Source organism: Leishmania major, chromosome 14 (genome assembly GCF_000002725.2).
Source record: "Leishmania major strain Friedlin complete genome, chromosome 14".
In the NCBI taxonomy this organism is placed as follows: domain Eukaryota; phylum Euglenozoa; class Kinetoplastea; order Trypanosomatida; family Trypanosomatidae; genus Leishmania; species Leishmania major.
Genome location: NC_007255.2, coordinates 248,065 through 384,235, shown reverse-complemented (window position 1 = coordinate 384,235; position 136,171 = coordinate 248,065). Strand labels below are relative to the sequence as shown.

The window sequence follows — 136,171 nt, the reverse complement described above, 5'->3', positions numbered from 1 at the left end:
AAACGACAAGAGTGGCGCTGTGCAACCGCCCAAGGAGTGCCATCCGCTGAGCGACGCACCGGCGTATCGAGCGCAAGGCGAGAACGACGTCGACGACACGGACGAGGATGGGAAGGGTGGCGGCGACGACGAGGACGGCTCTCTCACTGCACCAGATGCTGCGCAGAGGACGAAGAAGCGCGTGCGTCGCAACCGCAAGCCAAAGGCACTGGAGGATCTGCCTCCGGTCACGTCCATGAGGTATCTCCCGCCACCGCCACCGCCACCACCGGCGTTGCCGACACAACCCGGCCCTACAGGCGCTGCAGCTAACGACGTGTCGTCGTCTTCCGCGTTCGACAGGTACTACGCAGTCCTGCTGCGGTGGTACACGCGCCTGCTCGCCGACGAAGCCGACTTTGTGGAAATCGCCACCGCAACTAGCTTCGATGCCGGCACGGCGGTAGCCGCAATGAGCGCGGTGGCACGTCAGGCCCGCGACGGCAGCTACGCCGAGGATGATAAGCTGTCGTCTGCCGGTCCACTGCAGCACCTGGACTCCGGCCCCATCAGCTTGCCTATGAGCTCTATTTCTCCGTCGCTCATGTCGAAGCCGTCGCCTGCTTACTTTGGCAGCAGCGGTGGCGGCAATGGCAGCAACGCTGAGGTGCATGTTCGATGCCCCCGTATTGAGCAGTACATGGACGCGTGCGACATTCCGGCCGAGCTGCGTCTCTTCCCTACCCCCAACACCACAGGGACGCAGGCAACTGGCGCTGCCCCGGCGGCGCTGCCGCAGTCCGTGAAGGACGTGCCGAGCGCGGTGCGTTGGGCGCGCGACCTCGAGATGTGGTGGTTCTGCTACGTCTTCCCGCACGCGGCGCACACGCGTCACCAGTCGCCTGCTGCGCGGCCGCAGATGCAGCCGGCCTCCATGTCCCCCAGGGGTCTCACCATCCCGCACACAGGCTCTGGTGGAGTCCTGCAGAACTATCCCTACGGCTGGTCAACCACAATGCCGCAGCCGATGATGATGATGAACTCCATACCGGAGGTATACGGCGCGCATGACAGTGCCGCGATGGGCAGTGGTCATCCCACGATTGCGAACAGGGTGTGCTCACCAGTCGGTGAGCACATGCCCATGCAGCACCAGATGCCGCCCCCTCCACCGCCGATGCCGTCAGGATATTCAAAAGGCCTGCACTCAATATACTGATGTACGGAGTAGCTCACGCACGTGCCGCGGACGCAACTGAAGCCTTCACAACGGTCTATCCTGATGTTGCCCGGTACTGCCGCGCTACGTCGGCAGCGAAGACTCGTTTTTGTCTTTTCCTTTTGTGCGGGACGCGTCTCAGGGGAGCTCCTCGAGCGGCTCCCTCTCCCTTTCCTTCCTTTCTTGCGTTCGCTGCCACGCCCACACAGCGCCGCGCTCCCCCTCCCTCCCTTGTGCACATGAACTGCCGGTGGCAGACCAGCAGAGCCGCGGTGGAGTAAGAGGACAAGGGGAGAGGAGGGTGCTGGCGGTGCTCCCCCACCCCCCCTCCTTTCACTCTTCTCTCTTTCCTCTCGCTCTACTGCCGCCTCATCACCGCTGTTGCCCCCTCCCCCCCCCCACACACACACACACCACTACCCCTCACTTTGGAGGAGGGGAGTGTTTTAACTGTTGTTTTGGCGCCCGGATGCCGGGGCAGGAGGAGGGACACTCTCCGCGCGTGGGATCTCAGGGCTCGACAGCCCCGCACTCGTTGTGGGGAGGAAGCCGAGCAGCCTCTTCGCCCTGCCAGCCACCGCACCACTTCTGTTGGTGGGAGTGTCGAGCACCTGCGACTTAAGGGTGTGGGCTCAGTGCGATGCAGCGCCACTGAGGTTGGTGGTGAGGCCGTGGGATGGCGTTGCGTTGGAGCGGCATGCGACCGTGAACACGTTTGCACGATTCGTATGATGGGTGCAGCGTCGACGTGACTCCGACGTACGCCACGCGGCCATGGCTGCCTACTGGTGCCGGGAGCCTGTGCCGCGCCGAGAGGGGGATGCAGCACGTGGCGCCAGGCATGGTGGAGGGGGCGGCGTCTGGAAGGCGGGTGAGTAGCGCCTGAGGCAGGGACCGTGCTAAGATAACTGAGTCTGCATTTTGCTGTAAAGCGTGCGCCTGGGGCCGCTTCCCACCAGCTCATGTGGGCCGGCGGAGGGGAAAGGGGAGGGGGGAGGGGGGTCGTTTTGCTGGAGACATGGACGTGTTGAAAAAGAAATTTCGTTTCTGTCTGTCTCTCTAATTAAATCGACAATGACTTGATGATGTAACTGCCTTTCTAATTACGGCGACCTCACCCTCAGCCTCCAGCGTTTTCTTCGAGGGTGCCTTGTGCATGTCTTCTCCCCCCCCTCCTCTTCCTCCTCCTCTTTCCCCGTACGCCGCAACTGCGTGCGTCTGGGAGTGCGGCCGCAGTGTTTTTTTTTCTTCTTCTTCCCCTTCTTTTAAGAGCCGCCCAATTCGAATGTATTCGTCGACTGCTTTACACGTGTGTAATTTCTTCTCACCCTGCGCCCTGCTCCTCTCTCCCTTCCTTCCTTTCTCTATCTCTGTGCGTAGGGGCGTTTCCGAATGCGTGGACGCTGTGTGTTCGTCCGGTATAATGCGTGTGTGTGTGTGTGTGGATGTCCAGTTAAAAGTCGTTCCCTCCTTCTCCCCGATCCCTTCTCTCTGTCTCGACCACGCCCATGTGTGCGCGTGTGACATGCATGTGTTCCACTGCTGCAACAGGAGTAAACAAAAACGAAACACCAACACACAACGGGAGAAAGAATGCCGCGGATGCGCAACCGAGGGTAGCGGTAATGTCTGCGAATGGCACGCAAGAGGAGAGAGCTCACTTGTCCCGTTCTCTGCGTCCGTGTCGCCACATGCGTAGCCGCGCGACAGCCCCCCCCCCCTCTCCTCCTCCCTACCCACCTACCCGCCTGCATCTCTACATCCCTCCTTCTTACGCCAGGGTGATTGTCGGGCGGATAGCCGCACCGCGCGGTGTACAGCGGCTCCGCTGCTTCTACGGGGAACAGCATCAAGGCTTGGACTGGAAAAAAGGAGGTTTGCCTGTGAGGCGACGGAGTCCTCTCTCACCCCCGCCACATCGGCATGTGCTCTCTCCACCGTGCGGCGAAGGGTGCTACAGAGACACAAACTCATCCTCTTCCTTCACGCAACTTATTTCCCTCATCCCCTTGCTCCTCTTTCTCTTTCCGCCGCGTTAACAACGACCGGTGCATCCTGGCATCCACGTCGCCGCGTACTCGACTTGATTGTTGTCCTCCCTGTGTTCTATCCTTTTTCCCTGCATACACACACACACACACACACACTCACACACCAATGCATGTGGATATGTGCGTGCTATTACTTGTCCTTTAATACTACTCGTGCCGCGAGCACGCACACGCAATACACGCGCGCCCACGTGCGCATCGACCAGCCGGTGCTTCTGTCGTTCAACTCCTTTGTTCGTTTTCTTTTTTTTTTGCGTGTGTGCGTGTGTGTGCGTGTAATTTGGTTCTTGTGGCTGCGCCTGCGCCCTCCCTCCGCCCCCCCCCCAGACTTTGCATTCTTCTTTACGGTGATTGGATTGCCCGCTTTAGCGAGTTCGCTTGTCTTTCACTCGCCCGTCTCCCATCCGCACCGCCGCCACCTGGCCATCAGTACCGGGGAGCTCTTTCTTCGTCTACCATTTCCCTCATCTCTCTCTCTCTCTCTCTCTCGCCCTGCTTCGCGGTCCGCTGCTCATCATCAGCGACAGACTCCGGGTGTCTATACTTGGACCCCGCTCTGTTATACACGGCGAAACACAGCAACAAGCGCGCGTTGGCAGACACCCCCCCCCTCCACCACCACCACCACCAAACATGGCGTCTGTGTCGAACTTGACCACTGCCCCGGCTGCCACCGGGAAGAGTGTACTGAAGACCATGGTGGCCATCTTCAAGGAGGAGGCTGACATTCCACGTGTCCTGGGCGAGTCGGAGGCGTTCATTGCCTACACACTTAAGAACCGCCGTGCGATTCGGCTCATCTGCCGCGCCAACAACGAGCGCGGTGCCTTTCGGCTACACGAGAGCCCGGTGCACGACCTGCGCTTCGTGAACTTCCACAGCAATGTGGCTGCCTCTGCGTCTTCCAGTGACTTCTACGTGTGGGTAGCGGTTTTCGAGCGAGGAGGCACTGGTCACGGAGCGAGTGACAAAGCCGCCACCACGGAGGGGCGTCTGACGGTGAAGCCGTATTTCAAACTTGTTGACAAGGTTGTCATCAACACGTTCCACTTCTTCATCAACCCCGCGAACAACATGCCTGACCTTCTCGTGCTGTATGGCAAGACTGCCGCGGTGCTGGAGAGCTCGAAGCTCATCTCGGAGTACTCGACGAGCATGCTGGAGGCGAAGCTGAGCGCAGCAAGCCGTGAGCTGCGCCAGCTGCCGCAGGAGACTTCGCTCAAGAGTATGTGCACCACCTTCAGTGGCAGCTGGCTCGCCTTCACGTCGGAGGCGACGAAGGTCATGGCGTGCACGCTGCGCAACACGACGACGCCAGCATGGAGCGGGTGCGAAGGGGATGAGATTGTGCAGCTCAGCTTCGTCGGCAGCAACGCAGCCGCGGCGGGTGATAGCGCTGCAGCGCCGGCGGCGGACTCCAGCACCGCCCTGCTTGCCGTCAGCTCCAAGACCAAGGTGTGCGTGTGGAAGCTCACCGGCGTCGCAGAGCCGGCGCTGCTGCGCATCTTCACCTTCGGCAGCATTGTGACAATGCTCACGTCTCGCAACGCCATGTCCATCTTCAATGACAATGGCAAGCTAGCGCGTGTTCAGGTGCGCGGCGACGACGACTTCGACACCACGGTGTACGACATGGGCGGCGCGGTGCGGCCGACGAGCGTGTGCTACCACGAGTCCACCCGCTTTGCCACGGTGCTGGTCGACGCCGTCAAGGAGCTGGACCTTTACCAGCTCGCCACGAACACCGCCTCGCCGAGCGTGTCCTCCCCGACCTCCGCGCCGGTGAAGGAGACGACTGCAGGTGCGGCTGCTCCCGTGCCGCGCAGCAACTCCACGCCCTTCGTCGACCCCTCTATCATCAGCACCGGGATCCCGTTTCGCCCGGCCGCGAGCAGCTACGCGGCTGCGCCTGTTCCGGCGTCTGTGTCGTCTTCAGCCCCTGTCGGCTCTGCGTCCCCGCCGGCCAACGCAACGTCGTCGACCGCTACGAACGCGAACCCGATAACTGCCATGGCCGCGTACAACAGCGCTCGCAGCGCTCTCCAAAACGCCACCCTGCCACAGTCGCTGGACGGGCTTGTGGCGAGCGCCGTGTACCAGGGCGACGAGGCCTTGCGCCGCGCCATCGATGGCCTGCTGAATGTTGTGAAGAACGTTACGCAGATCCTGTTGCTCACCCCCGATCAGCTCACGCGCGATCACCAGCAGCTCGTCTCACTGGCGCTGGAGGCGCAGATGACGGAGCTGCAGCAGACCGCGAGCGCGTCTGCGGCAGCCGCGGCCCCTGCCGTGCCTGCCGCCGCGGCGACGAACAGCCGTCACTCCGAAGCCTTCAACAGCTACGCGCTGGCGAAGCTGCTGGCGCCCGTTGCGAGCGAGATTGCCACTGGGGTGACGCGTGGCGTGCGTGATACTCTTCGCACCGAGCTGGATGCCGCCGTGAACGCCGCCTTCAACTTGAGCATTCGTGTCAATCAGAAGGAGGTGCTCCGTCGCCGCCTGGAGGAGGCGTTGCAGGAGACACCGCGGACGCTCGGTGAGAACGCGGCCAAGTGGATCGACGCGTACGTTGAGCGGGAGCTGAGCGAGTCGCTGGCGCGCATGAACGCAAGCATGAGCGCCTTGGAGGAGGAAAACCGCAAGCTGCAGGCAGCCTTGACGCAGATCATGAACTCTGGCGCTGTGCAGGAGGTGGAAGCCATGCGGGCAGAGCTTGCGGCGCTCCGCGCCGCGATCCGTAGCGGTGAAGCCATCGGTAATAACGGAGCTGCGGCTGGCGCTGGCGCAGCAGCGACGCCGTCCCCACAGACGGTGATCGAGACGGCGGAGAAGTACATGAAGGAGGGCCGCATTTCGCAGGGCCTTTCCTATGTCGTGATGGCGCAGAACGCTCGCTGCTGCGTGCAGCTGCTGGACCGCCTCTCGGAGGATGATGTAGCGAGAGTGGTGTCTGACGCGGAGACGGCGGAGGCGACATGGGTGAAGCTGATCACGCAGATGTGCGAGCAGGAGGCGACGGAGACGGCAGAAGAGCTCGAGAAGGTCGCGTCGTTCCTCTTCGACGTACTGTCGGAGCACGACGAAGTGATCGCCAAGAAGACGGCAAAGGCGCAGCAAGTCCGTAGCGACGTGCGCCATCTGATTGCGCGTGCGCGCGGCAAGATTGAGAGCAGTGACGCTCGCCGCGTGCTGAAGGACCTCGAGAAGAGCATTCAATAAAGCGTTGTTAGGTCAAGGGGCATGTGAGCACACGCACACACACACACACACGCACACGCACACACACGTGTTCGCCTTGTGGCGGTGTTGTCTGCCCTTGGGGCAGGTTCGGCGTGGAGTTCAAAGTGAGCAGCGGCGACTCTTCGTCCCTCTCCCTCACGTGTATGCCTCCGGACACGTGAGCGGGCGCGTGCCTGTTGCGTTTCGGCTCCCCCCTCCTTCCTCCTCTTCCCTCACGCGCTTGGCGGAGGCTCACCTGCACACGCCCCGCCCTCCGCTGTTCTTCGCTGTACTCCTTGTTTTGTTGTTGCTGCCCCTTCTCTCTCTCTCGTCCAGCGATCGCCGTGGCGGATCTTGTGGATGATGTGGACCCCCTCCCCTCCCCACCCTAAGGAAGTTACTAACGTTTATTTGTTGTTGTTGGTTGCTCGCTTTCGCCCCCTCCCCCTCCCCTTCCCTTCTTGTTGAATCTCTCTCACTTTGTATGGTGCCGTCTTCTTGCTTCTTGTGCCTCTCCCACGCTGTGCGCATGTGTGCGTAGAACCGGGGGTGTCGCTCGCTGACGGGCCACGCGTTCTTTTTTGGGGAGGAGGAGGGGTTGTGTATACGCGCACACGGCAGCTGTGGTAGAGAGGGCACTGTGTAGTAGTGCATGCGTGATGGACGCCTTCTCTTTGAGTGTGTATGGAAAGGGATGGGGGGAGGCCTGTGTATCTGTATGTCACTGTTGTAGTGTGTGTGTGGGGGGGTGAGTGGGTGCTGCTGTGGTTATCGTGGGGATGCATCAGAGAGGACGTCGCTGCAAGAAGCGCGCAACAGATCTCAGCGGCGTGCGCTTGCTCGCGACGGCGAGGTTGGTTGTGGATAGTAGTGGTGGTTGGTGCGGCGTGGACAAAGAAAGGTGTGGAAGTGATGCTTGCGGTGTGGGTGTTGTCGCGCGGCTGCGTGGGGGGGGGTAGTTACTCGAACCCCCCACCCCTCCATCGTCTTCTCTCGCTGACATTCCACCACCACGCTCACGCCAGGTCGTCACTTCCTCTCTCAATAATTTTCTTTCGCACATGTTTCCTTCGTTTTACATGACGGAGGAGCAGCCGGTGTGGTGGTTGATTGTTCTACGTGCGTCTTGATGCGTCTTAGTCTGAGGGGAGTTCTTGTTCCATTTTTCTTCGTTCTTTAGTAGCGACTGCACACGACTGTGTTGCGACACCCACGTATCAAGTTTCCAACTACAGATGTAACCGTGCAGGAGTACGATGCATGATCTCGACGAGTTTGCCACGTGTCGCGCGCGCGCTCTTCGGTCCCGGTCTGGTGGTGGTGAAGAGGTGCAGGCAGCAGTAGCGGTGCGGCAAGAGAGCGGGAACAGCGGCGGGAGAGGGCGAGAGCGACCCTATTGGTATCTCAGCGCCTCCGCCGCCTTTTCGAAGGACCGTGTTGGCGTCTCTGCTTGCGTGTGCGAGGCAGTCCTGCGCCGGCGACTCCTTCCGCAGAAGCCGCCGAAAGCCCCTCCCCCATCCCCCTCGCCCCACACGCAAACACGCAACTCCTCCCGCTACCTGTGAATCGTCGCTCTCCCCCTTGTTTGCTGTTGCGTGTTCCCCACACGTGTCTCCGCCATTGCTGCTGCCTCGTATCTCCCCCGCCTCTCTCTCGCTGACCAACACAAAAATAACGGTATGCATGCACACGACCCGACAGACAGGAATACTGCTCGCGTGCGGTGTGCACACAGCGGTACACACGCACACACAGGCAGACGAGAGGGCGCATCAAGGGTTATCATCGGGCGTTCAAAGTAGTTCTCACCGGCACGCACAGACACATGCATTTCTGAGCAAACCACTTTTATTAAAATACAAAGCAGCATACAGACAGGCAGACACGCGGAGCGTGTGCAGCACAGGCGCGTGCAAACAATAGACAGGCGAACGCACGTGTGTATGCGTGCGTGTCGGTGTGCTTGCATACTGAGCGCCTCCGCCCTCTCCCTCTCCCTTGTTTCTAGAGTCTCTCTCTCTTCTGCTGTCTCACGTCCCATTCGTGTTACGGAGCTTCGTTTTTACACAGACAGGGGGGGGGACGAGGAGCACACGCGCTCGTCGATTTCGTTCTTGTCACGGATATCCTTTACTTACCCACATCATCGCCTTTTGCGCTCCTGCCTCCTCCGCTCAGCCGTATCTGAGCGCGCGTGCACTTGTGCACGTTTTTTTTTCAGGTGGGGGGTGGGGGGGTTCCTGTTGTGCAGCGAACCGACGCACACACAAATAAGGGGGAAGGGTCAACTGCATACTGCACAGCACGCGCGCAGCTTGCGAGAGCAAAGCCATCGTCATGTATCATGCAGTTGGCGTCCGGCGTGCGGCAGCGCTGGCTACTGCCAGAAGGGTCCACCTCTCCTGCAGGCATTCCTCTAACGTCTATGACGCCCACGCCGGGCTGCGTAGGAAGTCTCAGCGGGCTGGAGTAGTGGTGGGCCCTCTCCACGGTGACCTCGCACTGTGGGCACTGCACACCCCTACGCAGTTTTTCCACACCTCAGCCGTCACCTTGGTAACGGCTGTGTCCCCGGGCAGCAGCAGCGTCGCTGTGCCGAAGCGCCGGTGCATCACCAAAGCACAGCACGCGCGCCGGAAAGCCACCGACTCTGTCGCCGCCCCTGACACCGCCGCCGAAGCCGCCGCGTCTGCATTGCCGGTAACCCCTGTCCGCGGTCCGAAAAAGAGGCGCGTGCGGGCCCCTCGCGCCCCCTCGACCTCCTCCGCCGCAGCTGCAGCGGTTGAACCGCCTCTACCTCCACCCGTGGCGCAGGTGTCACTGGATCCTCCCTACCAGCACGAAGGCAATACCATTGACGAGGCCGGTGAAAGCGACGTCGGCGGCAAAGAGAGCGCTGTGGTGCAGGGCGATGCGGACCTCTGCGGGGATCCTATAGGCGTGGCCGACGCGGAAGCAAGTGGGTACGCTGGCAGCGATCATCACGACAGAGCGGCGATGGACGACGGCGATATCGCATATGATGCCGCGGCAGGCGCAAACTTGGGCGAAGCGGAACAGGTAGGCCGCGCAGCCGAGGTGCGCGAGGAGACAGACTACAGCGCGGTGGACAGCGAGGGAGTGCCACCCCCGGCCGACACCGCGGCTGCTGGCAGCACTCCAGCGCACACATCGGCACTGCCGTGCATCGGCAACCTTCTCGACTTTGAGAGCCCGCTGAATCTTCGGCTTGCCACGCTGACACGGCAGCACGGCAAGGCGTTCCGCGCGATCGCCGTGTACCTGCCAGACACGCGTGTTACCGTGAACTTCGACATCACCTTCGAGGACATCGCGAGCGGCGCGCGGCTTGTGTGCAAACTGAATGAGATCAAATCGCGCTACGTGGAGTGGATCAGCCTCTTTCGCGCGTCCTTCGTCGCCATCTTTGTGCCAACGCTACAGTCGCCGAGCGTGGCCCTGCTGCAGAACGCCATCGGCTTGTCGCGGCCTGCACGACCGCCGCCGCCGGCAGGCAGCTACCACCCCCGGCTGAACGAGGATCCTGACCATCTCTTCTTTTCCTACGCCAAGCTGCGCGAGGTGATCTCGCGCAAGAAGAAGGATAAGGAGCTGAACCCGCAGCTTCTCACCGTCGCGGTGCTGAACGCGTATGCCGAGGAGTGGAAGAACTTCATCGCGGCACCGCTTTCGTGCGCCCCGCAGTCGTTTCTGCTCGCCGCCTTCAACTTTCAAAGCCGCTCCGGCGACATGAGCGCTGGCGCGATGCTCAACAAGGAGCTCCTGCAGGCGCAGCTGGCGGCGGCTGCCGATGCGATTGTGCTGTATTCCTCGACGAGCGGCAATCAAGCCACGCGGCGCCGAACCGGTGCTGTCGCCGCGTCTCTCGCCGCCACCTCGAGCGGGCTGCTGCGCAGCGACAAAGATCGGTGGGGCCTCATCTTCGTGTCGGCGCCGGCGCGCACGGCAGCCGGCACGGCAGCCGTCCCCCCAATGCAGGATCTGCTCACCGGTCAGTTTGTGCAGCCGCTCTCCCTCTCAGAGCGGCACCTGATCTACATTATCGGCACCGGCTCGGCCGCCGAGTGCTTCGCCCGCTTCCCGCTAGCACGCAAGGGCAAGTGTGCCTTCTCGATTCTTCTCCAGGATGTGGAGTCTCAGCTGGGGCTGGAGCGGCCGCACCGGCTGAACCTGACCTCCATGCTGACCCAGGCGCTGGATAGCTTTTCGCGCATCACTTGGATGGGGCTAATGAAGGAGGAGAACGGCGAACCGCACATGCCGCACCCGAGCTCCGCCTTCTACCGACTGCAGCGTCGCAGCGTGCAGCGAGAGATCATGCCAAGCTTCCTGGAGCCCGTCTTCGCGCCCGGGCCGCGTTTGATGGGAGGCGGCGCCGGTGGCAAGCCCGTCGATACCATGAGCCGCCCCATCCGCGGCGGCGCTCCAAACGGCGCTGCCGGCAGAGGTGGCGCCTCCGTGCGTGATTTGCGTGCCACCGCACAGGCCAGCCGACTCCTGGAGGAGCACATTCAAGTCATCTACAACAGCCACGAGCGGCTCGATCGAGAGAAGGCGCTGCAGGAAGCGATGCGGAGCCGCGTCGCGTACTTTATGCATGTCAGGAGTGCAAGCGTCACCGCCGCCCGCCGCGCGGATAACCCGTTCTCAGCGCGCAACGGCATGGTGGACGTGTCGGGGCAACTGTGGACGTCGCTCAACTTGATGAACCCGCCGGCGGTGCGTCACTGGAGGGCGAAAATCGAAGACAGGACGGGTGAGGTGAAGGAGTTTGTCGACCCGGAGGTGGTGCTGCCAGACACGTTGCCGATCGGCCCACCTGACGCGCCGGATCCGAAGAACAGGGCCGAGAACGCCATCCTGATCGGGTGGGACATCAAGCGCATCTTGCTGTTCCTGCGGCGCAGCGTGCGGTTGCGCACGTTCCTGTACAACGGCGGCAAGATCTGGTGCGCTCAGTATGCCCAGTACCTGCTGAAGGGTTTCAACAACCTACACCTGGCCACGATGGAGCGAACGCTGCTGCAGTACCACGATGGGCCGCTGAAGGGCTCGATGCAGCCCTTAGCAAAGCTGAAACTGATCTACGAGATGCAGCTCGAGGTCGCTGTGAGCACGCGGCAGATGTCCTCGGTGCAGCACCGCATGGACGGCCTGTTGGCGTCGATGGAGATGGAGCTGCAGGGGCTGCAGCTGGTGCCGCAGTCACAGGTGACATACTTTGCCAATACGCTGCGCCTCGAGCACGAGCGACTAGAGAAGGTGCTGCATCACAAGATCATGGACTTCACACAGTCCATGGACGACGATGTGCGGCAGCGTATCAACTTCCGTTCTCCGCAGGATATCAGCACCATCATCTACGGCGGTGGTCTGTGTCGCCACCTCGGATCGCGTTTTATTCCTGTAAAGCCGACCAGGTACCCGGCAACGAGCCTCTTCCCGCATGCCGTGTGCCATGTCACTGGTACCAAGGCGCCAGAGGCGTACACGCAGGCGGACGCCTTACTCGGCGGCAACGGCGGCACAGGCAGCGGCGGCCCAAGCAGCGGCAGTGCCATTACTCTGAATGATGCGCAGCGCAGCCTGCAGACAATCCAGCAGCTCTGCAAGCGCTGCACGATGGATGCTCTCATTCAGCAGACCGCCGTCGTGGTGGTGCTCTGCAAAGTGAAGATCGGCGGCTGGATGGAGCAGATATCGCTCTACTGCCCCGCCGTCACGGACCCCGAGGCGCGCGAGATGAACCTGCGTGTCGCCGTGGACGACATTATTCCTGTTGCGGAGAGGCCGGATGTAGTGACGGTGACACAGCTGAAGGAACGCATCGCTGCCTATGAGCCACTCAAGCAGCTCCTCGCAGCGTCGTCCGCGGCATCGACAGGGGAAGCGAAGGTACCCACAACTCGCAAGTCGGGTGGAAAGAGGACGCGACAAGGAGGCAGGGCGGCGGGTGACGGTGACATCGCGGCAGACCTGCGCAACATTCTCATTCTAACAAACTGCGCGCACGACAAGCTGGAGTCGCTTGTGGACAGCGGAGTACTCGAAGCCATCAAGAAGGCCGTGTTTGACGGGCAAGTAGACGGCGTCGGCGCGGACGGCGAGCCGGCATCGCTGGAGCGGGTGTGCTTCGCGGACGTCACGAAGGCCTTCCCGCCGCCGCCGCAGGGTGCCGACTCTTTCGAGTCGGACTTCTCGGAGCTCAGATCATCCAACGCCACAACCTTCTCGGCCCGGTGCACGTGGGAGGCGCATGCGAAGGAGCTCGTGTCGCTCGGCGGAGTCGAGGGGGCTGTGAAGAGTATTGTGTCGCAGTGCGCCTCGGTCGTGGGCACGCCGCGTGACGCATTCCGCAGCTCGCAGCCAACTCCGTCGAGCGCGCCGCAGGGCCTGCATGGGCAGGAGCGGGCCTCGACGGCCGGCATGCTATGGATGGTGACACCGGCGAAGCTGCACCCCCTGTTGCGACGCTTCTTGCGTGGCAAGTCCGCGTCATCCGGCGCCGACGCGATGGAGCGAGTGACGATGCTGCTGTCGCCGTACAAGACGATCGACCTCTCCTTCTTCTCCGCGCTGCAGCAGCTGCGCTTTACCGAGAAGAAACTGCAGCTCTTCGAGGAGGGCTGCCTCTTCCGCGCCGTGTTGCCGGAGTGCCACGACCGCGTTCACGGCGAGCTATGCCACTGCGTGACGGCCACGGGCCGCCTTTCTTCTCAGTCGCCGAATCTGCAGAACATTCCGAAGGAGGAGGACCTGCGCCGCCTGATTGTGTCACGATTCAGTGCGCAGGGTATGATGATCGAGGCAGACTACAGCCAGCTCGAGGTCGTCGTCCTGGCCGCGCTGTGCCGAGACCCGCGCATGATGCAGGAGCTGCGCGACAACATCGACTTCCACTGCCTACGCGTCTCTCTCATGACAAAGGAGCCCTACGAGGATGTGGTGCGGAAGGCGAAGGTGGAGAAGGACCCGCAATACATCCAGCTGCGTCAGCAGGCGAAGGTGTTTTCCTTCCAGCGCCAGTACGGCGCTGGCGTCTCGACCATCTCCACCACCACGGGGCTCACAGAGCAGGAGGTGGATCGCCTCATTGTGGCCGAGGAGCACCACTACAAGGAGCTGAGCAAGTATTACAGCCTCGTCACGAGGTGCGTCGAGGCAGGTGCGGATCGGCTGCTGCGGCTGCGCACGCTGGACACGTCTCTCTGGAACGCCAACATCCGCCGCGTCGTGATGCTAACGGAGCCGATGTACTACTTTGTTGTGCCCACCGGCAGCAAGTTCGACTTTACGAGGGACCGCAAGAGTGTACCGCGTCTGAAGAACTACCCAGTGCAGGGGCTCGCTGGTGAGATTGTGCAGATCATGTGCGGCGCCATCGTGCGCGAGTTCTACCGCAAGCGCAACTACGGCGAGAAGGCGTTTTTGGTGAACACCGTGCACGACTGCGTGTGGGTGGACGCGCACAAGTGTGTCGCCGACGAGGTTTGCGCTGATCTCGCCCGCATCATGGGGCACACGCAGGAAGCTATTGCCGCCCTCTGGCCGGACATGAAGCTGGATGTGCCCTTCAAGGCGGAGATCCACTCCGGTCCGTCACTGGGGGAGTTGTCGGTGTAGCGGCCGGATCGCAGGTGAAGGAGCGAGGTTGTGTGTGTGCGTGCGTGTGTGCCCCTCCTCCTCCTCCAACCTGAGGCTGTTTTTGTATCGTCATGTTGTGTGGGGCGAAAAGAGCATACCTACAGCGATGACGCATCATAGAGAGCGCATCATAGATACTATCGCCTGAGTAGTGGTTGCTCAACAAGTGCGTGTGTCGGCGCACGTGGGCGTTTCATTGGGCGCGGCAGTCGTTACGTTTACGGACGCGCATGCGCATGTGTGTCCGTGTGTGTGTGTGTGTGTGTGTCTGCCTGTGTCTCTCCCTCCCTTGAGTCTCTCTGTCGGTGGGGAAGAGTCGCTGCTGTGGCAGCAACACGGCCACCCCAGGCCATCTTTCTTGTCGTCTTCGTGGTGAGGGAGGGAGGTTTCTGCCTTGCTGGCGCGGATCGCTGTTGTTCGTTTTCGTTTTGCCTTTCGTCTTGTTCGCTCGACTTGCTGTGCCGCTTCCCACCAGCCCATGTGGGCCGGCGGAGGGGAGGGGGGAGGGGGGAGGGGTGTCGTTTCGCTGGAGACATGGACGTGTTGAAAACGCGAAGCGGGGCAGGCACGAACCAAAGCGAAACGGCGCTCGACGTCGCCTTTCGGCTGCGTACGGTTCTCATGTGCTCACCACTCTCTCTCTCTCTCTGTCTCTGTCTCTGTCTCTGTCTCCCTTCTACAACCTTGTCGCCTCTATTTGTTGCTGCGCGCAGGTTTTCCTCGTGCGCACGGGCCTGCGTGTGTTTTCCGGTTGCGGTTCTCTTTCAGGGCAACCCGAAAACCAACGTGTCCCCTGCCCCCCACCCCCACCCCTACTCTTCCTCCTCCCCCATCCCTCATTGTCCACGCACCGTCTCATCTTCAGAACAGACAACGAAAACGCGGAATACATGCCCGCCACGACGAAGAAGACGGCCACCACCGTCACCGGTGCGGCAGTTTCCAACGATGTACTTGAGGGTCTTCCGAGCGAGGAGGAGCTCGCGGCCAAGTGCCTTGAGCTGGGACTTGCCATTCATCAGCCCGACACTTACGAAATCACCCATCCTGCCTTGTCCCTGCGTCCCTTCCCCATGAAGGCGGATGTGCTGCGCCAGTTGTACGACCGCCAGCTCCTGTGGAACGAGGCAATCAACCGCACGTCGCGTAACTTCGAGTTCTTGCGTGACTCCATGAAGTCGACGGCAGAGAGCGATCGCAGTTTCACCGGCCGGCTGCTTGCCATCCTGGAGAAGGTGTACATGACCACCCCCGTCGGGGCGAAGGCCCCGGTGTACCAGCCATTTATGCTGGGCATCCTTCGCACCGACTACATGAGCTCCGTCGACCCCGAGAGCGGCAGCCACCTTTCCTCCACCGAGGTCTCGGCCGCGGCTGCAGCAGGGACGGCACGACAATGGAAGAACATCGAGATTAACACCATCAGTTGCTCATTCGCCGGCATCTCCCCGCTGGTGCATAAATTTCACGCGTACCTTCACAAGTTCCGCGAGGCCTTCATGAACGTTGGCGATGCGGCGGTGGTCGAGAGCACTAAAGCGGCTTCGCTCGCCACGCCGTCCGTCGTCGCCGCATCGCCGCGGCAACGTGAGTCTGCGTATGTGACAGACGAAAAACACAACTCGACGGTGCAGGTGTCGGCGGCTCTTGCCGAAGCAGTTGCTGTTTGGCGCAACGCCGTGCCCTATTCGAGCTTCCTTCGCCAGTATCATCAGCGCACGGGTGTCTTGCTGAAGCCGATTGTGCTCGCCGTAGTGCAGGAAAACGAGCTTAACACGGCTGATCAGTACAGGCTGCTGCTGGAGCTGCTTGAAACGCATGGCGTGCTAAGTCTGCGACGCACGCTCGCGCAGTTGCATGAGACGATGCGGCTGGAGCACGCCACCCTTTGTGGCAACGAACGCGATCGCAGCACGGAGACGGAGGAGGTCTTGAGCGAGCAGCTGCTGCCGCCCTTCGCCGTGGTAGACGAGAAGTACGTTGTAGCGGTGGCCTACTTCCGCAGCACCTACGTGCCGAAGGACTTGCCGACGGAAACGGCGTGGCAGACGCGAGAGCAGATCGAGGAGTCCAACGCGGTGAAGTGCCCGAGCGTTCCGTACCACCTGATGACCTTTAAAAAGATGCAGCAGCTCATGTCGAACGTGTCGGAGGTGCTGGCGCCGGTGAGCTTCGCTGGCAACCAGCAGAAGGCAGCCGCCCTGGCGGAGCACTTTGCTCCGCAGTACTCGCTGAATAGCGATGAGTACGCGCGGCTTGCAGCGAACCGGCAGCGCATCGACGAGGGCAAGGTGATCAGCGACCCGGAGTACTGGATCGCCGACGCGGTGTTGCACCCGGAGCAGTATGTGCTAAAGCCTCAGCTGGAGGGAGGTGGCAACCTCATCGCCGGAGAGCCCATGCAGCGCATGCTGCGTGATGTGACGAGCGACGACCCGCTCTACCAGAAGATCCGGCGCGAGTACATCTTGATGCGCAAAATCGACTACCCCGTTGCGACCGGTGTCTTCTTCCAGAAAAATAGCATCCACGTGGAGAAGAATGCATGCTCGGAGGTCGGCATCTTCGGCGTCATCTTGTCATCTGACGCAAACGGGTACATCATGAACCAAGCCGCCGGCACCTTGGTGCGGACGAAGCCGGCGGATGCCGCGGACGGCGGCGTGATAGCTGGCGTAGCGGCCTTGGACAGCGTGCAGATAATCAGTTAGGTGCTGCAATTTGTTGTCTGGTGTCAGCGTGGTCGCTGAGAGGTGGCTGTACCTGAGAGTTCATGCCTACCGGAGGTACGGCCGCGACGCGTCATCGGCCGCAGGGTCCTCTTGCCGTGTATAAAGCGCACAAAGCGACAGACGCAAGGCGAGCGAACGAGGGCGAGTTGTGATCTTGCGGGCTGGCTAGGGTTTTCGTGAAGCTGGGTCCCGCACCGCTCTCCGTGTTGTCCTCCGTGTATTGTAGCCCTTCTGCATGGGTGGACGCCACGTGCACATCTTGCCGTCTTCTGCCAATTCGCTCTCTCTCTACATATATATATATATATGTATATATATATATATGTATATATATATATTCGTTTTGTTGGGTTGTTATTATTATCATCTGTCGTGTTTGGGTCGCGCTTATCACAAACAGAGATGTGCGGCGACAGGCGAGGCAGCTGTCGGGGGCTCGCTTATCATTCCCTTCTCCCTTCTCCCCTCTCTCCCTCCCCACCCACCCGCACAGCCCTCACCCACCATCTTCCCTTCCCTCTTCCTCCTTCTCTTCCTTCCCCTCCCCGTCTGCATCTCTTTTAGCCTTTATTCTGTCACATGCATCAAGCAACAAGAGGAAAGAAGTAGCAACGAGCAGCGCACGTGAGGCGTGGCTGCGCGATAGAGAGCGCTCCCCACCGTCACCACCACCATCCCTAGTCGCTTGCGCTGCGGGCTCTGGACGGAGCACGCACAAGCGCCATCCCTGTTTTCGAACGCGTGCTTACTCGGATCGGCGAACACGCACACCTGTGCGCACTGCGAGAGTCGATCAGCCAACGAGAAACGCGACAAGCGCAACGATGGACACATGCACGAGAGGGCTTTTCACACACACACACACACACACGCACGTCTAACCTTCCTGTCCTTCATTTTTTTTTTTGCTTCTTCGGCTAGCTCTTCTCCGCAGCCCTTCACCAGGCATCCAACAGGGTGCAATGCCGCGCCTCTTCGTGGGCTCCGTGTGTGCACGTGCGACCGCAGATGGAGTCTGTGGTATACCCTTTCCCCCTCCCCCATCCCACCCTCCGTTTGAACTCCGCATTGAAAACGAGTGATTAGTCAGCTGTGCCTTGCCCTTGCGTGCGTGTGTGCGTGCCTTTCGCTTCTGATCGTGTCTGTTTGGCTCGATGATGAGCGATCGGCCTCGCGCCCTCACCTCTTTCAAAGTAGGCGGCTGCAGCGTTACATCGCTCGGAGAGATTCTCGCAGCTGTGCATGCGTCCATTTTGGTGGTGCGTGCGTAGCAAGGAGAGGGGGAGGGAAGCGGAGGGAAGGTGGTGGGGTTTCTCCACTCGTTCTCTTGTAGTTGCTGCACGCTCGCTCTGCCGCAGGATTCTAGGAGCCCCCCCCCCTGCCCCGACCACACGTCTTGTGAGCACGTTGTTTTATATGGTACCAGAGGTCCACTGCTAGATGCTGCGATACGGTGCACAAGGTGTAAAGCAACGACGACTGCGGGCGTGCCTGCAGGTGCAGTTGCTTCCGCCTGTGTGTTTGCCTGTTTCCGTCACCATGGGAAGGGGGGCGGCGGGATTGAACTCGGTTCAAGCGAATACGTACGTTTGCGTGGAGACGGGCAAGGGAGGAAAGGCGAGCGCGCGCACCCGATCAGGCCGCCAGCACGAGTGGCAACACAATAATACCGTGTGCGCCCTTTTTTGTATCCGCTCGTTCACAGAGCGTGGTGCCGTTGCTCTTTCCACTTTTCCTTTGTCGACGCAAGTTGCCGTACTTGCTCGCCCTTTCTCCCTGCGCGACTGTGTGTGTGTGTGTGTGTAGAGGAGGAGGAGGAGGAGGGGCGGGGTGGGGATGGATTGGTGGCGGCTGTTGATGTGTTAGAAGTGGCTAGATGCGAGAAAATGAGGCGAGGGGGTGGTGCTCTTGATGGTGGAAGGATCCGCGCCTGCGCGGGTGTTGTCTGCAAGCAGCTGCGTGTCGCTGTGGTGCATGAGAGGTGTACGCGTCTGTGTGGGTGAGTGAGGGCCGACGGTTTGGCTTGCTTGAGAGTGTTCTGCCTCCCTTGTTCGCGTCCGCTCCCCTCCCATCTTCCTCCCCCTGCCTTCCTCCGCCGCCGGTGCGAACGTTGTGATGTCAACCTCACTGGACCATTATTGCAATATACGAATGCCTTTAGATGCCCCGCATCGAGGAAGAGACCCCAATCGAGAAATCCGCAGAGAAGGACTGAACGCTCGACGATTCGGCAGGTGGGGCTGTGCAGGGAAAGAGGAGGGGAGTAGACTGTGGCACGGGATAGCAGGGCAGCCGCTCCGCTGCCACAACGTACCCCACCCATCCACCCTCTCCCCTCTCTCGCATGTGGCATGTGAGTGCCCTGTATAGAATATTATGTGTGTCGAGGTGTGGGCTGTCCTTCTTCTTCTCCATGACGACACACCACTATTTGCACGTCAGTTTGACTTATAATTTACTCGGCATGATACAAGCATAGCTGTCCCACCCCCACCCACACGCACATGCACTCACACTCAAACGCAATCTTCTTGTGATGTGCAAGTGGGGTTGAGTTTGTGGAGGGGGTGCGTGTGTGTGTGTGCGGGGGTATGGGTTTTACTGACGAGGAGAGAAGGCTCAACTACAGGCTTCGACGGTGCAGCAGATCGGGGCGCGGTGCGGTGCAGTGCTGGTAGTGGTGGTGGGGTGGGGGACACATTCGCGTTTGGGTGGGAGTGAGCGGAGGATAGCGAAGTAGAAGCAGCAAGGAAGCGTTTCTTTGAGTCGTTGTGCGTCTGCACGCCTTGCGGGTACCTGTGCGGCGTGCCTGTGATGCTTCAATGAATTAGGAAAGGCGAGATGCACACATGCCGATGTGCGTGTGTACGTGTGTCGTGAAAGGTCAGACATGATTGTTGAGAGAGAGAGAGAGAGACAGGCGGAGATTAGGCGGGGCGGGGAGGCTAAGCGTCTCCTGTGACGCCCCACGACCTCATCGTGTCTCCTTTCGGCGCCCCTCCCCATCCTCCTCCACCCTTCTATACGCACTCGCTCAAAGTTGGATGGATGCCTTCTCTAGAGTCATCGCAGCTGAACTGTTGGCCTCTTCCCTCCCGCCCTTCCCTCCCTCTCCTCCTTGCATCTCCTTCTGCGTGCGCCACACGTGACTACACACCATCTCCGCTGCGCTCCATCCGCGCCGCTTGCCTCTTTCCTCTGGAAAGATGTTGACAGGGGGTGGGTGCCGTGCGGAAGGATACAGAGGAGGAAAGAGCTGGGGGCGAGCGGGGTGGCGAATCGGAGGGCGACATCGTCACTGTTCCTGCGATGTAGTTAGGAGGGCTAGATGTTGCTCAATGGCTGTGCTCGCGTGTGCCCGTGTCTGCGTCTCTCCGTCTCTTGTTGGTGCGGGCAGCAAAGCTCGAATGCAGCCAACAAAGGTCTGTAAAGAACGACGTCTCCCAGGGGGATCGTGCTGTGGCTTGAGGCTGCGACACCTGCGCAGCGGTGTGTCGCGGCCATGCGCTTCCGCAATCCTTTCCATGGGCCTAACCTTCGACCGTCATGGGGTTTGTTGCTGGTTAGCAACATGGTTTCTCTCTCTCTCTCCTGTTCCTTCCCCTTGCTGGACTGACGGCGTCACGGCGATGAGGACAGCCACTGAAGGCGGCAGAGAGCAGGTATGGTGGCGTCGCCGTGCACAGCGGCGCGCGCAGACCTCCTCCCTGCCTGCTTTTTCGCCCTCTCTTTGGCATCTGCTGTACTTATGCCTTTTCTTCCTTCGCTCCTGTGCCTCTCCGTGGGTCGATCTCTACTTCATCGCCCAGCACTCAACCACGCACACACGCAGACACGCCTAAACAAACATATCAGCTCACCAGAGGAACGGCCCTTCCGACGCCCTGCTGTCACTGTGTGTATGTGTGTGTGTGTATGTGTGTGTGTGTGTGTACATCTGTGAGACCGAGGCGTCACGTCTCTGTAAGTCTCTCACCCCCGCCGAAGCGAGAGAGCATCTGTCGCGTGTGCATCCGTGCATGCCCCCAGCCACTATCAGTCGTCTAGTACCACGAGATGCCTGCCGTACCACCGCCACTTAGTTGGAAAGCGTGGCTGCACAACTTCTACGCTTCGAACAAGCGGGACGTCTTCTTTGGCGTTGTGGCCTTCTTCGCCCTCGCGACGGTCGCACGGGCGGAGATGATGCGCAACGGGGTGCTGCAGCGCCCGCCGCCGCAGGAGGTGCACCCGAAGGTGTCGCGTGAGTTTGGCAAGAAGAAGCATAAGTCCGGAGAGTAGAGTTGTGCACGAAAGATACACGCGCGCCGTATCTGCAGTGCCGCAAGCCCGCCTACGACTCTGTGTACGTGTGCGCGTACTGCTTCTCGCACCCACCGCCCACCGCGCCTTCGCTGCTTTCTCTCAGTCGATGCCGAACAGGAGAGGGGGGAAGATAAACGCACTTGGAGGTAAAAGACGAGAAAGGGTATCGTCCTCCTCACGGGCGTTGGCGCGTCGAGCCACCGCTGCGATGTGGCACACCGACAGACGCCGCGGTCGCAAGTCACTGCAACACTTTATCCTTGCCGTTAAAATTCATCACTCACCTCGCCAAACTCAAGCCTACACATACACACACACACACACACACACACATCAGAGCGAATCGACCAGTGCTCACGCGAGCGACAATCAAAAAAACGCCTTCGTTTGTAGGGGCGTTCATGCAGCATCGCTGAATCCCAGTGCACACTCCCCTGCACAGGCTACTTGGCCACCGTCCATGTTTGCGGAGGTACGCGAACGCTGGCCCTTGCCCTCCTCTATTGTTCATGTCGATGCCGCGGCAAGCGCAAGGCGTGCTCGCGTCACCTGTGCACCGCTCCCCCTTACTTGCCCGCCACTCTTCCACGCCCTTTTTCCTTCGCCCATCATGCCTTACCGGTCCAAAAAAACAACAAAAATGACCCACCGTCATCGTTCTCCCCCTCGCGTTCCTTGTGCACACCTCCATCTCGAGCGTGCTCTCGCTTCCCATCTGTGTTCCCGCCCACGCACCCCAGGTCGCGAAAGGAGGCAGTCGGGTGCATCATACATCAGAAAAGTAACGCAGCAGCACCATCATCGAGTGCGTGAGGAGGGCCACTCACCACTTGAAGCCACCGTTGCGCAAACACGTACAGAAACCGGCTCGCATACACGAGAGCAGAGGCGCGCGCCAAACAGCGAGAACGCGACGGCTGACGTTGGACAGCACAGGCGCGGTCCTCGTCCCGCCCCCTTCTCCCTGTCACTCGCTCTCCTCCAAACCCCTCCACTTATACCCAGTGCTCGCACCCACCGTCCTTGTTGCTTTTCTTTACCCGAGTCTTTCCGTTGGCTCGCACAGCACTCACGGACTTTCTCTGATCGCGGGAGAGCTGGTGTGCTTTTACGCGACACTCACACACATACACAGACACCTCTTCCTGTCGGTGCTTGATCGCACGCGCACGAAAGGGACAACAACAGCAGCAGCAACAGAAAGAGAGACGGCAATACTGCGGCTTCAGCACGCACATACACACACACACACTCACTCTCTTGATACATCTCCATCTCGCTCCCAATCTCTCATTGCCTGTTTGCCCCACCACCACCCACCCACACACCCACACACACACACACACACACACTTTTTCGTCTGTTTTGTTGTCGCTGTCCTGCCGTTCTCGTTGGCGGAAGCTCTTTGACTGATTTCGGTTGCCTTTACCCTTGAACTTGTCCGCGTGGGTGCATGTGTTTCACTTTGACCTTCGCCCGCCTCCCCCTTTTTTGTTCACTTTTTCTGCGTCTGTGCGACTTCCTCCCCTCCTTCTCTTCCGTTTTATTCCTGCCTGATCATCCCCACTGACGGTGGGAGGGGTTTTGTTGCTCGCACTGGTTGGCGTTGCAGAAACACTACCGCCACCACCCCGCCACCACCCCGCCACTTTCTGAGTCTCTGTGCACGTTTTTCGAAGTGGCGCAAGAAGCACGGGCACCGCTTCTCTTCGGCCCCCACCCCCTATCCCCCTCCTTTGTGTGTTTCTTTCTTCATCGTCGCATCGGTTCTGCTGCCGTTGTGGCTACTGTTGTCGTCGTGACGTGTGTTCGTGCTGCCCTCCTCTGGTTGTTCCGCCTCCTCCCCTGCTTTTCTTTGTTTGGTTTGGTTTCTGCTGTCGCTCTCCTCTGCGTCTCCTTGGACAGATCGACCGTAGGCGACATACACACACACACGTGCACAGATCTCCCTCCCTCCCTCCTTCCTTTCTGCTCCCATCACAGCCATCCGACTCGCTGACTCGTCTCTTCTTGTTGTTGTTTCGTCTTTTCTCACGCCCCGCCGTCTCCCTCGTCCGCCGTACGCCGCGTCCGACTCCCTCTTGAAGAAGGAGCCACCCCCGTCGAGAGTCGATCTCACCATCAAGAATTTTTCGCTCCTCCTTGCTCTCCTCCAAATACGCACACATCCTCTTTCATTGTTGTTTTGCGGTTGTATTTCTCGTGAGGTGGTGCTGTCGGTATTGTTGGCTTATTTCGCTCCTGCTGGTCGTGAGCAGCACCGCAACCACTCGTCTTCTTGTGCATCGGCTCCTCTCGTTTCCTGTGTGCGTGTGTGCGTGCGTCTCCCTCCCTCCCTATCTGCTCCCTACGCACACAAACACACACATCCATCTATACGTACATATATGTATATATATATATATATATATGTATAGGTATATACGCCCCTCCCATTGATCCCCCTCTTCCCGTTTGCTTGCGAAAGCTACGCACGCGCTTCCTTGTGTGTGTATGTGTGTGTGTGTGTGCGTGTCTGTGTGTCTCCATCCCTCCCCTGGTCCCCTTCAACGTGAGGACGAGTCGCGCGTTGTGCGTGGGTCCTCGACAGGACGTGCTGCTGCTGCTGTTGCTGCTGCTTGTGTCTGTGTTTGGGCGTTTCTGTGCAACTTTGTACGGCGCTGCGGATAGAAAGGGTCTGCATCGTTCCCTTCTCTAAGCCTTGGCTTGTTGCCGTAGTGGCTCCGCGGTGGCGGCGGCGGCTACTTGCGCGTCGCTCCGTCGCTCACTCGCTCTGCAGCATACAGGCAGAGTCGCGGTCGCACGCGCACAGCTTCTGCGCTACCTTTGCTCACCCGCTTCTTTTCTTTTTTGTTTGTAGTTTGCCTTCACCGGAGGCGGCGCGTCTCGCTCTCTGCTTGTGGTCCACGCGCGGGTAACTTCTCTAACCGTGCAACGATCGAAGATGCTTCGGAAAGGTCGAAAAGGCAACAACAACACCGCCGTCGGCGGCGGCGGCGGTGTTCCGTCGCGAAGTCCCACGCGGGACGTGTGGAGCCACCAGCCTCCCACGGCGCTGTCTCCTGCAGCGAACCGCGCCAACCTGCTCTATCAATGCTACGACGCGTCTGTGTATGCACCGAGTAACGCGACGTTTCTGTCACCCGCGAACACCAGCGGGGGTGGCAAGCAGCGTCCCAGTGTCGCGGCTGGCTCTTACGCTGCTGGTACAACAAGTGGAAAGGCCAGCCGCACTAGACGAGGAGGCAGCATCGCCGGCTTCAATGGTACGAAACGCCAGAATAACGCGCAAGCGACAACGATGGCCACGGCTAGCAAGCAGCAGCAACACCTTGGTAGCAGCGAGTCGCATGCAACACCGCAGCTGGTCCCAGCACCGCCGCCGGTTGCCAGGGGTGGCGATAGCTACGTCAATGAGAATACTCGCCTTGTCGTTTCAGACCCGCTCCCCTACTCTTCACGACAGCAGCAGAGAGACGGAAACCGTGGAAGCAATGTCAATGACTACACTTCGGACCGCCGTGAGGTCATGGGTGCTGCGAGGGGCCGCGATGAGGTGCGCTACACCCTTGACCTCAACGGTCGAAGATGCAGCGACAGCGCACCGTACAGCGGAGCTGGCACGGGTCGCCCACGTGCCTCGTCACTGCCACGCACACACGAAGACGTGAAAGAGATCTTGCCGCAGCTGCGTCCGCTTCGAGAGGTCCGACATGGCGGCGACCTGAACCGGCTGCGCAGTCCGCCGCCACGGCACTCGGCCGACCACCACGGTGCAGCCACTGGTTACGCACTGGACAGCTTGCGCACCATGGCACCCAACGGCACCGTGTTTGCCGACGACAGAGAAAGGGAGAAGCAACGCGAGGTACTAAGCGCACCGCCGGCATCGTCGACAGTTATTCCGTCCAGCTATTCACCGCGACCGGTAGCAGACCAGGTGCGTCTGCTCGGCCGTCACCAAAACCGAGGCAGCGTGCACCGAAGCAACGCTATGGCGACCCAGGCGGCCGGCAACCCCGATACTCGAATGCTGCGCTCGTCGCCGTTCAGCAGCGGCAGCGACGATGAGGGGCTTGCCCCTGCCGGTGGGCCATCTGCGCCGGAGACCGCCGCTGCCGCTGCCGCTGCTGCTGGCGCTGGCAACGGCCGTACCGCTCCAATTGAGACCCGGCGTAACGTGAAGGGTGGGGCGGCCGCAGCCGTCGCCGCGGCGATCGCGCAGCGCGGCATCACTGGCCTTGGCGGGACAATCAGTAAACCTGTGTATGACAAGTGCGGGGCCACTGCAAAGAAATCGCCGTACGGCGCTGGGGCCGAGCGGCCGGAGCGCATCCGTCATGAGGCTAGAAGTGAGGCGGTGGACGCCGACGAGCTTTTCGGTAGCACGCAGGTGCTCTGCTCGTTGCGGTCGGGTGCGGAAAGAAGCGACGGCAACACTGCTGGCGCACGACCGCCCCCGCCGGCGGTGCCAGTGACCGCGCCGTCGTCGCGCATGCGCAACTGCGACCACAGTGGAGCAAGGTGTGCCGAGAACGAACTTCCTGTCTACAAGTTTAACGTGGTGCTCAGCAGTGGCAAGACAGCGACAGTCCCTATATCGCTTATCGCGGGCAGCGGCTGTGTGCAAGGGATGCGACCAACCATGGAGGACGCGCACTTCGCCGAGCTCAACGCGACCCACGTTCGTGGCCAGCCCGTCTCTCTTCTGGCGGTGCTGGACGGCCACTGCGGACGGCGGGTGGCCGACCTCGGGGCCAAGTGGCTGCCGCACTACGTATTGCATCACGCCGCCCTTGGCGAGAACAACGCTCTGGCTCTTGTGGAGTCTATCCTGCAGACCGACCGCGAGATTTTCCACACGCTGCAGGCCAAGAGCCACGGACATCACCAGCAGAGGGCGGGCAACAGCAGCGGACGACGACGCCGCGACGTGGATGAAGAAGTGTTCGACGAAATGGTGAGCGGGACGAACGGCGGGTCGACACTGATTGCGGCCGCCGTGTGCGGCCGGATGCTGTATGTGGCGTGCCTCGGCGACGCCCGGGCGGTGCTCTATGACGGACACACCACCATCGCGATGAGCGAGGATCACAAGCCCGGCAACACGGACGAGTCCCGCCGCATCGCTAAATGCGGCGGCTTCGTGCAGTTTGGCCGCGTGTGCGGCATTCTCGCGGTGAGCCGCGCCCTTGGGGACTTTGAGTTCAAGTTCCAGCCGTCGTCGTCGCCCAATGCGACGGGGGAGGAGAAGCTGTCGACCAACTTCCCTTTTGGCGCCCTAGGCGAAAACGATTCGAGCGGGCCAGCGGCGCCGTCACCCTCCTCACACAATCGCCGCTTCATCTCGAATCGGGACTTAATGGTGAGCAACATCGCCGATGTCCGACAGCTGCACCTTACCGACGCCTCCGCCTTCTTGCTGCTCGCCTGTGATGGGCTGTGGGACGTGCTGAGCAACGAAGAGGCCACCGAGTTTGTGCGCGACTTCCTGTGCTACACGCCGGATGTGTGCGACCCGCACATTTTCTCCGGTACGAAGTCGCGCCCGTCCCCTGACGTTGTGCAGCGCGTGCTCAACAACTGCTGTCAGAAGCTCGCCGAGTTCGCTGTCGATCGCGGCAGCATGGATAACGTCTCTGTGATGGTGCTTTTCTTCCACGATGTCGTTGACACTGTCGCGCGCTTCAGCGGGCGGGTGCCGTCCTCGGCGAATGCAGGCGAAGCCACTAGCAGCGCTGCCAGTCAGCCGCACGCGTTACACGGCACGGGCAGGTCGCATCCGCGGAAATCGGTGCAGTCGGTCTTCGAGCTGACGAACAAACAGCTGAAGGTGCGCAACGGCCGCATCGTCGCGCAGCGGTAGCGACAGACGGGCCCTACGAGTGCCGCACCCTGCCTCCGTCCACACGCGTCCACCGAAGCGCTGTTTTGCACGCGCTAGCTCTCCTGCGCCATGTTCCGATCAACGCTCACCGACGAGTCACCACTGCGTTACTCTCCCTCGCGTCGTGTTCCTTTCATTATGACACACGCGCTGCCGACAAACGGCTGCCTCGTATGGCGCACGTGTCCAAAAAAAAACGGCAGACAAACTTTTTCGTTTTTTTTTTTGCGCCATCGTCGACGTCGAGCATCCTGCGGATTCCTTACTCGAGCAGAGGGCCCACACGGCGGGATGGAGGAGAGAAGGGGGTGTCGTCGTGGTTGACTGGAGATGGAGACGTGGCGGCTCCGTGCGTGTGGGTGATCCATGTACGCCGAAGACGCGCTCTTTGCTGTCAGCCCATGCTCTTTCTCGCGCTGCCCTTGGTGTCCCGCTCTGCCTTCGGTCCGCCCATCTGTATATATAGGTCGGCCTACTTTTGTGAGTAGAGATGCGCATGTCAAGGTAGGCGGTCGCGTGCCCATGGATAGAGCGCACAGGCGGCGGAGGGCGGAGGCGTTGGCGGTGTGTCAAGTCTTCCATACAACGGACTGAAGCACTACATACGCACACCACACTCATCCGCTAAAGCGCAGCGTCAAGGCTGTGTGTGTGTGTGTGTGTGCCTGGCCGTCTTCGTCGTCTTCCCAGTTCGACGCCGCCCCCCCCCCCCCTGCCGCCTCCGAGTCACAGGTTGAGTTTCGCTCTCCCTCTCCTTCTCGCTTTCTCGGCGTGCGAGTGAATGCGCGCTCGTGCGCAAGCGCGTCGACAAGGGCGCGCCAGCGCTGGCCTACATTCACTCGCAAGCCATGCAGAAAATATGCATGGAGTCGAAGAGCGGGGGAGGGAGTCGGCGGCGGATGAGACGATGCACCATGGATGTCCTTGTTTTTGCTTTTGTTTCCACGCTCGCTGCCCCCCCCCCTCTTTTCCTCCCCCTCTGCCTTGCCACAGTGTTGCGTTGTTGTTGTTTTGTGCTGCGTCTTGTCTTGGTTCACGTGTCTTTTCTTGGTAATTGTGCTCGCGTCCACCGCGCGTCCCTTCCCTCCCTGTGGTTTTGTGTCATGCTCTTTGCTCGCCGTCTTGCGTTGCCTCTCCATTTTGCTTCCGCCCACATGTACCTTGTCTTTCCTTCGCGCTCTCGGTTTGCATGATTAGTGCTCTGCCACGCTTCCTCTCCTTGCACACATACACACCACCCACGCCCCCCCCTGATTCCTTCCACCCACCCTCCCACCCCGCCGCCATCTTCAACTCAACGCATGGCCACTCCTCTTCTCCCTAATGACTCTTCTCTCTCTCTCTTTCTCCGCTTGTGTGTGTGTGTGTGTGCAGGGGGGAGGGGCGTTTGCTCATATGTATCTATAGAAGCGTGGAGCTAAGCTTGTTTTCTCTTCCTTTTTTTTTGTTTGGGTTGTGTGTGTGTGTGTGTGTGTGTCTGTGTGCGCGCGCGTGTGTGTGCGTAGCGTCCTCTTGCGTCTTTTTCTTTTCCACTGACTGCCCACCTCCCTCCATCTCGCCGGGGCGGCGAAGGAGGTGGGGAGGAGGTGTGTGGAGGCTCACTCACATACAGACAAGGCTGTGCACCATCGCGAAAGAAAATACGAAACAGACAACACAAAAACGAAGATGCACCCCACACGCCAGTGTCGTCGACAATCACATCCGCCACACAAAAAAACAAACAAAGTAGAGGTGCCCCATGCAGGAACAGCGGACGCCATGCAGGTGAACGACACGCAAACCAGCACCCCTGTGCGCCGCCTGCTCCGCAACTTTGCGGAGGGCGTGCGTTAGAACAGCGGCGGCACATGCGGTGTGAAGGAGGACTTCGGTGGGTCACAGATACACACATGTCGCGGATGTGCCAGCCACGGCTAGTCCTTGCCGACCACACCACCCACCCTCATCCCCTCACGCTCCCGGAAGAGAACAGGATGAGTGTGACAGTGGCCAACGCCGCACGCCCGCCTTGCTCCTTTGTTGACGCCTGCTTCGCCTTCGTGCATCTTCGACTCTCCTCAACGATGCCGGCAGCCTCACTGTGGCATCTCAGGGCCCGGTAACCCCCATTCGTTCTGGAGGAGCCCGAGCAGCCGGCAGCCGGCGCCTCGGGTGCCGGTGCGGGCTCTTGGTGTCAGCGGACAAGTCTGGGGTGGGGCGGTGCCGAGGAAACTTGCGGTGATGATGGCGTTTGTGCGAGCTCGCGAAGACTCCTGTGCACCCCTGTATATATTCACACGCATCCACCTCTTGACTTTCTGCTTATGCCTCGTTGCCGTGATGTCGAGCGTGATTCCGGTCCGGACCTGCGCCTTGTGCCGTGACATCGCAATGGAGCGAAGGATGACCACCCGACGTCCACAGCGATGACGGAGCCGCGGAGACGTCACCGCGGCGCCGAGTGGCCACAGCGCGATCAAGCACACTGCTCACTCTGAGGAGGGATACGGTCCGATGGCGCCCGTGGTGACAGGCGCCCGACTATACTCCTTCCACGAAGCGAGCTGCAAGCGGCACTACGCCCTGGTTGTGGCATCGATGTGCAAAAGCTGTGCCCGCCACAGCAACAGCGGAGCGAGGCCGCGGCTCCCTTAGATGAATGCGTGCTACCTATCCAGTTGTGTGCGGCGCTAATTGTTTAGCACGTATGCGAAGACGGAGCAAGGGGAGACAGTAAGGGCCCGCAAGAGGCACGGCACGATTCCATTGCAGACGTCGCGTCCTAGAGGGCGATGATGGAGCCGTGGTGCTGCGGAGGTGAGGTGCGCTGTGGTGGTGCTTGCGTCTATTCGATGGCCTGTTCGCGGAAGCAGAATGGACACGTTTTGGGAGCGAAGCAAGCAGCAACGAGAGAGAGATGAAGAGGTATCATCAACACTGCTGTCGCACCCACATTCAAACTCTTCTCCTCCCCCGCTTGCGCGTCTCCAACGCGTTCTCTTCTTCTCGCGCGCCTGACTACCCATATTGAGCGCAACCATCACAAGAAGATAAGCGTGCACGCGCCCAACCCTCGATACCCGCACCAGAGGTGACCCTTCCCCCTTCCTCTGTACCCTGGCTCTTACCCGTTCCCCGCAGCGGGCACACCTTTCACAGCCACTAAGTTTTTATCACACGTCACCTCCCAACACATACACACACGCCGCCACCACCACCGAGAAACGTGATCACGGCCCGCGACCGCCGCGCTCTAGGCAAGCCCGTCACAAACTGTCAGTAGGCTATCTTCGCTACCGCTGCCCCTTCGTCCTCCTCTGGGGTTTGCTCGGCGTGCTTCAGGATGTTGCTCACCAAGGAAGAGGTGCAGGCCATCACTCTCAACGCCAAGTCGGTGCACAAGTACGCGGATCAGGCGTTCTTCCCCGCTGAAATCAACGAAGCCGGCAAGCGCATCGGCGATCAGCCGTTCCTCAACTTCTTTGTGCGATATCATCACCGTCATGCGCCGGAGCAGTACTCGTGGTCACGCTTGCGTCGCGTACTGCTGCTCGAGGACGTAATGACAGCGCACAAGCCGGACACAGCTCCCGTTGTGACCTCCCCGACGATTGAGTGGCGCGGAAAGATATTCTGGATCTGCTTCGCTGTGGAGCCGGTGCAGCCACGGTCGTCCTCGTCCGCGGCGCCTAACGAAACAGTGAAGGAGGAGATAGTGACTCTGCCGCAGCTGTCGAACACGGTTCCAAGGGAAGACGAGGTTTTAGCCTTCTGCGCGGCTAGCGCGAACCAGCGACCGACAGAGGTGTACGCGGACGGAGTGCTCGGCGAGGCACCCGTGGCGCCGCCGGTTTTGCTGGACTCCGGGGAAGTGGCGTCGGCAGCCCAGCTGGTCGCGCAAGACCGTCTGCCGCATCTGGAGGGTGTGGAGAGCGTCAATCAGGCGCCGCCGCCGGCGGCGGCGCTCAATCCGCGCGCGTTTGTGCCGACCCCTCGACAAGTGGAGCTACTTCGTCAATACAAGACGCAGCACCTGGCACAGCATCAGTGGACTGAGGATGAGATCGAAGAGTCGAAGGTGCTGCGGCAGCGGTACTGCTCCATGGGTGTGGCGACGGCACCTGTGCGCACAGTCACCTACATGCAGCACCACCATGTTGAAGGGCGCAAGCAGCAACAGCAGCCACGGCATGCGCTCGGGACGTCCTCGTCTGCTGGTGCCGCGACACGGGGTCTGAACGCGTCACAGGCTGCCGAGTTGGATCTGGCGGAGGAGCCGGCATCCAGCATGGCCGCGGAAAGCGGTGACGTCTTTGCTGCGACACACACGCAACGCTCGACCCTCTCTGCAGTCGCGCCATCATCACCATCCGGGGCAACATCTGCGACAGATACACCGCTATCACCATTTCTGCCACGAAGCGTGTTGCGTGCTCAGCAGCAGCAGCACGCATCCGCCTCACTCGCCTTGAATCAGCATGCCCCCGCCGAAGACCCGTCTTCGATATTGATCCTCGGCGACGGTGCGTCAGCGTCCTACTCTCAGCTGTCCGTGTCGCAAACACCACCGCCCGAGATGCAGGCGCAGGCGAGCCTGCACCCCGGATCCTTGACGGCGCTGTCCCAGCATCTGTCACAGCTCCGTGAAGCCGAGGAGTCCTTCTATCAATACATCAGCGAGGATTCCCGCAGCGCCTACCTGAACCGACTCGCCGACATAACGAAGCGCAACAGCGAGACGAACACGCGCAATCGCCGTCGCGGCATCGCCAACGAGCGGCGTCTGGAGCGCAAGGGTAATCTCCTGGAGTCGTGCGGCCTGTGGATCACTGATGACAAGGAGCGGGCGAGCAAGGCAGAGGACTACGTCAAGGCGCAGGCAGGCGACTCCAGCAGCACGAGAAAGAACGACGAGAGTACCACGGTCGCCAGCGCGGTGGCCGGCGGCGGCGCTGCCGGCGACGGTGCTGACACTGCAAAGAGCGCCGAGGACGTGTTCGTGGAGCGGTTCAAGGCGTACTACAGCGCGCAGCGGATTACCTTCGCGGACTGCGCTGATTCGGATCTGTTTGCCGACGGCAATGACGCGGACATCGGCCCGCTCTTGCATGCAGCCGCTGTCGTATTCGATGCCAGCCCAGAGTCTGACAAGGCTGACTCACCGAGCAGCACTGGCGCCGTGACGGAGGCGATGCGCCTCGGTCGTCGTCCTGTGCGGCGTCTTTTGCCCAATCGGCTTCGCACCGAGGAGAGTACGCCTGCGTTGGTACAGGCGCAGCTGGTGCATCGCAGTACTGTGCGCATGGCGAAGCGCGCGAGAGAGGAGTGACGCGCGTGCCGTTGATATCCGAGCGCCGCAACAGCAGCGCCGTCATGGGCTGTTTGGCCCTTCAAGTACTGTGAGTGCCTCTGCAGGGTGTGCGTGTGTGTCTGTACCCCCTCCCCCTCGCGGCTCTGTGATTATATGCGCCTCTCTCGCCTCATTTGGGGTTGTGTAGTGCCGCTCTGGCGCTGTTCTGCGTTGTACGTATGTGTCGCAAGGACGTCGTTGCGTGTCAAGATGGAGGGAAGGGGGGGGGGGGGGCAGAAAACGAGCTGTGTGTGCATGCCTGTGCGTGTGCGTGGCCTTGAGATTGCACCGGAGAGGGCACCAGCATGTGTGGTGCTGGTGGTGGTGGTGGTGCTGGTGGTGGTGGTGGTGCTGGTGGTAGGGGGGGGGGGATGGGGCTGAGACCGCATTTAAAGAAGGGGGAAAGCGAAAAGGTTGAAGAAGAGCGTCGAGTATGCTTTTCAGCAAGACTGGCGGGCAGGACACCGAGAACCGCGCGCGCGTAGGCTCAGCTGCCGGCCAGCCCGTGCACATTCAGTGAACTGGCCTTTGAGAAGATCACCCATGACGACAGCAGAAGCTGCGGAAGGAGAAGGGGGAGGCGGCAGGATCGGCAGGCGAGGCTTTGCCAATGCAGCCGCGCATCGGCGTGTGCGTGTCACGGAGCGCAAATCTGTGCGTGGCCCTCTATTGCTCAAAAGGTGCTCTGGTGTGATGCGCAGCGTCCCAAAGGGAGTGCGACGTGTGCGCCGGTGGTGGTCGGGGGAGGAGGAAGGGGGCCACCGGCGCGCACACGCGTGTTGTAGCCACAAAAGCGAATTGGTCTCGACGTCGCGGGCACCTCCTGTTCTCGCCTCTGTCTCTCTTTCTCTTCCCCGTGCGCAACCTCCACTTCTTTCTCTGCGGATATCCCTCTGCCCTCCCCTCCTCTCCCCCAACACAAACACACACACACACATACATGCAAATCCCCGCGAAGCTACTGGTAAAGCGCTGACCGCCCCGCACACTTCGCCCTCACCCTCTCGCTCTTTCTTCTTGAGTCCACCAGTAGCAGCGCCAGTCCCCGGTGCGAGTGGGTCCGAGTCATGGAGCGCGGCAGCAACGATGTGGCTGCCTCGCTCTTATCGACGGAGCTTGAAGGGGACGCACAGTTGTCTGAGCGTCTCCGAGGGGGTCGGCCCAAGGCTGCCGCCGCGGATGCTGCTGCCGACTCTCTCCCGGGCCGGCGCCGCGCAAGCAGGACGCAGGTGCAGTCGCTCCTCGAGGACCAGCGCCGTTTTGCGCTACGCGACGACGTTGCCTTGCCGCCACTGTATTCATCGTCCGAGGGTGTATCGGCCACCGACTACAGGGTCGGTGGTGTGGCCCTCTCGCGCCTGCCGGACATGTTCGGACAAGGAGCGCTGCCGGCCACGGCCTTGGCACCGCCGACTCCCATGAATGCTGCGTTGTCGACGTCGGCGGTCGCCACGGCTCTGAAGGACGCCGTGCTCTGCTGGGGCGCGTCATCGTCGTCATCTGCGACGCGTGGAGGTGCGGTGGGTACATGTCGCAGCAGCGTCGGTGACAGCGGAGCCGTCTCGGCGCCGCACATCCGTCGCTCCTGGCGACTCATAGAGGTAACGCATCGAAGCGCGGTGCCGTCAACCTCGCCGCCGTACTCACCTGCGAACTGGAGCGTCGGGCAGCGTTGGGTGCGCGCAGACCACGTGGCGCAGGTCAACGCTCTGGCCCATGCCGTATGTACGGAGCCGGTCATGCAACCTGCTCGTGTGCAGGCCGCACCGTTGCCGACTGGCCTGGAGCGATCTGACACAGATTGCTTGTACGCCAGTGGGTTGCGCATGTGCTTCGACAGCACGCGCTCCACTGCGTCCTTCCCAGCCTTTGCGTCCGCTGCCTCCTCTAACGTCCTTGTACGCACGGAAGTCGAAGACAGGCGCGAGGAGAGCGCCGTCCACGGTTGTGGCTGCTCCTCACTATTTGCGGCATCAGGCACGCTGACGTCGGCTTCGCCGTCGTCGCTGGCGTTCTTCACCTTCACAGAGAGCGAGTACGATGCGATCGTTCTACCACCGCCGCCATCGACACGCTTCACGTACGCTTCGTCCTGCTACCTGGTACAGCTGTGGGCACGATTCGGCAATCCCGTCGTGACTGTGGATCGTTGGCGGTGGCCAGAGGGTGGTAATGAGGAAGGTGGAGGCAAAGGCGAGCGGTGGGTGCCGTCCGTGGAGGAGGTGTGTGCAGAGTACCACCGCGTCACCGCCGGCGTTCTGCAGCAGCGGCGACAGCAGCTGCTAGACGCTGTGCAGTCACAACAGCCACACCTGCTGAGCGAGTCGTCCCCTGCACTGTCGCCTACGACGCGCGCCACTCGCGGGGGTGGAAGGAAAGGGACAGAGGCCACGGTCAATGAGGGCAGCAGCGCTGTCGCTGGAGGTGCTTCGACGACGGCGGCCTCACATCACGCGCATCCTTTTGTGGCCTCCTTTGACCGCTACGCCCTTCTCCAGCGCACTGCAACCGCGGCACCCGCATATGACGCCGGTGCGGCTCCTGCATTATCGCAGCAGGCGCTGAGCACTGCGAAAGACCGGGACGGCGGGGACTCGGTGTCGCTGCTGCTATCACAGCTGTCGCCACCGCCGATCCAGCCATCGTCGCACGGCTCTTCCGCCACTATTCTCGCTAACGCATGTGGTGATTCGGGGTCACTTACACTGGATGCCCCCCCTTCACCACCACCAGCAGGGTCCACAGCCACTGCCCAGGAACGGCTGACAGCACTGGCGACGCCGAACGCCTGGTTCGCGCACGACGCTGAGGTGCACCGGCGCGCCTGCCTCGCACGACTGCTACGGCAAGAGCAGCAGGCAAACGTGCCGTATCAGCAGGCGGCCAACCGCTACCTCGCCCTGGTAGCGGGTGCCGCGGTTGCACTGCAGCGCGCTGTGTTTGCTTTTTACAACCGCGGTGATGAAGCCGACATGCCTGAGGCACCGGTGTGGGAGGGGGTGGCGGCAGGGGACTCGACTGACCGCGCTAGCCTCACGGAGGCGGACGCACACCTTGGTACAAGCTCTCCCTCTTCACGCCGGCTGGGTCGCCCTCCTCGGAGCACCTTCACGGTGCAGCTGCAGCCGCTGCCGAGGGTGGACCCGGCCGCGTGGCGGGCAACCGAGGTCGCGGTGCGCAAAGCGGGGGCGGAAGTGCTCGGGTCGATGAGCTCCGCCGCGCCACCATCAGCTGCTGATGCGGCCTCGCCTTCGCGGCGCCCGTCCCGGTCCGCTGCGGCAGTGGCGGGATCGCAGAAGCGCCCACATAGTGCGACCGCAGAGCGAGTCGCTACGACCGGCAAGCGCAAAGGCCGCGTAGCGGTGGCCAAGAGCGCCCCAGAGGGTGTTGCAGCAGACGCCCTAGCACAGCTCAATGACGGCGACGACGAGGTTGCCAACAGCGAAGCATCCGCGGCGTCCGAAACCGGTAGCGCGTTCAGCGACGACGAGCAAGGCCTCGAGGGCAACGTCGCAGGTGAGGAGGGTGATAGGGGCGTGAAGATGGGATTCACAGAAGAGCAGCGACAGCCACATTCCACGCAGCCCTCTCCTCCAAAACTGTCGTCATCGCGGCCGCGCCGTTCCGTTGGCGCTGGGACGGCTCATAGTCAAGCATCACAGCTTCCAGTGGATGCCACATACGCAGCACTGCAGGCTTACATCACGGACGTGCTACCCTTCCGCTGTGCTCGGCTGCGCGGCGTGGTGCAGGCGGGCTGGCTGCTCCCCGCACCCCCCGCACTGCCGCACACCCTCACCAACCCCATTGAAGAGGAAGAGGTGTGCACCGTCGATGCACAGGTACGCGGGAATACCAGTGCAGAGATTCGGCCGACGTTCGCCTTTCCATCGTCATCATCCGCGCCACAGCAAGAGCAGGCACCCGTGACCGGCGACACGGTGGCGGCACAGTCCCTGAATTCAGCTCTGCTTGCACCCATTCTAACAGAGGAGGAGTATCAGCAGCTGCGAAAGGTGAACACGGCGGGCGTCTGCAACCGCGTCGTTAGCCACACCGATGAGGCTGTCCTTCTCTCCCTGCCATCTGCTGTGCCGCGGCTGCACCGTGAGGTAGAGCAGGAGCTGGAGCGGTACCTCTACGAGGACACATCAGCGTTGATGGAGGTGAACCCGATTGCTCAGTCGCTCGTCGACGCTATTCGTGTCGCTTACACGCAGAACAAACTGCTGCAACGCTTCGCAACGCGGCTAGAGCACGTTCTGGAAGGACTGAAGAAGGTCAGCGAAGAGTGCGAGGAGGAGGCGCAGGCGGTGCCGCGCGTACTCTAAGGAGGTGCGCGCCCGCACCAGCGGGTCGCCGGAAGTGTTCGCCACCCCACCCCCTCCTCTCCCCCGGTGCCGCGAAGCACGTCTGTTGGCAGGAGGAAGCGCTAGTGTGGGAGAGGCCGAGAGGGGGAGAGGATGAAGTGCTGTGCCTGTATGTTGCTGTCCAAGTCGCACGCGTGGTCCCTTTCTCTCTTTCCTTGCCCCCCCCCACACACACCGTTGCCTCTCACTTGTGCGACAGACTTTGCGCATACACGTACGTGTCCACAGATCAACGCGCAAGCCCTCGTGCGCCCCTCACGCGGGGGAGGGGAGCTGAAAGTACGCGTGCTCGGGTCGACAATACCAATACGAAAAACAAAATGGAGAGCAGATTGGCGGTGGATGTCGGTGGTGGTGGTGATGAGAGAGATGTGCATCACGGTGTCCAAGCACAGCAGCGCGCGCATACACATGCGCACTGTCACGAACGCGGCGTGGTGCGCCTCTCCATGTCCAACTGCATTCAAGAGAGACCATGCAATGTCGCTGCTGGGGCCGATTTCTCTCTGCGCGCGTAGCTCCGCTCTCTCCCGCTTCTCTATGCGCGAAGCGGAAGGCCGTCTTTACCGTAACCCTCCCTCTCCCCCTCCCCCATCACCTTTACGCCAGCACGCACGCTGGCGTGGGCACGTGCGCGCAGTTGTCGTCCATCGAAGTGCTGCCCATTTGCTGCTTTGACCCGCCCCCGTCTATCCTTGAGTCGCGTTCGGATAACACGCGCGCGGTGGTCGACCGAAAATGTGCAGCATCTCATCATGCGCACGCCGCCGCTACTAGCACGACAACCAACCCGACGCCTTGACGCCACTCGGTGGCGTCCAGCAGCACATCTGCGATGCTCTTCGCCGCTGTTTTCGACGCCACAGTGTCTGCTCAGCACCTCTGCTGTGCACCGCACCCCACATCTTCCACCGGAACGACAGTACCGATCCCATCCTCCTCGCGAACCTCCCGTGCCATCGCCCGCGTGTTCGCCACCCTCGATCCGGCTAGCAGTTCACGCAAGAAATAACGAGCTGCTAGAACGCTTGGTGGAATGCATCCCGAGGGCACCAGTGTGCATCCCAGTAAGCTCGCTTTACTTGCTCTTCACAATCGACGACGCCACGACTCCAGTGCTCTTCGAGTCGCCGTGGAATGCCATCAACTCCGCGAGCGAGACGACGCCAACAGTCGTGGCAGCGCCGGAGAGCTCTGCGAAGGAAAAGAGGGCCAGCCAGCTCGCATGTGCGCGGCCCTCTCGCGTCAGTGCGACGGCTTTTTCAGCGCCATCAAGAGAAGCGTCCTTTGGAATACGCAGCGGCGTCGCAATTATGTGCAGGAGACTGCAGGGACGCTGTCGGAGCCTCTTCTCGGTATCGCCGGAGAGAATTTGGCGGATGAGCTGCTGTCCTCCGTCAACGGCCGCGGCAGCGTGCGAGCACACGGCGGCTACATGTCTTTCGATCGCCTGTACGCCACCGTTGCGTCGTCGGCCGAAGAAGCCGGGCGCGCGTTTGCGGCGCTGCACGCACCTCTGACACCTGAAAACCGCGGGCAGCTCGAGAGCAACCTCGCGAAGGTGAGCTGTGGCGCCGCACGGAGTCCCAGCGATGCTGGGAGTGCCGCAGGCGACGGGGCTGGCTTCCGCTACCCAGATATGTGCTGCCCGCCGATGGTGACTCGCCAACTGGCGAACAGCGCCTCGGCACTCCCAAAGGTTCCGGAGAGGTTCGCGGAGCTTGGGGGGCGTTGGTTGGAGATCAAGAAAGCCTTCTTCGCGCCCTCCACAGGGGCGTGTCTCTGCGGCCCAGACACCTACCTGCCTTACTTTGGCGATGCGTTCGAGCCTGCGCCGCCAGCGGCGTTGCCGGTGGCGGCAACCCGTCGTCACGGAGCTGCCACATCGTTCAGTCCATCAGCGCTGGCGGCCATATTGCCAACGTACTTCGTGCCAGTGGTGGCGTTGCTGAAGCAGCTGCCGCCCGGGTACACGCTCGAGCACGTGCGCCGCGTATTTGGCGAGACGATGGCGCTGGAGATGGTGGAGCTGGCGAACGAGGCGTACGTGCGGTTTTATGGCGGAAAGGACGGCGAAGGCTTCACTCAAGGGGAGCGCACTGCGTGTGTTGGCGTTGATGAGGACGCACAAGCATCAGCGAATGGCGGCAACAACGGTGGTGACTTCAACGACAACGACGATGGGGAGCCAACAGCGCCTGGGGCCTCCGCGCTGGGGACACGCAGTGGCGAAGCGGTGCATCAGTACATCGCCGCCCACGAGCCGGGTCCGTACTTGTTCTACTCGTTTCTGCCGCGCTTCCCTCGGCCGTTTCAATGGATTCCCCTGCACGCTGTCATCGAGCACGCCCCGCCGGCGGTGAAAGCGGCGCTGCTGCCGTTGTGTCAGCGCTCCACCTTATTGTACTTTGCCCAGCAGCAGCACCGAATGCAGTTCACGGCGCAGAAAGACGGCGCCGTCTGCCTCAGCTTTCCGCCGGTGCGCTCGCTGCGCGTGGAAACCACACCGCTGCCGCGTGAGTTGGCGGAGGTGCAGCGCCTTCTGCAGACCCGCGGGTTCGTGTACGCGTCGGAGATGGAGGCCGGCCTCTCGTGTCGAATCAGCGATGGTGCTAAACGAAGCATCATCGCCTACGTCGGAACGCTGCGACGGTTTTTGTATCAACACGAGAGCGTGTTTCGGCTGTCTGTCGTGCCAAGTACCAACCGCCGCTCCGCCGGCATCAAAGCCGGCACACTACAGGCGGCGATGTCACGCTCGTCCGCACCGACGCTTGCAGGCGCTGCTACGCAGGAGCACACACAAGAGGTGTCGCACGAGGCTATCGCCGCGCCCTCGGCGTCGGATATAGCGAGCACGCTGTACCCGCCACCCCCGCCGATGGTGCCGACGCGCCGCGGCTTTGGGTTTGCAATCGAAGTGCCACCGATATCCACCGTCGAGGAGGACGACGCAGTGCCCGCGGCAATGTTGTTCGGCAAGGGCATCGACGCACTTGACGCGAATGGGCTCCCTCACTGGTTGGCCTCAGCGGACCTCGCTGTCATGTGCGAGGGGCATGCGATGATGCAGCATCGCAGTGGTCTCTCATCCGAGGAACGGCAGCAAATCACCTCGAGGCAGAAGCGCTTGAGCCAGAAGATACGTCGTCGTATGGCTTTGGTCGCTAACCCCAACTCGCCATACACGGACCCCGAGGTGTAATTGGACGCCATTCTGGGGGTATCTGCCGCCCACACGGCACATCGGACTGCGCAGCCGCCTACAGGCGCTGCCACCGGCGATCACCGACTTCCTCCCCACAGATCCGATCCAGCTGTTCCGCAACGCGCTGACAAAGGTGCAGCTGTTCGAGTTTCGTGAGCGGAACAACATTCGCGTGATGCGGCCGGGCCTGCCGCTGCCGGACGGACGACTGCGCAGCAGCTACACTGTCGATGAGTTGTTGCACATGCTGGCGGCTGAACTACCGCCGGGGCGGTCGCGCACCTCGATGGATCTCTTTGGCCGCCTTCCGTATGGCGCACGCGAGACGATACGCCTGCAGCATCGCCACTTGATCAACCTGGTGGAGCAATACCCGCAGTATTTCGTTGTTGTTTACGTAGATGCGGAGTCGGCGAAGAAGAACCTGGCACGCGTTCAGATCATCCAAAGCCCACCACCCGCGACCACACTTTCGGACGACGAATGGGGAGCGAAGAGAACTACGGTTTCGGATGACATGTTGCAGGCGGCTGCGCGGGAGGATCACGCCATCCTAATGGCGGAACTTCCGCCATCCTTGCGGGAGACGCTAAACCTGAAGCCGATGCGGTAGCGCTCCACCGACGACAGCATGACAAGCCACGGAAGGACGGCGCATGGCGATGCTAATGCGAATGCCGCTGTTCGAACGCCCCTCCTTCTCCGCCACTGTGGCTGTGCCGTTGCTTGCAGCTGTGATGGTGGGGTGGCGGCAGCGGATCTTTTCGCCTCTGTGATGGTCTCTCCTAGGGACGACGTATACGTAGGCGCAGGAGCAACGAGAAGAGAGGATCCAGTCGCGGTGTAAGATTGATGAGAAGCGATGCGCACGTGTGCGTGCCTGAGTGCCCATTGCGCGGTCTGTGCTTTCCTCCTCTGCATCCACTCCCGTGCCTCGCCAAAAGGGGGGCGGCACGGCAGGGCAAGAGCTTGGATGATATTGGTTAGGACGCTGCGACCTCCTCCTGTTTCGCGGCCATGGTGTGCCCTCCTCAGCTTCACCCTACCCTACCCCCCCCCCCTCGTGGCACGTGTCCGCCTTCGGCGTTTGCGAATCTCCGAGGCCTCGCACGATCATCTCGCTCTTCCTCCTTCTTTCCTCCTCCTGTCCCTACGGCTGAGAGTTTTCACTCTTTACCAGACACCCACCACTGCAAGCGCCCCCCGCTACAGCGAAGCACCGGACCCGAAGTTGCGCAACCAGCCATGCAGGGCGCATACAAAAGCTGCGTACGCGACGTTGGTCCGCGAGCATGAGGCCGCTCCTGTCAAGCAGGACGTCACCCAACGCTGCGACTTCTCGGAGGCACTGACGAAGTGCCATGACAGCAGTTGGGTGCTCTGATGCGCACGCGATGGCATCTCCGCGCGCACCTTCGCGATGCGACTCGCGCTCGTTGGCAAGCGGACGCATTCCCTTCGGGACAACGGCACGCCTCGCATGCACGCCGGAGATGTGTTCATCTGCATCAGCGGCTCGGGCTGCATCGGCAGCATCATGTGCACTTACGCGCAGGCGAAGAAGGCAAGCACCGGCATCGTCATGATTGCTGGTGGCGTCGGTGATGTGCCCCCGAAGGACTCTGCGTGTGCCACCACCACCCTCCTTCGTTCCCGCGATGGTTTACCGTGGCACCTCCACGGAGGTGGTGCGCTCGGACCAGTCGATGGGCAGCCGGTTCGAGTACGACTTGTCTTTGCTGCGTTATTCGGCCGTGATGCTCTTGGAGGAGATGCGGCAGGCGCATGACGCAATTGAGCGCCGCCACTGCGGGGATGGAGTCCAACGAAAGGTAACACACGCGCATATCGACATGTGCGCACCCTTTTTTTTTTTGCGGGCGCTGTGCCGCTTCCGCCTCCCTCTTCTGATTCCCTGTCTCCGTCTCACGATAGTGACAGCGAAAGAGGGTGATGCGACATCGCTGGTCTCTCTCTCTCTCTCTCGCCGCTCGCTCCCTCGACCCTTCCTACGTTACCCTGTCCGAGGGGAGTTGCCCGTGCGCGGTTCATCGTGGACTTGCCGACACGCTCGCGCTCGCTGCGTGACCTCTCCCTGCGAGCACCGCTTCCTGTTACTCCTTGCTGCTGTTTTTGTGTCTCCTCTGCCTGCTCCCCTTCGTACGCGTTTGTGCTCTGAACAACACGCACGCACCACAACACGCATCGTGAAGCTTCCTCAGGATTTTCACTCTACCAGCGACATCCCCGCCACACACCCCCATCGCCCTCCCTCTCCTCATCGCCCCCTCCCCCTCCTATCCCACGCCCCTACCCACCATCATGTCTGAGATCAAATACGAGAACGGCCAGCCCGGCTACAGCGGCAACACCGTGGTGAAGTGCTTCAAGGACAACGGCAACGGGCTGCTGTTCCGCATCGTGAACGACGAGGAGCGCAAGTGGGCGTTTTACAACGACACCACGAACTACCAAATGGTGGTGAAGGTCGCGTTCGGCAAGGACAGCAAGATCGAGGCCATCGGCAACACGACAATGCAAAAAGACGAGGAGTCTGGCGAGTTCAAGTGTGAGCTGGAGATTGCGCCGACGACGACGGAGATGTTCATCGAGGGCGAGCCGAACGGCTTCAAGATCAGCTTCGAGGCCAACCCGATTGCGAAGGCGTGAGGGGGCACCTTCGAGCTGGCAACGTGAGGCAGCTACGGACATGTAGAGAGAGGCGGTAAGGGCGTGTGCGTAGTGGCGTTCGCATGGTGTTTGTGTGCGCGGTGCTCATCGACTTCGTTCTGTCCTCCTCTCCTTTCGTTGACCTCTCGTCTCTTCACGGCAGTGAGAGAGGAGGAGGGGAAGAGTGCCCCCGAAGAGTCGAGCGCACGACGATGTGCAGATGGCGGAAAGGCGAGTACCCCCCCCCTGTGGGCACGTTTTGTGTGTGTGTGTGTGCCGGAGACTCGCTCGCCCTCTTTCTCCCTCTCTGCTCGTGTTCCTGCACCCGTCCTTTTCGCCGAACACGCTTTGGATATAGATGTATATGCGTGTGTGTCTGTATAGCTGCGTGCTTACCTGCTTGCTCCGTCCACTCGCCCCCCCTCCCTCCCTCCCTCTCCGCCTCTCCACCCCCGCATCCGCACCCGCATCCGCATCTCCGCCCCCTTTCTTATTTTCGTTTCTGCCTCAGTGTGTGTGTGCTGTGTGTGTGTGTGTTGTGTGTTGTGCTCTCTCTCTTGTTTTCCATCTTCATGTGCGTCTTTTTTTTTCTTCTTTCTTCTCCTCCCGGATCCCATTAGACAACACCACCACCGCCACCACCCTCTTTCTCTCGCGCGCTTACTCGACCCTCCCCACCTCACCACCACCACCATCACCACCACCACTCTGTCCCCTTTCCAGCTGTAGTTCTCGCGTACGTGTGCTTGTGTGTATCCATGTATGTACGTATGTATATATGTATGCAGGTATGTATATATGTGTACATGTACGGTTGTTGTTTGCGTGCGTTTTTCGTGCTTCTTTATATTCAACTGTGCGCTCTCTCTCTCTCTCTGTGTGTGGATGCGGGTGTATATGTACGTATGTGTGATACACGGCTGATCTGCCCTCCTCCTCCTCCTCCCAGCCTCCCTCGTTCTTTCCATCCCTTCTTCGGAAGGAGCCCGTGCATGTTTCGTTGCTTGCCGTCGGCGCCTGTGAGGCTCACAAGCGCGGCAGAGATCGTATGCAAGGGTGAAGCGACGGGGAGGAGGCGCAAAACAAGTCGAGCGGTACAGTGCACGTCGGAGGACGTGCATGTCAGATACACGCTCTGCACCTCTCAAGGCCCACCGACGCACACATACATACACAAATGCACACACGCAGTGTTACTGGCACATGCGAATATGCAAAGAACGCCGCCGTTGCAGCAGTAACACCTGTCCACTGACCCCGTAGACAACAAAGGCAACTGAGGGGATGAGAAGGCCGCCTCTTCCCTTGAGGCCCCTTTCTTCCTTTCGTCTCTCTTTCCTTCCTTCTTCACCCTCCCCATAGTCTTCCTCTCTCTCTCTCTGTGTGTGTGTGTGTGCATTGTAGGTTGTGTATGTGCAGAGCGGTAGCAGTGCAAGTGGGCGTTCATCATGCGTGTGGATCATGTACTCCCTTCTCTATCTCTTTATCTCTTTTCTTTTACTTTGTGTGTGTGTGTGTTTCCGCGGTGTTGTTGTCGTGTTGCTCGGGCGTCGTGCGCGCAGTCCTCCTCTTCTCGTTCCCACCCTCCTCTCCCTCGTGCTCGCTCCTTTCATTCCCCCTTCTCCATATGTGTGCATCTCTGCCCTGCCCTGCCCCTCTCTTTCTTTTTCCGTTGGGAACGGGAGAGCTTGGGTTGGGTCGCATGATAACGCCACTCTCACGCTTCCCGGTTCTGATACAATGGGCTCGCGAGAGGGACACGAAGTAGCAAGAAATAGCGAAGGACTGAAGGATACTTGCACGGAACGAGCGAAGGCAAGACGGACGCGGCGAGAGAGGTGCTCTCGCACCCCCCCCCTACACACACACACACACACGCCTCACTCCACACACAACACCAACCCCGATTTCGGCCTTACGCCATCGCTGGCCCCTTTCGCATTTCCTGAAGAAAAAAAAAACAATGTTGAACCCCTCTCAAGCACAAAAACAAAAATCGTTCCTTTCATGCAAGTGAGATGTCCCGTCAAGTGGCAGCGTGAAGTAATCCTGCGCGTGCGCGTGCCTGCCGGCTCCGCATCGCTTGCTTGTTGCCTCTATGAGGAGTGCGCCAGCAGTGCAAAAGACGCGCGCGCGAGGACTGGAGCCCGATCCCTCCTTCCTCCCCCACCCCCAATCGGCACGCCGGCGCGAAAAAAAAATGACCGTGCCCCGCATGAGACGCATTGTTGCCGCAAAGTATCAGACGCTCACCCGCTGCCCTTTTCCTCTCTCTCTCTCTCTCCCTCTCTCTGGCTTCCTCCTCCTCTCCTCCCTACGCAGATACACTCATGCATGCTGGACACCGGTGACGCTATAAAAGGTGCGCAAGAGGTGGGTAAGCCGGTGGACTGTACAGACTCCGTCCCTGTGTACCGCCCACCCGCCCCCTTCCTTGCTCGTAGCGTTTTCTTCTGTTTGCCATTCTCCCGACACATTCATCTAACCACTGCGCGTTGCCCAGAGCGCGAGTGAGCGAGCGAGCGAGAGAGGTGGGGTGTCGGGTACGTGCACACACACACATATATATACATATAATGCCTCTGTAGATATATCAGCTCATCCGCACCTCATCACCATTGCTTCCTCCTTTGTATGTGTGTTTGACGGCCACTGGAAAAAGACAGCTTGACGTGCACGCTCACGCACACACACACACACACACACACACACACACACACACACACACACACACACACACACACTCGACATTGTGAGTGGCTGCGCGTGCGGCCGTGCAAGCGCATACCTTTCTTCACTGTCCCTCTTCATCGCTTCCTGAAACCCCTATACGTGTGGACTCTCACACGCAATCACGCACACTCCGTAGCGGCATGGCCGACGATTTGGCGTCACTGCAGCAACGGTTTGGCGTCTTCCAAGATGAGGAAGAGATGCGCATGGACGTGGCGGCGCGCGTCGTTGCCCAGTCCTCGCGAGAAGCGCTCGAGGACGAGGAGCGGCTCAAGAAGAGCTGGCGCGAGCTGGAAAAGGCGGAGCACGCTGTGGGGAAGCTGCAACTAGAGTTGAGCGAGGCGCAGCTGGCGGCTGCACAGGAGTCGTCCGGGTTGCTGGGTGATGCGCAGCGCAACAAGTCGTCCGGTCCGGCGACGCCGTCACCGCGGCGGGTGTCCGACATTCGCTTCCAACTCAACGCTGCGGAACGCGAGCTCAAGCGCGCTGACGCGGCGGTGCAGAAGCTTCAAAAAGAGGTTGACCAACGCCAAGCTGCGCGGCTTGCAGAAGCGAAGCGGCTCGAGCAGGAGGACGAGGCAGAGCGCGCGGCAGCCGACGTCACAAGAGTCGTGCGTGCAAACAGCACCACCGGCCGACCTGTGCCTCTCGCGTCATCGTCCTCCACTATACCCCCACGCGCAAACACGAGCGTGAACGGGGGTGCGCTGGCGGGAGGCAGTCTTTCAGCATCATCGCCAACTGTTATGACCACGACGCGCGTGCTGTATCGAGCGCCGACTCACCTGAAGGGTATCACGCAGAGCGACTACAGCGGTGGCGAAGTGCTGCCCTCGCTGAGTCGGGTGCAAGTGACGCGCGCGGACATCCGCTCGAAGCAGCGCCGCTACCAGGATGACTCGGAGATGCAGCGCTACGTTGAGCGCGTCACCAAACGACAGCGACTGGAGGCAGTGGCAAAGGAGCAGCGTCGACTGGTTGCCCTGGGCACCGACGGTGACGCGCCTTCGCAGTCGTTGTCGTCCTCGATCGAAAAGCTGGCCGAGACGCGCGTCAAGGCGGAAGGCGAGCAAGACGGCCATGCGCATCAGGTGAAGCAAGAGCCTGGCGGTGATGACGTTGCCGGGGCACTCACGCCAGCAGCCGCAGCTGCAGCCAAGGCTCGAGCCGCAACAAAAGAGGCAGAGGGCGGCGAACGTACCCGTCGCCTCCCGAGGGCAGGGGTGAAGGTGGAGACAGAGGAAGAGGAAGGGGCGCACGACGTGATTGACGTGGACGCACTCATGGAGGCCGACGACGACGCGGCAGTCGCGGCGGTGGTGAGTCGGGCCTCCACCCAGCTCACTGGCGGCTATACTCAACGTAGCGGAAAGGCCACGCCATCTACATCGCTGAGCTCGCAGCAGCAACAGCAGCAGCGGGAGCGCGCCGGCTCAGCATCGTCGACGACCGTCTCGGCGAGCGAGGAAGTTGTATGGGAGATGGAGGAGGCGACGCTGCTGCCCGGTGTGCGCATGGATGCCGCCATCTACAACCGCCTACTCGATTACCAGCAAGAGGGACTACTGTGGCTCCTCACTCTGCACTCCCGCCGCACGGGCGGTATCCTCGGCGATGAGATGGGCCTCGGCAAGACGATCCAGGTGGCAGTGATGATCAATGCGCTGCATCACTCCGGCATGCTGCGCGGGCCGGTGCTGATTGCGGCGCCGATGACGGTGCTTCGTCAGTGGCTGGCGGAGCTGCACCGCTGGGCCCCCTACGTGCGCTCGTGCGTCATGCACGAGAGCAGCGGCAGCGACACGACGCGTGACTCGCTGCTGCAGTCAGTTCAAGGCACGCCAGCCGTGGTCATCACAACGTACGCGGCGATGCGCGTGCACTGCGGTTTGCTGCATCGCACGGGCTTCCAGTACGTTATCCTCGACGAGGGGCACAAGATTAGCAACCCGGAGGCTGGCGCGACGCTCGCCGCGAAGTCTTTCACGACGCCGCACCGCTTGATCTTGAGCGGGAGCCCCATCCAGAACTCGCTGAAGGAGCTGTGGTGTTTGTTTGATTTTGTGCGCCCTGGCCTTCTCGGCACGATGAGTCGCTTCATCGACGAATTCGAGACGCCGATCGCGCAGAGCCGCAACGCGCGCGCGAGCCCGCTGTCGCTGGCAACCGCCGTTGAGTGTGCAAAGGCACTGCAGGCACACATCGCCCCGTACATGCTTCGCCGGCTGAAGCGCCAGGTGAACACGTCTTTGCCGCCAAAGTACGAGCGCGTGCTGCGAGTGCCGCTTGCGGACAAGCAGCTCGACCAGTATTTGCAGGTGCTGTCCTCGCCCGCGGTGCAGCGACTCTTTGCGCAGACAGCAATGTTCGGCTCGCGCAACGGTGGCCTCGACCGCGACGGGCGCGATAGCACTGGCTCCCTGCACGTGGCAGGGCTGCGGGCAAACATGGCGTCTCGCCGCCACAGCAGCGGCGTGCGGCTGGAGTCGTTCCGCCTCATGAATCAACTGCGGCAAATCTGCAACCACGCCGACATCTACGCTGTGCAACAAGGCGCAGACGAGGAGGACCGTATGATGCTTGCTCGTCGTGGCGCGGCGGCGAAGCTGTCTGCTATTTCGGCGACACGACCTGGTCAGCACCGCTCCTTCCGCAGCAACAACCCCGTCGACCTCCTCGGCAGCGGGAAGCTGAACGCGCTGCTCATGATGCTGAAGGAGTGGCAGTCGTTCGGCCACCGCGTCCTCGTCTTCTCGCAGACCCGCATAATGCTCGATATTATCGAGAACATGTGCGAGCAGCAAGCCTACAGCTACATTCGCATGGATGGCGCGACGAACAGCCATTATCGGCAGGAGCTGATGGACCGCTTCAATGAAGACGACTCCATTTTTGTCGCCTTGCTGACGACGCGTGTCGGCGGCATCGGCGTCAACCTCATCGGCGCCGACCGCGTCGTCATCTATGATCCGGACTGGAACCCAATCACGGACGTTCAGGCGCGTGAGAGGGCCTGGCGTATTGGCCAGAAGCGAGAAGTGTGCGTCTACCGCCTCATCACAAGTGGCAGCGTGGAGGAGTCGATCCTGCGGCGGCAACTGGCGAAGATGTACGTGACGGACAAGGTACTCAAGGATCCGGAGCTGCAACGCTTCTTTGATGTACAAGACGGCTTCATGGAGAGCTTCCTACTCGGTTCCGAGTACGCAAACCGCGTGCCGGTGGATAAGCGGTACTTACTGGCCGCGCACCACCTGAATAGCGTCTCGGCCGGCAACCGCGACCGCGCGCGTGGTCGTGACAGACATGCGGCACTGGGGGAGTATGGCAATGCAGTTCCTGGCGTCGACGATGACGACGACACCGACACCGACATGAGTGAAGGAAACATGGGCGTCGCGGGAAGCAAGGAGGAACAGCCGAGAAAAGAGCGCGACTTTGGCATGCTGGTTCCTCTTAAGAACGAGGACGGCATCGACGAGGTCGGTGCTGACCCTGACGATACGGGAGGCGCGGAGGAGGACGGCAGTCCAGTCGGTATCCCTGGAATGGGCGACAGAAATAAGAAGACGAGCAAGGGCAAGGAGGTGTGGCGTGAGACACAGATGCTGCAGAAACTGGTGGATTGCCAGGACGTCTCTGTGGCTGGGCACGACCGCGTTGCGCACCACCTGGCACGCAAGAAGGCCGAAGACATGATGCGCCGCGTGTCCTCCTCGGCGCTCACGACGGAGGCGATGCGAGAGCAGCAACGCCAGTATAGCCTGCTGCAAGCGATTGGGGAGAAGAAGGCGAAGGATGCGGCAGACCGAGAGGAGAAGGCGCGTTACTATCGTGAAGAGATAGCAGCAGCAGCAGCAGCAGCAGCAGCGGCGTCGCAGAAGCGTCGGCATGAGTAGTCCGAGAAACAACGTCATCATTTTCCAGCTTTCTACTCGTGTGTATGACCTCTCCACTCTCTCTCTCTCTCTCTCCCTCTCGCGTTCTGTGCCGTGCTCCTCACCTCGTGCTCCGTCACTGTTTACGACTTGTTCCTGCCTTTGCTTGCTCGAGTACGCGGCGTGGTGGCGAGATGTCTGTACTCCGCAGTCCTCGCGCTCGTTTCGATTTGGGGGTGGGATTCCTCTTATGTGGATCCTTCTGTCTTGCGGATCATCATCGGGAGAGGGGAAGCTCTCTCTCTCTGTGTGTGTGTGTGTGTGCTTGGAGAGGAAAGACGCGCGTAAGGAACATCATCACCGGTTTCCGTGGCAATGCGCGCTTGATTGTGGGGGAAAGCAAATCGCATGGCACACCTTCAGGCTCGCCCCCTCCGGTGGCACCCCACACGTCTCTTACGCTGCTGCTCTCTGTCTGAATGTGTACGTGCGTGCCGATCATGCGTGCCTTTTCCCTCTTCAGCGTCCACACAAGCGTGCACCTATTTGCGAACGTGCGGCGCAAGCCGCAAGGTGATGCAACGTCATCACCCCTCCCCTCCTCTCGCCTCCCTCACATACACCCACAAAAACGCAAAAAAAAAAACACTCAGAAAAAAAAGGAAGATGCTCTCCGCGGCGTGAGCGGGAGTGGCAGCAATGAAAAGCACCTCTCCCGCAGCGAAACCCCACATGCCCGACACTCCCGCATCTGTTGCGTGCGCTGCTCGACGGCAAACGGGAAAAACAACGCGACGCGCACACAAGCGCCCGCCTCCCCCTCCTCCTCCTCCTCCCCACACACACCCTCCACCCTCCACCCCACTTGCAATGCCTCCTCCTCCTCCCTTTTATTTTCTAACGTCAGTACAGGGGTCTCGGGTGCACTTGGGAGGGGGGCCCTCCTTCACACTCACAGCACTGTCGTGTCTGAAAACGCGGATAAGCCTACCAACACCAGCACCCTCACACACCGACACACACACACACACAAAGCACATACACACACGCGTAGACGAACAACAACAAAGAAAAGCAACGCGAGCGGCGATAGAGCGAGATAATAGAGGGAATGTGAGAGAGCGAGCCCGCGAGAGACCCTCGCCTTTCGGCTCTTTGATACAGTCAAGTGTTTTGTTCTGTTTTTTGTCATTCTACCCCCTTTCCCTCCCTTTCCCTCTCTTTCCCCCCTTTCCCTACCTGTTTCTTGCGTTCTTTGTCCAGCTGCGACCCCGTCTCTTTGAGGGTTTAGATTAACGTCCGCATACACACATACACAAACATACAGGCGCTCCTTCTTCCCTCCCTCTCCCCCTCTTCCTCCTCCTCCCTTTTCATTTCCCTTCGCCGCCGCGACCGCAAGCTCCCATCAGCCACTCACACACACACACACACACAGCTCTCGTTCTCTATCGTCGAGTGCTTATTTTTTGTGGTTGTCGTCGCGTGTTCTTGTCGTGCCTTTCCTCACCCGTTTGGTTGTTGGCCTGCATCTTCATTGACGCTCTCTGTCTCTTCTTTCATTGTTATTACTCGTCTCCTGTCCCCTTACTCCCCTCACCCCACCGTCCCCTCCCTTTCGTCCTTTCTTAGAGTCGTTCCTTACGTACCAACGATAGACGCAGCGCTACGTGTGCGTGCGTGTGCATTTACGTTATCTAGAGACACACCAGTGTGAGGCGAAGGGGGAGGAGGAAAAGGTGTATCGGTGGGGTGGAGGGCACAGCACACGCTTGCACACACGCATAGACAACCGGCTACGACAGCGACGCGCGCATGCAGGACAGACGTGTCGTCGCTCTTTCGTTCGCCTCTTCTCCTTGTGTGTACGTGTACGTGCACGCCTTGCACATCTCACGGTGTGAGAGCGTTATCGCTGACCGCTTTCGGAGGTCGTTGGGCGGCGAAGACGCGAAGGCAGCGCGTCCGTGTCTCGCACCCCGTTTTGGGTCTCCCGGTCTCTCCGCGGGCGTTTTTTTGTGTTGTTGTGCTTTTGAGGATGTCGTACCAGCAGCTGCAGGGTGCGGCCAGTAGCTCCAGCGGTGGCAGCGGGGCAGGTGGCCGCCAGCTTTCAGCTCAGCAGCGGCACGCGCAGCAATCAGCGTTGGCGGCATCCTCTCTTTTGCCGCCTCCGCTCCGATCGGACGGTAGAGCGGCCGCCGCCGCCGCCACAGGGTCTGCTTCATTGGTGGCGTCCTCACCGCGTATCAGCACTGCACCCGGGCACGTGGACACGTCGGCCAGCGGCGCTGGATTCCGGCATCCAGGCAGTGCGAGTGGTGGTGCCGCCTACGACCAGCCGGGCTCGGCGCATTTGCCTGTGCGACACCATCACCACCACGCACAGCCGTCGCGACAACAGAAAATTCAGCTCCCGTCGTCGTCGTCCTTGGCTCGGAGCGCTGGCGTAAGTGGCCCTTCCACCACCGTCTCTTCCTCGCTGGGTAGCGCACAGTACGCTTCGCCACTCTCTACCGTGGGGGCCAGCATGCCCACTGACCCCCCTACATCTGCAGCCGTGGCAAGTGGGGCTATACCAGTGGGCAGCAACTACGCCTACTGGCGGGGTGCAAGTGGGATTGGTGGGCCTAGTGATCGGCGGCGACGTAGCGGTAGTGGTCGAAGCGGTGGCGGTGGTGGCAGTCGCCGCAACGGTTCCCCAGGGCCCCGGCACCACACGTCACAAGCGCAGCACCTACAGCAGCGACCGCGTGCCGATGCCTCCACAGCTCCCTCGTCGGAGCATCCTGCAGCTTCTTCGGTGCCCGAGACCGCCGCTGCTCTGGTCACAAGTCCGCCGTCGACCCTGCCGGAAAATTGCAGCGCGTCGTCGTCCCCGTCATGGCCCCAACCACCGCTGCCGCCGCCTTCAGCAGCATCGGCAGGCTCCGCCCCGTTGGCGAGCAGCGGCGTCCCGGTCATCTCCAGCCATGCCAGCCAGCCATCCCGCAGAGGCGGAAACGGTGGCGCCTCCTCGCCACGCCGCAGCGCAGCCGCTGCTCCAGCAATTATAGCGGGAGGTGGTGGAGGTGGCGCCGCAGCAGGCGGCAGTGCTTCAAGTATGCCACCGCCTCCGTCGGCATCCGGCGTGGCGACCTCAGCGACAGCAGGAGCGGCATCCCCTTCGCAGAAAGTGCAAGGCACAACGAGCGGCGGTTTTTCACTTGCCTCTGCCACAAGTGTGCGACTCATGCGCCCCAACGGCGAGGAGAGGCCAACAGTGGCCCTCTCGCAGAACATCATGTCCGTCTACGAAGCCATCAACACCCTCTTCTACCAAGAGCGCCAGCTGCTGCTGACGGCGCCGGCCAAGTACGCGGCGCGCAAGTACGAGGACGCCGCGGGGCACTACTTGCCGTACCCAGGCGAAGAGATCGCGGAGCGGTACGTGGTGAGGGAGGTGATCGGCAAGGGCAGCTTCGGCACTGTGCTGCACTGCGTCGACCAAAAGTACCACGAGGCTGTCGCCGTCAAGGTGATCCGCAGCGGTCCCTACTTTGAGAGTCAGGGCTGGTTTGAGGCGCAGGTGGTGGCGCACCTGAACAACGACCCGGCGCTGCAGAACCTCGTCGTGCAGCTGCGCAAGGTCTTCTTGTGGAAGGGTCATATGGTGCTGGTCTTCGAGCCGCTCAGTTTCAGTCTCTACCGCCTCATCACATTGACCAAGTACAACGGCGTCAGCCTCGACCTCACCCGCAAGTTCGCCTACCAGATGATCAAGGTGCTGCTGGTGCTGGAGCAGCATCAGCCACCCATCATTCACTGCGACCTGAAGCCGGAGAACGTGCTGCTGCGCGACCCGAGCCGCAGCGAGGTGCGCGTAATCGACTTTGGCTCCGCGTGCTACCAGCAGCAGCCACAATGGAACCCGCCACCGGCGCAGGTGGTGCTGCCCTCGACGTCGCCGAGCAGCTCGTCAGGGCCGCCCTGGGACTCGGTTGCTGAAGGTGCCAGTGGCGGGGTCAAGCCCACCGCAGCCGCTGATGATGATGACAGTAGCGGGCCGCAGTCGCCACCCAAAGGGCCGCAGCAACGGCCCCAGGCAACTGCAGGGTCGACCACCGCATCGACAGATGCGGCGCTGGCAAGCGGTGTCGCAGCACCAACCGCCGAGGAGGCGGGCACTGTGAAGAAGGCTAGTGACGCGGCCCCCGCTGTCGCGGCGGCGGCTGGCACCGCCACTGGTGACGACAGGGGAGGGGATATCATCATGCCCAAGTACATCCAGTCGCGCTACTACCGCAGCCCAGAAGTCATCCTGGAGCTGGGCTACACGACGGCGATTGACCGCTGGTCCCTTGGCTGCTTTCTGGTGGAGATGCACACGGGGGTGCCCCTCTTCCCCGGCAAAAACGAGGGAGACATGGTAGCGTACTTCACGTCCATCCTCGGTCCGCTGCCAGACTACATGATTGCAGCAAGCCCCAAGCGGAAGCAGCTTTATTATACGTGCCCTTCAGATCCCTCCACCAACAGCGGCGGCGGCGAGTCGGCGCACGGTGTCGCCACCGTCGGCATTGGCCCCGCAGAGGATGCCCCACCGGGGCTCACTCCGATGTCGAGCGCACCAGGTCACGCCATGGGCTCTCCTTTCTTCCTGCGGACCCCGCGAGTGGAGGGCGAGGGCGCGGCAGCCGCTGCTGTGGCCGGCAGTAGCAGCAACAGCCCGCCGCTCTCTCTGGAAGAAATTCTTGGTGTGCACAAGGGCGGCCCGCGCGGCTGTCGTGCTGGCCAGCCGGGCCACGACGAGGCTGCCTACGAAGTCTTTTGCGACTTTATCCACAAGCTGCTCCAGTACGATCCGCGGAAGCGTGTGAGTTGTCAGCAGGCGATCCAGCACCCTTTCCTAGAGCCGATCCGGGCCCTCAAATCTCGCTCTGTAGCGCCACCGTCGGCAGCTCCGGGCACCGGCGGCGGCAACACGGAGGCGGGAAGTGCTCCGCCTCCGCCATTGCCAGGGCCTCCGCAGTAGAGCGGGCCCAAACCACACGCAGGTGCGCAGTCTTTGCGCTCAGGAGGCTGACACCCTCCCCCAGCCAATTACTGGCCATCTCTCCTCCCTCCTTCCCTCGCTGTTGGTCTGTTTATGTTGCGCATGTGATGCCGATGCACTGTTGATCGTTTTTTCTCACCCACGCTCTCTCTCTCTCTCTCTTCCTCGCTTTCGCTGTCACGTTTTTGTTTATCTTCCGAAGCTGGAGTTGCACGTGCTTGTGCAAGCAGCGCTGCAAACGGGAGGGGACTCGCGCGCCGCTTATCCAGTCCGTGGCGTTCGCCTCGTATCACCCCTCTCGGCCAGCCGGCAGGCTGGCCTGCGTGCGGGCGGGCGGTTTGTAGGTGCTCGTGTGTGCCCCGATGCCGGTGCAACGGCTCATGTACTACTACGACGACAACTATCAATTATTTGTGTGCGTGTGCGTGTCTTTGTGCTTCCCGTCTTTTTTTTTTACTCGGTGGTGGTGGCCGTTCTTGTCGTCCTCTGGCGAGAGACGCCGTCCTGTGTGCCTTCCCCACCACCACCACCACCGTCACCACCTCGACTTATTTCGTGTCTCGGCTCATGCCTCCCTTCGCCCTCCGCGCTGACTCGGCCTGCGTCTGCCCATGCATGCGTTTGAGAGGTGTTGGCACCCCCGCCCTCCCCCCCCCCGACACACACACACACACATCTCCCTCTGTCTCTCTCTCCCTTCTGTGCGGTTGTGCTGCGCGCAAGAATGAGAACGCAGAGCACGGAGCAGACGCTGGACGCCAAGCGTCGGAGGCCAACGAACCTCAACGCCGTACAACGACGGCAAGAACAAACCAACAAACAAACAAAACGAAGGACAAAACAATAAGTCGACCGTGCAGCGCCGCCTTCGCCTCCTCTCTGCGTGTGCCGTCGGCAGACCCGCCTTCGCCTGCCGCTCTCGAGGAGGGCAAGGGGGGGGAGGCGGGGGCACGCGCGTGTCGCTTCAACGAGCGCGTGGCTCAGTGCTGGTGTCGCTTCACCTCTCTTTGTGTTGCGAGGAATGACTTGGTTTCCACCGCCCTCTCCTCCCTCATCGCGAGCTCTCACAGACGCCACACGCAAGAGGTGGGGGGAGGCGGGGCGGGGCGGGGCGGGGGTTGAAACCCCGCCCACCCACCCACCCCACCACTTGTGTGTGGCGTGCAAGAGATGCGCATTCCGGCATCTTCCTCTCCCCATCGCCATCCGTCTCCCTCGCGGTCTCTGTTCTCTTCCTTTTACTTTCTTTTGTTTTTTTTTTTGGGGGGGCATGTCCGCACGCGTACGCATACACGGAACCACCTCTACCATTGCTATCATGCGAATAAATAAATATATATATATATATACACCATCTCCTCGACTTGCCCACCTTACTCGTCCGTCAAGCGTGTGTGATCACCGACAACCAAAATATCAGCCGTAGTAGCCAATGGATAGAGAAGGAAGCTACTCGTCCCACAGCACACGTTGTGCCAGCGGCAGCGTGGGCAATCAACGATGGAGTGCCAGCAACAGAAGCTCCGGCACTGCCGTCGGCGCCACTGGCGAGGATTTCAACTCTCTCATCGTGGCGTTTTACACCCGTGTGTACCCCTCCGCGGATGTCTTCGCTGACGACGCCGCGGAGTTTGACCTGGAGGACATCAGCGAGGCTGTCACGGAGCTTGCCAATGAAGTGTCAGCGCTGCAAGAAGAAACGCACGTACTTGGCTCCCACGTGCAGACACTGCAGCAGCGGCGTCCAGGTGGTGGCGCCACCGTGAGTATCCCCAATATCTCCGAATCCGCCGGCATTCAGCTCGATGCGGCCGACAATAGCGGCTCAGGTGCGCTCTCGCCAGTAGATACCACCGTTTTTCTTCTCGGCGGCGACTATGAGCTTTCCATGGGCACCTCGCGCACATCTGGCGGCGGCGCGGCCGATACAGTCGGCAGCACGAGCGGAACCGGTCGGCGCGGCCGCAGCTTCCGTCGCCGCTCGCTCGCTGACGTAGATGCCTTCATGCGGGTAGACGACAAGGCCGTGTTGCTGCGGCAGGAAACGGCTCGGCTGCGCACACAGGAAGAAAAGGCCGCTAAGGAGGCGGAGGGCGTGCACGAGATGCTCGTCGCCACCGTCGAGGAGGCCATTCGACGTCGGCAGGAGCTCCGCCTTGAGATGCTGCAGTTCGAACGAGAGGTGCTGAGGAACGGGGGCGCAGAGGACGACACGGCGGAGGTTTCCGCGCACCGGCGCAACCCTTTAGGGGACGCGAAGAAGCTGACGGTCTCATCCGCGGCTGTCGCGACAACCGCAGACGAGCTGCTGCGCTACCTAGAGCGCCGGCACAGCACTCAGGTGAGCTATCTCGACAAGCTGGAGGTGCAATGCCAGGCGGCAGAGCAGGATATCGCACGAGCACAGCAGCTGGTGCGGCAGCGTCGCGCCGCCGGTGAGGCATTCCAAGCCGTTGACATGGAGCAGCTGCGCATCGAGCACAAGCAGTTTAGCGAGCGCATGGAGGCCAAGAACAAAGAGCTGGCGGAGCTAAAGGGCACGTCGACGCGCACGGTGCAGCAGCTGAACCACCTCATGGGCCAACTCAACGAGCTGGCGAGCGAACAGACTCGGCTGAAGCGCGAGGCGAAGAGCCGCTCAGAATACTTGTCGCGCTGCGGGAAAGAGATCGCGACGGCGACGGCGGAGGCTGTGCAGGCGGAGTCGAAGCACATGACACTCAAGGCACAGCAGGAGGCCGTCAAGGTGCCCAAGATTGAGGAGTACATGGCGCAGAAGGCAGAGGAGGTGGAGCTCCAGAAGGCAGTGAAGAACTTGGAGCGCAAGGTGCAGATCGCCGAAGGCCAGGCTGCGGTGGTGCGACAGCAGTCGCGTCGGTTGCAGGCGCAGCGCGCATCTGCCATAAAATACGCAAATGAGAAGCACCTGAGTCGCAATTCCACCACGTCGAGGGCCACAGCCTCAGCAGGAGCGACAGCATCTTCGCGGCCTGCAGCTGGAAGTGCACGTGGCCTGTTGATGCAGCGCCGGCAACAGCGGGAACAGGAACAACAGCCGCCATCGCTGCCAGAAGCGAGCACCGTCGAGCAAGACGGTAGCGCTGCAGCACCAGCGGCGGACCAGCCAGCAGCAGCGGCGACAACGGCGACGGTCTCATCCATGTAAAACGAATAGGGCTGAAAGGAGACGAGAAGTGCAGTGAGATGCGCGCAGACCAGGAAAGGGAGAAGTTGCGGCTCTTGCATCAGGAAGCTGCACCGTCTTCGCTGCCGCCGCCGCCCTCCCCCCCCCCTCCCCAAACATCTCTGTGTGCGTTATTTGGGGGTGGTGGCAGAGCAGAGAGGGCGAGCAAGAAAGGGAGGCAAGGAATGGAGAGATTGTATAATAGCCTTCCCGACAAAGGTGCAGTGCGCTCCCATCCCCTCGCGCCTCGCCCACTCAACTCACTTCGACTCCACACACACACACACACATTTGGCGCATCATGTACATCTATCGTCACCACCACGGTAAGTGCGAGTCGCACAAGGACTGGGTTGCAGGAAGGTTGCCGCTGCCTTTTCTACTGCTTGTTTTTTCGTCGGAAACCGTCTCTGTGGCACGGCTCAGTCCCGCACTCGATCTTGCTCACTGGAACGCAAACACGCACGCGTGGGTGGATAGGTGAGCCGGAGGCCACCCAGAACTGATTTTGAACCAGTACGAAAGACCCCTCACTCTCACCACGCGCGTACTCTTCCGGTGCAGTGTTAGCGTAGTGCGGAATGGCAGGCTCGATTCAGGGCTCATTCAATGACGCTCGCCTTGCCCCCCTCTCCCGCTTCCCACCACCTTCAGCGATTCCAGTAAGATCATGTGAGCTGGCGATAGTAGAGGGGGTGGAGTGGCATGAGAGGTGTCACCCTGCACGCAGCTCGGCACCTGTGTCGGCATGTGCGCGTGTGTATGTGCATGTTTATTGCTAGGACATGATGAAGTCGTCGTCGAGCACTCCTCCCACACCCCCTTTGCCCTGCCTCTCCCTCTTGTTGCCATCGTCTGTGCTCACGTATGCTTGTGCCGCTGTGAAACCATGGCGGGAACCCCACATGCTACACAACCGTAAGGAGAAGCAAGTCGTGGGGGTTCATGTGTTTGCATGTGCGCACGCGCACCCACACCGCAGCTACCCAAAGAAGTAGTCATCCGCACTCGCACACATACACCCGTTAGTGCGAAACAGAAGGTTTTGCAGAAGGCGGTGTAACGGATGGGGCAGAAAGTCGCTTGAGTCATTGCCTCCCCCTCCCTCCAGCCCGCCCCCCTCCCCCCCCCCACACACACACCACTCACACGCACAGGCCCATCACGCTAATCGTAGCACCGTCTTGCTGAAGACAATTCCCGCCCTCCCTCCCCTCAACCCCGTGCTCTGCAGGACTGCGGTTGTAGTCGCGATGAAAGACGTAGGCGGCGCAAGCAGCCCTCTGTACGACAATGATTGGGACGGCATCCGCAGCAGTAGTGTGGGCAAGCTCCTTCGCCAGGACGGTCTGCCGTTGTTGTCCAATGCCCGCTCGGTCACAACGGCAAGCAAGAGAGCTGGATCTGTCAAGCCAGATATGGCGACAGGCTTTCGCATCGTTGTCGCCGCTCGCATTCGCCCCTTCACAGAGTTAGAGGTGCACCAGTGGCGTCAGGAGCGGCGCGTGGCCGCGGAGGAGCGTGAGGACGCCGCGGCAGGGCGGAACGGTAGCACGCGTTCAGCCTCGAGGCAGCCGTTCGGGTCAGAGCACAAGTCGTCTAATGCCACATCGTTGATTAGCACAACGCACGCTGGGGCCACGCCCTCGCAGGAGCTTAGAGGTGTGCCTCCAGACGTGTCTCAGGCGTCGCCCAACGTCGACGGTGTGCCGCTGCCCGTCGTGGAGGTGGAGAGCAACGGACGAACCATAGTCCTGCTCAATCCGAAGAGGCCGTCGTTGGACACGAACGCGACGGCACCGGCGCGCAACGCCTTCACGTACGATTACGTCTACAGCAGCTTCACGCCGAGGGTGGAGCTGGACTCACGACTGACCGGCGGGCTCGCTTTCTCCTCCACCGCAGTGCCGCGGGCAGCCGGTGGTGAGCCGTACATCATCGACGAAACGACGGAAAACGCGTTTCCTTCTCGCGCTTCGTGGCCGCAGTTTTCGGAACACACACCGGAGCAAGAGCGGCAGGCAGAGGCAGAGCAGGTTGCCATCTACGAGCAGCTCGCCATTCCCTTGGTAGACGCGGCGCTGCAGGGGTACAACACCTGCATGTTCGCCTACGGCCAGACAGGAAGCGGTAAAACGTACACCATGATGGGAACCGCGCAGCATCCAGGGCTGATCCCGCGGCTCTGTCAGCTGCTCCTCTCGCAAGTCGCCATGCGCAACGCCGAGGCCCACGATGGCTGCGCGGTCTCGCCGTCCACGCGGGCTGCGGCAGTGGTGCTGCAGCTGTCCTACATGGAGATCTACAACGAGCAGGTGCGCGATCTGCTCAAGCAGAGGCCCAAGAACGCTATCCTGCGCTACCGCAGCCGCTTCGACCACAAGGATATGGAGAGCGACGAGTTCCGCACGCTCAAGGTGCGCCATCACCCATCACAGGGCATCTACGTGGAAGGACTGACGACTGTGCCGGTGAGCACGTGGGCCGAGTGCGAGGCGTTTCTTCATCACGGTAACGCGCTGCGCACGCAGTACAGCACGGCGATTAACGCGAAGTCAAGCCGCTCGCATGCAATTTTTCAGTTCCAAGTGACACAGCGTGAAGGCACGGGAGGCCGCGTGCGGGGGCGCGAAGTGGCGCTGGAAACGTGCAGCAAGATCAATCTCGTCGATTTGGCCGGCAGCGAGCGCAACACGCAGTCCAAGACAACCGGCAAACACCTCGCAGAGGCAAACAGCATTAACGCTTCCCTCTCCACCCTGCGACGGGTGCTGGACGGACTGGTGAACAACTGTGGCAGCTGCAACCCGCAGGCGCTCGCTGGCGGCGGCAAAGTCAAAAAAGGCGCTGTCATCCCGTACCGGGAGAGCCTGCTGACGTACGTCCTCTCCGACAACCTCGGCGGCAACAGCCTCACCGTCATGTGCGCCAACGTCTCGCCCAGCGCGTCGAACATCAGCGAAACGGAGTCGACGCTGCGGTACGCCACGCTCGCACGCGGGGTCGTCAACCACGCGCGGCTGAACGAGGCACCGACAGCCCTCATTATTCGCGAGATGCGCGAGCAGATCAAGGCGATGCAGGAGGAGCTTCGGAAGGCCCCGAACCCGGCCCACGTCGCGGAGCTGACGGAGGGTATCCTGCTGAGCGAGCAACTTCTGCGCGAAATGCGAGGGAGGGAGAAGAAGTATGAGTTGCGGCTGCAGAGCAGCGAAGCGCAGCAAGAGGAGCTGCGGAAGGCAGTGGCGAGCCACCAGGCTGGGGAGGCCTACTGGCGTGCAGAGGCGCAGCGGCAGCAGGAAGAATTGGAGTCGCTCCGCTCCGCCCTTGTGGCTATAACGGCCAGCAGCTCCGCGGCAGACGCGATCGGCGACAAGAAAGCGAGGTCGACAGGGCGTGCGTCAAAGCCGTGTCATGTCACACCACCGGATCGCTCTCTCCGCCTTCCTCAGCTGCACCAAGGCACCGCCGCCAACGGTGCGAGAGCCGCGCCTGCGCCGCCCTTTTCTGCCGATGGTCGTTACCTTGACGGCGAAGCTGTCAGCGCCACGCGGAGCCCCTTGACGGCCAAGAAGAAGCAGTCGGCGAAAAAGCACATGGGGCTAATCTGTGGCGACGGCGGGATCAGGAGGGACACCGCCGTGGCTTATGCGGTGGCAGCAGATTTCTACTCGCCTGGGGCGCGCAAGCATAAGCTGTCCGTGGCGCGTGGCACACCGCTTTCTCTCATCGACCTCCGCGAACAAAAGTGTCGCCCCGGTGCCGTGCTACCTCATCTCCGCGGGGGCAGCTCCGCCAGTGCGCCGTGTAAGGCGCGCCGCGAGAATAGTGGACTGCCACCAGAAGGGGCGTCGCAGCCGCTGTCGCGTCGTTCCCTGTCAAGTGAGCGGTCTCAGCGGTTTCCGCATCCACCATCCCAGCACCCGCAGCGCAGCCGCTATTCAAACAGAGCCCCCATCCGGAGGCCGCCGTCGAAACAAAATAAAGGTGACCTGTCGAAGCTCACGACAAGCACCACGGAGGAGGAAGCACCGGAGATACCCCTTACCGTCGGCGGACGCTCGGGGCTCAGTGCGCTGCACAACGGCGGCGGCGGCGGTGTCGCGAGGGATAGTGAATTGGATGAGGTGCCGTCCTTCTACCAGACAGTCACCTACCTGACTGCGGAAGGAGCCGCCCTAGAGGGCAGCAGCAGCGTTGCCACGTCATCATGTGCCTTGTCCCTCAAAGAGGGTGGCGAGGACGACCAGGTTGTGCGCGCCGCTGATAGCAGCGCGGGTAGGCAGCGTCCTGGTCAGCAACGCAAACCTCGCGGCTTGGATGTACTACTGCTGCAAGCTGACGTGCTGGAGCTGCAACAGCAGCGCGCGGACACCCCGCAGAGTAGCCGCTGCAACCCTCGTAAAGCGCCAGAAATCGAGGGCGAGGCAGCCACTCCCACGTCCTCGCGGCGGCCAACGAACTCGCCGGGGATGTCTGAAGCGTGTCAAGCCCAGGCGGTGCGTGGCCGTCGCCGCAGCCCCGTTGATGTCGAGTCAGGGCCAAACAAGAAGAGAACGAAGGCGAGTCAAGGCACAGACCACAAATACAGCAGTAGCAGCGGGGCGGTGGGTGAAGATTGCCGGTTATCACCATCGCCGTCGTTACCAGCACCACAACAGCAGCAGGCGAGCAACGGCGGTGGCAGCAGTGTCAGGGGAGCGGCAACAGTGGATGACCGCAAAACTATGCACCGGCAACCAGCCGCTGTGCTCCCTGCCGGGGAAGAGAGCGGTGAGGAGTGCCGGTACGTGCGCATCTCTGATGATGATGATCTGAAGCGCGCGTTCGAAGGCGAGAGCGACGGTGATGTGGCGCCCACGGCATCGCATCCCCGAACCTTTAGCGGCGATGACGATGCCGGGTTAGAGAGCGGCTGCATGAGTGTTTTCGAGGGTCTCACTGACATGATTCCGGCCGACAGCTCACGTGGGTGTTTAGGGCACCGTCTCCCCTACGCGACCGTCGCTGCTGCCGCGGAGAGCGCGGTGGCATCTGCAGCGGCGGCGGTGGCACCCTCGCCGGAGCATGCGCTCTCCTTATTGGTTGGCCGGAAGCTAAAGCAGAACGGGGGGGCACAAAGGCACGCGGGCGGGTCACCCCCGTCGTGTGCTCATCACTACTCCGCAGTGGGCGCACTGAGCCCGCAGTCGTACTGGTGAAGTCGTGCGCGCGTCTACCCGACGCTGTTCCCTCTCCTCACTCGCCGCCCCTCAGAAGAGCCAAGGTTTTTGACACCAACAACGATATCGTGATACCGATGGCTACCGTAGCCTTAGCACCCTTGGTGGCTTCTGTTTTTCTCTCCTCACTGTTTCCTCGTCTTCCATGTGCACACACATGGGCACGGATCTCTTGTCGTTTGGTCGTCCTGTTGTTCCTGTGCGCTAAGTTGTCTGTGTTCAGTCTGTTTCCGCAGTGATGTTCGTCTGTGATTGGTGTGTGTGTGTGTGTGTGTGTGTTCTTCAAAAGTGAAGGGTGCATGGAGTGTGTGCTGCTGCGGCGTCTCTCTCGGTTCTTTCTTGTTCCGTGACTGCTCGCAATTTTTTTCGTTTGATTTTACTTTGTGGAGGGAGGAGGGTTTTACTTTTCTCTTGAGCGCCCCCTCCTCCTCCTCCTCCTCATCCTCCCCCCTCCCAATCTGTGTGGCCTGGCCCCCTCTCTCACTGCTAGGCGGTGTACCATGATGTAGTTAGTGCTGTCTTCGGCCAAGAGCGACTCGGCTTCCTTTCTTTCCCTTTCGTTTTCTCTCCATGTCTTCCGAAGTAGTGCGGAATGCCTCAAACACCGCACTTGCCCCAACCTCCAATCACCACCCACATTCATTCACCGACCCACTTAACCTGCCTTCTTGAACCTCTACTCTTTTCTCTCCTGTAAGCTTGCCCTGGTAGGTCGCTGCCGTGGTACACGTGTTGTGTGGTGTTGTCACTTTTGCCTTGGCACAGAGGGTAGGCAGCGTGTGGCGGCGCCCCATCCGCGTTGCGAGAAGGTGCAGTGAGGAAAACACGCACTCTCCTTACACCGCCCACCCCTCTTTTTCCTCCACCTCTCATGTGTCTGCTTTCTTTTTTTTGTTTTGTTTGTTTGTTTGTTTGTTTTTGCGGGGGGGCGGGGCGGGGGTCGTGCCACCACACTCCTTGCTTCTGCCTTCTCTCTTTCTCGTTTATATATATATATATATATTTATCTGGATGTATGTTGGTGATGTGCTGCCCTTGATAGATGTCTCCGTGCCGTGCTTCCGTTTTTCACCTCTCCTCTTTTGCTGTTGTTGTTGTTGTTTCTCGTCTTCTTCTGTTTTGCACATTGGTCTGTGTGGAGGCGTTTTGATGTGTGTGCAGGTGTGTGTGTGTGTGTGTGTGTGTGTGTGTGTGTGTGTGTGTGTGTGTGTGCACGTGTTCTCTCATGACGAGAAATCGCTGTTCTGTGTGACCTCTTCTTCAGCGTTCGCTAGCTTGTCGGCGCTTGTGCCCGCATGTCTCGGCGCGTGTGGGTATGTGGTTGTGTACGCTCCTCCAATTTATAGAAGTGACGGACATGCCCACATTAAAGATCAGTTTCTGTTCTCGCGCTCCACTCTACGTATGGCGGCGACACAACAGCCAAGCAGCAAACGTGATGGTCGACGCATCATCATCGCCCCACCACTTCCACCACCACACCTGTTCTCCTCTGTCCTTGCGCCTGTAGCATTGGCTCATGTCTTCAGCGCAAGAGAGCTTGGAAAAAAAAAAAGAAGGAACAAGAGGCACCTCTGAAATGGGTACGCGTCTCAAGGAGAGTAGGGGCGTGCTTGCGACTCTTTCCATTCTGCAACACGTGGGCTCCCTCTCCTCTCCCTTGCCCATCCCCCCCCCCTTCCATTTCCACGTAAGCACCCGTCACTGCCACCGTGACGGCTAATCTGCAAGGACAGCAGCGTACTTCTCATGCTCGGTTTTCTCTGAGTAGTGTCTTTGTAGCTGGAGCTCACATTTCTGTGCGTTGCGTCATCGTGCAGCGCGCCTCCTCTCCTCACCGCTATCCCTCTTGCTTTCCTCCCTCGCTCCTTCTTTCGCTGAGAGTAAGGTGCTGTGGATCATCTGCCCATCGCAACCACCCACCCCTCCTCATTCGCTGTCTTTCTTCTACCTTCATTGCGCCTGTACTTGTGTGTGTGTGTGTGTGTCCGTGTCCTTGTCCCCTCCTGTGAAGAGTTTTCTGTATCCCGTGTGTCTTGCAGTGAACGCCACGACCGCACCCCCTCATCTCTCACCTATTCCTTTACTTTCCATCATCACCGCTGAGCGCCTCCTCGGCAGTGCCTCTCCACTGTCCATCCTCATCAGGCTACCCCTGGCAGCCTCCAGCCCGTAAGGAACGCAAGCGTAAAACATCTCTCTGTCTCTCTCACGCACACACATCAATCTTGTGGTGCAGCCGCTCCCCCTCCGTCCCCGCAAACCTCCTGAGCAGCACGCACGCTCGTCCACTGTGGGTGATCTATTGTTGCATACGTAACCATTCTACTGCCCTCCACCCACGCACCCACCCCTGCAACGGCAGAGCCCTAGAAGAGGAGTCACGAGCAACACACAGCCGGGCAAGTCTCTCTCTTTGGTCTGGTTGCTGTCTGTCCCGCACTCATGGACCTGGACGCTTTCCTCAGCAAGAACAACAAGAAGAGCTCGAAGAAGGTGGCCAAGAAGTCCGCAGATGAGGCAGCTCTTGGCGGTTTCGGGCTGGAGACGGTGCCGCGGGTGAGCACCGCCGCTGCGAAGCCCATTACAGTGGCGAACACCGGTGGGAGCGACGCCTCAGCGGCTGCTGGCACCGCGTCACCCCTTCCCGCCCCTGAGAAGACCGTCGCAGCTCCAGTGGTTGCTGTAAACCTCAACTTCGCGGGCACCACGCGCAGCGCAAAGACGTGGGACGCGGTGAAGGCGTCACAGGACTCGAAGCGTCAGGAAGAAGTGCAGGCGGCGGCGGCGCGGAAGGCCAAGGAGGAGGCCGAGGCAGCGGAGAGAAAGGCTGCCGCCGGTGGCGACGACGATGAGGTACAGTTGCCTGAGAGCTCCCCGAAGGAGACCAAGGTAGCGAAGTTTGTGGCACGCGGTCACCGCAATGCGACCGGCGCTATCGGCGGCGGAGAGGGCGGCGCTGCCGCCGCTGCGAGCGGTCGCTTCGCGCCGCACACGCAGGGGCTGAGCCTGGAGAATCTGCCGACCCTTGAGGAAACCTTCGGCAACGCACGCAAGCCGTCACAGTCGACGGCTTCGCAGTCGCAGTCGCAGCAGCAGCCCATGTCATTGCCCTCTCAGGAGCAGAACGGCGAGTCCGCTCCGGCGGCAACTCCGCAGGAATCCAGCTCAACTCCGACTTCTGCCACGGCGGTGGCGGGCAGCAACAAGTACGTCCCTCCAAGCAAGAGCAGCAGCACAATGGAGTCCTCGACAACTTTGCCGTCATCGCCGATGCCCACGCGTGGCAGCGCTGGCGGCTCCTCTGCTGCCGCGTATCGCCCTCCTTCCGGCAGCAGCGGTGTGTACAAGCCCCCCAGCATGGGTGCCTACAGGCCGCCGAACGCGTCTGCTGGTGAGGCGTACAAGCCGCCGGCGCCGAGTGCTCCCAGCAGCGGTGCTGGGGCCTACAAGCCCCCTACTCCTGGTGGCGCGTCTGCCGGTGCGTACCGGCCGCCGGCCTCGACCGGTGAGGCGTACAAGCCTCCGAGCAGCGGCGGTGCTGGTGTCTACAAACCGCCGAGCGCTGGTAACAGCAATGCTGGTGCGTTCAAGCCATCTACAGCCGCCGGTTTCTCTGCTGACACATACAAGCCGCCGGTGGCTGGTAGCGGCAGCAGTGCTGGTGCATACAAGCCACCTAGCGCCGGGGGTTCGGCCGGCGTCTACAAGCCGCCGAGCAAGCGCGAGGCGTAGCCTGTGCAGAGCCGACGTGCATTTCGTGGAAAGAAAGGGAGGCGCCTCCATCAGAGAAGGGGCCGGCATGTTTTGTGACGTCTAATCGAATCTAAAGGTGGTGAGCGTGCACAGAGGAAGGCAATGGAAGTCGATGCACATGCTGGGAAGGGCTTGTGGCGTGTATGTATCTGTGTGCAACGAGTGTTGTGCCCATGTGAAGGTTCGATGTCTGGATTCCATCGTCTGTGTTTGGCACCGCGTTGTCGTTCTTGATTTTTTTTTTTGGGGGGAGAGTGGTGCCAACTAAGCAGCTGTTGTAGTTTTGTGCACCCTATGATTCTGGTGAACCTGTGCACTCCCCATACGCACAGTTCTTGCAGGCAGGTGCCCGTCTTCGCTTTTTCGTTGTTTTTTGTCTGTATCTGCCGAGTGTACGTTGGTGTGTGTGTGTGTGTGTGTGCGTATGAGTGGGGGGCGGAGAATGTGTTTCCTTGTTTCTTCTTTTACGACTTCCTTGGGAGGGGTGGAGGAGAGCCTCGCCGATATGGTGCATCACCCCATCTATCTACCCCCTCTGTCCTTGGTTCGTGCTGGCGCTGCTGTCGCCATCGGTGTTGGTAGACTTTTTCCGTGTTGCCGATGCTCCTGAGATGTTTGTTGTTGTTTGTGCTGTGAGTCTGACTTCCGAGCACCGTCCGTTTCGCCATCTCCCTCCCTCCCTCTCTCTTGCCGTTGTCTTTCATCCGAAACCCGCGTGTGTTTCTTTGGCTGCCCACTGCGGATGCCGATGTGCCCTACTCTTTCCTCAGCCCCCCACCCCCACCCCCTCTTTTCCCGACGTGTGCTTAATGAACTATGACGTACTTCAAGAAGAAAAAAAAAACGGAAGAACGAGTGGGAAGCCAGCGCAGCACATACAGTGGTGGAACCCCGCCATGCCAGCGGCGCGCACAAGCATACACACACGCAGACACAGCCAAGACGGCAGATCAGCAGCTGTATCAGTGCCTCTCTCCTTCTAAATACATATATAGACGTCTATATATGTCTATGTGCGTGTGTTTTTTTTTTGTGGTGCATCCGCCTTCCAGCACTGAGCACCGCATGGCAGGCGAGGGAGTGGTTCACGGAGCGTTCACGTAAGTGTCGCTCATCGAGCGCTTCTTCGATGTGCGTGCTTGCCACCCTCCCTGTTCCCGTCCATGATCTTCGTATGTTTGGATGCATGCTTCGACTGTGCTCACGGTTGTCTCCTTCACCACCGAGGGTGACCGAGGCTGTACTGACGACCCGATGGGTGCAGCTCACTGATACGAGGTCCTCATGCTCTACTCCTACGCGGTGGAGACGTGCATCGCTTCTGCGTCTTTCCCCCTCCCCCACTCCATCTCCACATCCGTCCTCCACCGTGTCTCGCATTCTTGTGCGCCTTCTGCGGCCGCCGCCCACACGCACGCCACCACCCAATCGCATCAGTTTCCCTCTTTATCCTTCTAGGACCTCTTCCTCGCCCTCGCCCCCTCTCTTTCCTCTCCCGTCACCGTGAGCCACGCGCTGTGGTACGAAGTAGGCTGGCAGCCGTCGCGCCCACAGCCCCGCATATACATATGTGTAGAGGCACGCGCACGCACCCGTACCAAGCGAAAAAGAACAATCACCGACGAGCAAACACACACGCGCACACACACACACACACACAACAGCAACGGAGAAGTGAGGTGAGGTGTCTCTTGCGCGCTCATACGTGTTTACCTAGCGAACAGGCGCGAACTGCACGACAGAGGCAGACAGAGGAAGTGGGAGGAAGGGAGGGAGGGAGGGAGAGGCGAGGTGAAGATCCACCGCTCATCCCAGCCTCGCCTGCTCGCTCTTGCTCTTGCGCCCTTCCCTTTGCCTTTTTCGCTCCTCTTATCGGGCGGCTAACGTCGTCGCGGTGTGTGTGTGTGTGTGTGTGTGTGCGCGCGTTGATTGTGCGTGATTTTTGCGGCGTCTCTGCACGCGCGCGCGTTTTTTTTTGTTTTGCGTTTCTCCTTTCCTTTTTGTTTTTTTTTTGTTTTTCTGGAACGTGGAAACTCGAGTCGACACCGACTTTCCTTTCTGCGTTTCTTCGTGTTGTGTCCTCCCTCTGCCTTCTCGCTATTCCCTCTTCACTACCACCACTGCAGCCACGCCCCATCCTTTGATCCGCCGCGGCAGAGCCAGGCACTATCACAACAACAACCCCATACCGGTGAATCGACTCGGTTTCTTGCCTACTTTTACCTGCTGTTAGGTTCAGACAGTCGTCTTGTGTCTCACTCTCTTTTATGCTCGTTGTTGGTGGTGTTATCCTTCTCGTTGTCGCTGCGCCTTCACGCACCCGTTGCTGTTTTCGGTGTTTCTCGCGTCACCTCCTCGATCTTTGTGTACGTTGTCGTCTTTTCCTTTCCTGTTATTACTATAACTACTATGTATTGTCTTCGGCATGCACCTTGTACAATTGTCATCATCCCCATCAGCAACCAGCCCCCTCCCCCTTCCCTCTATCCTCGACCCCCTTCCCCCGCTATTTGCATCCGCAAGTAGCACGACACGCTTCGGTGCCCATCACAGGCCAGCAAGTGAGCAGGCTCGGACGCAGAAGCGAGACGCACAATCATCGCCCTGGAAGCGGGGGGAGGACGGATGATGCAGAAGCGTGGGGACAACATCATCGCCAACGCTACTCCCTTCCTGGCGAGGACGACGACAAGCGGGGCCCAATCTGCTGTTTCGTCATCTCCGTCACCTAGCGTTGCCGTGGGTACCAGCAGCTCCGCTGATCGCAAGAAACAATGCGCAAGCAGTGCTCCGCACACTCTCGGCGCTGCAGCGTCGCCGCGTGTGTCGTCAGCTGACGCGTCAGCCATGCTGGTGACAGCGATAGCACAGTATGTGCAACATCGTCTCACAGTGCCCGCTGCCATCGACGACGCAGCTGTCGACGAGTTGCACTCGATTGAGAAGAGCGGCGCTAGAAAGAAGCTCTCATCCCCTTCAACCAGCGGGGCAGCTTGCAGCACGGCATTGCAGCGAGTCGGTGACAGTGATGGCGACGTGAACGCGGTTCACCTTGTCGCCTGCACGCAGCAGGTGGAGGCCTATCTGCTGCGCTGTCTCCTGCACGTGGAGCTCACGCCAGGTCGGCTGCCCAATCAGCCTGAGGTCATTGGCGAGGCCCTCGGTGCCCCGAGCGCCGCCACAGCAGTAGGAACGATGGAGGCGAGTCCGCAAGTACATAGAGCAGCGCGGCGGGTGGTAACGACGACGAGCCAAGCCGCCAGCGCGGAAGACGAACAGTCTCCACCGCCCCGACACCCTGCCGCGTCGATAGTGGGTGACAAAAACAGCTGGAGGGGGAACACCGAGGCCCGTAGTCGCAGCCAGAGGAGTTCTGTCTCCGCCGCCGCAGAGGCCTCCTCATCTCCGCGTGTTCGCACGTCCAGCGGCGGCACCAAGGCAAAGGAACTGTACTACACGTACACCAACCAGGGTATGCCCCCACCCCAACCGCGCCCGCGTGGCGGCAACCCTGCCGCTGTCGCATCGACGCCACCAACGCGCTTGCCAAGCCGCAGCAACAGCGCTGCGGCGATAGATACCACGAAGAATGCAGCTGTCACGTTGCCGCCTCCAGCGGATAATTCAGAGGGCGCTCCTCCTGCGCACGCCAGAGGGCGCTCCGCCTTCCCATGCACCCGTGGCGGCGCTGTCCGCCCGCTGCACCCAACCGAAATACGCGCTGCTCTGTGCTCGTGGCCGTCTCGCATCGCGCAGTACGTCCTCGCGACAACTTTCGCCGAGCAAGAACTGCGGAGCGCCGCGGCCGACGCAGGTGGCGGGGCCGACGTTGACGCGCCTGCAGCGCATGGGGCCGCTAGAAGTGATGCACCGGCGAGTCATGCGCACGAGGAGGGTAGTGCTTCTGCCACTGCGTCTTCCCGAGTCGCTGAGGGGGTCGAGGACGAGGCGGGCGTCGTCATCGACGTCCTTTTACGGCGTCTGTGCGATATGCTGCAACACACCCGTCTGGCTGCGGACATGGGCGATGCTGGTGCTGGACAGCCGCCCTCCATAGACTTCCCGTCATTTGCACGCTTTTATCTCGCAGACGGCGATGCAGGCAATATCGTCAGCGACAGTGATACCGATGAGCACGCGCCGCGTCAGCGCTTCGGAAAAGGTGGGGACGTTCATCTGTACATCATGCAGCTTGCCCAAGTGCTCCTCTCCGTCCTCACCCCGGGCGGCGCAGGCGCAAGTGGTTTCGCGCGCCAAGATGAAGTGGACTCGATGGGGGGGCTTGCGTTATCAGGGGATATCGCCACCGACATTGGTATGCTCCTAAAGCACACGCCCCTCATCACGGCACCAAGGCACCCTTCCGAGTTGCCTGCACGTACGCCGGCGCTCGGCATTGCCGACATCAACGCCGCAACACCCCTCGTGACGGCAAGAGGCGCTCTATGGCGTGCGCTGCGCTCTCTGCTGAACTTCTCCCCTTCGTCCTCGCATAACCCCACGATGTGCACGACGCCTCTTGTCGTGGGCCTTGTCCGCCGCTACACCTCTGGCCGATCCGACGGCAGCAGCAGCGGCAGCGGTGGTGGCGGCGACGGTCTTCGTGTTCGCTTCCTTCCAGTGGCGGATCTTATCCGGCCCGCAGGGGTCACAACGACCGCCGCGGCCGCGCCTGCGTCCGACGACGGCCTGCGCGACCGTCAAGACGCCGCGCACGACCCTCTCCGCACGCCTATCTTTTACACCGCTGTTTTTCTCGAGGTGGCCGGGGAGGACGTCCTCCACTCGACGGCCAACCACGAGGATGCAGTGACGCTGGAAGAAGAGTCCACTTCCAAGGTGCGGTACGAGGCCGATGTGCCGGAGGTGTACCGCGATCGTCATCGGCGTCGCATGGAGGCCCAGAATCGCCGCGGCGTCCACTACAGCAGCAGCGCCACGCACGGAGGGGGTGTCGTACGAGGCGGTCGAAGCAACGTTAACGGCGATGCTGGCGCTCCGGCGTCGGCAACGAATGGCCTCGAAGACGCGACGGCGCTGTCGGCTCGCGACCGCTGTCTCTCGCGTCGCGAGTGTGCATTGTGGGAGAAGCTGCTGGCACTTGCGCACTTCGTGCACGTCTCTGGCACACCTGCAGAGGTGGAGACGACGGCGCGGTACGTCACGCTGGTCATTCGGCGCCGGCGCGGAGCACGCCAGCAGTCACAGCGCAACCCGCTGCAGGCGTCCAGTGCCAATGCGACACCAGTATCGATTGCCGAGAGCGCCGCCTTGCCTTCCGTGCCGGCCTTCTTCTTTACGCTGACAGAGACCTCAGCACTGCGGTCCGCCGCCGCTGCGGCCGCCGAGGCTCGTCAGGCACTCTTCTGTAACGACCAGGACGACAGTGACGACCATGACGTAGTGCCTTTCGATGCTTTGCAGGGTGCTCTCAGGGAAACAGGCAGCGCTTCGTCGACTGCCGCCGCCGCTGGGCGATCGAATTTCTTCGGAAGCTCTGGGCGTGGGCTGCGAGCCCTGCTTGGTTGGGGCAAAGGCGCTGCCACAGCGCCGCCGGATCAGCCTGTCTCGCCAAGCTCCAGCCTGCGAGACCGCAACACTGATAGCGGTATCCGGGCACGGCCGCGGCGTGAGGCGGGCGGGCCTCCGTGCCGTGCACCACCCGCAGAGCCGCCTCCCCCGGCAGTGCAGGACGAGTCGACAGAGGTGCTCATCATAGACTGGATGCATGACGCGCTGATCCCCCTGTTTTTCGAGACGACCGTATCCGGGAGCGTTGCGCCTCACCAAGGCTCAGCGGCGCCCGCCAAACCGTCGGAAGGCAACGAGCATGACGACAGCCATGACGATGAGTCCGCTGTCGCCGCCACGGCGGGACGTCGACGAGCGCCCTACCACTTGCGCAGCCAGCGCGTCTTGCTCGGTCGCGTGCAGGCGGTGACGCCGTCTATGGTGTACGGAAGCTTCATCACAACCGCAAGCAGCGCCACCGTGGCGCTGGCGTGCGACATGGATGCAGTCATGGAGGCCGTGGTGCGGGACGGCATGTTCGACGCTAATCTTCTCCCCTACTTGCTACTGAACCAGCTCTTCTTTGCTACCGATGGCTCTTCGGCGGATGCGGCGCACGATACGTTCAACTCGCCACCCTCGCGGGCTCGCTCAGCTCCAGTGCCTGAGCGGACACCCGAACACCCGCGTTCAGCAGCGGCGGAGCAGCAGTCGTCGCAGCAAGCAGCTATCCAATCACATGGACTGCGCCCGATATACTCTTTGCCGACGTCAGCGACAACAGCGGCGTCAGCTCACTCGCCGAATGCGCATGCTCGCCGTGTTAGTTTTCTGGAGAATGCCTCGATTTCTACACCGCTGCGGCTGGACACCAGACTTCCCGTCGCGGAGGGCGGCGCTGGATCGCCGCTGCTGCGGCAGTCACCCAACACTCCGAGCGCCATCTCGCCTGAGCGGTCCTCCTCGATCGCCGGATCACCACGCAGCATCCTCAAGTCAGGGAGGCGGTACAAGCGGGAGAAGCTCATCCGCAGCAGCGCGCCTGCCGCGTCCGTCGTGCCTTTTCGAAGTCTCTTCCTGTGGCGCTTGCTGGCAGCCGAGGTGCTGGGTAGTGGCGACCGGGCCCACGGCGCTTCGAAGCAGGAGCAGCAGCAGCAAAGTCTTGGTAATATCAGCGCTGTGTCCACCACTCTGTGCACTACCTCGGCGGCCTATCTACGCTACACGCAAGCGTTGGCTGTGCGCGTCGCCTCGGACGTGGCGACAGGGATACTGCTTGCGGGTCTGCTGGCAGAGCAGTACGCCTGCTACCGGCAGCTGCGAGGCCATGATGATCAGACGCGCCGAGATGACAGCTCAGCCGTCACGGAGCGCGACCACAGCAGCACCCATCGCGGTGCGGCAGGCAGTGAGAAAGAGCACCACTCAAGCGACACCCCAGCGGAGGTGAACGCCGAAGCTGCGCGGTGGGGCGCGCTGCGGTGTGACGACCTTCTACCGCTGGCCAACAGCGCTGCACTGGCGTTTGCACGAGCAGCCCTTGCCCCAATGCTGTGCTACGACGACGATGCCCCTGCGCATCTGGCCGGCGTTATCACGGAGGTGAAGAGTGGCGTGGACTTCAGCGACGCATGTGACGAGGACGAGTGCAAGCGCGAGCGGCGCGACAACCCCGGCAGCGACCAGAGCAGTGCGAGTGCCACGTCCTACGTAGACGGCCACCGAGGGCAGCGCGACGTGAGCAACGATGGCGCGACGCCTCATCACAGACGCGCTTCGGCGCCGCCCATCATCTCCCTCCTCTCCCCTAGCCTTCCTGCCGATGTTCTGAATCGCCTGCAGACGCTGTCCGTGGTGTGCTTGTTGCATATACGGCAGGAAGTGCTCGAGAGCATCACGCGACCGTTGGATGTAGTGATGCGTCGCTTGACGTGGGCGCTGGCAAGACTCCACCTGCATGCGCTCTGCCGGCCTCTTGATGATTTTCTGCGTCGTGGCAGCGCGCAGGGAGTGCACACAGAACATCAGTTTTGGCAGGTTGTACGCGAGGTGCTTGACATGTACGGGGAGTGTCTCATGCTGCCCCATCTGCTTGCTGACGCCGGTGCACCGCTGTTGGCGTCGGAAGCAGCAGTGAACAGACACGAAGGCGGTAGCAAGACAAACGCACGCGCGCACGAGGAGGAGCCGTCTGGTGTGTCGTCAGAAGAGGGGAATGTCATCTCACCGCTCACGCAACACCAAGCGAGCGCGACACCTCTGTCCTTCACTGCAGCGGTGCCTCTGACAACGAGAATCGGTATGGCTATTCCAAAGCTGCGGTTGTCACGAGAGCAGCAAGACCACCACCACCATCACCAGCAGCAGCAGCAGCAGCCTGTCGTCCGCAGCTCGCGGCGGGGCGGGGTTGGCTTTGTGCCCTTGTCCTTCATTAACGCGAGCTTCGATCCGGCTCACTCATCCTCCCTCTTGCCCGCGCAGCGCACCGTCCTCCAGCCCACGCCCTCGCGGTGGTCTGTGACCCGCGCCCTCGGCGGCTGGAACCCCCACTCGGTCGACCCGGACGACTCGTACGACTTGCAAAGTTTTGCCTTCGACGGGCGCGCAATGCGCCTGACAAGTGATGCCGCCCAAGGCGCCGGCTGCCGCAGCAGCAGCAGCGCCGTGAACAGTGCCACCAACGACTTCGTCAAAGCAGCCACCTCAGCCTTGGGGCTACAGCGGTCGCCGCCATTCGTGAGTCTGTGCACCCACGGCACCATGACCGGCTCACAGGCGCGTGTGCCGCTCGAAGCGGGCACAGGGACCGACATGGCCACGACTGCGCCAGTGCTGGGCAACCGCTTCAGTGGAAGCAGAACCAGCGGTAACGCCAACAGCATGGTTGCCTCCAACAGTCGCCTCTGCCAGCTGGTCTCCAAGCACGGCTTCGAAGCCGCGCTGGAGCTTCACCACGGCTGTGCCGGCGACGCGTCGTGTGACGTCGACGCAGCATTGCCACTGCTCCTGCTCCACACGCCACCAAGGGCGATGGAGGTCCCTGCGGTCGCCGCACCGGACACAGCCGAGAGTAGAAACCTGGGGCGGTCGCCCTCAGGAATCTTCGATTTCATCGCTGTGGCAACCCCGCATTGTGTCGCCACCGCGGCCGGAAGCGCCGCCGGTGGCTACGAAGGGTCGCCACTGTGTGCCATCTCGTCCGGGAGCGACGCGTCTCAGCGGCGAGTGCAGCAAGCCCAGGTTTCATCGCACGGGTCGAGCTTTCTCACGCCCACCTTCGCCGTCCCCCTCCTGCGCCGCCTGCAAACGGTGTCAACCAAGAGTGCAAGGGATGGGAAGGACGCGGAGGAGGGTGAGGAGGGGCAGCCACGACAGTCTCCACGAACGACGCAGCAGCAGCCTCAGCGGATGGCCCACCAAGGGCACACGCCCCTGGTGGGGGCCCGCGAAAGCGGCGATGCGGTGACGGGAGCGCCCGCACGGCCGGCCGGGGCGTCGCCGCTTTCACCCGAGGGGGGCGCCGAAGTCGCCGCGATGGCGTCAGGGACATCGGTGAAGCGTCTTGTGGTGCATGTGGGCCGCGGCGTTGCCGTTGAGAGTCCGCTGCTGAGCCCTTTTGTCACCGAGGCGAAGCGCATGATGGTGGAGACGCTGCTGCTGCGCTGGGTGCTGCCGTGGTGGGCTCAGCGCACACTCAACATGGAGCAGGAGGTGCCGATGATGAGAGGGAAGGGAAGTGATGACGCACATGCAGGCGGCGCAACAGCCACAGACGGTGAAGCTGCGCCGAACTGGCCCGCCCAGCCTCTCATGCAGAGAGGCTGCAGCGTCAGTCCACCCACAACCAGATCGACCGTCTCCACAGCTCCCGCTGCCAGCTACGAGCGCCGAGACGGGTCAGCCAGGGCGTCGGCGGCGGCAGCGTCTCAGTTGACGAAGCAGATGGCAGCACTGCAACGCGAAAACGCAGAGCTGCACGGCCGCCTTTGCAGCACACAACGCCTGCTCGCAGACATTCATCAAACATGCAGTGGACTGCGCATGGCTGCCCGACAGTATGAGCAAGCCGTAGCACTTCAGAAGGAGGAGCGAGCACCGACGGCGGCGGCATCCACAACAGCTGTGACGGATAGTAGCTTGTCCCTTGCGGATGGTACTGACACTTTGGCCTCACCGCAGCAGCTGGACTTGATCTCCCCATCGCCGCTTTCCTCGACGCCGCAGGTGGTACCTGGAAAGGGTGACGTGGGCGTCGGGAGCCCACGCGACGACGCGACACCGGAGAAGATGATGGCGACCGACTCTGCGGCCTCCCCGCTCGAGAGCTTTTCGGTCACCTTGCCGCTTGCTGATAGTGTTCCGCCGCAGCTCCTGTACTTTGCACAAACCGAGGAGGGCCGTGAGCGAGTTGCGGAGCTGTGCCAGCGCATCATTGTGCTGCTCAGTGGCGCTGCTAACGTAGACGACAACAAAGACAACGCAAAGAGCTCGCCGCCCTCGGTAATCGCATACGGCAGTGACCTGCCCTCTCGACTCCCGTCGTCCACGTCGCACTCGTTCCTGTTGCACTCTCTCAGCCAAGGCATGCAGGGCTCCCCATGTCTGTCGTCACCGGAGACGACGTCAGTGGAGCTGGCTGCCACTGCCGTGTTGTGCAGTGACTGCAGCGTACGGCGCCGGCACTCCGTCGTCAGCCACGGGCCGTCGCAGCTGTTCTCGCCGTTGCAGCCGCAGTCTTTCCGCCGCACCAGCACCGCCCTCACCCTCATGTCCCTTGCGCCTGCTGGGGCGCTGGCTATGAGCAACACAATCGCCGCTGAGACACCTTGCTCGACGCCGACGCCGATTGCCGTGCTGATTCTTGGGGCTTCAAGTGACCCCAGCACTGGAAGCTCGCCGGCGCGGCTCTCGCGACAGAGCTCCTGGCAGCAGCAGCACATGCGGCCGCTTCCGCCGTCGTCGCCCTCTGCGCAATCATCACCACCGTCGGTAGCGTCGCAGCATGTCGCCGGCCCGGCCTTCAGCAGCGCGGACGTGGATGTGCAAAGGACTATACTGTCAGCCTATCCAACAGCGGCGCCGTCGCATGTTTCCCCCGTGCCGCTCACCCCAAAGGGCGCATCACCGCTCCCTAGGAGAGCTCCTCTGTGGAATCAGGCGACGCCAGTGACACCGGTGCGGCACACTCCGCCGCAGCTGCGCATTGGTTCAGCTGATGACGTGGAGCCAGACGCACACACGTCGGATGAACAGCAGCACAGCAGGACGAGCTGTTTTGCGGCGCCCAGCGCGGGCTCGGTGGGCTTGCACGACACGCAAGTGGGCACGCCCTACCACGATCTCCACCAACACCACGGCAGACACGGCGAAAACGGCAACGGCAACCGCGACGACCGCCAAGCGCCGCCTTCAACGCTTTCGTCACCGTCAGTGCACTCGTCAAACTTTGCGCGGCAGACGTCTTCCGTTCTGGAGTCACGAGGATCCGATGTTTTATCCTCCCCGATGCCGCCACCGCTGTCGCCGCCATCACCATCATCGTCGAAGATGTTCTCTGAGGCGTCCTCCGAGCCGCCCTTCGAGGTAAACAGTCGGTCCTACGAGAATGGCTCGGCGGTCACAACGACTATCGTGCACACCGACACACAACATGCCGTTCTTATACGCGAAGACGACTCTGACATGCAAGACAGCGCCGCCGCCGCGTCGGCGGCGGGGAGCGATGGAGGCTTCGAAGCACCCAAAGATGATGAAGGTGACGTGGTTGGGGCCGTTGCTATGGCTGTGGGTGGTGCGAAACTCACAGAGAAGCACGTTGAAGTCGCAGAGGACGCGTCGTGTACTGATCATGAAGACAACCTCTCGGAGCAGCCGGCCGTACTGCAGCAGACGGTTGAGGCGCCAGACCTGCAGCCATCCCTTTGCGACATCTCCTTGCCACTCCCTCGAGTGCTGCTGGCTGCCCCACTCCCACAGCCGTCGTGCCGGCGGTCGCCGGCATCGCTAGGATTTCGCCGATCTCCCGAGGGCACCCTTTCCACAAGCCCTGTCACTCGCCGCGTGTCTGCCGGGACGCCGTCGTCGTCCATCTTCTCCTCTTCCTCTCCTTCTCCGCCGACGGTGCAGTGTACCAACTCTGACGTGACCACGAACGGTGAGCGGCACGTCGCCGCCAGCGATGACGAAACAGAGCACGCGAGCCACGAGAGTGACGGTGCAAGCTGTTGCGACGGCGTCTTGCCTGTCCAGCGTGCCATTGCCAACGATGCTGACGAAGCGTGTGATGCGGCAGGGCAGGAACCGATCTCGACTAAAGCGGCGGTACTGCCAACGTGTCGGCCTTCCTTGTCTACGCGTGAAGACGCCAACGGTAGCAGCCCTGCGTCGGCGTCATCGACTGGGAGGGAGCAGGCAGCCCTGCATGCACTGACCGCAGCCACGGTGTCGTCGTCGCCGTGGCGGGAGCGGGCACCGGTGCGGAACAGCGAGGCCGCCGTAACAGCATTGGCAGATTTGCAGCAACGCCTCTCCGGCTCGAACAGCGCCGTGGTTGAGCTGCGTCAGCAGCTGCAGCAGGTGGAGCAGGAGCTGCGCGAGAAGGCAAAAGCCATGACATGTCTCACGGAGCAGCTCACAGCTACCGAGGCAGCGCTGGGTGCCGCATGGTATGCAGCTACTGTGGCGGAGGAGAAGGCGCAGCAGCAACAACAGAGACTTTCCACGCCGTCGCCGCCGCCGCCGCCGCGTGCGTCTGTGGCCACCAGCACCGAGAATCTGTTGCTCTCGCCCTCAGCGTTCTCGACGCTGTCGGACAACGAAAGGGCGAACAAGGTAGATAGTAGAAGCGTCGCCAGCACTCCTGCCGCAGCAACGGTAGAGACGGTTGTTGGAGAGTCTAAAGCGGCCGCCGCACCTGCCGCATCTATTCCTGCTGCAACTCCGCCTCCGTCCTCAGCGGATTCATCGCCGCCGGCGCTGCGCGCGCAGCCTCTGTGCCGCGTTCACGAGCTCGAGGATGAGCTACGCAACGCCAATTTCCGCATGGACCAGTGGCGAGCCCTGCTCGACGCCGAACGGCACGCCCACATGGTGCAGGTGGACCAGCTCACGCGGCGGCTAGAGAGCGAGCAGCGACGAAGCGCACGTGCGAGTCGCAGTCGAAGTCGCAGCCTCTCGCCGCTTGTCAGCGGCGCTGGGCCCTTGCCATGCGCAGAGCGCTCTGCGCGGGATGAAGCCAGAGCAGCGCAACCACCAGCGCCACCGCCGTCACTCGAGTCCTTTCCGCCTCCAGCGGCGGAGGTGCCCCGGTCCAGCTTGACAACCGGCGACGGTGAACTGCCACCTGCCTCGCCGAGAGAGCAACAACGTATCAACACCCTCATGGAGCAGCTGCATGTCGTGGAAGCGCGCGCGGCAGAGGAGCGCACCCAGCGCGTCGCAGCCGAGGATGGTATCAGAGTCCTTGAGCGTGAGCGGCGTGTGATTCGGGAGCAGCTGGAGGCGCTAGAGAACGAGCGGGCTATAGCGCAAGTGCAGCAGCGGCAGAAAGAGCACGATTCGGATCAGCGTGAAGCGGCCCTCCGTCGAGAATTAGAGTCGCACGTGCAGACACTCACCGCCATGCACGCGGCACAGGCAGGCAGCGAAGAGTTGCAGAGGCACTTGAAGGGGGAGCTCGATGTCGAGCGCCGCGCTCGAGCTGCAGCAGCTGACTCAGCAGCCGCACATATGGCTACACGAGATCGCCTTATGCGCGACGGTGAAGAGGCTCAGCAGCAGTTGCGTTGTGAGCGCGACAGGGCCCTTCAGCGAGAGAAGGAAGCACTGGCGCACGCCGCAGCTGAGGCGCAGGCCGCGCAGTTGCAAATCGCCGCCCTGCGACAGCGCGTCGAGTCCACAACGGACCAGCTGCGCACTGCAGAGGCAGACAGCAGGGAACACCGGCACCGCTGCATCGTCGCCGAGACGCTAGCGGCAGCGCGGGAGTCGGCTCAAAAGGCGCTGGAGGATCGAGTGATGGTGCTGGAGGAAGAGCTATCCAGCGCCCGCGCTGCTCGCAAACAGTGGCAGCAGGACACCGATGAGCGCGAACGCGCCTTGCGCCACCAGTACGAGGAGGCTGCCGCGAGCGCCAGCGCCGCGATGGAGGCACAGCGCCGGGCAAACAGCGAGCAGCTGCAGCGCTCCGAGGACGCGCTACACGCCATGCAACGTGCGCAAGCAGTCAGAGACGAAGGTCACAGAACCGCTTTCGAAGACGTCACTCGCAAGCTTGCGGACGCTGAGCAGGCTGCCCATCTTGCCCTGGATGATCTGTACCGCGAGCGGGAGACTCGCGAGCGCACGGCCGCCGCTCTGCAGGAGGCTCAGTCGGAGAAGGAGGAGCTGCACCGACGTTTCGAGGCCGTACTGGAAAAGCTACATCTCGCGGAGCTCGACGCTGATGAGCACTCCCGACAACGAGACTGCATAGAAGCGTTGAAACTGGAGCTGGAGGCAGCGCGTACACAACAGCAAGAAGCCGCGGCGAAGGCTGAGGATGCTTTCCGTCGAGAGGTGGAGACGCATATGCGCACCATAGCCGCGTTACAGGAGGGCAGGTCTGCCCATGATGAGCTTCGGCGGCGCTTAGAGGAAGAGTTGCAGTCCGAGAAGCTGGCGCGGGCCGCCGACACAGCAGCGCACAAGGCGGCGCTTGTGAGTGCTCAAGGTCAAGTGAGCCAAGCCGAGCAGCGAGCTCAAGACATTGCCGACGCTCTTCGACGCGAAGAGGAGGCACATGCACGCACGCTTGCCGCGATGCAGGCCGCGGAGGAGGCCAACAGACAGCTCCGGCGCGCGCGGGCAGCTCAGGAGACGCACGCACAGCAACGCGCACGAAGCTGGTTGTCAGCGCGCGAGGCGTGCTTATTGAAGTGGATCGAAGCAAAGACACTGCTGATGGTGGACGCGTGGGGCATCGTCGGCGCGGAGCGGCAGCCGCAGCAGACGCCTTCGCTCGCGTCCCCGTCGCCGACTGCTGCTGGCACCCCTCCGGCGAGGTTGGAACGAACAAGCGAGAGAAGAAGCCGAGGCCGGGGAAAGCGTCACGGTCGTCCACCCCCTGCGCCAGACGCCGTTGCCCCCGTGCAGGCCGCGCGTGCTGGGCCGAGAGCACAGCCGGAGATGGTAGTGGTCTCTGTCGACGACCCGCTTGGGCTTCGCTATGAGCTGCAGTGCAAGGCACGCCACATCGCCAGCCTTGAGGAACGCGTTCACCAGCTTGAGGAGGTCCACGCCGTAGACCAGCAGGTGGTATCGACCCTGCAGAAGCTGGTGGCGCAAGAAGAAATGCGCAACGGGAACGGGATCGCAGCCGCCGCACGTCTGCCCCCACCTCCGCCTCCACTGCCCATGACCACGGCGTCGTGGTCATCCCGGTCACCGCTGCGAACGCCATCGCGAGCGTGGCCGGCACGCGACCCGACGCTGATGGAAGGCCACAGAAGCCCCACCGCCCTCCTGTGGGACCCCCACCCCGGCAGCCACAGCAGCGCGACAAGTCCGCCAGGCACCACGGAGCGAAAGCGGCTGGCACCCAACGAGTACCGGCAGCGCTACACCTCGCTTTGAGGGCGTCCTGCGCACCCCTTCGCGTGCCGCCGTGTTTCCTGAGAGAGAGGTGGGGGGGGGGGGGGGGGGGGGCACTGTCACGGAAAGAACCGAAACGGCGAGGTGCCAACACAGCACGAAGTGAGCAGGCGCGCCGTCACACTTGAAACTCTCTTCAACTTTCTCTCTCTCTTTGTCGATGTGTTTTGCCAGTAGGAGCACTCGCTCCCCTCCATAGCAGTGTGCTCCGTCGACAGACCAAGCATCTTCGAAGAGAAGTGCATTCTAGAAGGCTCCCTCCCTTCCTTCTTTCTCTTGAGCTATGCGTCCGCCCCGAACACTCATGACTACTCACCATGCACGCACTTTAGCGCCGGGGTGGGTGGCGTGTCTTTCATGCTTGCGCGTATTGCCAGTCATGCATCTGACCACTGCAGGTCGAAACAGCTCTGTCATCCCCACTCCTCGTCTCCTCGTCGGATTGTTGCTTCTCTTTATCCGAAGAAGTGACGCAAAACACACGTGGCTCGTGCGGCGCTGTCTCCGCTGCGCTCGACGCACAACCGCATCACTCTCCCCCGGCGGCTTTACCTCGTCAAAACCGCGGATGGCGCGTACGCTTAGACTACGTCTCCGCGCGCGCCCCTCTCTTTGATTTGTTGTCCTGTACTCCTTCCCTCCCTAGTCGAGTCGTCCATGTTGCGATCTGCCAACCCCACGATCGCCAAGGCGCTGCAGCCCCTCATCGAGGGGCCCAAGTTTGCTGTCGTGTACTGCGGCAATCACCAGTACAAGGTCAGCCCCGGCGACGTCATCGCCGTTCAGCGTCTGCGCGCGCCCATTGGGAGCCAAATAGCGCTCAAGAAGGTGCTCATGGTCGGCGGACCGCGCTTTACCGCCATTGGCCGGCCGCTGCTGGAGCACGTACGGGTGACCGCGGACGTTGAAGAACAGAAGCGTATGCGCAACGTGGTGTCGCTCTTCTCCACGCCAGGGCGCCGACGCCTGCGATGGCTGGACGCGCAGCACGCGGCTACAATACTGCGCATCCGTGAGGTGGTCTACGAGCCGACGGTGGTAGGCGAGCTCGACAAGTACGACGGTGTATTGCTGAAGGACTTCCACGCAGACAGGCACCCGAACCCGGTCTTCACGGCCAATGATGGCTACGACTTGTACTACCCGAAGGACTGGAATAAGGTCGAAGAGGCCTCAGCTTTTCTAGAGATGATGGAGGCCCCTCCGACGGAGAAGTAGCTCCGACAGGCGTGCGCACGCACGCCCCCTCCCCCTTCCTCCTCCTTCACCTCCTTTCCTCTCGTCGACGTACGGGGGCTGGCGAGTGATGCAGACGTGCGTTTCTGTTGCTGATGTTGTTGTGTCGTTTCCGATGTGTCTGCGTTTCTGTGAATGCCTCGAATGTTGCCCTTGATGTGGTGAAGGACGGCGGCACCCCCGTTTCTGGTGCCGTCGAATGCGGGCATGTTTTTGTTGTTGTGCATTGTTACGCCGGCGCTGGGTGGTCCGCAGCATCACCGCCTGACGATCTCGTTGTGCGGGTATGTTCGCCCTTCACGCTGACGGGGAGGGGCGGATGTCCTCCGCCATGTCATGCCTTTTCATAACAAAGGAAATCGAACAAGACGTGCAGGGACGACGAAAGAGCGAGAGCACGCGCCTAGTGGTCGTGGACGCGCATGACAACTTCACTGGCAGTGCCGCGTCTCTTTTCGCCTACAACAGTGTGCGGTTTTTGTTTCTTGGCTTTCAAGGTGGCCAGGACATGTACCCTGCCTTGACTAAGGATGTATGCATACCTTTGTGTGTGTGTGTGTGTGTGTGTAGGTGTGTGTATGTGTGATGGTCACAACTCGCGTCTTTGGCCGTTCCTTCTCTCTCGTTGTACCTTTACTCTCTTTCTTCTATCCTCTCTCCTCGGGTCCCACCACGATCCATCATGGCACACACGCTCCTGCTGCTGGAGTTCGGGTGTCTGCATGCGTGGTGTGTGCGTGTGTGTCCCGCCAGCTTTGCATCCCCTCCCTTGCTGCAGTTTCAAATCTGCAACGTGTCTTCCCCTTCTCCTCTGTTTTCTCCAGGCGTTGACGAGTGCGACTGGTCGGTGCCTTCCTCCAAGCTCTGGACCCGATGGCTGCTTGGACGACCTCATCAAGTCCGGCGAGGGTCAGGAGGCACCGGCGCGGTGGTCATATTTTGCTGCGTGCTCTGGAGGTGGCACTGATGGTGGTGCTCCTGCTTCCCGCGACGTGCTTCAGCGCGTCACTCGCCGCGAAGGCGGTGGACGATCATCCTGTCACGGTGCATGAGGACGCGCACGCTCGGTCAGCACGGTTGGCGAGCGCAGCGGTAAAGGCGGCGTTGGATGTGAAGGAATCGAACGCGCATGTGCTGCGTAGACAGATGGTGCGCGAGATGAACAAACAGAAGTGGTACCTCCTCGACGGCGATCAGCTGATCCCTAGAGACGGCAAGAAGATCGCACACCCGCCCCCGCCGTGCGAAGCGCCGCTCACGGAGGCCCATGAGGAAACCCTTGAGTGCGTGTCGTCATCGCCACGAGCAGCACAGACCCGCGTCCACCCGGGTCTGTATTCAACACCGGCTGGTGACCATCACCGTGACCACGCCACTGCCCATGCGCCACAGAACGCGGCTCTCGTGAAGAAGCGTCAGTGTCGTACCGAACGCCGCGCACCGGTCACCTCCTCGCACCGGAAGCACAAGGCAATGGCAGACGGAGCCGTTGGCAGTGCGGCTGCAACATACGCTGACGCGGAGACGCCCCGCATCCCTCTTGACTCCCTCCGTCTTGTGATTCGCTTTGAGGAGGAGGCTGCCGCCGAGGACAATGTCGAAGTCCACGAGCACGGCGTCGGCAAGCATGCCTCGCGGCAGCGTAGCGCACCACATCATAGCCGGCGGTCGCAGGAGCATTCGGCTCATGGTCACAGTAGAGGCCGCGTGCACCGGCGCATGCGCGCTGGCAGCAGCCATGTGCACCGCGGTCATGGTGCCTCGGTGCTCCTAAGACAGCCAGAACAGGGTGTGCGCAGCCTAGCCGCGGCACCGCAGCCGGTCATTGAAGTAGCGGATGCGGAGCACAACGCCATCGAGCGTCGCAGCGATGGCGGCGCCGCGGCGGCGCTCGTGTCCGCTGATGCCACGAGCGTCACATCTACGACGCTGTCGGAAGAAGATCTGTGGCATCGCTGCCTCGTGGCTAACAGCCGGGACTCGAAGGCGGCTCTCATGAAAGCGCTGCAGGAGGGCAGGTTGCGCGAAGACTGCCTGATCGTAGCCGCCGAGGTAGGCAACGACATCCCGAGTAACGAAAACAGCGCGAAGGGCGCTGTGGCGATGATGTCACTGTTTGTGTCGACCCTCTTTGGTGCTTTTCTCTTCGCCTTCTGATTCAACGGCGGAATGCCGAGCGGAGGCGGTGAGGGGGAGGGAGGGAGGAGGGGGAGGGCGCGCGCTCATCGCTGCATTCTTCAGTAGGCATTGGTATATATCCGTCTGTGCGTAGCTGTGTGTGCCTGTCTGCACATCCCAGAGATCGGTGATGTGCTAATCGCCCTCTGCCCTTTTCGACTCTCATCCCCCGCGTGCCGACTCCTCGCCCGGCAAGCACCATGGCATCTCTGCTTCTTTGCTTGATAGGAATGTCCCTCTTCTCGTGTGTGCCTTTGCTTCCTCTCCCGTGACGACGATGCCGGCCGCCTCACCCCGCGGTATCACAGGGTCCCGTGCCCTCCCCTCCTCCTCCCACTTGCTATGGGGCAAGCCAGGTAGCCTGCAGCCTACCCCTCGGGCACGGCTGGCGGGGTCTCAGTGTCCGTCGGACAGGTCTGGGCTGGCGCTGTGCCGCAGGAGACGTGCGGTCATGGGCATGCTCCCCCCATCGGCGTTTCTGCGTTCGTTGCGCTGCAGTGATGATGTGGAGCGTGATCCTGGATTGAGCCTGCGCTGCACGCGGTGGAATGGCAATGAGCTCAACGACGCCCCACAGCGCTGGTTGACTCGGTGCCTTGACGTAGCCGCAGTGCAACCGGGTTGAGGCGAACCATGGTTGTGTATACACAATATTTGCGGTCATGTTCACGGTAGCACGGACACGTCGACAGGAAATTTTTTTGCTGTTTCTCTGTGAATGCATGTGTGTTTGTGTGTGTGTGTGTGTGTGTGTGTGTGTGCTACCCCTCCCCCCTCGTTCTTCCATCTTTCATTGCACGTTCCCGCTGATGTTGTGTGTGAAGAGCGACAAGACGGCAACAGCAAGTGCGCCAGCGGACGAACAGCACCGCTGCTCCCCCGCCTCTGTCTGTTTCTCATCATTATTTTCCATCCATCCCCTTTGTTTTTTGCTTTCGCGTGTCTTTGTCTTGCTGTCGACTTGCCAGGCAGCAGCTCCTACACCACCCCGCCACCGACTCTCCGATTGTGCGGCTCCGCTCGGATGCGTGCATGCTCGACGAGGCGTATCGTCGACTGTGTTGTTTTATACGCCCGATGACGGCGTCCATGAAAACGGCGCGCACTCCCCTCCCCTTTGTGTGTTTCCCTCCTCATCCTCGCATGCCTCGCATGGCTGCTCTTTCACTTATTATTATTACTATTCCGCTGTATTCGTTTCCTTTTTTGCCCTCCCCTCCCCTCGCTCGCCACCACCACCACCACCCCTGGAGCCCTGTTCGCATTGTTGTATGTTTGGTTGTTGTTGCTGTGCCGTTGTCTGTGTTCTCTTGTCTTCCTTGTCGTGGGCTTCTCTCTTGCTGGTTTGCGCCACGCTCTCCCTCCCTCTTTCCCCCTCTCTCTCTGTGTGTGTGTGTGTGTGTGTGGATGGTGTACACACGTGCATGTGGATGGTTGGGGCATGTATGAGGTGTATGTGTGCGCGTACGGCGGTCGCTAGTTCTCGTTGTCTATGTACCCCTGCCGGTTCCGCTCTCCCAGGCACGGCGGTGCAACCGAACAAAGGGCAGTAAGACAACGGTCACCTCGACGCTCAGCTGCTGTCCCTCCTCTCCTTTTCTGCCGCGTGAGGGCAAGGGAGGCCATCGCGTCCGTGCGCCACGCAGAACACACGCACACACGCATAGCGGACAAAAAAAAACGCGGATCGCATGCGTAGCGGTACGAGGCTCACAGAGGACGCGACGAAACGATCAAATCGATGGCCGCACACGGTCGCCATCATCGCCGGTCCTCCCCCTGCATCAACATGGTCCGCCGGTGCCACTCGTGCACATAATGCCCTCCTCTTCTCGTATCACACACTTTTCCTCAGCACTTCGACTTTTCGCCCGCTTTGGCTGCCTCGTGATGTAAAGGGGGTACACACACGCCGCCGCCGCCGCCGCCACCACCTACTCGTACTCAATGGTCTTCACTTGATCCAAGCCTCAGCGCTCCCCCCCCCCCTGCCCAAACCCAACCCTACCCACCCCACCTACCTGCCTCTGCCTCCGCCATCTTGACGATGCGGGGAGGGAGAGTGTGTGCGAGTTTGTGCCAGGTGTTCCCGTTTCTCGTGTGTGTGTGTGTGTCGTGTGTGGTGTCACAGCGGGCAGAGCGCTGCTCTCTGCGTCTCTTCTCTTGCTTCGCTTTTGCGGCGTTGCGTTGTGCCCTATCATTCTTGGTTGTGGCCTGCTCACCTTAAGGCACACGCGCTCGTCGGGTCTCTGCAGTCGTGGGCGACCGCTGGCTCTTGTGGTTGCCTCTTTATCACAGCCATCTCGCTAGCAGCCGCGGGTCGCCCGCTGCACTCCCTTCTCACATATTCTTTGCTACCTCTCGCTCGAGGTGCTGCCCTGACCGCCGTCAGGTGTGTGTGTGTGTGTGTGTGTGTATGTGTGTCGCGCTTTGGGGGAGGCGGAGGGCAGTTATACCCCCTCTTCGGCATTCACGCCGACAAGGGAAAGAAACTTGCCACTCCTCCTCGAAAGAGAAACCGCACTGCACGCAAGCTCACGCGCCCCCACCCGTGTGCATCGCAGGACCCGATGGACAACCAAGATGACGCCCGCGATGCTGACCACTTGCGTGACATGGAGAGCGTAGCAACCGCCCACCGGATGTCGGCGATTGGTGCGCCGTCTTCCTCGCTGGTCATGGCATCCCACGCCGCCGCCTCTTCGATCGTGTCCTTGGGTGGCCCGTCAACCTCCTTAGACACAGATGCAGTTGCATCGCCGGCAAGCGCCCACGTCGCCAGCCCGCGTCCTCTTAGCACCTCGATCGGAAGTGATGCGTTCGCAAACGCTGGCGGAGCGCTGCTCGTGCCGTCGGTAGTCGGCCAGCACAAGAAATTTCTGCGGACGCACAAGGTGCTTATCGTCGGTGAGGCAGGCGTGGGCAAGTCGAATCTCATGCACCGGTACTGCTACAACGAGTACGACCCGGCGCTGCCCTCCACGATCGGGGTAGAGTTCTGCTCTCGGGAGGTCAGAATTCCATCTGGGCCGGTCGGGGTCACCGAGACAGTCATGCTGCAGCTCTGGGATACTGCCGGCCAGGAGCGCAACGCGGGCGTCATCAGCAACGCCTTCTACCGCAACGCGGTCGGCGCCATCATCGTGTACGATGTGGCACGGCGCGAGTCACTGCTGAGCGTGCAGCGTTGGGCAGCGCAGGTGACACATCTGGCGCGCGACGACTGCGTGTGCGTCGTCGTTGGTGCTAAGCTGGACTTGCTGGACGCGAACGCAGCCGCAACGTCGACGTCTGCGGGCTCGCTCGAGGCACTGCAGCAGGAAGCGGATCGCATCTCACACGCGATGGGCATGCGAAACTTTATGACGTCGGCGCTATCGGGGAAAGGAGTGCTGGAAGCCTTCACGCACCTCATACTCGCTGTCGATGCCGTGCAAGCCGCATCGCTGCATAACAACGTCATTTTCTCCGGCAGATATCAGACAGGGTGCAGCAGCCAGGTCAGTGGTGCTTCAGTGCGAGAGGCGCAGACGCAGACGGCAGCAGCCCGTGTCCCTGCCTCCTCGGCGGATGTGACGGATGGCGCTGAGGGACTCCGCGGCTGGCCCGAAGGAGACGGTGCGTCATCGTCACTGTCGCGCGTGGTGTCAACGCCGCTGGTGAGTGGGTATACCGGCGCCTCTCCTTCGGCCGGCCGGATGCAGCGGCAGCCGTCTTCACATGCCAAGAAGACGCTGGACCTACGAGGCTTCGGCAGCTCTGAAGCGGGTCCCGGCGCATATGAAGCCTCGCCTACATGTGGTGGAGGGCGGGGGTGCTGACAAGCGACAAAGATGATGGTGTTTTTCATCTCGCCGCCTTCAGCCCCCTCCCCCCCCACTACCCCACCTCTTCCCGGTGTCCTCTCTGTGTGCATATCTGCACTTGCATATACATGTACGCATACATGTATGTATATGTGTGTGTCGGCGAGAGAGAACGCCGTCATGCCGTGCACGTATGGCGTTGTGCAGCAGCTCCCTCTCGCCCAAGTCTCCTTATCCCACGTGCACTTTTCCTTATTTTTCTTCTTCGCGTTCTTCGTTGGCAATGCTGAGTGTCTGCGGAAGCGTTGGTGTTACGTACGTGTTATATACATGTGTGTGTGTGTGTGTATGTGTGTGTGGTGTATCTTGGTGGTGGTGGACGGTGAAGGGGCACGTAGGTGCGCGCAGAAGCACACGCGTGCACGCGAACTAGCCTTCTCTGCAAAAGCGAAATCACGAAAGGAATGGGAGAGATGACGCACCCCCCCCCCTCCCCCTCGCCCTCCTCGCGCGAGGGGGAGGGGGGCGCACCACATCTCACTTTTTCCGGTGGTTCCAGTGAGGTGGCTCAGATTCAGAAAGGGAGCTAAAAGGAACGTGAAGACGGAAGATGCAGACCTGCATAGGTGTACAGGACCTCCAACAGGCGCATAGAGCTTGTCTTCTACCTTGCGCCGCTCTGCACGCGCATGCCAAGGATCACCGACATGAGGCTGCATGGTGCCCTGTCCGTACGCCGATGATCCACCGGTCTTCTCTGTTGCCGCATCTCCCCCCCCCTCTCTCTCTGTTGGCCTACGCCCTTGTCAACTCTGGGCACCTCGAATGCGCGTTGCCTCGGCAGCAAGAGCACACGCACGCACGCGCTTTACTTTTCGTAGGACACGGGCGCCCATGCCATGTCGCAGCGCATCACGCCGCTGACGCGCAATCAGCTGCTAGAGCTGGAGGCGCTCGTGCGCAATTTAATCAGTGCCGTCACGCAGCAGCACGCACAGCCGTCAGCAACGCTCGCCTCGGTGGAGGAGCAGAGTTGGCCCCTCAGCGCTTCATCGACGCCGACGTCAGTGAATCACTCGAACAGCGGAAGCTGCACGAAAGTTTGTGCGTCCACGCCGCTCTCAAACGGAGGTGCGGGCGGCGGCCTCTGCGCCGCCCCCTCCTTCCCTGGGACGGTGCATGATGCACAGGCGCCGCAGCTGCCGGTTGCCGCACCATCTGACCAAGACGACGATCCTTCATCCTACCTTGTGGACGGCGGCCTCAGCGACCCCCATCACCGTCTGAATCATCCACAGCCCGACCCAGCCGCAGCAGCACCGGCCGATCACGCCGTGCTGCACGGTGCCTTCATTGACGTGCTTGCCGACCCGTGGACCGCCACGACGTGGCGACTCTACGATAAGATCGAGTATATCGTTTGGTGGTCCTATCGGCCGCCGAGCTGCACAAAATGCGGCATGCAGGACGCGTGGATGCCATCCGGCGACGTCGAGTTCCAGTGCGCCTTCTGCTTGAGCGGCGCTGGCACGACTCGCAGCAACGCCATCGTAGAGGACACGACGGCGGCGAAGCAGGATCAGGCAGGCATGGAGGACAGTGGCGACGACGACGACGACACCGGCGGCTTTGCTGCCGTTGGAGGCCGCCCCCGGGCAGGGAAGCAGCCGGGCAGCAGCGGCAGCGGTGCAGGCGGCGGCGGCCCCATCGACGCGTACATCTTCTTCTACGAGTGGTTGCAGCGCATTCCCCTCTTAGGGCCAGCAGGGCCCATCTCAGCGGCCAGCGCAGGCAGCTCGGGCAACCGCCTGGACGGCGCAGCGAGGCCAGCTAGCCAGCGTGCCCCGGCATCATCGTCGGCCCATGGAGCGGGCACTCACGCAGGTGTTTTTCCATCGTCCGCCGGCGGCAACCATCGCGCCGAGCGGCATGGCGGCACAGCGGCCAGCAACGCTGCCGGCGCAGGAGCAGGTCGAGGAACCGGCAGCAGCAGCAGTAGCGTTCTCCTACCGGCGGGCGAGTCGCTGCCGATGGTTCTCCGGGCGGCGTACGACATGGGGACTCTGTTGACGACCCCCGGGCTCCCGCGCGGCACGGCACCCGGCCTTCGAGCTGCTGCCTTGTATCTAAGTCTCCTCCTCCATCGTTTTGTGTCGCTGTTCCCGCTATTCTGCCTAGCCGGACGTATCCCAGCCTCCGCGGCAACCGCAGGAGCCACAGCACTGGCAGCAGTGGAGGCTAGCCAGCACCGTGGGCCGCACGAGGCGGCGGGGGCAGAGGCCCACTGCACTGACGTGGAGCTGCAGTGGGTGGACGTGGAGTTGATCGGCGCCCTCCTCGGCGTTTCCGTGCCATCCTTCTTTGAGTCCACCGAGGTGTCGCTGCAGCACCTGCAGAACGTCTTCACTGTGGCCGCCGCGTACGGCGTGCCGAGTGTGCTGTGGCACCCGGGGCGCGTTCCAGGGCGCGTGGAGACAATGAAGGCGCTGAAGGAGAAGATGGAGCCGCTCTGTCCCGTGCCATTCGCGGCGGCAGGTGTATCGGGGCTCTGCCCAGAGCACACAGCAATGATCGTCGCGCTCGAGCTCGCGCGGCGGGTTGATGCGCAGCCGATCGCCGTCTCCTCAACCTCGCCTGCGGCAGCGGCGCAGAACGCGCAACGGATTGGGATGTGGCTCGACGCCTTCGGGCTGTACCCCACCCGCACAGTGTACCGAGATGCGCACAGCTATCATCAGTACGTTGTGACGGCAGAGAAGCGGCAGGATAGCGGCGACGGCGCAGCCGACGGTGACGCCGCGCAAGACCGCCACCTCATCTTGGCGTCGTGGGAGAAGACGCTGACTGAGTTGGCAGGCATGAAAGACCCGCAACTGATAGCCGCGGCCGAGCGGCACACGCGTCGGCACGATGGCAACGATGACCGCGCCAAGCGGCTCTTCCTCACGACGTCCACCTCGCCCTTCTACAAGCGCTTCGAGTGGATCCTCACTTCTCCGTGTGCGAACGCGCTCCTGCACGTGTTTGCGGCAGTGTTCCGCATGACCCCAATGGAGCTGGCGGACATGGCGCTACGCAGCGGCATCTACCAAGGACCCGCGAGCGGCTTCATCGCCACGCTACGCACGGCGGTGCTGCGTGGCGCCTACGACGTCATGCCGCTGGCCCGGCGTCTGTCGCCGCTGACGTCGTCGTGGATGTGCACGTACATGGCCCTGCACTCCGGCGACCGCCTGCCGCTGCTCACGGCGCTGCGCCAACTGAACGATGCGCAGAACTCCACACGGGACCGGCAAGCGGCGCTGACGCGGCTGGTGCAGCGCGTTCTCCGCAAGCATCAGGCCCCACAGGTGTACCAGCTGAACTTTGTTCTCCGCGTCACAGACGAAGTCGAAAAGCACTTCAACGGCGTCTACTTCCTGTCAAGCGTCCTCTGGCAAGAAGGCCTCGCCATCTTCACGTGCCTGCGCTCCGGTCGCAAGACAATCACGCTGAACCGGTACACAAATCGCATGTCCCTGTGTTACATGAACGCCAAGGAGAAGCATGTCGACCACCTGAGCATGCACGTCGTGCCCCCAGTGGTGGCGGCGGTGGAGACGGAGGCGACACGGTTGGTGATGGAAATGGCGCTGGGTATCAGCACAGCGTCTGTTGGTGACCCATGGGGGAACGTTGTTCGCAGCCTTGACAAGTGTGCGCGCGTGCGGCGCCGCATGCGAGTACCGATGCTGGCGTCGCGCCTCGACGCACTCGCCTCCATCCGCGAGCACGCCAGCACCGTCACTCGCCAGCTGCAGCAGTTCCCGTCCTACTTTGGCGGCGCCGGCGGCCAACTGATCTCGATGGGGCCGACGCTGCTGGGGTATGGTGACGCAGAGACGTTGCTGGCCTCCGCGCCACCGCTGGATGTACAACAGCTGCGTCGCGATCTACAGTGGAACTACCTTTGCCTGCCGCATGTGTCGCTCCTCGCAGGGCTCTCTGAAGACCGCGTCGTGGCGATGTACGCGTCGCTGGTGGGGCTCCTAGAGCTGATCCACCTGCGCCTTGTGGAGTCGGCCGCGGCGGCCTCTGCGAGCAGCACCGCTGCAGCACTCAGCAACTGGGTGGAGGAGCTGCTTTATGTAGACGACGAGGAGCAGCGTGTGCAAGCGGAGGTGGACGCGCTGCAGCAGGGCCTTGACAGTGCGGCAGCCACGGGCTGGTCACCGCCAGCTTATCGCAACAGCCATCCTGGCACGCCGAAGCTGTCACGCAGCCCAAAGTCGAAGTTCTTGGCAATGTCGGCCTCGACCAACGCACCCCTTGGTAGCGCTTCCTCGGCCTTTGCTGCGTCCTGCGGCGGTGGTGGCGGTAGCGGAGTGCGGCACAATAACGGACGGCCTCGCGGGTTTTCGCCGCCGCTGGCACGGCAGCCCTACACAATGACCCCGCCATCTGTGGCACCCATCCGCAGCCCCATCCCGCGCTCGTCGGCGGCCACCTCGGCCTTTACACCTTCCCACAACGCGGTCTCGACGCCGACGGCACATCGCTTGCGCACCCCGCCGCTGGGGTGCGCACCAAACAGCTGCAGCGGCGGTGGTGGTGGTGGCAGCTGGAGGGCGCGGGATGTATGTGTCGCCGACGGGCTGCCACTGCCGGACCTGGAACTCGCGGAGAGCACGGCCGACATCGCACAGCCGACGTCGAACCTGCTGTTAGGCGCACGACAACAGCCGCAGCCCCTCAAGGGGCAGCGGTGTCGACGGCGCCGTTGGGGCGACAGCGACGATGACGGCGACGCGGTCGGCAGCGACGATGAGGATCGCGGCCTGCCGAAGGCTTTCACCGACGGGGACGGCGATGGCGACGAGCAGCAGGAGAGGATGCTGAAGAAGAGGGCGACCGAAGCCAATATGGAGCGCCAACGGTGTGACGACGTCATGCGCCTCCTTCGGCAAGCTCTACCGCCGTACTGGGAAGTACTACTCGGGGCAGCAACAGACCTCTCCGCGTCACTCCTGTCCACCAGCGGCGGGGACAACGACGAGGACGAAGACGAGGACGAGGCCGAGTCGACTACCCGGAGCGGTAGGCGGCGCAGGGCGTCGCCGCAGGATCGGCGAACTCGACGGCCAGGGCCAACGACGGCGTCGCGGCCCACCCGGCGGGGCGACGGTGGTAGCGCTGACACGGGCAAGGGAGCTGGTGCCTTGGAGTTGCCCAGTGAAGCCCTCGTCACGCACAAGCCCTTCAGCATGTTCGACGCCGAGGAATGCCGCCGACGTCTGCGCCGCCTCTACACCTTCATCAGCACCTACGAGCGACGGAGGATCGCGCTGCTCCAGCTGGCCGCAGAAGGGAAGCTTCCAAAGATGGCGACTGCGGCGGCTGCCGCGCGGTCGCCGAAGTTGCACAACGGGAGCCCCCTCACCCCGGCGCGTGCCACAGCCACCGCGGCGGGTGTCGGCTTTTCCACACCACTGCGTCTCTCCCCTCCGCCGCGGCTCGTGTCCCCCTTGCTGCCACCGAAACCGGTCGGCGGCGATGGTGGCACCACTGCTGCCCAACGCTCGCCACCGCACTGCCAGCAAGTGTCCCCGCCCATTCGAGCAGCTGCCCCGCAACCGCGCCAACGTGGCGAGGGCGCCGCCGGTGGCGGTGGCTCACCGCGGCCGTCACCGTCCCTCTCCCCTGTCTCGTCGTCGCAGTCGAGCCGCCGCAGCCCGCGACGGCAGCATCAGCGTCGCTCACCGCCGCAGCAGTCCAGCGCACGCCTCAAGTCGGCACAGAAGAGTGCGTCTGGTCTCAGCGGCAGCGTAAACCCGAGTAAGCAGCGCAGCGGCAAGCACACCTTCGGCGACGTGCGTGGCAATGGCGCTGGTGCGGCTGCGGCTGCGGTTGCGGTCGAGGACGGCGTTGGTGACAACTTCGCCTTGCCGCCATCGGAAGTGGCGTGGCAGGAGTCGTGCGTCAGAGCCGCTACTTTGTCGCGAGGAGCGGGGGTGATGGCGGGAAAGGGGACTGCCCGTCGGGCGGAGCACGTGAGCGGCGGAGGCGAGCAGGACAGACGAACATCACCCCCTGGGCGCTGGTGCGACAAGCCGTCAGCGAATGAGAACGGCGACGACAATGACGAGGAACGCACCTCGAGCAGCAGCTCGGACGTTGAAAGAGAAGGTGATTCCCACGGCTGCCGCCAACCCCTCTCCCTCGCGTCGAGCGAGGATGATGAGCAGCAGCGGCAGACGCCATCCATGCGAGTGATGCAGCCGCAGAAGCGCTGGCGACCGAGCAGTGACCGCGAGGATGGTGACAAGGACGCCGATGAGGATCACCCACGGCGACGCACAGAGAGCAGAAACGGAGATGAGAACACAGATGAAGCATCACGTGCTGAAGAGCAGCACCGTCGCAAGGCCAAGAAGACGGGTCGGCGAAGACGTCGTCAGGAGCAGACCTTGCAGCAGCACCAACAGAGGAAGCAGGTGTCGTCGCGGTCCCCGCTTCACAGTCATGAGCCAAGCAAGGATGGTGCCAGTTGCTCCCCAGAGGTGCGCGCTGGAAGAGGGAGACCAGGCTCTGTTGACAGTGTATCATCGAGGATCGGGTCACCAGGGCTGCCGCCTCGTCCAAGCAGAGCCGAGATGGAGGTCAAGGGCAGCCCTGTGACACCTTCCCAAGCAGTGCCGTCGATCCGTGCTCGAGTCAAGCGGTCTGCCTATGCCGCTGCCACCTCTGCTGCGCCGGTCGGAGATGCGGATGCCTACGACGCGGACACGAACTAGCTAACCTGCTCAAGCGCGCTTTAAAGTGCGCGCGTCTGTCTACGTCGGTGTGTTGGTGTGCGATCGGCCTATCCTTTTCTTGCATTCGCCTTCCCACCCCCTCTCGCCAGCTGTGCGCGTCGTCGTGCCCGCTTCCGTTGGCGGGAGGCTCATAATCACGAAACGAGGATGCGGGCAGCGAGCCTTATATAAAAAAAAATAAACCGAAGGAAATTGGAGCAAGCAACAACGATAGACGGCGAATGGCGAGTGTGCATTCGTGTGATGCAGACACGGCGTGGCCCACGCTGCCAGCAGCTGGAGAGCGGGGATGCTGGCGTGGACCCTGTGGACCACGTCACGCCGATAAGTGCCTTTGTGCGCCCCATTCACTCACAAGAGTACGGAGTTCCAGTCATGGTGGCGGTCTCTCTTCCCGAGGCTCAGAATCCTGCAGTGACAGCAGACGTATAGAACTGGAGAGCTTCTGTGTCGTATTCATGTCTCCCTCTCATGCCCATGCACAAACTTCTTCCTCTGCGCATCCCCTTTTACGTTGGGCCTTCTCCATCCTTGCCCTTCTGCATCATAGCTGTGCACGGACGTACATGCACACACAAGCACCCAAACTGGCGCTCATCAAGTGGCATCTGACTTGTCGTGTTCGCTCCTGTTATCCCTTCGTCTTTCTTCGGACTGACCCTCAGCCTTTTTTTATCTCTCTTGCCGTCATTCTTTCTGCCTCTGTTTCGTGCGGAGGGGTTTCGAGTTCTTTCTCTTACGTGGTGGTGGTGTGTCTCGCTGGTGTACGCCCACACCCGCCCACCACGCTCACAGCGCACGCTCAAGCATTGACCTCTACGCCGTTTAAGAGACGACAAAACACACCTCCGCAAACCGCACCCGTAACACGACACACACGTATACATATACATATAGCAACGTAGGCAGAAGGAAGTACGGGCGCAAAGCCCCTTTCTTGTGTGAGTGTGTGTGTGTGTGTGTATTTCGGCGTCCGGGTGAACACGTCGAGGCGTCGGCGAGTCGAGCCTGCGCTACACAGAGCACTGGTAGAGCAGTCAGCAGCGGCGAACCCGCGGTCGCGCCCTCCCACCTTCCTCTCTGCGCCATAAGAGCACTGGTGAATCACACCAGCACGCACACCCACAGGCACATGCATATCTATTCACGAATATCTTATACACACATCGACTCTATAGTCTCCTGAAAAGATGGTGCGCGCGGTGCTGCAGGCGATGTTGAACATCGGTGGTCTGCCGAGCCGATTCGTCGGCGATATCGCCGAGACCTTCTTTGATGACTACTTCGACGTCCTCGTCTACAGCGAAGTGCTGTACGTGCTCATAGTCTTCCTCGGCCCCAAGGCGATGGAGAGCCGCGAGCCGTATCGGCTGAGGTACCTCATTGCCGCGTGGAACCTAGCGCTCTCCTTTCTCTCCTTGTGTGGCACTATCGGCGTTAGCATCATGCTCATGCACTCGCTAGAGGAACGTGGCATGTACGAGACGACCTGCTACCTCGACAAGAGCCTCTACGACGGCGAGCTCACCTTCTGGCTCTTCGCGTTTCTGCTCAGCAAGATCCCAGAGATGCTTGACACGGTCTTCCTCGTTCTCACGAAAAAACCTATCATCTTCTTGCACTGGTACCACCACCTCACGGTAACGGTCTTCTGCTGGTACGCTGGATACACGCTTATTGCCAGCGGCGTATGGTTCGCCAGCATGAACTACGCCGTGCACACTGTCATGTACTTCTACTACTTCCTGTGCTCTCTGGGCATGCGGAAGCTCATTCGGCCGATCGCGCCGTTCATTACGGGGGCGCAGCTGCTGCAGATGGTCGTGGGCACGATCATCGTTCTCTACACCTTCTACTATGGCTACATCAGCGAGCGCGGCTGCGGCGTTGACCACCGGACGATTCGCATGGGGTTGTGCATGTACGGCAGCTACTTCGTGCTCTTCGCGACACTTTTTGTTCGCCTTTACATGAAGAAGGGTGCAGTGACAAAGTCCCGGAAGACGGAGAAGGCGGCAGCGGCAGGTCGTCCAAACGGGAAGTCTGTCGATGGTGTAACGAACGGTTGCAGCGGTGCAGCCATGAAAAAGCAGTGAGCGAGGAGAAACCGACAACCACGCGGAAAGGCAACCGGAAAAATGGCCGCTGCCTTCTCCTCTCCCACACACTCCTGGTTTGCATGCTTTCTCCTTGTGTGTGCTGCCCTCGTAAGCAAGAGGGCCGTCACAGGGCGAAGGGAGCCTGGAAGAAGGGTAGCAGAAGAAAGGGGGCAAGAGGTTCGCACTCACGTGCTTAGACTAATACACAGGCACATTCACACACAGACAGACAAGCGAAGCGAGTTGCACTCATGCGCAGCACGGAAAGGGCAAGGAGCGGCCGTCTTCTTTTTTGTCACCTTTCCTTCCCTCTCGTTGGCGCTGGTGGTCAAAGTGGCCCTCGCGACAGTGTACAGCCTGCGCTGCAATTTGTTCTCTTGATCTTTTTCTTGTTTGCTTCTTTTCCGATCGAAAGCTTCGCAGCGGAGGAGGCAAGTGCGCTGGCGAGAAGCAGCAACGCGCCACACGCAATGCCTTCTGTCCGCTTGCGTGTCTGCGTATGTGTACATGCGTACTAGGATGATAAGTCTTTCGAAGACAAGCGAGCAGTCATATACCTCGCCTCTCGTCTTCTCCTTCTTGTTCCCCAACCCCCACCCCTTCTCCCTCGCGGCTAATGAGGGAAATCAGCTCCACCCTGACGGGAAGAGGAAGACAATTTCGGATAGCCGTAAAGATTCATCTTCAGCATTAACCGATGCACACACACACAAAGACAGACTCGCCACATTGCGTACACCACGCTGGGGTTCCTCACCCGCGCCCACCGGTGCACGGAGTCGTTGCCCTACATACAATACGCTTCCACTCTGTCGATCACTGAGCTTTATGAGGTCTACATGCCCTTTCGATCAGGTCGGCATCACATCAGTCTCGTTGGGGGACCCCCATTGGGAAGACTCCGATCGGTCGAGTTGTTGCACCCCCCCCAACGCAACTATCATACACGTCTCTCGTGAAATGACGTAGATCTCGCCGGGGTGTGCATGACACAGGTCGAGAAGGGCGAGCACAGGAACCTCGCGTCGGTTCAGGAATTCCGCTCCGTCTTGGAAGAGGTGCGCGCTTGAGATGGCCAAACTGCGCACTGCGCGCACACGCCTCACACAGCAGCCCCGGTCATTGCCTTCCCACCTCCAATACAATGGCCCCCCCCACCCCTTGCGGGGATGTCGCACCCACAATGCGATGCCTACGTGGCACAGGGCGCTTCGATGGCGCCCGCATCCCCGAAGGGTGACAACAAGGAGAGGGAAGCGGCGGAATGAGAACACGCATGTGCTCCCCACGCCTCGAATACGCGCCATCGTGCTCCCGTGCAGGATACCCGGCTGTCACAGCCTGAAGAGGAGGAGGGGCCATCCTGCACGTCCTACAAATTCTACCCGAGACCGGCCCATTGACGCCTACCAGTGGCCAAAGAAGAGCGGAGGGGAGCCCCCTTGCACGCGGCACTGGCTGAAGCGGTGCACCTTGCCGATCTGTGTGGCGAGATGACGAGCGAGAGGCGGCAATGGATGCGGTGCATGGGACGTACCCCCGACCAGTGCCCCCGCGCGTTCCCAGAAAGTGTCACTCCCACACCGCCAGTGACAGACGCGGATGTCAAGGCCCCTCCCCTCACTGGCAGCAACCATTATGGTGTGCCGAGCGCAGCACCGACCCCTCTCCTTGAATGGGCGATCGCCGTCGTGAAGGAGAAGAAAGGTCGTCTCAGATGGCGGCGCCCTCATTCTCTGGCCGCGACAAGTCAACACAACTGGCCAGATGAGCAGCGTTACAACGCGGGGGTGGGTCTGGATGCACAGCCAGGGGAGAACTCGTGCTCGACGAGTGTGTGTGGGAAGAGAGGGGGGACGGATCTGGCAAGGTCACCTTTTCCAGGTGCTTCTTTCCGTGCATCTGCGGCCGCTATTGAGCCTGCGAACCAGGGGCGGCTCCGTGCATCAGCGAAGAGCGCACCCGAATGAGCTTGGCCGTTGGCCCAGAGGTGATGCGGGTGGTGACAGCAACATCGGCCTGCCATCCTATGCGGGCCAAGCGACCCGCCTCCGAAATTCACGTGTAGGTCTCCATCAACAGCATCCAACGGACGGGTGGTCGACAGGCGGTAGAGACAGCTCTGCAGGTTCCCCGAAACGCCGCGGAAACGCTTAGCCTCACCTTGAATGACGACGAGACCGGCGTCTGCAGCATGTCTGCGTTGGCTGGCGTGGTGCTTGACCACAACTTTGGAACGGGTCTGCGGTCGAAAACAGACGTGCACCCAGCTGAGCATCCATTTGATCAAGCAGCTGACCACGAGGACGGGTCGGGACGACTCATCGGTCGCCTTTGCTGTGCTGCCTGAGCTGTGTACATGCCCTTTCACAAATTTCGTCTTTTCCTCACGGTGACGCGCCGGCTCTGTTCGAAAACGGTCACGAGGCCTCCACTGTGGTTCCTCGTGGGCAGATCTGCCTCAGAGCGCCCAAAGCGAACTCCGCTCGTGGCGCCAACGAGCAGGACCAAATATAAGCCACGTCGCGCCGCACATCTTTCGGCGTCTGCCGCAGAGCACGGCCTTCCCATAGGTTGCAACCCCAGGAGGACGGGGAGGAGGGTGCGCGGTATGCCTGCATCCGCGTACGAAGCAGACGGTCGTCACCGGTAGCCTTTGAGGGCAAGGGGAGGGGCGCCAGGCGCAAGTGGCATCAACTGGGTTGGACTTTGCGCGGCTCACGGTGCTTTCTCGGACACTCACGCCATTCACAAGCAACTAAAATGAGAAGTTACGGCAGCACCACACCTTTCCATCAACAGCACGCCGGCCCTCTCTGCCGTCCGTAACGGCTATGCACACGCGGACATGCGATCCATGCTGCAATGCATGCATGCATGACTTTTCTCCCGTACACGGTCACTTCTGAAATACAGCAAGCTCGCCGCTAGTCCCGCCGACGGTCGGAGCCGTGACCCTGCGTACCACGCGTGACGGGATCTACCTAGCAACATGGCGAAAGACACGACGCGATGGATAAGACAAGGGAGGCGGACGTGGACACTGCACTGCCCGTAGAGGTCATCGAAAAAAAAAAACGACAAGCGGTAATTCCGAAAGAGCGGAATGCAGAGGCCAGCCCTCCCCCTCCCACCCCCTCCTTGCCCCCTCTACCTGGCAACGTCCAACACGTTTGGTGGCACCGTCTCTGGCAGGCTAGAAAAAAAAATGGGGGATGCGGGCGGGGGGACCCCCTCGTGTCTCCAAATGGCCTTTGTCGCTCGCTCACCTCTTTTCTCTATGATCTCAGACAAATTGCTGGTACAAAATATTGATACTTTTTGGGGGAGGGGAGGGAGCTGGAATGGCGCGGCGTCAGCACATCTCCCTCTCTCGCCTCCCTCATCCCGCATCCCTCCCCTGCCTGAATTCATCTCTGTGTTTTGCCCTCTTGTTGGCACGCATCATTGTAAGTGACCTCTCTTCTTCCGTTCACATTGCTATCCACACGTCTTTGGTGCAATGCGAGCTGGTGATGGTATGCATGCTATCTGAGGATCCGTTCTTCATAATCATTTTGGGGGGTGCTTGTTGGTGTGCATGTGCATGCCTTCCACCGCTGATTCTTTCTCTCCCCACACACACGCGCACACGCACACCTTCCTCAGTCTCCCTCCCTCCCTCTTTTTGTGGGAATTTGATTGTTTGTTTCTTGTTCCTCATCTTGTCTTGCTGGCTGTTGTTTGCGTTGTATCCATGCATGCGTGTACTCGAGTGCCTCTCAGCGTATGTGGGTGAGTGTAGAAGTGTGTGTGTGTGTGTGTGTGTGTGTGTGTGTTCTTTCTCTTTGTGTGATCAGCCATGTGCGTGCGCACGCGCATGTATGTACATGTATGCGGGCGGCTTGCTTTACTTGGGTTGTTTTCTCACCTGTGTTTGTTTTCGCTCTCGTCTCTTTCTCTTTTCCCCCGTGCTCTCTGGGTGCGAATGCGTGCGTGCGTGCGTGAGCGGCGACGATGGACATGTCGAAGGCAATGCCGTAGCTTCAGCATGGGAGCATATGTGGCCGGCTCGTGGGCGCGTGCTGGTGTGTGGGGTGTGGGTGTCCGTTGGGAGGCACCTGTGGTTCCTACCCTCACAAGCGGAGAAGTGAGAAGGGGGCGCACAAACAACTCCTGCATGAATACCCATTCCCATACCTCCACCTGCGCAGGTGCCCGAGCCTGCACTCTTTCTCTCTCCCGCTCGTACTTTTTTTTCGTTGTTTTTGGTAGCTTCTGGCTAATGAGATGGCCGCTTGTGACCTTACCCCTCCAGGCTATATCTAGTGCAGTGCGCGGGCGCATGGAAGCTCTGTGTAGTCGACAGCGCCGCCGCCAAGAGCGACAGTCCTCCATAGCATCGCCGGCCGTGACCGCCACTTTGTTTTCTATTTTACCTGCCGCGGAACCGACAAGGGTGAAGAGAAAATGGGTGACGCTTCGCGGCGGCGAGATGATGAAACACAGACGCAGAGGAGGAAAAAAGTGAACACTCAATCTAGTATCTACGTGTGTGCGTGTGCGTATGCAAAAGTGGGTAGTAAACCACCCTCTAACAACAAAAAAAAAGTTCGAAACGAAAAAATGTGGCATGGCATTCGACGCCGCTGCGAAAAGTGCGTGCGTGACGTCACCGCAAATACCGGCAAAGGAGGACGAGGGAAGGCAGAAATACTTCCTCTCCCCCAATCCATCAGGTTGAAATGGGAAAGAGAGCAGCTGAGCTCGCATCCCCATCGCTCTGCGTACCGTCGTAAATCATCGGGGTTGCATCACGCGTGTATGTGTGTGTGTGTGTGTGTGTGTGTGTGTACACCATTGCGCTCTCCTCCTCGTACTCTCCCTCCATGACTTTCCCCTCTTTGTTTGCCTCCGTGTCGCCACTCGACACGTCCGCGAAAAACCTTCTCTCGATCAGAGCCCCCCCCCTCCCTTTCGCCGCCTCATCACACGCATACGCATTTTGAAAACACGACCACGCAAAAGAAAAAATATCAGCGAAACGCCACCTCCACGAAGCGCAGAGCGGCGGACGCACAAGAGAATCCTTCCCCCTTCCCCCTCCCCTCTCCACCCTTTCCATCCCATCTCTGCGCGAGTTACACACGTTGGTGTGCAGACAGCTCTATCATCACCAACACCTCCTCCCTCCCCCCCCTGCCTTCTCATCTGCCATCCCCTTGCCCCCTCCCTCCCTCCCTCCCAGCTGCCCCCGTTTCTTTTCCCTGGCGCTGTCTTTGGCGAGGGTCTTTTCGTCTGGTGTTGAGTCGCATTTCGGCAACCTCGCGAGGCTCTCTCTTTTTATTTTTTCTCTGCAGAGAGGAGGAGGAAGAGAGAGGGGAGGAGGTTGTATACATACACACACGTATACATCGGTATCGAGAAACAGCAAAGCAAAACTTTTTGGGGAGACGGAGGGAGGCTGGATGCGTTTCGAGACGGTCCTCAACCTCTACTACCGTTTCGCAGTTTTTTTTTTCGCCCTTTCCTCTGTGTGTATGTGTGTGTGTGCGTGTGTGTTCTTCACCCTCTTTAGCGTTATTCTCTACCTGTCTTTTTGGTCTTGTCTTGCATCCTGTCGCCGAGAATCGCCTTTTCCCAGCCCCTTCCTCTCACCTCCCCACCTACTCGCAGCCCACCCACCCATCGAACTCACCCCGCTGCCCCGCACAAGTGGTTCACCTCGGTCATATTCTCTTTTTCTTTCCTCCCCCACCCCGTCCCTTTCCCTCCTGCAGGGCTCGCTGCTCTTCACATCCCTCTGCTCAGCATCCCCCACACACACACCCGCACGCACGCAGGCAGGCAGGCAGGCAAGAGTCGAAGTCGCACGTAACGCATCAACTCCCCCGCTTTGCCAGTCATGTCGTCCCTCTACGAATGGGCCATGGAGTGGATCAACACTCCAGCCAGCTTCAAGGGCAGCTCTGCGCGCAACTTCCTCGACGCCGCACCCGACTACCCGCTCTACGCCGCTCTGTTGTACCTCATCATCGTCTTCTTCCTTCCTGGGCTGATTGAGCAGCGTGGGTGGAAGTTTGACATCACGTACCTCGTCGCCGCCTGGAACCTTGCCCTGTCTCTTGTGTCGGTGCTCGGCTCCTATTACTGTGTGCAAAACCTCTTCCACACGATCTGGATCGAAAAAGGCTTCCACGCGACGTGCTGCGCGCAGCTGTCCGTGCATCACTCGAAAAACTTCGGGGGCAAACAACTCCGCAACGATTACTACGCCCCAAGCCCGGATGGCGCCTTCGACCACAGCAACATCCACAAGCACAACCCCCGCATCACGACATACACGCACCAGCTGCTGGACAAGAACTACGATGGCCCACGCGCATTTTACACGGCGCTCTTCATGTACCTCAAGACACCCGAGCTGCTCGACACGCTCTTCCTGGTGCTGCAGCGCAAGCCCGTCTCCTTTCTGCACTGGTACCACCACATCGTCACCGCCATCTACTGTTGGCATGCCTCATACGTGCTCATCCCGAGTGGCATCGTCTTCTGCGCCATGAACTACTTCGTGCACTCCTTCATGTACTTCTACTACTTCCTCGTCATGATGGGGCTGCGCAAGTCGATTCGCCCCTTCGCGCCGGTGATCACGCTGCTGCAGGTGCTGCAGATGTTCATTGGCATGTACATCACCGTGTACACGTACTTCCAGTACTGGCTGGGCCCCGAGTACAGCAACACGCTCTTCTTCCAGTTCTTCGAGGTGGTGCTCAGCAATGCCTACTACGCCTACTGCAACGCGAAGAGCATCGTGACGACTGGCGCGCTGGCGTCGCAGGTGCCCGCGTTCGACATGTCTGACCGGTTCTGGGGCTGTGACAGCGACCCGACCTGCATGCGCATGGGCATGCTGATGTATGGCAGCTACTGCGTGCTGTTCGCGGTGCTGTTCAAGGAGCTGTACCTGGACAAGCGCGTGCACGAGAACAGCCTCGTGCTGGCGCGCAAGGAGCAGCAGGCGAGGGAGGACAAAGTCAAAAGCAAGATGAACGGCAATGGCGTCACCACCCCCGCCGCCGCCGGCGCGAAGCCCACGGCGGCGTAGTGGCACCTGCTCCGCTGCACAGGTGTGTCATCTGGACAGGGAAGCGTGCAGACAGGGGATGGGGAGCTGCTCAGGGGGCGAAGGAGGGAAAGGGCAGGAGGGGCGAAGCGATGCGCACCGCAAACATCTCACCTGTTGCGCATTGTGCACGAGCTCCTCCCCCCTCCGCCTCCTGCCAGTCGCTCTGCCTCTCTCTCTCCCGTTATCTCTCTGCTTATGGCTGTATAAGCCCCCACGAAGCCCACCATCATCTGCGCTGCGCACGCGCGCCGAGCGTCACCTTCGTCGCTGGCCGATGTGGCGGCGTCTCTATTGCCCTTCCTCGCATTATTCATTGTGTGTGTGTGTGTGTGTGTGTGTACAGGTCGCTGATGTTTTATTGCTTCGTTCGCTCGTTTCCCTTCTCTCTTCGCGTCTTGATGTATGCTTCCTATTCTCCCTCCCTCTCTTCACGGGCGTATTTCCAAAGTTCCGCGCTGCTGTTGGTATTCTCTTCACTATTTTATTTCTGCGTGTGTGTGTATGTGTGCGCGTGCGTAAGCGGAAACCACAGGGCATGTTCAACGCCGGCTCAACGACGCGCACACGAGCATGCGTAGAGGCGACGGAATTTGCTGCATCGGCACGCAAGAAGGTCAACAGCAATGTGTACAGACGTGTCTCTCCCTCTTTCTACATTTTTGCGTGCCCTCCCTCTGTTGTCCTTTCGCGCTCTCCCCTCCCCCCCCCCAACTCCGCAATGGTCCCTCTCCCCTCCCCTCCCTCTCTCTCTCCCTTCTTTGTATGTTTTCCGTCTCCATTGTTTTCCCTAAGCCCATCGTGACGGGTGGTCATTGTGTTTTGGCGTGTGTGGCCGACCGGCTCGTACTCTCTCTCTCTCTCATCTCGAGTTTTGAGTCGATCCTGCATGCGCCGCGGAATATATATATCTATATATATGTGTGTATTACATGCATGTGCACATAAAGGTGGCGCTGAGCCAAGTGTTTTCGTTGCGGCGTGTTTTTCTCCGTTTCGCCTCCGCTGTGGTGATCTTTTCTCGCCCTTGATGGTTGCCTTCGCCGTTTCTGGCGGAGAGTGGGCTGCCGGCGCCGTGTCGCCGATCGCTTGGTGGGTGGCAGCTCTCTTCGCGTGTGTGTGTGTGCGTGTGTGTACAGGTGTGGGGCGTGATGGGCCGTGTTTGTCCCTCACCCCGTTCGTGTCCTTTTCCTCCCTTGTTCGTTGCTATCCTTGGTTGTTCTGTTTTGTGGTGGTGTTAGTGTGTGTATGTGTATAGCTTCGCAACGCGCACCCCTTCTCTCCCCTCGCTTCCCCCACCACTCATTCTTTCGTCGCGTTTCACGTTTTGCTGCTGTTGTTGCTGCGATGGACGTGCGCCTGCGCAGCGCGCTCCGGCACGCGTGGGTCTGTGTGTAAAAGGAGCGCATGGGCGAGCTCTACCCCAGCTTCTGTCCGTCCTAGTGTATATATGCGTGTATGTGCCCATGTTTGTGGTTGCTGTGGTGATGAGAGGTACGCTCTCCCGCCATCCATGCCGTCTTTCCTCGTCCGTTGCCCTTCATCCCTGCGATCCCTTCTCCCGATGCACGGGGAGCGGGGGCCCGCCATCGAGGCAGGGCATCATCCCCAGCCGTCACTACCCCTTTTCCCCATTCCCTTTTCTGCCACGCCGGCCCTCCCCCGTTGCCCTTGCCACGGTCTCCTCTGTTGTGTGTATGCGCATGTGTGTGGCCACTGCTGCGAACGCCGTTCAGCGTGTGTATGCGCATAGCATCGGGTGCTTGCCGGCGCCCAGACACACATGCTTGGATGCACGCGTGCATGCCGAAATCCCTCCCCCGCTCCCCTCCTCCCCCCTCCCTCGTCGCTCCTGCTCGCACTGTGGACTCCAGTAGGTGTGCGCGCATCGGAACGCGTGTTCGTGTGACGGGGTAGCGGAGCAGCGCCCCAGCCACTGAGCCGGAAACGATGAAAACACGCCCGATAGGGTGAACGCGAAGAGAAACAAAATGGGTCTTGGAAGCATCTCCGTTCGTGGGGCATCCACCACGGCATCGACGCCTCATTCCGTTCTTCCCCGCCGCTTCTGTGCGACGCAAGTGTGCGCTCATCTGCTGGCTGAGTCGTGGACCCGACAGAGCACACCTCCAATGGGGATGAGAACGGCTTTGGAACAGAGCCCGCGTACCCTCACATGCACGTCAGTTGTGTGGTCGCACCTCCGTCCCTCTTTTTCACGCCCTACCTCGCTACTCGTGTTTCCTGTCCATCCACGACTTCTTCACTGCCCTCTATTTGTTGTCTGAGCCTCGTCGCACAGTTTTGCATGCCCTTTCGTGTCGGCACACGCGCGCACACACGTCTGGCTCGACGTTCCCACCCAGAGCAAGCAGCACCCCTCACCCCCTCCCACTTTCCCCCTGTGCACGACAGCCGCCAAGCATTGCTCAAGCACGCACGCTGAAGCACGTGCATACTCGCTTCACATTCTCGTCTTCTTCGTCTGGCGCCCATATATTGATTCGCTTTCTGTATCTTTCTCGGGGTTTACTTTCTTGGAAGCGCTGCCCCTCCTTCTTGTGCGACTCTCTCCAGCACCACGCCCTTGAGCGCCCTTCATCCCCTGTGTACGGAGGGAGGAGCTGAGGGCCTGGAGCACCGCTGTCGTCCCTCGCTGTCCCCTCGATCCCATCCTACCTCTTGACGTGTGCTCGCTTCTCGCACGATGGAAGCGCTGCGGGCTGCGTGGGACTGGATCAACTACCGCCCTCGCCGGTTCAGCGCGGAGAATGGCCGCGACTTCCTCGATCGCTACCCCGACTACCCGGTGTATGCCACGGTACTCTACCTGCTGGCAGTGTTGTATTTGCCAGACCTCCTAGCTCGCCGGCAGATCAACCTCCCCATCAAGTACATCGTCGCCGCCTGGAACCTGTTTCTCTCGGTCGTCTCCACCTACGGTGTTTTCTGCATTTATGGGCACATCCAAGATGTTTTCTCGGTGCGCACGTTCCACAACTCCGTGTGCGAGCTGCTCGCCACCAGTGGCGCCAACGACATCATCACGCTGCGCGCCATCCGCGTGCATGCACATCAGCAGACGCTCATCGAGCAGCGTCATCTGCCGGTGAAGTGGGTGCGCTCAACGCCGGAGGTAGCGAAAGAGATAACTTCGCTCTACGATGGCGCCGCTGGGTTTAGTGTGGCCATGTTCATGTACCTTAAGACACCCGAGCTGCTCGACACGCTCTTCCTGGTGCTGCAGCGCAAGCCCGTCTCCTTTCTGCACTGGTACCACCACATCGTCACCGCCATCTACGTGTGGCTGTCGTCGTACATGCCAATGCCGAGTGGCATCGTCTTCTGCGCCATGAACTACTTCGTGCACTCCTTCATGTACTTCTACTACTTCCTCGTCATGATGGGGCTGCGCAAGTCGATTCGCCCCTTCGCACCGGTGATCACGCTGCTGCAGGTGCTGCAGATGTTCATTGGCATGTACATCACCGTGTACACGTACTTCCAGTACTGGCTAGGCCCCGAGTACAGCAACACGCTCTTCTTCCAGTTCTTCGAGGTGGTGCTCAGCAATGCCTACTACGCCTACTGCAACGCGAAGAGCGTCGTGACGACTGGCGCGCTGGCGTCGCAGGTGCCCGCGTTCGACATGTCTGACCGGTTCTGGGGCTGTGACAGCGACCCGACCTGCATGCGCATGGGCATGCTGATGTATGGCAGCTACTGCGTGCTGTTCGCGGTGCTGTTCAAGGAGCTGTACCTGGACAAGCGCGTGCACGAGAACAGCCTCGTGCTGGCGCGCAAGGAGCAGCAGGCGAGGGAGGACAAAGTCAAAAGCAAGATGAACGGCAATGGCGTCACCACCCCCGCCGCCGCCGGCGCGAAGCCCACGGCGGCGTAGTGGCACCTGCTCCGCTGCACAGGTGTGTCATCTGGACAGGGAAGCGTGCAGACAGGGGATGGGGAGCTGCTCAGGGGGCGAAGGAGGGAAAGGGCAGGAGGGGCGAAGCGATGCGCACCGCAAACATCTCACCTGTTGCGCATTGTGCACGAGCTCCTCCCCCCTCCGCCTCCTGCCAGTCGCTCTGCCTCTCTCTCTCCCGTTATCTCTCTGCTTATGGCTGTATAAGCCCCCACGAAGCCCACCATCATCTGCGCTGCGCACGCGCGCCGAGCGTCACCTTCGTCGCTGGCCGATGTGGCGGCGTCTCTATTGCCCTTCCTCGCATTATTCATTGTGTGTGTGTGTGTGTGTGTGTGTTTACCGACACATGCTTGTCGGATGCACTTGTGAAAGTGTGTGCAAATACGGCAGTGCGGAGAAGACTAAGTGAAACGCCCTCACACACACACACACACCAACGCGATTCGCCTCATTTTTTTCCTCTCTCTCCGCCCCTCCCCTGCCCCTTCTTCTTCCATATCCTCTGTCCTTTAGATGTTGTGGTTGTTGTTGGGGGCGGGTTTAGTTATCTGTGCAGCGCTCCTCTCATCCGTCATCTCTCACTGTGTATCTCTATCTCTTGTACCCTCCATCTCGCGCCTCACCCCACCTCCTTTTCTCGTTTATTTTTCTCGTGCGTCGCCGAGTGCCCGTGAGGCGGCTCAAGCACACACAAAAAATGAAACGATGGAGAGACACGCCGGACGTCTCTATTTCGTGGGGCTGCACAAAGCCGCCTGTATTCTCTCCCTCTCTTGCTATCCGAGTGGTTTTAAAGGTGAGTCGATCCATCATGCACGTTTGCCGCGCACGCGAGCGTCTTTTTTTTTTCCTTCCCTCGTCCACCTCTCCGCTTTGACCCGCCGCGTCCGCGCTCCCCTCATCCTCCGTCGCACGCAGGCACGTTGACAGAGGTTGCCGCTGACGCACAGCCGACATGTCTGGCCTTTATTCTTCGTCGTGCCCTGTCGGCCCTCTATGCTCATTCATTTTTTTGTTTCTCATCTTTGTAGTGAGCGCGCCGCTCTTGTTGTTGTGGCGCTTCGTTTTTTTTTTTTCATTTCAGGCGCGAGGTTGGGGGGTATCCATGTGCATAACCCTCTTCTCATCTCCCCCCCCCCTTCTCACGCTTCCCCCATGCAGTCATATTAACGTTTAGCCCTCTTTTGCCCGCCCCCTCTCGGTGTGCATGTGCGCACGTGCGTGTGCTCGCGCCTGCATCTCTGTGTCTATGCCCTAGGTGAAGCAGTCGCTGATCATGGTGGTCGTGGCGACTTCTTTTTTGTTGTTGTTTTTCCTGCTTCCCTGGATTGCTGAGCTCCCACGATAGTGGACAAACAGTGGTTTATCGCGGTCAGCGAAAAGGAGCGGCGCGCCACTGCATCGGCGAGGCGTCTCTTGAAGTCTGGCCAGGCTGCAAGACGACACGATGCAGCAGTCGTCGGATTGTGTAAAGACAATCCTTCATGTATCATTTCGCGTAGAGAAAAGAACAGCGGTGTGAAAGCCGTCCGGTCGTCTTCACATACGCGCGAAGTCGCCCGACCAGCGCGAACGAAGAGGGGGAGAAGGTCGAATCAGCTCATGTCACGGGCCTTCATCCCGCTCAACGGGGATTTGCCTCAAGTTCCTCTGCGGATGCATCTGTGCTCAGATGAGCGACGGTGCGTGCGCCAGCCTGGTGCTGGTTTTGCGTTGGTGTGGCAGAACCCCCGACGCTCTCAAATCTCTCCCTCTCTCCCCACGCACACGTGGATGTCGATGCATCGTTTTTTTTTCGCGTTTCCCAGCCTTGTCGTCGTGGTGGTCGCTCGCGCACGCGCTCCGGCACACACGCCAAACCTCTCCCCCGCTTCGCTTGCTTGTTTTTTTTTCTTTTCGGTGTGTAAGCGCCGTTCAGCATCTACCTCTCTTTTTCTCCGACAGTGCGGCGTCCTCCGTGCACGGCTCCTCTCGACTTGCCATCGCGTGTGCGTGTCGAGTCGCGAACACTACTTGGCTGTAACAGCCTTGCAGAGTGCTGGATCCATCTGTGCGCACGCAGCCCCTGCACCCTCATCTGTTGAGCTCCCGCACGTCCGCGGACACGCGCTGGCGCCCACGTCACCATGGAGACAGTTCGCGGCTTCTGGGATCGGGTAAACGACTACCCGCGCAACTTCAAGTCCGAGCACGGCCGCGACTTCCTCGATCGCTACCCCGACTACCCAGTGTACTCGACGATCGCGTTTCTGCTCGTTGTCTTCTACCTGCCGGGCTACATTGAGCGGCACAGCATCCGGCTGCCTATCCGCTACCTTGTGGCTGCGTGGAACCTGTTTCTCTCGGTCGTCTCCACCTATGGCACGATACAGGTCACCATGCAAATTCCGTACCTGCTGCGCACGCGCACCTTACACAACACCATGTGCGAGCTGCCCATCGCGGACGGTCGTGATGACAACCTTGTGTCGCGTCGCGCCGCCGTTGTTTATGCGCACCAGCAGGGGCTCATGAAGCGCGGTGTCGTCTTTAAGTGGGTACGCACGCCGGCTGACATTCAGCAACGCGATGCCGCGCTCTTCTACGACGGTCCCTCCACGTTCGCTATTGCGATGTTTGGCTACCTCAAGACACCCGAGCTGCTCGACACGCTCTTCCTGGTGCTGCAGCGCAAGCCCGTCTCCTTTCTGCACTGGTACCACCACATCGTCACCGCCATCTACGTGTGGCTGTCGTCGTACATGCCAATGCCGAGTGGCATCGTCTTCTGCGCCATGAACTACTTCGTGCACTCCTTCATGTACTTCTACTACTTCCTCGTCATGATGGGGCTGCGCAAGTCGATTCGCCCCTTCGCACCGGTGATCACGCTGCTGCAGGTGCTGCAGATGTTCATTGGCATGTACATCACCGTGTACACGTACTTCCAGTACTGGCTGGGCCCCGAGTACAGCAACACGCTCTTCTTCCAGTTCTTCGAGGTGGTGCTCAGCAATGCCTACTACGCCTACTGCAACGCGAAGAGCATCGTGACGACTGGCGCGCTGGCGTCGCAGGTGCCCGCGTTCGACATGTCTGACCGGTTCTGGGGCTGTGACAGCGACCCGACCTGCATGCGCATGGGCATGCTGATGTATGGCAGCTACTGCGTGCTGTTCGCGGTGCTGTTCAAGGAGCTGTACCTGGACAAGCGCGTGCACGAGAACAGCCTCGTGCTGGCGCGCGCGCACTGCTCAAGCGATCAAGCGAACTAAGGCGGTCAAGAAAGAGGCCTAGTAGACAGATACGAAGGAAGCCGGCTCGCGTTTTATTATTATCATTATTGCAGGTGAGGCTCGGCGTATTTTGTGTGCGCATGCGTTGCATGTCCGGAGAGGCGGTGGTTTCTAACTGGCCGCGTAATGGAATTCGTAAGGCTTGGTTTTGTTGTTCTTGTGGCCCAACGAAGAAGGGCTTCTTGGAAATTTCAGGGTTATCCCTGTGTGTCGCGGCTCATTACCGGGGCTAAGACGACGCAGCGCCTCCCACATATGCACGTGGACAGACGCCTAACCGCACACCACGAGCACACAGAAACAGGCGTGCAGGGTAGCTTGACTGGTGCATGCACCTTTGCGTGGTGTTGTGGCGGTTGCTTTTTTTTGTGGTTTTCATGCGTGTATGTGCATGTGTAGATGCATGAATCGATATAAGTGCTCATGTGTGTGTGTGTGTGTGCTTGTTTTTCGGAAGGGTCGAGTCGAACCAGCAGCCTGTCTGGCGCTCATGTTGCGATTTTTTTCTTTCGCCTATTCTCTTTTTTTTTGTAGATTCTCTCTCGTGTTTGTCAGTACATTATTTATGTATGTGGTCTGCCGTTGCCGTTGCTGTTGTTGAGGTGAGAGTGCTCTGCTTTGATCTGCTTGATCAATCCCAGCACATCACGCTCCGTAGAAACGAAACGCGGGCTCTTCTTTCTTGAATGAACATGTGGGGTTTCTATTTAGGATCCTCTGTTTTTGTTTTCCTTCAGCTGTGAACGGTCCCTCCCTCTCTCTCTCTTTCTTTGGTGTTACGCGACGCCCTGAAAGCACCAAGCGTCTGTGTGTGGATGTGGGTGTCGGTATCCCTGTGTGTAGATACCATGGCGCCTCTTCCTCTTCGGGATCATGTCGGTTGGTTTTGTTTTTCGTCTTCTGGCTGCTCCCCCATGCTGGCAGTGGGCTCATGTGCACATCGCTTCCCCTCCTCTGTTTCTATCGTGGAGCTGCTGTCACTTGACGGCCTATCCCTTCCTTCGTTGCTGAACGTTCATGTCCGTGCGTTTCTGCTCCCCTTTCAAGTATTTTGTTGTGACATCGAGCCTAGCCGACGTGCACCAGCGTACACACACAAGCATGTGCATGAAGGCAGAGCTCTCCGGACAGCAACCATAGTTGGTGCAACGTATATTTCTTTTTCTTCTGCTACTCACGCTTGTGACCTATCCTTTCGATTCCATGTGTACGATGTGCCATCCTGCTTCGCTCAGCTTCTTTTTTGTGACTCTGCGTGTGCCTCTGCCCGGCGCACCCGTCGCTGTCCTCGACACGCGATTCTCTCCCTCACTTACCCCCCCCCTTCCACGTCACGGGCGCTTTCAATATGTTGGCGCTGGTGTGGTTTATCTTCGTGTTGCTTCTATACGCCTCTTCATCTGCGTTGCTGCTTGCATGGCTCATGTTTATCTGACTGCTGTAGCTCGTATTTTCTTCGGTGCTTGCTTGTTTCTCCCTGGGTCACGTCTGCGGTACCCGCCCTCCTCTCCGCCTGTACGGCACCGTTGCGTCATCTCTGCACGTTTCAAGCCCTTTGCTGAGTGGGTTTCTCTCCCCCCTCACACACACGCACACACACTTCACAACGCACACCTTCCCTGCCATCTGGCAGTGGCAGTAATACGCCTTACCTGGGTGGCTCTGCAACCTGGGGGAGGGGAGGGTGTTGGGTATCATCCACAGCAGCGCTCGCATCCTTCACCTTAATTTTTAGCTTTCTCTGTAGAAACCCCCCTCCTGCCCCGCAAGCAAGCGACTGCATCCACAGGCAGTTCATGTGCGGAGTCGCGAGGGCGGCTTTGCTTGCCGGCTTTCAGTTCCCGTTGATATACCCTCTTGCGTGCTCGCCGGTCTTCTCTGGCTTCTCTTTGTGTATACGTTTGCGTGTCAGTGTGTGTATGTGCAGGAATGCACGCTCGCGTGCATGTGTGTGTGTGTGTGTGTGTGTGTGTGCGTTGGTGTCGCGTCACAAATCTCGTGCATGGGGCGTGTGTAGTGTACCCTCAGACCCCTCTCTCCTCTCCGCGGAATGTCGCGTCAGTCAGATTAAAAGAAGGAGAAAGCACGCGCAACACATGAACGGTGTACAACCATCCTCTTTTCGGTGATGCAGCTATACGGCGCATGCCGTCCGCACCGACTGAACTTGCGACAGCGGACGTGCACCATCAAATACGCAAGAGGCGAACACAGAGAGAGAGAGACAGGCGCATAGACGGCACAACGGAATTGTGTTTTTTTTTCCTTTACAACGCGTCCGTGCTACCGTGAACATGACCGCAAATATTGTGTATACACAACCATGGTTCGCCTCAACCCGGTTGCACTGCGGCTACGTCAAGGCACCGAGTCAACCAGCGCTGTGGGGCGTCGTTGAGCTCATTGCCATTCCACCGCGTGCAGCGCAGGCTCAATCCAGGATCACGCTCCACATCATCACTGCAGCGCAACGAACGCAGAAACGCCGATGGGGGGAGCATGCCCATGACCGCACGTCTCCTGCGGCACAGCGCCAGCCCAGACCTGTCCGACGGACACTGAGACCCCGCCAGCCGTGCCCGAGGGGTAGGCTGCAGGCTACCTGGCTTGCCCCATAGCAAGTGGGAGGAGGAGGGGAGGGCACGGGACCCTGTGATACCGCGGGGTGAGGCGGCCGGCATCATAAAGACTGTCGCTTCTGTGATGCGAATAAAGAGGTGGTATTCGCATCTCTTCTCGGCCTCTGCGTGTTTGTGTGTGTGTGTGTGTGTGCTTCGATGACAACTCACTGAAAATGTCGACGTGTGTTCACGGCTACGTGGTTAGGCCTTTTAGGCGACGGCCACCGCTCGCAGGGCCCTTGCTTGCACGACATTGAAGCACATACACACGCAGGTGCTCATTCGCTCATTAAGTGCTTGACTGTTTTTCTTTTTGCTGTTACTTCTGATCATTTTACTTTGCTGTCGGTGTACGCCTCTGTGGACCTCGGCACGCTCCCCATGCATTTCGACTCCGCCTGTCTGGGCACCTCTCGGGGGTACCACCGTGTCACAGGTAGCCGTTGTCGTTTTACATGTATATAGGCGTACCTTGAGGCTTGTGTCGTGAACACCATCATTGCTTATGCGTCAGTACATCTATGCGACATGTGGTCATCTCTTCGTATTCTTCGTTTTCGCTTATTCGCCGGAAGTGGTGCGTGTAGGTGCATGCCTGTGTTTTGTGTAGATGGCTGCTCTCATGCATGACGTCTTCCTTCTCAGTGATGAGGATATTGCGTGGGGCACTGAGGAAAACGAAAAGAAGGCGAAGACGAACTCGCCCGGCTGTGAACAGCGCTGCTGCTGTCGCTACGTGTTCTTTTCGCGTGAGTGTGAGCTGATCCACACATCATATGTGCGCACGGGCACACATGCGCAAGCAATCCGGCGAAATCGCGCCCCGAACTCAGCGGCGGTCATGGCTTTCGCGGGAGAATACGCGTTGCAAGGTGTCAAAGAAGACGCCACCACGCTTCTGCTTCGCCTTCCTCGTCTCTACCCGCCTATCCCCCACTCCTCCACCCACCTTTCTGCTCGCACTCGCCTCTCCTTCTGGGTCTCCTTTTTTTCACGACGACGCTGCGTCACCGCTGCCACGGCGTGTCTCGTTCTCCGACACACACGCACACATCCTATGCTGTAAGACGAGTGCTCCTACAAATACCAATATTCATCCTTTTTTTCGGTTGGTGTGTCGTCGAACCCTTGTCCTCTTTTTCCCCTCTTCCTACCTCACTTCGTGTGCCTTTCGGCGCACCTGTAGTCTGTCCGCTCTCTCTCCCCTTCATCTCTCATCCTCCGAAAAACACCGCATCGTCTTCCTCGCACGCGCGTGGTTTTGTTCGAGAAGTCGGCGCCGTTTCTTGTTTTTCCTTCGTTCTCTATCTTGTGATCATCAGGCTTTCGTGTGTGTGTGTGTGTGCGTATCTTGTTTGATTCGTGCATCCTACGCGTCTGGCGTGTTTCCAGTTTTCCGTTTTCGGCCTTCACGGTGGTCTCTCTCTCTCTCTCTCTCTCTCTCCTTCCCCCCCCCACACACACACAGATACATACATACACACACACGCACGTCCCTTCCCTTCCCTTCCCCACGTGTCGAGAGCCCTCCCAGACAAGCCAGCGGCTGTTCCGAAAAAGGCACGGAAGCGCACGAAAGGGCACACGCTCTCACAGCAGCTCAAAGAAAAAAATTGAAACGGCAGCGAAGCAGACTTTCCGAGCGGCCCTCCTCTGTGCGTCCACCCTGCCCCCTTTCTTGTACGTTTTCTTTTCGTGATCTTCATCACATCTCCGTAATAGGTCCCCTCCCCCTTTCCCTCCCTTCTACTTAGCGACTCCCTCGTGACTGCACCCCACCCCTCACACACACACACACACGCGCGCGCGCACGCAGACCGGGCTTGTGAAGCATAGCCAATAGACAAAATGGACATTCTCACGCGACACTTGCAGGCCATGGCGGACGCCGTCGACTTTCCGTATATGGATCGCTGGCTGGAGGACTACATTGACATTCCCATCGTCGCCATGGCACTGTACCTAGTCCTCGTCCATGTCGTGAGCAATACCTTTATGAAGAACCGCCCCGCCTACAACCTGCGCACCTTGAACATCGTGTGGAACTTGTTTCTGTCCCTCTTCTCCTTCGTTGGCGCCTGCTACTGTGTGCCGCGGCTGTACGAGTTGGTGACGGCGCCCGCGATCAGCGGGTTGGAGCCGAGCTCGCTGCGATATGTTGCAAACATGACGCCGGCCATGCGCCGCAACATCGTCATCCCACCTGGGTTCCGCGAGGGCGTCGATGCTGTAAGCGTGCGCGGCTCGCTGGATACGTCGATGTGCGTCTTCAAGGATGACATGTACCGCCGCAACATCTCCGGACTCCTTTGTCTGGTCTTCATGTTCAGCAAGATCCCTGAGATGCTCGACACCGCCTTCCTTGTTTTTCAGAAGAAGCCCGTCATCTTCCTCCACTGGTATCACCACGTCACCGTCATGCTGTACTGCTGGCATGCGTGGATGTCGCCAACCAGCAGTGGGCTGTGGTTTGTCTCCATGAACTACAGCGTGCACTCCATCATGTACTTCTACTACTTTGTGGCGGCCTGCGGGTACAGCAAGCTGGTGCGCCCTGTCGCCCCGCTCATCACCTTCCTGCAGATTGCGCAGATGGTGGTCGGCAGCATCATTGCCGTGTATGTATTCTACATGGACCAGCTCGGCGGCGGTTGCGACTGCCGCTCGTCGAACGCAAAACTGGCGTTGATGATGTACGTCTCCTACTTCATCCTCTTCAGCAACTTCTTCCGTAGCCGGTACATGAAGAAGAAGCCGAAGTCCACCTCACCGTCGACGCGACCGGTGAGGTTATACAACGACTGCAAGAAGTACGAGTGACGGAAAATGTTTTGTTTTGTTTGTCGTTCGACGGCAGAACAGCACAGCGTGGAAGCGATGGTGTTGGTAACACGAGCGGTCCAGTCATGTTTCCATGCACGAGTATGATCGCAGTCATTGTCGTCTTGTAGCGCAGTTGCGAAGGTGCTCGGCTTGTCGTGCCTCGGCGAGGACAAAGGTGTCCCGGGCCATGGGGGAAAAGTTCTTCGCGTGGCGGCTCTTTGGCCTGCACCCTCTTCACGGCATGGCACACAGACACGTTGGGCGCACACACGGGAACAGACACATAGGCAGGAAAACAAGTTTTGTGTGTGTGTCTTTCTTGTGCATTTGTAGCAGCGGTGGTGGGGAGGGGAAGGGTTCGGGGGAGACACCGAGCAGAACGTGGAGGCGAGACGCGGAAAGGCAACTGTCGATGACGATCGTGCAGACGTGGCACATGAGCTATACGGCAAAGCAAGGTAGAAATCCGTGATGGGGACGCCCGTGACTCGTAGTGGCCCTTTTCGACAGACAGACAAGGAAGGGGAAGGCAGAGAATGGAGTATTATGGGCGCTGCTGGCGCATCAATCGGCTGCTGGTAGACTGGAAGGAAGAACTGCGATGGAGGGAGCTGTTCGTATGAGCGCGTGCGCGTGTTGAAGCAGTCAGCAGACCCACTGCAGCAAGGTTCCTCTCGCTTGCGCTCCTTCTTCTGCGACCTACGTGTGCCCATAATGTCTGTGTGTGTGTGTGTGTGTGTGTGCATTGGTAGAGTCTCGACGGGAAAGGAAAAAGGGAATACCCAAAAAAAATGAGCGGTGGCGGCGAGTGCAGGAGACTACGGTGACTATCAAGACTAACGATATTCACGTCAACACGCAGAGAGAAAGAGGGCTGCAAGCCGAAGCGGTTCGCTCGCGCGAGAGGGCCTCAGCACAACAGCAGCGCGCGAGAGAGATGGGCGCTGGTCAACCAGTCACAAGACACCAACGAACATGCACGCATTCAACAGCCACGTTGAGCAGGTACCGAACGAGGACTGTATTGTATGTGACCTCGAAGCGAACAGTTGTTCAGTACACCCGCACGCACGCGAAACACACCCGCAAAGGCGTCAGCGATTTGCTCGCCGCTGGTCGTTGGATGTGCTCTTGCATTGTGGTGTATGCGTGCGCTTGCAGACATACGAGGCACGGAGTCGTGCGTTCAGCGGTGAACCTCCCAGCGTCTTTTCAGACATCGCCGCACCACGGCCTCGCCTCCCTCGCTCATTCCATCGCCTTTCACTCCCCTCTCGCGCTCGCGCGTGCCTGTGTGTCTGTGTTTGCTTCTTTATCGACATTGTTGCCTTCTCCCTTGAACCGCCCACGTCCGCTGCTGTGCCGTTCGTGTGCGTGTGCATACGTGCGTGCAAGTTGCACGTGTGTACGTATGGGGGAGGACGGCGAGGCATGGGCGAAGACAAGTCGAGATTGTGCGCGCGGAGCCATATGCGCACACATGCATGGGACTGAAAGCCTTATCCCTTTACCACCACCAAGACCACCCCCTCCCCGCCCCTTGTTGTTTATAGCATTCTGCAAGCCGTCGCTGTCCAGTAAAAGTGGCAGAGACCTGCCGCCCGCCAAACACACAATCGCCCCACACCCGCCCTTCCCCTCGTTCTTCTTCTGTCGGTCGACCTGTAGTGAGGCCTATTCTTCGTCTTTTCCCGCCCCTGCTTTTTGTGGACTGTCGAGGTTCCCACAACCTACGCGAAAAGAAGACGCGGTGGTGCTCTACACCCATCTCGCGTTGTTGTTGTTGTTTTTCATTGCGTTTCTTCAGCCACGCGGGGCTCGGCAGAGAGATGAGCATGTGGACAGACCCGCCTGCATCTTTTGTTGTCTGTTTTTTTTTTCGTTCGTTCGTCTGTTGCCTGTTGCCTGTGGTGGTGGTGGTGGTTTATCCTTTTTTGTGTGTGTTGTGTTTTTTTCTCTTCCTCTCCTTCTCCCTCTCCCTCTCCCTCGCACGAAGACAATACATTTGTGCTTCGGCATGCTTGCGCGACGCTTGCGCGACACACCCACGCACATGCACAGGCACATACATACATACATGTAGGTAAGGCGTGTGTGTGTGTGTGTAGCCATACAGTCTTCGCCCGTAGTGTCTCTAATTCTGTAGGGTACGTTTTCCATTGCTTCATCACCGTTTTCGGTGTAGTGTTTCTTCTCGTTTAACGTGCAGTCCGTGTCTTTCTCAGCATCGCGTTCGAGTGAAAGTGTCGTCATGCAGCTTCCCCGTTCCCAGTTTTGTGAGGAAGCCGGCACGCCGATAGCTCACTGCGCCACCGGCGGTTTTGAACAGGTGGCACTGTCGACACGGATTGCGCAGCAAGACAGGCTTCCCACCACCACTACCATCACCGCCAATAAATATAAAACACACTCAAGACGGCGCAAGAATGTCTCATGGCACGTCTCGCGAGTCGCGTAATGCCTGCGTGGGCTCTCTCCCTCCGAAGAAGATGCTGGTGTTCTGCTCGACCAGTATCCCGGCGGCATTACTCCCATTGCCGCCAGTGGGACGTGTTTATGGTCCTGGCCACAAGCCCTGTGTGAAAAAAATCAATGTGAACCGCGCACTTAGCGACGTCGCAGCGGAAATTGTTGGCGTAAATGTTGGCAGGATGCTGAAAAGTGCATGCGGGCTAGCAGGCAGCAGCAGGAGTGCCCATCACGCTCTTTTCATCGCCCCACCGTCTCCCTCTCTCCCCCGGTGTCGAGACGTTCTGGCTAGCGATCTTTTAATCTACAAAAATTGCCATTCTCTCCGTTGTAGCATTGATTCTTGTGACTTTCTTGTCTTTTTCAAGCGATTTTACGTTGTCTCCGGTGTCTTCGCGGCGGGTTGCTGAGGAGTGTTGTGGGCGTCTGTGCGCACATGGTGTGGGGTGGTGCAAGGGCTGTGCTCAAACTGCCCATCTTGCGAGCGTCCACACGGGCGTGTGGTGGTGCCCGACAGCGGCCACTCTTACAGAACTCCCTCGCGCTGGCGAACTCATGGACACAGACTGCCTCGCACACCCGCGCATCTTTCTCTCTTGCGTGCCTTGAACCTTCAACCTTCCCCTATTTCCTTTCTCTCTCTCTGTCTTCTTCGGTGCCCGCCTCTCTCTCTCTCTCTGTCTGTGTGTGTGTGTGTGTGCGTGTGCGTATAGGCACTCCTTCGTGGTCTCTTGCCTATTATCTGAGGACATGAGCACCGGAGCGGGAGGGCGCGGGCGTGTGTTTTCCTTTTTCGTGTGCGTGTTATGCCGATTGCCAGGCCTTGCATACGTGTCGTGGAGCTGCACCTATACACGCATGCAAGCGCAACGATTCACACAAACCCCATGCTAGGAACGATGCGCGCGTGCAGCAGAACAAGCCCATGAAGTCAAGCCCGACATACCGAAACGGCGTGCCGCGCTCTCTTGGTCTTTCTTTGCCCCACTACTATCACCCGTCCCCGGTGATGGAGGCGGATATATGACCTTGAGCTCAACCATTCAAGACCTTCTCCCACAACGGCTGCGGCGGTTGCGGCTGTTGTTTGCGTGCTACTAACAAAGGCGCACAACAGCCATGAGAGGCAGAAAAGGGTGAGGAGCGATGCGCACCTCGACACACCGACAGGAGAACGGCCTTTTCAACGTCCGTTCTCGGCCGTGCAACCAGGTCGACACGCCACTCTACCCCCTCCCTCCCCCCGGCCCGTCACAGGCCCCATCGCGTGGTGCGAGGCAGCGGCGGACACGCCTTGCAGCAAAATGCCGACCCCGTCATCGGAGCACGGCCCCTGCCTCCAGCGCTACCCGCCCGCCTCGCAGGTTGCCTCACAGCCGCTCCCCCCATCATGCCGGGTGCCACGTGCTGCATCCCCCTCTCGGCGCGGCACAGGCTCCCGGCACCAGTAGGCAGCCATGGCCGCGTGGCGTACGTCGGAGTCACGCCGACGCTGCACCCGTCATACGAATCGTGCAAGCGTGTTCACGGTCGCATGCCGCTCCAACGCAACGCCATCCCACGGCCTCACCGCCAGCCTCAGTGGCGCTGCATCGCACTGAGCCCACACCCTTACGTCGCAGGTGCTCGACACTGTCACCACCAGAAGTGGTGCGGTGGCTGGCAGGGCGAAGAGGCTGCGCGGCTTCCTCCCCACAACGAGTGGGTGGCGATGGAGGTGTGTGGGGGCACCGGACCCTGGGATGCCACGCTGGGGTGTCCCCAGGTCGTGCTGAACACACAAGCAGGAAAGCCAAGAAAACAAGGAGCGAGCGGTCTTGTCTCCTTCCCTCCACCCCCCCCCCCGCCTTTGCTCTCACACTCTCATGATGTAGATGGTGTGTGTCACACAAGTGTTGTTAGTGGGTCCATTATCGGGAATGATGCAGGTGATGTGGCAGTGCAATTTCTCTTTTCGTGTGCTCCTGCACCTCTCTCTCCTTTGCCCCCTGCATTGCCCTTGCCTGTTGTTTGCTTGGTTGATACGGTGCCGATGAGGGTGGCGTGGACATCGTTGATTTCGGTGGTGGTGGTAGTAGTAGTGGTCGTTACTGTGGAGTGTTCATCTCTCTCGGCCTCGGGTGCCTGCACCTCACTGCCTGTTGTGTGAGTATTCGTTACTGCTTTGTGCCTCCAGGGACAGTTGTGTAGATGTGCATGCTCTCTCTCTCTCGTTTTTTGTGATCCCGAGGTCTACGCGACGCACCCCAACAGAAGAAGGAGCGAAACCGTGTGCGTTGTTGTGGCTGCCAGCGGATGTGTGTGTGTGTGTGTGTGTGTGTGTGTGTGTAGGTGTTATAGTCGCTCTCATCTTCTGCGGCTCTCTCTTTGAATCGCCTGCTCGCCGTCTTCGATAGCGCCTCGTGTCGTACGGCGTTCCCCCTTCCCCCTTCCCCCAAGCTCGCCGCCACGACGAGCAAACACGGAAACACCGCGAGGCACCCGCAGCCGCAAAGGAAAACGTCACATTACCAGGGCACCGCGAAGGCGCACAGGGAGGGGAGGCTCGTCTGCAGAGGGGCAAGTCGCTCACGCAGCCTCCCCTCCCTCACCTTCCACTCTGATGCTTACTCCTCATGGGCCTTGGTTGGGGTGGCGCTGATGTGGAAGGCGGATTTCGAAGACGCACGAGTTTGCCGCGAAGTGTCTGAAGCCTGGCGGCGTGTGCGTGAGGGGCGGAATGGTGGTGGTGCGTGGGGCGGGCAAGCACAATGCTCAAGGTGCGCCAAGCGTCACCCCCGAGCCTCCCCGTCACTCACCTCTCTACCGCCTGCCCACCCACCAACCCCCCCTTCACCGAGACTGCGCAAGGAAAACAACAGTAAAGGTGGTCGGCTTTCGATTGAAGGGCGCAGCGCTCGTCACACCATATCTTAGGTGAACAATCGAAGCACAACAAGAGACGACGAACACAAAAAGGGGATCGAAGAAGGCATCAGGATCGCAACATTCCAGCAGCCACCACCACACACGTCAAACCCGCGTCACCCTGTGACAGACTCTGCGCGTACGACGTGTGTCCTCCTCGACCGCTCTCTTGCCTTCTGTCGTTGCGGACTTTCTCCCTTGTGCACTCTGGCATCCTTTTAGCTGTGCTCACGGCTCATCTCTCTTCAACTGGTCTTGGTCACGTGCAGTCGCACGCGTACGAGAAAATAACATTCCAAAACAAAAAAGAAACCAATGGAGCTGGCTGCGCCGAGCATTACCGTGACTGCCGCGTCGCTGACGGCGTCGTCACCCTCTCTCCCAAATCCTTTCATGTGGGCCCATCACTACATCACTAGCTTCAAGGGCGGCAAGGCACACCAGTGGATGTGCGCATCACCCCACATTCCGCTCCTGATCGTCGCCGGCTATTTTTTGCTCGTACATGCCGGGCCGCGCGTGTTCTCACGCCTGCTCGGAGACAAGCCGATGCCGGGGCTGACCCCCATCGTTGCAATTTGGAATTTGTTCTTCAGCATCGCCTCCACGATCGGCTTCTGCTACTGTGCGCCGTTCCTGTTTCGTGTCTTGATCATGACGAACCGCGAACTGCCGGGACTCGCACCGAAGAAGGACCGCACAACGGGCGAGTGGGACCAGCACCCCCACGTCCGTGGGGGTCTGTTCACCTCTCTGTGCTACTGGAACCGCAACATCTTCGAGGACGGCGCCACCGCCTTCTGGGTCCTCATCTTCAACCTGAGCAAGATCGTCGAACTGATGGACACCGTGTTCCTGCTGCTCAGGCACAAGCCGGTCCCCTTCATTCACTGGTACCATCACGCCTCCGTCATGCTCTTCTGCTGGCACGCGCATGTCTCCGGCATCAGCAACGGGCTGGGTTTCGCGGTGATGAACATGTTGGTGCACTCCATCATGTACTTCTACTACTTCATGTGCGCGTGCGGGCAGCGTAATCTGGTGCGCCCCTTCGCGTCGATGGTGACCCTTCTGCAGATTGCGCAGATGTTCGCTGGGATGGCGCTCATCCTGTACACGACGCGGCTGTACGTGACGCACCCCGGCGGCTGCGACACGAGCGCGTCGTCGCTGGCCTTCGGCACGGTCATGTACCTCTCCTACATTATCCTCTTCGTGAAGCTTTTCCGAGACAACTATGTGCTGCAGAAGCGCGACGGTCGCGAGAGGCGGCTCGATGCGAAGGTGGGCTAATAGGGAGGGGAGCAACAAGCTGAAACCGAGGAGAGAGTCGGCACAGCAGCACCACCCGCCAGTGTGCGACTCACGGAAGCGGCCGAAGCAGCGGCAGCTCGCATGCGTGCTTGTTTGTGCGTAGTGTGCACATTGCAGCGAAACAAAAATAAAAGCACAAGAAAGTCCAACGGTGCATGTCTGCTGCGGTGTTTCGACGGTTTCCCCTCTTTTCTCGTGTCCTGTGCCCCTCCCACATCATTGTTATTGTTTCGCTTCTTCCGTCTTGCTTTCGAGCGTATGTGCACAGACTGTGATTTCTTTGTGGTTTACGCCCATGTATATATATATATATGGGGGTGTTGATGTCCATGTGTTTGTTTGTTGTTTGTTTGCTCGGAGGTGCTCATTTCTGCTGTGGCTTGTAGGCCTGTTGTTTGTTTGGAGGAGTTCGTTTCTTTTTTGTTGTTGTTCATTCCTCTCTCTCTCTCTCTCTCTCTCGTTGCTCTCGCGTTTTCAATTTTGATGAGGTCGCAAAAGGAGAAAAGGCAAGCGAAGGGAGTGGGAGAGGGGGGGGGCAACAGCGCACGCGGGGAGACGCCACGTAACGGAATGAGATAATGACCCCCTTTGTTTTCTTTTTTTTTATCCGGCTACTGTCCTAGGTGCGATGAAAAGACCTAAGAATGCTCTCCAGATGATGGTAAGCGCAAGGAAACGTGTGTTGTTTGTTTTACTTTTCCTCGCCCTCTCCCACTCTTCCTTTTCTTGTCCCTCTACTTGAGTTTCTGTGTGCCTGCTCTCTCTCTCTCTCTCTCCCTACCTCTCCTCTCCCTCTCACCCATGGGACCGCTGAGTGTCGCCCGTTCCTTCTATTGTTGTTTTCCGCACATACACATATATATTCATGTCTTGGTCTGATGAGAAAGTCAAAGAGCGCGTAAAATGGGGTGGTGCTGGTGGTGGTGCTGCTGCTGCTGCCTGTGTGTGTGTGTGTGTGTGTGTGTGTGTGTGTGTGTGTGTGTGTGTCTTGGGCTGAAGTGGTGCAAAGGAGGTGCATGGGGTGCAGTGTGGGGCCGTTTGTAGGTATGACGACCCTCCCTCCACCCAAGTCTCTCTGCACTCTCTTTATCCCGAGCCCTTTTCCCCCCTCCCCCTCTCCCCTCTCTCTGCCTCGCGTCCCGTACTCACGAGGACACAACATCTGCGCTTGCGTAGATCGGCGCGCATCCCTGTACGCACAAAAGGCATTCGGTTTTTTTTTGTTATCGTTTTTTTTTTTGCTTTCTATGAGCGGATGTGGTGGGAGAGGACCGCCTGTGTGTGCGTCTGTTTTGCCGGTGTTGTTTTAGCGACATGCCAGGAAGCAACGCGCGCATCTCTTGTTTGGAAACTCCGAATTGAGATGAGCACCGTCGACCAAATCGCCGATCTCGACTTTTACCAAGAACATACACGCGCCATAACGGAGAAAAGCCCAGGAGGGGCACACACACACACACAAATATATGCCAGCTTGTATGCATGCATACGTGTACATCTATACACATATATACACATATATATACGTGTATGTGTGCTTCCTCATGGACAGCGGTGACGCCGGGCAACTTGTTGTCCTCCTCAACGCCTTCTCCGTACACATCATTACGTTCTCGCCTTCTCTCTCCCTCTCTATCTGTCCGTCTCCCAAACCACTTCACTGACACTGAATAATCACAACCAACACGTACAGGCACGTACACTGGCGACACCACCACCAGTTCGCGGTGTTTATCTTCATCAAAATAGTAGCCGTCTCCATATCCCTCTCTCTCTCTCTCTCTGCGCCTCGGGAGTTTCGCGCAAAGTAATTGGCGAGCTTTCTCTTGCTCCTCTCCGTATCGTCAACCAACTCCCCTCGCTCCTCCTCTTCTATAAGGCACATAAGGCAGCCACATTCATAACAGTGCATATTTGTGGCTCCAAGGCGCACGAATACACGCAGAAAAAGAAAAGAAATAACCAGTGGAAGTGGCCGAAGCTTCAACCGAATACGTTTGGCACTGTCCTCAACTGCCTCGACGCATTTTGATTCGTTGACGCTGCATCGTGTGTCTCCCCACCCACCCCCCGACCCCCCCCCACGCTGCCCTTAGTGCTATGCTCCTTCTCTTGTTTGCCGTCACGTTCGTGTGAGCTCACCTTTATACTTGTTTGTGTGTGTGTGTACACGCCTTTACTGTGATCGCACCCCTCCACACACACACACACACACACACACACTCACTTGCTCCCTCTCTCAAGTTTTTCGCTGCGTTTGCGCTTGTTGAGTTCGAGCTGTGCTCACCCCACCCCACCCCTGACCCTCTCCCTGTGACAAAGTCATTGAAGGCACCCTGACTTCCTCGCCCAAGTGCACAGGTGCATGAGTGTCCATCTTTGTCGCGAGAAGAAAACCGCGTCTTTACCGATCTCCGTGTATGTGTGTGTGTGTGTGTATGTGTGAGGAAGGGCCTTCTGCCTTCTTTTTCTCGGTGTATTTTTTTTTGTTTGTTTCATTGCGTCTTCTTAGAGATTCGTCTTCTCGTTCCTCTGCGTTTTCCGTCCTCTCCCCATCCCTTCTGCCTCCCTTGCAACATTGCTGAGCGCGTTTCTTTTCTTTTGATTTCGCTTACGGTGTGTCTTTCTTCGTCCAGTCGGTAGTGTTGCGCTGTGGTTGTGTGTTTCCATTTTTTGTTGTTGTCGAGGGGGAGGGGGGTCTGAGTGCCCGTGGAAATACGCCTTGTTGCTTATATACATATATATATATATATGTACATACGCATATTTTTTCGTTTTTCCTCTCCCCCCCCCTCTCCACTCCAGTCCGATCATACCTAGTCACCCACAAAACCCCTCGTTCTTCCCTTCAGCCCCTTTTTCTGCGTTTGCGGTGGTTTGGTGTTTTGTTTATTCTTCCTCAAGCTTCCTCGTTTTACATTTTACGTCGGGCGGGAAGGAGTCGCTCTCCGCATCTGAAACGCCCCCTCCCCCCTCCCCCATACCCAAACACACATAGCCGCCCTCCTTTCCCCGCGTGCGTGGGGCTCCCTCTTTTTCGTTGCGTTTGTACGACCCGCCTCCTCCCGCCTCTTTTTGTTTGAGTGGCTGTGTGTTGACCTCGTGGGTGTTGGTGGTAGTGATACTGTTGGTGTTGGTGGAGGGCGTTTGTTTTGCTGTGTGTGTATATATATATTGTTGTTGTCGGGGGGAAGGCAGGCAGGCAGAGGTCTCTTGACCTCTCGCAAGCTTCTCTCTTTTTTGCTGCTGGTGTTATAACAGTGTTGTCTTCTCGCACGTTTGCAGACACACGCGCACACGCACATCTTTCAAACACACACACAAACAAAACGAGCTCTCTCTCTCTCTCTCTGTATATCACAGCCGTTGTACCTTGTTAATCTTGTGTGTGTGTGTGTGTGCTTTCTTCGCTCCAGTTAAAATAACAAGTGTGCTCGCCGCCGCCGTCGTCACCACCACCCACTCTCCATCCCGCCTCCTCTGCTGGTGTTCTCCTCACTTGCTTTTTTTTTGGTATTTGTATCGCTACATAATCTTTCTGCTGTTTCGTGCTTCAGCGGTCGACTGCGCCCACGCGGCTCTCCTCTCAGCAGCGTCAACCGCCCATCTAACCACGTTCTTCACACTGGCAGACCGAAAAAAACGCAAACGTATCACACACGCAAACGTATCACACACGCAAACGTATCACACTCCACCCCCCCCCACCCCCCCACACCCCACACTCCACCCCCGACACCCCCCACACACCCCACCCCCTCTTCTCCCCTCCTCCCTGTGCTTTACTCGCGGCGCTTTTCATCTTATATCTGCATTGATAAGTTTCCTTTGCTATTTATTTTGTTTTTTTTTGTGTGTGTGTGTGTTGTTGTTTGCTTGTTTGCTTGTTTGTTTTACTGGGGTGTGCGCTCCTTCCTCGTCGTCCAGAGGCGTGTGCGCGTGGGCGTTTTGGTTTTTCTTCCTTGTGTTCGCCAGCGTGTCTCAACTCCGTTGTTAGCTTGTCGTGATCGAGTGCACGCTTTCGTATGGGCTACTCACCCCAGTCAGTGCCACCGATCTACCATCCATCCCTCCCTCCTTCCCTCCCTCCCCACATTGCCCCTCCCGTCTCTCTGTCGCTATCGCTCTACTCCCTGTGACGCCTTCTCGCATACTTCCCTTTAGCCGTCGCACTGTGCGTCGAGAAGATACGCTAAAGTAACAAGCAAGGCAGCTCCGATCGTGCCCGTTCTTGTGTAATTTCTCTCTCTCTTTTCTTCGCGGATCCCTCGTGACTCTTTTTTTTTCGTTGCCCCCTCCCTCCCTCCCCCTATCCTCTCCTCCCTCGCCTCACCCGCCGTCCTCTGTGGCCCTTGATATGCGAGATGCTCAATCCATTCCGCTACCTTGACGACTTCCGTGGCGATGCCGTGTGTGCGTGGATGCGCGCAAACCTGGAGATTCCCTCCGTCGTCACCGTGCTCTACATTGTGATGGTGCTGTACGTGCCGCGCACCTTCATGAAGCACCGCCCCGCGTACAACCTGCGCGCCCTGAACCTCATTTGGAATTTGGGTCTGTCGCTCTTCTCGTGCTGCGGCGCCTATTACTGCCTTCCAGAGGTGTTCAAGTCGCTGTTCATCTCTGAGTTCACTGTGAGAAACTTCTCCAAAGGTGAAACGGTCACCCTGCACGGCAGCTTCTACAAGGGTGTGTGCGGGTGGAATGCCGATGTGTTCTACGATGGCCCCGTCGGTGCCTTCTTATGCCTCTTCATCCTCAGCAAGATCCCTGAGATGATCGACACCGCCTTCCTTGTCTTTCAGAAGAAGCGCGTCATCTTCCTCCACTGGTATCACCACGTCACCGTCATGCTGTACTGCTGGCACTCGTACATGTACAAGATCTCCGGTGGCCTCGTGTTCGCTGGCATGAACTACGGCGTGCACTCCATCATGTACTTCTACTACTTCATCTGCACCTGCGGGTACCGCAAGTACGTGCGCCCCTTTGCATCCCTTATCACCTTCCTCCAGATTGCGCAGATGGTGGTGGGGATGTTCACCGAGGTCTACACGTTATACCACATGTATGTATCTGGAAAGGGGTGTCAGTCGAACGCGACGAACGCACGCGTTGGGCTGATGATGTACATGTCCTACTTCATCCTCTTCAGCAAGCTCTTCTACGAGAGTTACCTGAGGAGAGGCAAGAAACATGGCAGCATGGTAGCTTCCACGGGGACTGGCCACCAGTGCAAGCGCCTCTTGTGTACTGGACAAGCTGTGGCCACCGTTAAGGGGGCCTCTGACGACACCCTTGCCTCTGATGCTGCGCCCTCGATGCTGGCCAAGCAGGTGCCCGACGTATACCAGGTAAAAAGGCGTCACAAATACATAGAGGTCAAGAAGAAGAACGACACTAACTGTAAAGTAGCCACGGACTCTCCAGATCGTGAAATCCTGTAAGCGCGCTAACGCCGACGCATGTGCAGATCCGTTCCAGCAGCGACGCAAGGTGCACACATGCGACTCTCTCCGCTTAGTCGCACGACGACGTTGGCGCGAGTCCTCCTCGTCCGCACGCATCCGCAGCACGCAGATGCACACGCACACACGCAAACAAAAAAAAATTACGTTTCACGATCTTCTCTTTCGGTCAACTTTCAACTAAGCCCAGCAGCCACCTCTGGTGGTGACAGTGTCGAGCACCTGCGACGTAAGGGTGTGGGCTCAGTGCGATGCAGCGCCACTGAGGCTGGCGGTGAGGCCGTGGGATGGCGTTGCGTTGGAGCGGCATGCGACCGTGAACACGCTTGCACGATTCGTATGACGGGTGCAGCGTCGGCGTGACTCCGACGTACGCCACGCGGCCATGGCTGCCTACTGGTGCCGGGAGCCTGTGCCGCGCCGAGAGGGGGATGCAGCACGTGGCACCCGGCATGATGGGGGGAGCGGCTGTGAGGCAACCTGCGAGGCGGGCGGGTAGCGCTGGAGGCAGGGGCCGTGCTCCGATGACGGGGTCGGCATTTTGCTGCAAGGCGTGTCCGCCGCTGCCTCGCACCACGCGATGGAGCCTGTGACGGGCCGGGGGGAGGGAGGGGGTAGAGTGGCGTGTCGACCTGGTTGCACGGCCGAGAACGGACGTTGAAAAGGCCGTTCTCCTGTCGGTGTGTCGAGGTGCGCATCGCTCTAGCGTTCTTTGCGGGTAGCGTGGCGATGTCGGCGCTGGCGTGGATGTCTTGCCCGCCCGTCCCCGCTGTTACGCCGACACAGTTGTTTTTTTTCTTTTGGTTATTTGTTGGTGTTATTATCATTGCTGTCATTAGTTGCTCCGGCTGCCTGTTGTGTCTCTCTTTATAGCGTGTCTTTGCCTTAATCTCCACCCCTTATATATGTTACGCCTCATTTTTCTGAACTCGCCAGATATCGCCACATGCGGGTCAGTGAGTGTATGTGTGTGTGTGTGTGTGTGTCTCAGGTATGGCTGCAAAACGGCTGCTGGACTCTAGCGAAGAATTCGGATTCGCATTGTTGTTGGTGCCGTACCTCTTCGCTGCGCACACAGAGACAGACACACACGCGCATTTATTTTCTTTCTCCTCCATACATTCTCTATATACTACTGCGCTGTCCTGCGGAGGGAGGCGCGGACGGGACGCTTGGCCGGCCCATCCAACGCGGCGCGCGTGTTTCCGTTTCCCCTGTGTCTTCAAGATCTATTTGTACCCCTCCCCCTCATATGCGTTTTTTTTCTCGTTTGTGCTTTTGTGTTTCTGAGCAACGACATGAGCACGTGCCCATGGTGCAGACGCGCGTGCGGGTGCGTGAGCTCCAGGAAGCCAGAGAAAGAGAGGCGGCGGAGGAAGAGGCAGCGACCGAGACTCGGCCGCAGTCGAAGCATTGGTAGCTGCCGCGCGAGCACACAGACACGCATGCACGCAAGGAGTGGTTGTGTTGGTGCGCCCCGCTGCTTTGTGCCTGTATGCGAGTCGTTCTCTCTCTGTGGTTGTCTTCCTTGGCTGAAGGGTGGCGCTGTTTGCGCAAGCGCGATCGCGCACCACGAGGAAGACGCCAGTGGTGGTGATTCACAACCTCGCGAAGGACGTCAGAGCATCGACTTCATTGGTGCTGTGGCTCTTCTCTTCGTGTCTGTGCGTGACCTCTCCTCCTTCCATGTTGACCCTCACGCCGACCCGCTGATCGGATACGACACTCCGTTTGTGTCCCGCCCCTCCGTGTACGTCGAAGCTGGAGTAGGCGAAGTAGATGAGAAAGTCTGCGGGTTATGGCCATGTATGCCACCATCAGTCTGTCGGCTTACGCGCTCTTGCGGTGCCGCCTCGCCCACTGGGGCTCCCTTTTCTCCATCATGCAAGTTGCTATGCTCGTTTGTTGGTGTCTTCGGTCGGTCGTTGCTGTTTTGGTAATGCCGCCCCACTCACTCAGCGACTGCGCCGTGTGTCTGTGGTGGCCTGTGTGACCTCCACGGCTTCCACCTCTCCCCGTGTCGTGCGCTTTTGTCGTCTGCCGTCTGCCGTGCACGTGCCCGGACGACCTGGGGACACCCCAGCGTGGCATCCCAGGGTCCGGTGCCCCCACACACCTCCATCGCCACCCACTCGTTGTGGGGAGGAAGCCGCGCAGCCTCTTCGCCCTGCCAGCCACCGCACCACTTCTGGTGGTGACAGTGTCGAGCACCTGCGACGTAAGGGTGTGGGCTCAGTGCGATGCAGCGCCACTGAGGCTGGCGGTGAGGCCGTGGGATGGCGTTGCGTTGGAGCGGCATGCGACCGTGAACACGCTTGCACGATTCGTATGACGGGTGCAGCGTCGGCGTGACTCCGACGTACGCCACGCGGCCATGGCTGCCTACTGGTGCCGGGAGCCTGTGCCGCGCCGAGAGGGGGATGCAGCACGTGGCACCCGGCATGATGGGGGGAGCGGCTGTGAGGCAACCTGCGAGGCGGGCGGGTAGCGCTGGAGGCAGGGGCCGTGCTCCGATGACGGGGTCGGCATTTTGCTGCAAGGCGTGTCCGCCGCTGCCTCGCACCACGCGATGGAGCCTGTGACGGGCCGGGGGGAGGGAGGGGGTAGAGTGGCGTGTCGACCTGGTTGCACGGCCGAGAACGGATACGTTGAAAAGGCCGTTCTCCTGTCGGTGTGTCGAGGTGCGCATCGCTGCAGACACTGCCCCCGCCTCTCCCTTCTCCGCTCTCTCTTTCTCTCGTTGTGTGTGTGCTCGCCTTTCGAAGGCCGCATTCACTGCGGTCGACCGCTGTTTTCCCGTCTTTCTCCGTTTCCTTTGGCGGTGCCGTTTTGTGATCCCGGTGTATGGAGGACGCGGCGTGGGCTGTGAGGTCGATCTCCATGTTTGCATGTGTATGTGTGTGTGTGGGATGGGTGGGTGATGATGATGACGGAGGGGGTCGTTTCTCTTTTACGAGCATGACCAGCGCTTAAAAAGATCGAAACGAAGCGCGAGTGTGGGTGGGGGCGATCGGGACGGGTGACGCAGAGACGGCGCTCTCGTATGGAGCTGCGTTGTCGGTCGAGTCTTCTCTCCGTGGAAGAGCGTGTCTACCGCATCGGCAGTAGCAGTGGCGGCAGGATGCTGTTGACCGGGCGACGGGGCCCTTGTCGCTGAGGTAGCGATAGCTATGTGGGCACCCCCTTTCACCTCCGATACCACAGCTGAGGCGCATGTGCTCATTTTTTGCTACGGGCGCCGCGTGCATGAAAGCGAGGCATCCTACTAATGCGTCCCTCTCTCTCTCTCCATCCTTCTCTCCTTGTGACACAGACATGCCAGCGCCAACTGCAAACACTACACTCTCCCAGTGCCGTTTCTCTTACTCTTTTCGCCAGCACGAACGCACACGCACACACGCGTGGTGGTAGCAGTAGCAGACTTTGCCCCCCCCGCCCCCTCCCCATCCTCCACCCCCTCCCGTACATCTTTTTCAGCAGGCAAGCGAAGAAAATGGTGCAGTTTCTCGAATCCTTCAGGTGCGACAATGTCTGCCAGTGGATGGCCGACCACATCGAGGTGCCAGTTCTGATTGTGGGCCTGTACATGGTGATGGTGTTGTACATTCCTGACGCGTACATGAAAAACCGCGAGCCCTTCGATCTGCGCCAGCTGAACATGGCGTGGAACCTTCTGCTGACCGTCTTCTCCATCTGCGGCGCCTATTACTGCCTCCCGCAGCTGTATCGCACGATCTTTGTGCCGGAGTTCACCGTGCACGACTACACCAACGGTGGCGATATCCAGTGGAAAGGAGGCGTGTACAACGCGTTTTGCAACTGGAACAACAACATCTTCTACGATGGCCCCGTCGGTGCCTTCTTATGCCTCTTCATCCTCAGCAAGATCCCTGAGATGATCGACACCGCCTTCCTTGTCTTTCAGAAGAAGCGCGTCATCTTCCTCCACTGGTATCACCACGTCACCGTCATGCTGTACTGCTGGCACTCGTACATGTACAAGATCTCCGGTGGCCTCGTGTTCGCTGGCATGAACTACGGCGTGCACTCCATCATGTACTTCTACTACTTCATCTGCTCCTGCGGGTACCGCAAGTACGTGCGCCCCAGTGCATCCCTTATCACCTTCCTCCAGATTGCGCAGATGGTGGTCGGGATGTTCACCGAGGTCTACACGCTGCACATCCTCTACTTCACGAATAGGCGCTGCGACTCGAACGCGACGAATGCGCGGCTGGGCTTCATGATGTACATGTCCTACTTCATCCTCTTCAGCAAGCTCTTCTACGAGAGTTACCTGAAGCCCGCGCCGCCGCGCTCGGCTGCCGCGAAGCATAATGATGCCACCGCTGTCCCGAACGGCGAGCCAGCAGCAGTGAAGAAGGCTCAATAGAAGTACAAGCCGGGGCCTCCTCGCCTTCCATGCAATCCCTCTCGCTCGTCTCAGTAAATTGCGTCATGCGCGGTGCCCACCTTGGCCCTCCGCTCCGCACTTGTGCGGATAACTCAGAGGCGGCACGGGAGGCTCCCCTCCGCCAACTGGCCTCTCTCCGCCCCCACCCCTTGCGTGCACACCTTACCCGCACTCCCTCGCGGCGGTGGCTTGGATTCGCTTTTATGGAATGAACAGGCGGAACGCGTGTATGCAAGTCCCACTTGTTCATCCCGGATGTCACGCGGGGAAGGGTGTGATGGCGTGGGTGCCGTGGGGCTTGGAGGGCGACAAAAAAGGCTCGGCCGTGTCTGCAGTGGCAGCGGGTATCCGTGGCCAGGGGGCAATGAGGAAACGAGTGATGTGTGCGGGGAGCGACGGACGAGAGACGGGCCAACTCGCCGCGAAGGCGGCAGAGATCAGGGCAAAGGCGAGGGACGAGGCGAATCGAAGTTATGTGTTTCTCATTCTTGTTTTTCTCTTGTCTTTTCCCTCCCACCCGCTGTCACGCCTCCTTCACGATAAGGACGTTGATGCCAGCATCACCCAAAATTCACTTCTCCCTCTTTCTCTGTTTTCTCTTTTTTGTGTCCGTGCACGTGCCCGGACGACCTGGGGACACCCCAGCGTGGCATCCCAGGGTCCGGTGCCCCCACACACCTCCATCGCCACCCACTCGTTGTGGGGAGGAAGCCGCGCAGCCTCTTCGCCCTGCCAGCCACCGCACCACTTCTGGTGGTGACAGTGTCGAGCACCTGCGACGTAAGGGTGTGGGCTCAGTGCGATGCAGCGCCACTGAGGCTGGCGGTGAGGCCGTGGGATGGCGTTGCGTTGGAGCGGCATGCGACCGTGAACACGCTTGCACGATTCGTATGACGGGTGCAGCGTCGGCGTGACTCCGACGTACGCCACGCGGCCATGGCTGCCTACTGGTGCCGGGAGCCTGTGCCGCGCCGAGAGGGGGATGCAGCACGTGGCACCCGGCATGATGGGGGGAGCGGCTGTGAGGCAACCTGCGAGGCGGGCGGGTAGCGCTGGAGGCAGGGGCCGTGCTCCGATGACGGGGTCGGCATTTTGCTGCAAGGCGTGTCCGCCGCTGCCTCGCACCACGCGATGGGGCCTGTGACGGGCCGGGGGGAGGGAGGGGGTAGAGTGGCGTGTCGACCTGGTTGCACGGCCGAGAACGGACGTTGAAAAGGCCGTTCTCCTGTCGGTGTGTCGAGGTGCGCATCGCTCTAGCGTTCTTTGCGGGTAGCGTGGCGATGTCGGCGCTGGCGTGGATGTCTTGCCCGCCCGTCCCCGCTGTTACGCCGACACAGTTGTTTTTTTTCTTTTGGTTATTTGTTGGTGTTATTATCATTGCTGTCATTAGTTGCTCCGGCTGCCTGTTGTGTCTCTCTTTATAGCGTGTCTTTGCCTTAATCTCCACCCCTTATATATGTTACGCCTCATTTTTCTGAACTCGCCAGATATCGCCACATGCGGGTCAGTGAGTGTATGTGTGTGTGTGTGTGTGTGTCTCAGGTATGGCTGCAAAACGGCTGCTGGACTCTAGCGAAGAATTCGGATTCGCATTGTTGTTGGTGCCGTACCTCTTCGCTGCGCACACAGAGACAGACACACACGCGCATTTATTTTCTTTCTCCTCCATACATTCTCTATATACTACTGCGCTGTCCTGCGGAGGGAGGCGCGGACGGGACGCTTGGCCGGCCCATCCAACGCGGCGCGCGTGTTTCCGTTTCCCCTGTGTCTTCAAGATCTATTTATGCCCCTCCCCCTCATATGCGTTTTTTTTCTCGTTTGTGCTTTTGTGTTTCTGAGCAACGACATGAGCACGTGCCCATGGTGCAGACGCGCGTGCGGGTGCGTGAGCTCCAGGAAGCCAGAGAAAGAGAGGCGGCGGAGGAAGAGGCAGCGACCGAGACTCGGCCGCAGTCGAAGCATTGGTAGCTGCCGCACGAGCACACAGACACGCATGCACGCAAGGAGTGGTTGTGTTGGTGCGCCCCGCTGCTTTGTGCCTGTATGCGAGTCGTTCTCTCTCTGTGGTTGTCTTCCTTGGCTGAAGGGTGGCGCTGTTTGCGCAAGCGCGATCGCGCACCACGAGGAAGACGCCAGTGGTGGTGATTCACA

At 60.1% G+C, this 136,171-nt stretch overlaps 26 protein-coding genes, 2 non-coding genes and 1 pseudogene across 30 annotated transcripts in view; all 29 read left to right on the top strand.

The window, feature by feature from the left end:
- Positions 1-1,198, top strand: part of LMJF_14_0940 (conserved hypothetical protein) — a gene marked incomplete at both ends in the record, with an annotated part of 2,625 nt that extends 1,427 nt beyond the window's left edge. Inside the window, one exon of the mRNA XM_001687641.1 lies at positions 1-1,198. This exon is cut by the window's left edge and continues 1,427 nt beyond it. Within this exon, the coding sequence (XP_001687693.1) occupies positions 1-1,198 (1,198 nt within the window).
- Positions 1,199-3,882: 2,684 nt separating this feature from the next.
- LMJF_14_0930 (putative immunodominant antigen) lies at positions 3,883-6,468 on the top strand (the record flags this gene model as incomplete). Its single annotated transcript, XM_001687640.1, has 1 exon — positions 3,883-6,468. The coding sequence occupies one exon, from the start codon at positions 3,883-3,885 to the stop codon at positions 6,466-6,468; it is 2,586 nt and encodes an 861-aa protein (XP_001687692.1).
- Positions 6,469-9,465: 2,997 nt separating this feature from the next.
- On the top strand, positions 9,466-14,112 carry LMJF_14_0920 (putative mitochondrial DNA polymerase I protein C; the record flags this gene model as incomplete). The annotated part of the gene is made up of 1 exon (XM_001687639.1): positions 9,466-14,112. One exon carries the CDS (start codon positions 9,466-9,468, stop codon positions 14,110-14,112), a length of 4,647 nt encoding a protein of 1,548 aa, XP_001687691.1.
- A 911-nt stretch (positions 14,113-15,023) lies between these two features.
- Positions 15,024-16,844, top strand: LMJF_14_0910 (putative glutathione synthetase; the record flags this gene model as incomplete). Its single annotated transcript, XM_001687638.1, has 1 exon — positions 15,024-16,844. One exon carries the CDS (start codon positions 15,024-15,026, stop codon positions 16,842-16,844), a length of 1,821 nt encoding a protein of 606 aa, XP_001687690.1.
- A 2,129-nt stretch (positions 16,845-18,973) lies between these two features.
- LM14Cs1C1.1 lies at positions 18,974-19,085 on the top strand. The gene has a single exon (XR_002460100.1). It is a non-coding gene; the product is annotated as a C/D snoRNA (small nucleolar RNA).
- A 189-nt stretch (positions 19,086-19,274) lies between these two features.
- LM14Cs1C2.1 lies at positions 19,275-19,383 on the top strand. Of its 2 annotated transcripts, none has more exons than XR_002460098.1 (1): positions 19,275-19,383. It is a non-coding gene (small nucleolar RNA). The 2 variants fall into 2 exon arrangements; XR_002460099.1 differs by having other exon boundaries at positions 19,275-19,381.
- A 5,088-nt stretch (positions 19,384-24,471) lies between these two features.
- On the top strand, positions 24,472-27,036 carry LMJF_14_0900 (protein phosphatase 2C-like protein; the record flags this gene model as incomplete). Its single annotated transcript, XM_001687637.1, has 1 exon — positions 24,472-27,036. One exon carries the CDS (start codon positions 24,472-24,474, stop codon positions 27,034-27,036), a length of 2,565 nt encoding a protein of 854 aa, XP_001687689.1.
- Positions 27,037-30,382: 3,346 nt separating this feature from the next.
- On the top strand, positions 30,383-32,368 carry LMJF_14_0890 (conserved hypothetical protein; the record flags this gene model as incomplete). The annotated part of the gene is made up of 1 exon (XM_001687636.1): positions 30,383-32,368. The coding sequence occupies one exon, from the start codon at positions 30,383-30,385 to the stop codon at positions 32,366-32,368; it is 1,986 nt and encodes a 661-aa protein (XP_001687688.1).
- Positions 32,369-33,456: 1,088 nt separating this feature from the next.
- On the top strand, positions 33,457-36,720 carry LMJF_14_0880 (conserved hypothetical protein; the record flags this gene model as incomplete). The annotated part of the gene is made up of 1 exon (XM_001687635.1): positions 33,457-36,720. The coding sequence occupies one exon, from the start codon at positions 33,457-33,459 to the stop codon at positions 36,718-36,720; it is 3,264 nt and encodes a 1,087-aa protein (XP_001687687.1).
- Positions 36,721-37,984: 1,264 nt separating this feature from the next.
- LMJF_14_0870 lies at positions 37,985-40,580 on the top strand (annotated as a pseudogene). Its single transcript is given in 2 exon segments — positions 37,985-39,964; positions 39,966-40,580. Coding segments are annotated over 2 exon segments (2,595 nt in total).
- A 1,709-nt stretch (positions 40,581-42,289) lies between these two features.
- SMP-3 (putative small myristoylated protein-3) lies at positions 42,290-42,637 on the top strand (the record flags this gene model as incomplete). Its single annotated transcript, XM_001687634.1, has 1 exon — positions 42,290-42,637. The coding sequence occupies one exon, from the start codon at positions 42,290-42,292 to the stop codon at positions 42,635-42,637; it is 348 nt and encodes a 115-aa protein (XP_001687686.1).
- Positions 42,638-45,510: 2,873 nt separating this feature from the next.
- Positions 45,511-49,269, top strand: LMJF_14_0840 (putative DNA excision repair protein; the record flags this gene model as incomplete). Its single annotated transcript, XM_001687633.1, has 1 exon — positions 45,511-49,269. The coding sequence occupies one exon, from the start codon at positions 45,511-45,513 to the stop codon at positions 49,267-49,269; it is 3,759 nt and encodes a 1,252-aa protein (XP_001687685.1).
- Positions 49,270-51,286: 2,017 nt separating this feature from the next.
- Positions 51,287-54,259, top strand: LMJF_14_0830 (putative protein kinase; the record flags this gene model as incomplete). The annotated part of the gene is made up of 1 exon (XM_001687632.2): positions 51,287-54,259. One exon carries the CDS (start codon positions 51,287-51,289, stop codon positions 54,257-54,259), a length of 2,973 nt encoding a protein of 990 aa, XP_001687684.2.
- A 1,453-nt stretch (positions 54,260-55,712) lies between these two features.
- On the top strand, positions 55,713-57,446 carry LMJF_14_0820 (conserved hypothetical protein; the record flags this gene model as incomplete). Its single annotated transcript, XM_001687631.1, has 1 exon — positions 55,713-57,446. One exon carries the CDS (start codon positions 55,713-55,715, stop codon positions 57,444-57,446), a length of 1,734 nt encoding a protein of 577 aa, XP_001687683.1.
- A 1,271-nt stretch (positions 57,447-58,717) lies between these two features.
- Positions 58,718-62,665, top strand: LMJF_14_0810 (putative kinesin; the record flags this gene model as incomplete). The annotated part of the gene is made up of 1 exon (XM_001687630.1): positions 58,718-62,665. The coding sequence occupies one exon, from the start codon at positions 58,718-58,720 to the stop codon at positions 62,663-62,665; it is 3,948 nt and encodes a 1,315-aa protein (XP_001687682.1).
- A 2,466-nt stretch (positions 62,666-65,131) lies between these two features.
- On the top strand, positions 65,132-66,421 carry LMJF_14_0800 (conserved hypothetical protein; the record flags this gene model as incomplete). The annotated part of the gene is made up of 1 exon (XM_001687629.1): positions 65,132-66,421. One exon carries the CDS (start codon positions 65,132-65,134, stop codon positions 66,419-66,421), a length of 1,290 nt encoding a protein of 429 aa, XP_001687681.1.
- Positions 66,422-69,067: 2,646 nt separating this feature from the next.
- On the top strand, positions 69,068-81,565 carry LMJF_14_0790 (conserved hypothetical protein; the record flags this gene model as incomplete). Its single annotated transcript, XM_001687628.1, has 1 exon — positions 69,068-81,565. One exon carries the CDS (start codon positions 69,068-69,070, stop codon positions 81,563-81,565), a length of 12,498 nt encoding a protein of 4,165 aa, XP_001687680.1.
- Positions 81,566-82,240: 675 nt separating this feature from the next.
- On the top strand, positions 82,241-82,801 carry LMJF_14_0780 (conserved hypothetical protein; the record flags this gene model as incomplete). Its single annotated transcript, XM_001687627.1, has 1 exon — positions 82,241-82,801. The coding sequence occupies one exon, from the start codon at positions 82,241-82,243 to the stop codon at positions 82,799-82,801; it is 561 nt and encodes a 186-aa protein (XP_001687679.1).
- Positions 82,802-83,785: 984 nt separating this feature from the next.
- Positions 83,786-84,976, top strand: LMJF_14_0770 (hypothetical protein; the record flags this gene model as incomplete). Its single annotated transcript, XM_001687626.1, has 1 exon — positions 83,786-84,976. One exon carries the CDS (start codon positions 83,786-83,788, stop codon positions 84,974-84,976), a length of 1,191 nt encoding a protein of 396 aa, XP_001687678.1.
- A 2,591-nt stretch (positions 84,977-87,567) lies between these two features.
- Positions 87,568-88,818, top strand: LMJF_14_0760 (guanine nucleotide-binding protein-like protein; the record flags this gene model as incomplete). Its single annotated transcript, XM_001687625.1, has 1 exon — positions 87,568-88,818. One exon carries the CDS (start codon positions 87,568-87,570, stop codon positions 88,816-88,818), a length of 1,251 nt encoding a protein of 416 aa, XP_001687677.1.
- Positions 88,819-89,702: 884 nt separating this feature from the next.
- Positions 89,703-95,576, top strand: LMJF_14_0750 (conserved hypothetical protein; the record flags this gene model as incomplete). Its single annotated transcript, XM_001687624.1, has 1 exon — positions 89,703-95,576. The coding sequence occupies one exon, from the start codon at positions 89,703-89,705 to the stop codon at positions 95,574-95,576; it is 5,874 nt and encodes a 1,957-aa protein (XP_001687676.1).
- A 1,211-nt stretch (positions 95,577-96,787) lies between these two features.
- On the top strand, positions 96,788-97,693 carry ELO4.4 (putative fatty acid elongase; the record flags this gene model as incomplete). Its single annotated transcript, XM_001687623.1, has 1 exon — positions 96,788-97,693. One exon carries the CDS (start codon positions 96,788-96,790, stop codon positions 97,691-97,693), a length of 906 nt encoding a protein of 301 aa, XP_001687675.1.
- A 5,911-nt stretch (positions 97,694-103,604) lies between these two features.
- Positions 103,605-104,783, top strand: ELO4.3 (putative fatty acid elongase; the record flags this gene model as incomplete). Its single annotated transcript, XM_001687622.1, has 1 exon — positions 103,605-104,783. One exon carries the CDS (start codon positions 103,605-103,607, stop codon positions 104,781-104,783), a length of 1,179 nt encoding a protein of 392 aa, XP_001687674.1.
- Positions 104,784-107,508: 2,725 nt separating this feature from the next.
- Positions 107,509-108,702, top strand: ELO4.2 (putative fatty acid elongase; the record flags this gene model as incomplete). The annotated part of the gene is made up of 1 exon (XM_001687621.1): positions 107,509-108,702. The coding sequence occupies one exon, from the start codon at positions 107,509-107,511 to the stop codon at positions 108,700-108,702; it is 1,194 nt and encodes a 397-aa protein (XP_001687673.1).
- A 2,150-nt stretch (positions 108,703-110,852) lies between these two features.
- ELO4.1 (putative fatty acid elongase) lies at positions 110,853-111,980 on the top strand (the record flags this gene model as incomplete). Its single annotated transcript, XM_001687620.1, has 1 exon — positions 110,853-111,980. The coding sequence occupies one exon, from the start codon at positions 110,853-110,855 to the stop codon at positions 111,978-111,980; it is 1,128 nt and encodes a 375-aa protein (XP_001687672.1).
- Positions 111,981-116,470: 4,490 nt separating this feature from the next.
- Positions 116,471-117,442, top strand: ELO3.4 (putative fatty acid elongase; the record flags this gene model as incomplete). The annotated part of the gene is made up of 1 exon (XM_001687619.1): positions 116,471-117,442. One exon carries the CDS (start codon positions 116,471-116,473, stop codon positions 117,440-117,442), a length of 972 nt encoding a protein of 323 aa, XP_001687671.1.
- A 5,694-nt stretch (positions 117,443-123,136) lies between these two features.
- On the top strand, positions 123,137-124,114 carry ELO3.3 (putative fatty acid elongase; the record flags this gene model as incomplete). The annotated part of the gene is made up of 1 exon (XM_001687618.1): positions 123,137-124,114. One exon carries the CDS (start codon positions 123,137-123,139, stop codon positions 124,112-124,114), a length of 978 nt encoding a protein of 325 aa, XP_001687670.1.
- Positions 124,115-128,499: 4,385 nt separating this feature from the next.
- ELO3.2 (beta-ketoacyl-CoA synthase) lies at positions 128,500-129,582 on the top strand (the record flags this gene model as incomplete). The annotated part of the gene is made up of 1 exon (XM_001687617.1): positions 128,500-129,582. The coding sequence occupies one exon, from the start codon at positions 128,500-128,502 to the stop codon at positions 129,580-129,582; it is 1,083 nt and encodes a 360-aa protein (XP_001687669.1).
- Positions 129,583-133,096: 3,514 nt separating this feature from the next.
- Positions 133,097-133,996, top strand: ELO3.1 (beta-ketoacyl-CoA synthase; the record flags this gene model as incomplete). The annotated part of the gene is made up of 1 exon (XM_001687616.2): positions 133,097-133,996. The coding sequence occupies one exon, from the start codon at positions 133,097-133,099 to the stop codon at positions 133,994-133,996; it is 900 nt and encodes a 299-aa protein (XP_001687668.2).
- Positions 133,997-136,171: the final 2,175 nt, after the last annotated feature.